Source organism: Pinus tabuliformis, chromosome 6 (genome assembly GCF_031772625.1).
Source record: "Pinus tabuliformis cultivar Carrire ecotype Pingquan chromosome 6, CPIR1, whole genome shotgun sequence".
Classification (NCBI taxonomy): Eukaryota; Viridiplantae; Streptophyta; class Pinopsida; order Pinales; family Pinaceae; genus Pinus; species Pinus tabuliformis.
The window spans coordinates 1,464,352,312-1,464,496,490 of record NC_142292.1 but is presented as its reverse complement, the minus strand read 5'-3'; positions in this window follow the sequence as shown (position 1 = coordinate 1,464,496,490).

Below are 144,179 nucleotides of genomic sequence, written 5' to 3'. Positions count from 1 at the left end.
TAACATTTTGAATCTAAGCTTTGGATTCTAGGGTTTTTCTTCTTCAAACAGGTCATCTTGTAATTTTCACTATAAAATTTTTCTACGAACCTTTAAGAAAAAATTGCAACCACATGGATTTGAAATATTGGTGAACCTTGTGTACGAATTTCAGATCTTGATTTACTAGATTTTCGGAGATATGATCCGAGGAAGTTAGGATCTTTGTAGGCTCTAGAATTCCATCTCAAATAGGTGACCTAGGGAAAATCGTCATAAATTTCTCTTCGAGCGTCGGATTTGAATTTCATAAAAAAATGACTGAAATTAAACAAACCTTAATTTTTTGGCATCATTTTCAAGGGCGAAGGTTGAAACAATGACACGTAGAACTTCGTATAAGTTTGCTCTACTAAACTAGTCTATAATTAGGTCATCGTGGGAGACGGGGCATAACTATTTCTTAAATAATCCAATATTGGTCATAATTGGGGGGTTGGAAAGAAGACTTAGATGGATACTACTAGACGGAATTTTGGAACTTAGAGATCTGAAATTATATAGATCCAATAATTTCAATATCGAATTCCTAAAAAGCAAGAAAAAAGTGTGTATTTTTTTAATTTTTTGATAACCTTTATTTGAAAAATGAGTTTGAAGTGATTCAGAGGGAATATTGAAGCATAGATATCACCATTTGGTTCTAAAATGCCTCCTAGAAAAAATAATTCTACACCCATTAATCCCTCAGAAATCTCTAATGTGACTCATGAAGAGGAAGAATTACAACATGATATATCAAAATTATGGTACCAAGCGCAACAAAGTTTAGTCTCAAAAAGAGCAACCAAAGATGAACTCAAAGGGGACACGGATGGATTAAAAAGGAACATGGAAGTCTTGAAGGATGTTTTAAAAGTAAACATGGAATATTTGAAGGATGGTTTAAAAGAAGACATGGAAGCAATGATGAATGTGAAGATGGAAGGATTGACAAAGTTGTTGCAATAAAGGCTTCCCAATGGTGACACGATAATCCATGAAAATCATGATGAGTACAAAAGGAATATGAATTATAATTTTAGATACTCTAATGTTGGGTTTAAGACCCACCACATTCCAAAGATCGATATGAGTAATTTTGATGGCAAGGATCCGGTAACATGGATACTACAGATGGAGCAATATTTTGATCTTCATGATGTGAAACACACACAAAAGATACGGATTGCAACTTTGTATTTAGAACCCAATCAGTTTGTATGGTATCGATGGATTTTTTGTCGTAAACCACTTGTCACTAGGTAAATTTTTATGGAGTAAATGATAACACATTATGAGGATACAAAGAGAAAAACCTTATTTATCCAATTGATAAATCTCAAACAAAAGGGTTCCATGGCAGAGCACATTTAGGCATTCCAAAAATTCAATATCAGGGAAACTAATATTCTAGAAGAGCATAGGATTGATGTCTTCGTAGGGAATTTGAAGGATAAAATCCAACATGAGGCTCACCTTTGGGAACCTGATTCATTGGAGAAGGCATTCAAGGTGGCAAGAAAACTTGAAAGAAAAATTATGGCAACAAGGAAGTCTACTGTTGGTCACTTTAATTGTTTTTTGAATTAAACAACAAAGTGCAACATTAATTGTCAACCCAGGGAAGTCTTGTTATTTCAAAGGCAACTGCATACTGTATGTACTTTAATTTTAAAAGTAACGGAAGTTATAGTATAAGCAAATCACGCCTTAGATTAACAACTGAAGCTCCACTCTGCATTATAGCAATTACACTCTGTCGCAGATGGCTATCAGAAAAGCGCTTAATTCTAATAAAGAAATGGAAAGAATCAATCTGCAAAAGAAAACAATGGTTATGCTGTAACAGAGAGTCAGGACCCTATCCCCCGGAGCGGGAATCTCCAGCACCTACTTCTGATTAATTCAGCCTTGCCAATTCACTCTGTAACTTAATCACCGGTGAAACACTCATATAACAATAATCAGAAACAAAGTTTCAGCAAAGGTATTATAAACAATGTTCAGAAAATAGTATTGTTAACAAGGCATGAATAAAAGGCACACTTAACACACTACAGAAATGTAATGGGTAAATCTTGTGATGAAGGTGGGCCCTGTCCTCGTCACAAGATTCCCCAAGAAACAAGAACTAGAAAAAGATGCTCAGAACAAAACTTTATTCATCCATCAATATGTCATATTACAGAAAAGTGTTCCAGTCCTGTTCCTTTAGCTAAGCCTTTCTCTACAGTCTGTTCATCCCACTCTAATGTAGATGTCTTCTCTTTATATAGAGGAGACATCTATTACAAAAGATTCACATTGTTCTAACCCATTATACAAAAATAGGGAATTCAATTCCCTGTCAATGAAATGTTGTTACAGTAATGTTGTCTTTAGATATAAGCGTTACATCCCGTGTAACAGCTTCTTTGGTGATCAGTCCCGATTCCTTTGCTGCTGTCGTATTTAGAATGTGGACCTCAACTGTTTCAGCATCGTGATCCGCATGCTGTTCCTGCTGTTTCAGCAACTATAGTCTTCCAGCTGTTTTAGCATCACAAACTGCACATCATCCTTTAACTGTTTAGCACTTAATAATTCAAAGATTAACTATGAATATGTCGCGATTATATGCTAAATAATTAAACATATAGTGATGAGAAGAATCATTTCATACCTTAGAGATAATTGGGTCAAAATCTTAACAAAGGCTTTTAAATATAAGTTTGAAAGGGATAGTATCATAGCAAAATATATGGTCAGAAAGGGACAATATGAGGCCCTAACATCCCCCCAACTGAAGCAGTTGCATGTCCCCATGCAACATCTACTCTGAGTCTGAATCGGAATACTGGGATGTACAGTGCAAATTACTTATACAGTAAGTATAAAAGGTGTTATCAGTTGGATTTCTGAAACCCTGGACACTCTGTAATCTCTGCCATGCTGCAAGCTCCTCCTTTTTGGACACCTTAAAGTCGGCCTTATATTGCTGTATTGGCAACCAAAAAAGGGGAAGTGAAAATGATAACCTAACCATTTGTTACCACATTTTTAAACACATTTAAAATAATTAGGCATGCGTGTAATTGCTGCATGAAGATTGAGAGGGTTAAAAGGATGATATTCCCTTCTCTCCTTAGGGCAGTGTTCCCAGAGCAAATTATTTTCATGCATGGCAAGAGATCCTTTCTTCTTGATATACTGCTGACATTCTTCTAACACTGCTACCTGTAATTCCCTGATATGCTCAGTCATTCCTGGTTCTTTTATAATCCTATGATGTTCAGCAATGAAAATAACAGCGTTCTGTGGTTCAGCTCGAATCCACAGAAGGCGATTTTCTTCGTTATGTTTTGCTGAAAGAAAAGCGTTTTGCCATGGGAGTTGATTAGCCATAAAAGAAACCAAAGCTCTCATCTGAATATCACCAGCTACAAAAATCAAATTAAACTTCCTATCTTCTGGCATGGCCTCATTATGAAGATAAAGTTCACATAAGAGATTTTGTTCGCTGACTGAGGCTGCTGCAAAGGTTTCAATAAACTGTTGTTGTGTGGTGACTTCATGTGGTCATCCATCTCTGACTGCTTTTATCTGAAGGAATGCTAGGCGTTCTACTAGGAACACAGAATAATTAAAAGATGGTTTCCTGGTGGCCAGAAGTCTTTGAACTAATTCAAAGATAAGGGACAGTCTGGTTTTTAACTTTTTATTTTCCTTCTGCTGCGCGTGGAACTGTTCCAAGACTTCCCAATTCCTATATGCATGGTTCTGCCATAATGATTTTTGTGCCTGAAATTCCCGTTCTTGCGATAAGGCATACTCTTTCTTCCATATAGCACTGAGTTCTTGAATGCTTAAAGTTTGAGTAAAAACAGTCTCTGCACGAAGAGGCTCAGTCTGGGTAAATACCGTCTTTGTAGACTTTGGTGCAGGATTCTCAACTTTGACAACTGGGGTAGGCCGGTGTACTTGCGGTTTTTCTTCTTCTTCAGAAATCTTTGAAGGCCCTGCTGGTTCTTGTGTAACAGCAGGGCATTCCTTTTTAACTACAACAGGAGTGACTGCAGGAGTAGGTCCAGACAATGGAACTTCAACTATCTTATAACCAGCTCGAGAATAAAGATCACCACATTGGCTGCACATGTATTCCTCATACCGATCCTTATCCGCACTTCTCTCGGCTGTAGATGCTACCTGGGCCAAAGTATATAGATTAAGTTCTTTTTCATAAGCTTCCCTTGCTATTATTAACTCCTGCTTATAGGCCTCAATCTCAGCTTTCAGAAACTCATTCTCCTGTTGAAGGGAAGCTATCGTGACTGGGCCTTCTGTAACAATTGCAGTCTCCGTGGTTAGTTCAGGTGGATGGGAGGATGGTTGTTTGGTGGCAGCTTCATCATTCATTTCTCCAGTAGGTGGTTCTTATGTGACAACTGCTGGGCCATCGGCTGGTTTTGCAACAGCTATCTCTTTCTGAACATGCAAATTTTTCATACTGAGCAACTGAGTGACTAGCTCTTCTGTAGCAGCAGTATCCTGGGTATCAATTCTTTGCTCATTGGCAGGTGGTTCTTGTGTAACACCTGGTGGACTAGTAGCCGGTTCTTGTGTATCAGCTATTGAGTCAGTAACAGCTAAGTCTTGTTCAGTTTCCTGTTCCTGGTCATCAGCAAGTGGTTCTTGTGTGACACTTGCTGAGACAGTGGCTGATTCAACTGTATGTTGATTACCCGTTTCCTGTTTATCAGCAGGTAGTTCTTATGTAACACCTGCTGAGACATTGGCTGCTATGTCTTGATGTGTTTCCAGATCATGGTTGTCAGCAAGTGGTTCTTGTGTGACACCTGTTAGACTAGTAGTTGTTTCTTGTGTAACAACTATATGTAGTACATCATCCTGGGTATCTACTTTTGATATGTTAGCAGGTGGTTTTTATGGAGCAGCTGTGTCTTCTAAGATGAATGATGTCACAAAATCCTGGACGTTTTGCATTTTGGTGCCCGAGGGTGAGGAAGGTAGGGATTCGAGGCTTGGCGGGGTATGGGGTTTTAGAATAATGGGTGGGGTATCTAGGATAGGGGTCTCTATTGCTGCTGCGGGAGACGTCCTCCTTCATCTTCGAGGTAAGGAGGCAGAAAAAACAGAGGTTTTTCTTTTATGGATTGCCTTTTCTGGGGTGGGAGGAACACTCAAAATACTAGCTTATTTCACTGAGGCCCTTGTTTGTCTTTTTGTTGAAGAGGCAGCCATTTCTTGCATTTTTCTTTTCCTTCAAAGCCTAGCCAGAGGAATGACATCGTCTAAATCACCACTGGGAATATGGATAGTGGGAATGGATGATTCAGGTGAATTATGGGACGGGGTTGATACACTAGCGGGGTCAATTAGTCTGGTTGTTGTGTATGGCTGAGGAATTTCATCCTGTACTTGAGAAGTCTCAGCTGCCACCTGAGAAGTTTCAACGATTTCTTTCGGAATTACAGCAGCTTCCTGGGGTGGGTTATTAAGGGGGAAAGGGTTTTGCAGGGAAAAGCCCCTGAGGATTAAGAGCTGAACCAGGCGATGGTGAGTAATGGAGAGGAGTGGGTACCTTGCATCCTTGGAATAATGCGACATATTCTTTAGACACCCAAGCAAATAGTATGGCATATTCAATAAAATACCATGTCTTAAATGATTCAATAATACAAAGTCATGTTGGTACACTACATGGTAACGTCCTTCACAGGCAAAATAGTGCTTGACAAACTCCGCAACCTTTGCCCATGGAGGTGGTAATGAACGTAGTGCAAAACCTTTGCCTTTAGGTTCGACCTACTCCCCAGGTAGAAGAAAATATTGCTGAGCATTCAGAATTAAGAGTTTTCAGCTGAACCAGCGGATACCATTGTCCGGTAGTCTTGAAACCTGTGCTATATCCTCCTCTGTTACCGGAATTCGCACTCCCTGAACAATAGAATGGTCTTCCTTTAAATTAAGTGCGAATTCCAGGACTTGCTGAGAGTCAAATTCCTGGAGTCTTCAGAAGTAATCCACCCAGCCCGCTTGCAGAAAAATTTGATATACTTCTGGGTAAAGCTCCAATAAAGCCGTTGAACCAGGTTCATTTCGGACAGCGTTCCCTCCCATAGTTACTGGTTCGGTAAAATGCACAATACAGAGCCAAGTTACCACAGCCGAGACAGAGTAAGATATTGCAAAATGGGGCATGACAGAATAAAATCGAGACGGGATGATGAGACTCAATCGTGTTAAAAGAACGACAGTGATTGACATATCAGGTAATTATTGCGAAACTTTGATATTCCCCCCCAACTGCGGGTAAAAAGTGTACGACGATTTCGGCAATCATATCGTGATCTTCTCATTAACTATTGTTTAATGTTTACACATAAACATGCATACCTCACGTTTTACCTTTGATTGTTGTGCTGAAGGTCCATTTTTTTCGTTTAGTGGATCACCAATGGTTATTAGAACAACTTATAAGATATGAGGGTATTTACATAAAAGGCTTTCTTTATACATAGGAGGTGATGGCGAAGGAACTTCAATTATCAGGATAAATGGATGATTCTCTGAGAATGGATAATATTATATATTAATTATTTTTGAGAGAAATTGATGCCTCAATTATGGGAAAAATGGGAAAAATTGACGCTTTTTCAGAAAAATGAGAAAAAGCGGTGTTTCCACAATGGAGAAGAATGAGGAAAAATTGATGTTCTAGTGGCGGGAAAAATGGGGGAATATTGGTGTTTCAGCAATGGCTGAAGCTAGTGTTTCAGCAACGGCTGAAACTGGTGTTTCAGCAACGGCTGAAACTGGTGTTTCAGCAACAGGAAAAAAGAAATGTTGTCGTTAAAGAGGAAATGTTGTTGATGGATAATGAATTGAGATGAAATGGCCATGCTTCCCAAACTGAAACCTGATCCTGCTTGTAATTCCATTACTCCTTAAACCAGCCTCCGGATTAAGACCAGCAAAATAAATTGTAATATGGCAACCCTTGACAGGGATTATTAGCTAAGTAATCTAATCTAATACTAATACAAAAATAATGCAGAAATTAGGTGCAATGAGGGGCAAGAGACTCCCCCAAGAAAATGTAGTGTGACTCTACCATGCAAGTGGCTTTAAAATCCTCCTTAGAAATTGGTTGCTGGTATAGACGAAGCCGATACCCATTTACTAGTAATGGAGTTCTAGAACCATCAATTGTTAGGAGCCTTACTGTTCCATTGGGAAAAGCAGTGTCTATTTCGTAAGGTCCCAACCACCTTGTTCGTAACTTTCCTTGAAAATTTTCAAACCTAGAATCATACAGTAAAGCCCAATTACCTTTTAGAAACTGCTTATGTTTAATAGCTTTGTCATGCCACCTGGTTCTTTCCTGCTGAATCATAGTTGTTTGATGGATGGCATCCAACCTTTTTCCATCCAATTCCTACAACTGTTGCAACCTAGCTATCTGTACATCAGTTAAATCAAGGTTGACAGCTAAAGCAGTTCTTAAAGTTTTAATTTCAAATTCCACGGGGAAAACAACACTTTTACCGTAAGCCAATTCATAGGGTGAAAAACCTGTAGTGTTTCTCCAAGTAGTTCTATAAGCCCATAATGCCTCAGGCAGTCTTTGAGACCAATCTTTCTTATTGTCTTTCATAGTTTTTGTTAAAATAGTTTCTACGAATTTATTTGTGCTTTCCACCTGACCATTAGCTTGGGGGTGATAAGGTGTAGTCATTTTATGGTTGATATGATATTTTTGAAGCATATCTTTGAAACCATGTGAATTGAAAGGAGGTCCTCCATCTGTGACTAATTCTCTAGGCACCCCAAATCTAACGAAGATTTCTTCAAATAAAAAGGTTAAAACAGATCCTTCATTAGCTTTGATTAGTGCCTTATCTTCCACCCATTTAGTCATGTAATTTGTACAAACCAATATATAAACTCTTTGGTTGGATGGAAGGTTGATGTGCCCTACAAAATCTAGAGCCCATCTTTCAAAGGGTTCAAGTATTACCTAAAGGTTCAGTGGCATTTCATATCTATGGTTGGGTTGGCCCATCCTCTGACAGCTATCACAAGCCCTGACATATTTCTTTTCATCCTTGAAATGTGAGGGCCAATAATAACCCATCCTGAGAATTTTATGTGTTGTTCTCTTATCAGCGAAATGCCCACCACAAGGGCCATCATGAAAAGCCTTCAATATGTCGTAAACTTCATCTTCTGTAATGCATCTCCGTATCTCCTGATCAAGTCCTATATGAAAAAGACACCCATTTATCCAGCTGTACCTAGCACTTTGTTGAATGATCCTTCTTTTCTCCCTATGTGATAGGTGTGATGGTAAATTCCCTGAAACCAAATAATTGGCAATGTTTGCATACAATGGTGAGTGAGCAGATACTGCAAAAAAATATTCATCAGGAAAGGAATCATCTACTGGAGTATTATCATCAATTTTTATCCGAGAAAGGAAATCAGCAACGACATTCTCTTTACCTGGTCGATCCACAATTGTAATATCAAATTCTCGTAGTAACAATAACCACCTGGTAACTCGAGCATTTGTAACTGATTTATTCATTAAATACTTAATAACTGAGTGGTCAGTGTGAACAAAAGTAGGATAACCAGTAATATAATGTCGAAATTTATTAATAGCATAAATGACTGCTAAAAATTCTTTCTCGGTAACTATGTAATTAAGTTCAGCAGGGATCATATTCTTACTAATGAAGTAGATAGCATAAGGAATATTGTTTTCTTCTTGACCCAAGACAACTCCAATTGCAGTGTCCGAAGCATCGGAGGATATGTGAAAGGGAAGTGCCCAATCAGGTCCCCTCAGAATTGGAGTTGTAGACAACTGATGCTTAAGTTCATCAAATTCTTTCTGACAGGCATCAGTCCACTTAAATTTAGCATTTTTCATAAGTAACACAAAGAAAGGGGAGGCTATTTTAGAGAAATTTTTGATAAATCTTCTGTAATATCCAGCATGTCCTAAAAAGCTTCTTACATCAGTTTGTGTTTTAGGAATAGGAAGGCTCTGAATTACCTGTACTTTGGATGGATCCACCTGAATCCCAAGAAATGAAATGAAGTTCCCTAGTACAATTCCTTCGTTCATCATCATATGACATTTTTCAGTACTCAAGGAAAGATTAGCTTGTATACATCGTTTAAGTACTTTTTCAAGGTTCTGCAGTGCAACTTCAAAAGTCACACCATAGGGAGTGAAATCATCCACAAATATTTCCAAAGAATCATTAAGCATATCAGAAAAATTCCTATAACTGCTCTTTGAAATGTTGCTGGAGCATTACATAGTCCAAATGGGAGAACTCTATAGGCAAAATTTCCCCAAGGACTAGTAAAGGTGGTCTTGTCCTGATCTTCAGGTGGAATTCTGATTTGATTATATCCACTAAAACAGTCTAAAAAGGAAAAGAATTTCTTCCCTGACAAACTATCTAACACCTGATCGATAAAGGGCAAGGGGAAATGATCTTTTTGGGTGGCTTTGTTTAATGCTCTATAATCCACACACACTCTCCATTTGCCATTTTTCTTAGGCACTATCACCAACGACGAAACCCATTCACTGTTGGATATAAGATATATAAACCTGGCATCAAGCAATTTTGGAAGCTCTTCCTTAACAATTTCCCTTAGGTTGGGATTCATTCATCGCTGGGGTTGACAGACTGGTTGGGCTCCCTCCTTAATATAAATAAGATGAGTACATAATTCAGGAGAGATCCCCTTCATGTCCATGTAATCCCAGACAAATGCTTCTTTGTTTTTACGGAGCAACCGCATTAGCTATTGTGTTTCAGCATCTAATAAATTGGGGTTTATGTTTAATTTTTTGCGAGGTTCAATTTCTACTGTTATGATTTTAGAGGAGATTACAGTTGATGTTTGAGGTAAATCTTCAGATTTAAGATTTTGCTGTGCTTCAGGATCCAGAATTGTAGTTAACTGATTATGTGCTTCAGAAGTAACTGAGGAAGTTTCAGAAATAAAATTACTAATTACTTCGTCTTCTGTGGTATCTTTAATAGTTAAGGCCTGTCCAATGGTCAAGATGGGTTGAGTATCATTATCCTCATAGTATAACCATACAGAATCGTCGTTATTAATCATAGGTGCAGCATGAGGGTACAACGTAAGCTGCTTAGTTTCACAGCCATTAGAAATTGTCATTGAACCTGATCGACAACTGATAAAAGCATCTGCTGTAGCCAGCTACAGTCTCCCCAAAATCAGAGGATGCCCCCCAACTTTTCTTTAGTCTGTAACACCACAAAGTCAGCTGGATAATTCCAGGATTCAACTGAAATAATCAGGTCTTCAATAACCCCCTCTGGTTTGATTGTGGAACGATCAGCTAATTCCAAGATAGTTGGTGTTTCTCTAATTATATTTTTCAATTGTAACAGCTGTGCAGTTTCAAGGGTCATGATATTTATAGTAGCACCTTGGTCTACCAGAACTCATGAAACAATAGTTTTTCCGACCCGCACTGTGACCGTAGGGTGACCAGGGTCACCATATTTGGTAGGAGGGGCTTTTCCTGTCATTAAAGTAGCTAGATCTCCCATCACATGAACTGTAAGGGGATATTTAGCCCTCCTACCAGGTTTCTTAATGCAAATTTCTCTAACAGTTCTGGCATAGATTGGTACATCTCCGAGTGCTTGTAAGAGTGGAATTTTAACATACATATTTTTGCAATTCCCCTAAAAGGTTAAAGGCAGGCGGCTCAAGCGTCTTAGTGAGAGCCAAGCGCTCAGGGAATGGTGGTTCTGCTGTTTCAGTAGTTCCATTAGAGGATGGCTTGACTGTTTCAGCAGTTTTATTAGAGGATGGCTTGATTGTTTCAGCGGTTTTATTAGATGATTTATTCCGTTCTGCTTCCTCTTTCTCAAAGTTTAAAGAGGTAATATCATCTATAATTGGTTTGACTACTCTCCCAGATCGTAAATGAATATCATTGCATTTCATAGGAGATGTAGGCAGGTTCTAAATGTCGATAACTTGCACAGCTTTAATGTTATTTGGGTTTGGGTTCGGTTATACAGGCAGCAGAGGCTTCATGGTCTGATTATTTGATGGGGTACCTGCCGGAAGAGAAAGTTGTTGCTGGAGCTGAGGAAATCGATTTGAGAATGGAGTCTATTGAGCTTCCAGTTTGGGCTCCATTGGTTAAAATAGGATTGTTGTAGAAGCGAGGGATTCCACATTGTAGGGTCTACAAAGGGAGGGCTTGTTTGCTACATGGGTGGGAAATTAAAGGGTGGGTATTGCATTTGGTTGAAGGGTGGGTAATTTGCTTGATTAAACGAAGGATATTTATTCCAATGATTAAATGGCATACTAGAATTCGTACCTTGTCCTTGTGGTTTCTATTGCCTCCTTTGTGTCAACAGATAAACTGCTTCAGCTTCTTCCTCCATTTGTTGTAACGCTGCCTTTATCCCTGGTAAAGAGGGGCATTGTTGAGTTTCGTGGTCCTTTTCACAAATGGTACAGATTGGCACCTTGTCCAGTGGGCATTCCCTCAACGGATGTTTTTCCCTGCATTTAGAGAAGAAGATTGCCAAAGTAGCTTCTGCCTCTACCTGCTTCTTTTTAACCTGCGAAGTATCAATCTGTGAAGCAAAAGAACTTAACATTTTAGTTTGAAATTCCTCAAGTAAATTACGTATTTCAGCCCTTGCTGCTCCACTACTAGCTGATCTCTGGACCCTTGAATAAGTACTATCCCCGCTCTTTGATTTATTTGCAGCTCCTCTTGAACACCTCTTGCAGGGGTTAACAATTTCGTCATACGATTCATTGGATATATCTCCTTTACCAAGCATATTTAACATATCTAAACAATCATCTCTTACCCCTTTCAACAATATTGTTTTGAGAATATCTTTACTTACATCGGGGTGCTCAGATCTCCGCAGGTTATACTAGAGTCATTCCACAAAGTCCTACAGATTTTCATCCTCCTTTTGAACCATCATGAATAATTCATCCCTTTTTTCCCTTGTCCGACAATAATCTTGGTATTTGGCTAGAAATTTCTCCCTCATCTGATCCCATGTCGTGATCACATGAGCTCCCATGCTCATAAACCATCTTAGTGCATTCCCCTTTAATGTAGCTAGAAACAACTTCAATTTCTGAGCAGCATTAACATAGTCATAGCTTCTACACAATATATCAAATTCAAAAAGAAACTCATCAGGATCTTCAGACGATAAACCATGGAAATTGGGTAATGCTGAAAGTGGGATATTCTTCATAGGAGTTGTTGCTCTGGGGATTTCCCCAATAGGGAATTGCAGGGTGGAGAGAGAATTCTCTCCCCTTCCTTCTCCTCTATGACCTCCACCGAAAAGTCCTTCATTGTTATCCTCCATTGGTTGTTTTCCTGATGCGCTTGCCTGGTCTTCAGTGCTTTATGTTGATGCCCTGAATTGGTTCCTCAACTTCAGTATCCTCTATTGGCTCCTCAATATTTTCTACTGGTCCTTCGACTTCTTCCACTGGTTCCTCAGTGTATTCTGATGGTTCTATAACCCTTTCAGGTCCCACTACTTCCTCCGTTTGATAGTCTGTTTGGAAAGAGTGTTGGGTTTGTGGCCTTCGAGAGCTTAACCTCCGGGATGTCTCAGATTTTGAAATAATATCATCGATGAAGTTTTTCTTCCTCCTCTTCCTTTGCCCTTGCCACCTGTAGGATTAGTTTTCTTACGTGCTCTCATGCATTCTTCATACCTTAAAAAAAATCATCAGTAATTTTAAAATCTATAATTGCCTTCCCCGGCAACGACGCCAAAATGTTGGTCACTTTAATTGCTTACTGAATTAAACAACAAAGTGCGACATTAATTGTCAACCCAGGGAAGTCTTGTTATTTCAAAGGCAACTACGTACTGTATGCACTTTAATTTTAAAAGTAACGGAAGTTATAGTATAAGAAAACCACGCCTTAAATTAACAAACTGAAGCTCCACTCTGCATTACAGCAATTACACTCTGTCACAGATGGCTATCATAAAAGTGCTTAATTCTAATAAAGAAATGGAAAGAATCAATCTGCAAAAGAAAACAATGGCTATGCTGTAACAGAGAGTCAGGACCCTATCCCCCGGAGCGGGAATCTCTAGCAGCTGCTTCTGATTAATTCAGTCTTTCCAATTCACTATGTAACTTAATCACCGGTGAAACACTCATATAACAATAATCAGAAACAGAGTTTCAGCAAAGGTATTATAAACAATGTTCAACAAACAGTATTGTTAACAAGGCATGAATAAAAGGCACACTTAACACACTGCAGAAATGTAATGGGTGAATCTTGTGATGAAGGTGGGCCCTGTCCTCCTCAAAAGATTCCCCAGGAAACAATAACTAGAAAAAGATGCTCAGAACAAAACTTTATTCATCCATCAATATGTCATATTACAGAAAAGAGTTCCAGTCCTGTTCCTTTAGCTAAGCGTTTCTCTACAGTATGTTCATCCCCCTCTAATGTAGATGTCTCCTCTTTATATAGAGGAGACATCTATTACAAAAGATTTACATTGTTCTAACCCATTATACAAAAATAGGGAAGTCAATTCCCTGTCAATGAAATGTTGTTACAGTAATGTTGTCTTTAGATATAAGCATTACATCCCATGTAACAGCTTCTTTGGTGATCAGTCTCGATTCCTTTGCTGTTGTCGTATTTAGAATGTGGATCTCAACTGTTTCAGCATCATGATCCGCATGTTGTTCCTGCTGTTTTAGCAACTACAAAAATAGTCTTCCAGCTGTTTCAGCATCACAAACTGCACATCATCCTTCAACTGTTTAGCACTTAATAATTCAAAGATTAACTATGAAGATGTCATGATTATATGCTAAATAATTAAACGTATAGTGATGAGAAGAATCATTCCATACCTTAGATATAATTGGGTCAAAATCTTAACAAAGGCTTTTAAATATAAGTTTGAAAGGGATAGTATCATAGCAAAATATATGGTCAAAAAGGAACAATTATGAGGCCCTAACATCTACCAATCACAACTACAATGATGGAAGTGTTGTTGCTCCTAGCCTTCCATAACCTACAATGTTGATGCCACAACCATTGGAGGAGAAAAGAGTAAAAGGGCTTTGTTACAATTGTGATAAAAAGTACACTAATGGTCATAAGTGTAATGAGAAGAAATTATTCTACACAGATTATGAAGAGGAGGAAGAAAAGGAACAAGAAACATCAAAAGAGGAGGATATACGCCAGGAACCAACTCCAGAGAAAGAAGAAATGAATTTGACCATATCTTTTAATGCATTGGAAGGAATTAACTCTCCTCAAAATCCCAAGATATAAGGATATATCAAGAAGAAAAAGGTAATAGTGTTGATTGATTCATGTAGTACACATAATTTTATTCATTGTAAGATATCCAAGGAATTGAATTTCTTCCTATATCGATCACCAAAGTGTCAAGTGATCGTTGCAAGTGAAGAAACTATAAATTGCTCTGGAAATTTGCATAATATCAAGATAACAATGGGGGAATATGTATTTAATAGTTCCATGCTTTCCATTCCAATGGGTGGTGCTAATGTTGTACTAGGAGTTCAATGCTTACAATATTTCGGGGTGATAACTTTTAATTTTCAAGAATGTTTCTTGAATTTTTTGGGAAGGAAAGGAAGTTGAACTAAGGGGTGTCATAGGGAAACCAAGGAACATAATCAAATCTAATTGCATGAAAAAACTTATAAAGAAAGAATAACGGGGTGTAATTGCACAATTATGCTCACTAAAGGTTCAAACATCAAAATCATCTATTTATCCAGATCTCCAAAAAGACTTGGAAAATCATTCCAAGGTTTTTGAGACTCTCAAAGGAATCCCACCTATTTTATATCATGATGCTATTCACTTGATTCCAGGAAGTGTTCCTCCAAAAGTCAGTCGTTATAGATATCTCTATGCCCAAAAGAGTGAAATTAAGTGTATGGTTGTAGAAATGCTAGAAGTTTTTATAATTCAACCTAACCAAAGTTCTTTCTCTGCTTTGATAGTATTAGCACACAAGAAGGATGTATCATGGCATGTGTGTTCAGATTATAGGGAGCTCAACAAGCTCACTATTAAAGATAAATTTCCCATTTCGATCATTAATGAATTCTTGGATGAGTTACATGGAGCAATCTACTTCACCAAGCTACATCTGCATTTAGGATATCATCAAATAAGAATGAAGACGAAAGACCTTCCAAAAATAAAATTCGAAACTCATGAGGGTCATTATGAATTTTTGGTCATGCCTTTTGGCATTACTAATGCACCTTCCACATTTCAAGGTTTGATGAATTCCATTTTCAAACCCTTCCTTAGAAAAGTTGTGTTAATTTTTTTGACGATATAGTAATCTACATCATGTCTTGGAAGGATCAGGTCCAACATGTTGACAGGGTTCTCAAACTATAACAGGAGAAATAATTATATGAAAAAACCTCGAAATATTTCTTCGGATTATAGGAGGTGGAATATTTGGGTCATATTGTATCTCATGAGGGTTTTAAGGTAGACCCTAACAAAATTAAAACCGTTAAGGAATGGAAAATCCCCACAACCATAAATCATCTTCGAGGATTTCACAGGTTGACAAGGTATTATCACAATTTCGTTAAGAATTATGGGATAATATTAGCACCTCTAACAACATTACTGAATAAAGATGAATTTTCTTGGAATCCATAAGAAACTAAGGCATTTGAATATCTTAAAGTGGAAATGTGCCAAGCACTGGTCTTAATATCACCAAACTTCACAAAAAACTTTATTGTGGAATGTGATGCCTTAGGAAATGGAATTGGTGTTTTATTAATGCAAGAAGGATGACCCATTTCTTTTCAAAGTTGTCGAATCAAAGGAAAGTATTTACACAAACATATTTATGAGAAGGAGATGTTGGGAATACTACATGTAGTAAAGAAATGATGACCTCACTTAATGGGAAGACACTTCAAAGTAAAAACATATCATGATGGTATTAAATACATTTTAGAAAAAATATTATCTTTAGAAGAGCCGAAAAATCGGTCACAAAGATGTTGGGTTATGACTTTGAAATCATCTACAAAAAAGGGAAGAAACATGTTGTTGCATATGCACTCTCGAGAAAGGATGAGGATGTGGAAGTATTGCTTTTTACCATTTCTATTATCCAACCTAATTTGATAGCCAAAGAAAGCGATGAATGGAAGAATAACGAATAGGTGTGGACACTCATTCAAAAGTTGTAGCAAGATCCCAGTACATCTGAGACATTTAGCTGGAAAAATGAATCATTATGGTACAAAGATCACTTATATCTTTGTAAGAATTCCCAACTCAAGAAAAAAATTATTTTGGAGTTGCACACCTTCCCCTTAGAAGGGTACTTAGGATTTTTAAATACTTACCACCAGGTAAAGCCTAGGATTTTTTTTGGGATGGCCTTAAATATAGTATTCAGAATTTTGTGGAAGAATGTTTGGGTTTCCAACAAAATAAAGTTGAGACAATTAAGACCTCAGGTCTATTACGACCTTTAGCCATTCCAATTAAGCATTGGGAGGATGTCTCAATGGATTTTATCATAGGTTTACCCAAGTCTGAAGGAAAGAGTGTCATCATGGTGGTAGTTGATATACTTACCAAGTATTCACACTTTTGTGCATTCTCTCATCCTTTTAAAGCTAATACAATTACTATTACATTTATGGAAACAATTTAAAATCTACATGGAAGCCCAAATATTATTTCAAGTGACAGAGATTCCATTTTCATTGGAAATTTTTGGACATAATTATTTTCTTCTCTTGGTACTCAATTAGCTCATAGCTCATCTTATCATTCTCAATCTTACAGGAAAACTGATATAGTGAACAAATGTTTGGAAGGATATCTTTGTTGCTTTGTATCTGATAAACAAACACAATGGGTCAAGTGGTTAACTCTAGTTGAATGGTGGTATAACACTTCCTCCCATACTGCAACAAAAATGACCCAATTTATGGCACTTTATGGATATCATCCACCATCCATCACATCATATTTAAGATAAAATTATAAGATTTAAGCAGCGGAAGATCACATCGAGCATCAACAAAAAATTCTCCAACTCTTAAAGGATAACCTTACTCTAGTGCAAAATCGAATGAAACAACAGGTAATCAACATCACAGTGTTTTTTTTTTTTGATGTAGGAGACTTGGTATTTTTTCGTCTATAGCCATATAAATAAATGTCCCTCAAGCAAGCTAAGAAGGATAATAAATTATCACCCAAGTACTAAAGTCCCTACAAGGTGTTGCAAAAGATTGGTACTATGGCATACAAATTGGATTTGCCTGCATCTTCGTGAACACACCCAATTTTCCATGTTTCATGCTTAAAGAATGTTATTGGTGATAAGACCCCAGTTCAAACAGTGTTGCTAGAACTTAACAAAGGAGGAAAAATCATATTTGAGCCTGAAGAAACCACGGAAATAAGAACTCAACAACAATAGAATCGATTAATTTCAAAGTATATCATTAAGTGGAAGAACTTACCCATTAAATATCCCACATGGAAGGATGATAATTTTATACAGAAGCATCTAGAACTACTCAAGTATTGAGGACAACACTTTTTTGAAGGAGAGGGGCACGTTAGGTCCCTAAAATACTAGTGTATTCCCCTTATTGTTATTGTTAGTGTATGCCCCTATTGTTATTGTTGTGCCCATGTATCCTCCATGTTCTTATTGTTGTGCCCATAGAAGCCCACTATTGTAATTGTTATTCCCTTACATTATTATTATTGTGTATACTTTGATTATATTGTGACCCTTTAGACTCCTATATATATCAAGGAGGTCTTATCATTTTAATCATCCAAGAATTGTTCATTTATGTAATGTAAAGTACGTTTCCCCCTCAAACAGGATAATTTTTAAGTTATTGATCTATCTTTTCTTCTATTTTGTAAGTTGGTTGCACAACATCATGCTCCGCCTAAACGCATCTTGTTAGACTTCTTGTCTGAATACTTTGTTGCATAGTGCCCATATTCACGGTCGTGAAAACATTTTATCTTCCTTAGGCCCTTCCTTTTACCATTTTTATGCCTTGACTCTAGCTTTCTTTGGACCTTTTTTCCCTTATTTTTCTTTCCCTTCCTAACCAAGGAAAAAATATCTTCCTCCTCAACTTTGGATGTTACTCCATCTTTAGTGTTCCTTCGGATTTATTCCTGCACCAAATTAGACCAAAGTCTCTCCCAATTTGGAAATTTGTCCCTTCCATTTACAAATTCTTAGTAATTGTGCTAGGATTTTGGAAGGCCTAGGAGACCTAGGCTCACTAGATCATGAGATGGTATATTTTCTCCAACTCCTCCAAGCTCATCTCGAGACTCAGTGAATCTAGAGAGGTAATGTGGAATGGTTTCATTTTTCTACATGTGGATGTTTCTGAGCTTGTCCATCAATTCCATTATCCTGGCATCACTACTGTTTTCAAATAACTGAGTGAGGGTCTTACACATAGAAAATGGGGTCTCCTTGCCATGTAAATTCGAGAATATGTGGTCTCACACACCCTCTAGGATGATCCTCTTAGATTTCGTAGTATACTTCTTCCACTGGGCTTCTAACTATTTACCATCTGATACTGCTAGTTTTGAAATGTAATTTTTGGTGTACTCCTGCACTCCATTACCATCGATTATAGCTTCCATCCTATCCTTACAAGCTATGAAATTTGAGGTTCCCTCCAGGGAATACCCCAATCTCAATCCATTGCAAGACATGTTCCCGCATAAAAGAAAATCTGCAAATAGAAATCTTTGAAGGAGAAGATCTATTGACTGGTTTCTTATTTGATAACATATAGAAATTAATAGAAATTTTCTACTACTATTGAATTCAAATTGAAAACAAGAGATTACATATTTCCTCTACAATATTGTGGAATGGAAATCATAATTTAGAAACACATGCAATGGCATGCAACCATAAAAACCACAAGAACAAAATGATTGTAAAATGGAAACCAACTGGGAAAAACCCCTCCACTGATTTTCATTAATCAAATGAGAATGAAAAACTATTATAATTTATTGCTTCAATCTTAAAGCACACCCTGCACTGTAAACTTATTCTTATGCTATATGTCCTTCTTTGGAGAACACTTAGCCAATTCAAGGCCCTAACTTCCCCCTATTTCCTTGCACAATTTTGGATAAATTGGGCTCCTAAATAATAGAGGAGTTCCCTATTTCCTTGCACAAATACCAAGGAATTGATCATTTGCATCAATGCTAAGCATGTACACTAAACTAGTATATAATTAATAATTACAATGTTCCTTTTCGTCCACTCTAGTTAGGCAATTTGAATTACGTGCATGTCTAGACTACTTTTAGTTGATTGACTACTTTAACTGAGAGATCACTGAGTTAACAATAGTTATACTACTCAACTAACTTTTAAATGACTCAACTAATGACTTGAGCTCAGTTAACTAAGTTCAACTGAAAATAACTGAACTATATTGCTAAATTTTAGCAATCACTACATGCACAACTCTAGTTCAAGCCTATAACTTGAATTTACTGACTTAACTAGTAGACAAGGCCATTTCACTCAAGCTAACTACAATCCAAGTCATCCTGCTAATGTGTAAAATAGAATTACTCAATTTGAATAAGGCACAAGTCAAATTGATCCTTTCTTGCTACAATTTTTAACAACTTGTTGTACATACCTTACTCCTAATTAGAAGTTACAGTAATGTTTTTGTTAGTCTCTCTAGATTATAACAAGCCAATCATAGTATTGATCCCTTCAGTACCCAACACAGCAAAACCACAATGCACCATCATAGACCAAGGCCCCAAATTATCCTCATGCCTGTGGGCAAAAACCACCATCAAAACGCCCCTCATGTTGCAACAACAAGAAATTTTCCTCAAAATAGCACCCTACCAAACCAACGCCTACCAAAACTGCCTATTATCTCGACAATTTCCCACTCCAAGACCATAAAGCTAATACAATTAACACCATAACCAATCCAATGTCCTAGTTATCATTAACCTCAACTTTCAATGAATCATAAACACACCCAACACCCTTAATGGAGTATCTCATGATTCTGCATGGTCGAAGGGTGCCACACCACCCATCCTTAAATGAAATTGAGGTTAGTGGGGTGGCTGGAACCCTCCCCATGCCTCTCTTCTCTATGATCAATCACTCCCATCAGTGAATCAAAGGTTGAGATTCATTTACAAATTAGTTACGCCTTTTTTATTCTTTCAATTAAATTGATTAATTGGAAAAAAAAATCATATGAACAAGTGTCATATGAAATGAGTTATGGTTTTTTGGGAATGTGGTATTGACGAGTCATGGTATTAGCCCATGATACTGTAACAAATACTATTTATAGATTAAGAATCTCCATGGTAAAGTAGGAGTAAATCTCCATGTTTAAAATTATTATTCCATGTTTATATGTGTGTGTGTGTCTGCACTTAATGTATATATTGATTATTTTTATTATTTAATAATAATAATTTAAAATAAAGCTATAATTTAGTGATATTTTATTATTTTTTTAATCTTAGCAAGGTTAAATTGTTGTCATTATGGCTCATGAGTTGTCCTCGATGTCAACCTCATCACAGTTTGATTGCTTGTTCATGATAAGATGTTGATTCTTGAGATATATTGCTCTATGTTGATTGGCCTACTTGCTCAATTGATATCCTAACCTATTTAGTCTACTTGTAGTGTTTCTACAACATTGTGTAGAGGTGTTGTAGTCTGTGTACATGTCTAAGGAGAGTAAAGGACATGTTGACACTCATGTCAACCCTTATCTTGTTGCATTCAAGGTTAACTTGGTGGTTGCACTTGGTTGTGATGTTTAACCTATTTGCAGAGGTGTCACAAGGCTTGGTAGAGGTTTAGAGGTGTGTACAGGAGGTGATGAAGGTGTGCAAGTAGTTGGAATAATTTCTATGATGAAGGTATATTGATTTTTTCTATACTCTTCCCCAATCCCTATCAAGGAGTGTTGTGCGTGCGATTGAAAGCCTTAAACCATATTTTTCTAGTGTTTTGCATGTGGCTGTAATATTTTCAGCTAGGATTTTCCAGTTTTTTGGGTGCAGATGATCATATAGATGGAAAAATATAAAGAGTCAAGTGCAAAACCAAGGTTTCAATCATAGACTTGTGTGTGTGTGGTCGTTTTGACATGGTCCGCTTTACCAACATTAGTATTTTCCAATGATATTTGTATATCCATGTTTTTTAGCCTGAGGTATTGAAGGCTCAAGTGGCTATAAAATGGAGATCGATCTAGAGAAATTCAGATGTGCATTCGATGAATTTCCTTTCATAATCTGTCTTGAATAATAATGCATGAGGGTGTTAAACGAGATTCAAATCTAATAGATATGAAGATGGTTTGAAGATCCAATAGAATGTGTGTTTGATATGCTTTATTCCTAATGATTTGAGCTACTAACATTATGCAGGTCCAAGACTTAATGAGGATTAGTATTATATAGATATCTACGACTCAATATTATGTTTGCAAGGTTAAAAGCCTATGACTTGGGATAGAGAAATATTTGATCTCTCATTATTTATTTAGAATAATGAGTATAGAAGTTATATGTATGTCGGTTTGTATTGTAGCACAAATTTTCCAACCAGTATCTATGATAACAAAGACTATTATTTGTAGAAATATCTATAGTGATCTATGGCAGATATCTCTATGAAAATAAGTTATGAATTACTTGCTTGATTGAGTTTTCTTTGTAGTATCTCATTGGATTGCAGTGTGTAGAGGCTATGTTGATGTCATAAAATAATTTTGGCAAAGATCAATGGTTGTGATAGAGATTGTCAAATGTTGGTTGCTTGAAATGACTCACTGTCCTTTCTTAGTTATAATTCAACATATCAACATGAATACATATATTCAATGAATGGAAATTTAAAGACTCCTACAAGTTATGTATGGTAGAAATGGTATCTTCTTTGAATGGTTGTTACAGAGGTTGCATTCAGTACACAAATATATATAGGTTCGGACAAGGTATATATATGATACAAAGATAAAATGTGGATGATTGACTCCTCTTATTTGCAGATATTTGTTGGTTACTTGGTTGTGTATGCGGTGATAAGAGATATTTCTTTGAAGTATAGAAATCTAAACATTTGTGTTTATATGTTTTATATATAGACATGTGTGCTTTATGACAATGATATGTTCCTTGTCTAGGGTACTGTTTTGGCCACCAACAACCCCCCTCCTTATTTAGTATTAGCAATAACACTAGATAAGTGGGGACCCTTAAATTTAACTCCTTAAGAAAATATCGCATCGTGCGAAAAAGATAGGACATTTCCTTGTGAGTAGAATGATAAATTGCGAGAATGCGACGCGAAATCCATCGCATCGCATGCATTAAGAAACGCTCATAAACGAAAACTTTAAGAAATCACCGACGATCGATATGCGACATCACATATCGCAACATCGTAAAAACAACACATAACTATTTAACAAATTGTAACGAATTGTGATCTTGCGATAATGTGATCGGAGATCTTGCGATTGCGCGAAACAGCAACCTGCAATCCTGTGATCGACGTAATCGGCTAACCCTGCGATAACACATATTGATAAAATGTGATAACGTGATGATGGGATGTTGCGATGCGAATCGCAAATATCGTCCATCGCAAATTTTCCCCGGCTCAACATTCAACAAAAATTGAATACGCGCGTTAATAAAAATTAATGAATGTACGCCAAGTGTTAATGAAAGATAGTTTTGTGTTTTTCGAAGAGTCAGTTCACGTCAGGTGGCATGTTTTTATACATCCGTAGAGCTCAGAGCTTTCTTGTCAATTTTTATTATCATTATGCTCTCCTTATGTGTGAACTGCAGGAATGGAAGACATAAACAATATGAAGCAATGTGTAGGGAGCGATTAAGAAAAAAGGTAAAGCTTCAATGCTCGGAAGCAGAGGAAAAATGCCCTCATGAATGGATACCGCATGCAACAGAGCCGCAAATTTCACAGCGCTACTGAGCTATTCATTGCAGATCTATCGGTCAGAGCCATGGTTCAATGAATGGTTGAACAATGCTGATATCAATAGGCGATTTAACACTCAAGGGTAGAAGTTCACAAAAGAAGTATGTTTGCAAATTTTTAAAGCTTATACCCGGTGGGGGAAAGGCGCTAAAGGCAAAAAATGCACTAGAAAGGCCTGGATCAAAGAACGGAGCCAGTTTTCGCTAATCGTGCATCACTGAGAAAATTGCTCAAAAAGCAAAGTCCTTAACTGCTTAGTCACCCGTAAGCCCGAAAACGCAAGAAATCGAAGGTAGAGGAAATTTAAGGGTTAACCAAGTGGAATTTGAGTTATTACTAAGCATACACAGTAAATCCACATAGCCAGAAATGATCCTAAAAAGCATATCTGCTATTTTGCTGGAAAAAATGGTGCCAGTACTTGCCATTTCTGTTTGTTTAGCTCAACCAAAAGCGGAAGACAGTCAGCCGACTCTACCCAGGAAAATATTGAATGCTCACAACATTAAGGAGCAAATACAAAAATAGTTAGATATTAGATTTAATTTTTAGAAATAATTTTGCTTAGAAAAAGGGTGGTCATTTAAACCATATCCTGAATATGTGTAATTAAGTTATTTAGTTAGTAGTATTTAAACCCTTCTCATGCATTTAGAGCAGGGTCGAGAAATTTATCAAAAACTTGTCCTCAGAACATGCACTTTTGCACCCTCCGAGGAGGTTTTGGTGAATGAATGGATCAAGATTTGTTGATGTTTACATTTGATATCTGCTACTGATGTTTCACTTCTGTACTCTTAGTAGATGTTAGACCAAGGAGAAATAAATCATTATTTCTTGAAGTTTATGAGTAGGACCAGTCATAAATGGTACTTTTATCTCTTGACCATTTCTGCTTATATGTTAAAGTGATATACAGTTTTAGTTGTTTATATGTTATTTCATGAATGTTTGAGTTACCATTTGGCACTTTTGTATGGTGGAACTATTTATTTATGTGTAATGTATGAATAGCTTATTATGCGATATGCTGTTTACAACTGTTTTGCCTAAATTCTTATGCAAAATAGTTCATCTTAATTGATTTTCTTTCTTATAATCTCTGAATGATCTTTATTACCAGTTGTTATATGAAATCTCTTTAGATTGCATAATAGAAAAATTACATCCTGGGCTAGCATAGATTAGATGTGTTGTTTTTATTAGATTACCATAGCATAGAATTAGATTAAAGTTTGAATTAGAATAGCTTAGATAGTTACTGTTAGATCAGCAACATCCAATTCTACACACACACACCCATAGATTGGGGAACTAGTCCCATTATCCCCAGTCATACCCACTATACCAAACGGATAAGGAGCTTCCAACCAAGGTCCAGACCGGGTGGGTATCCCCCTTGTTGTCGATCTGATTTTCGGGGCTTCAACATATTTGGTGCTAGAAGGAGGGCCTGAACTATGAATGGCAAGTAATTCCAAATCTGAATACCATTCTGAGAGTAAATCACCCTTATCATCTCCCCCGACTTCCCCATTACATTTAAATCCAGAGTCAGAAGTCGCTCGAGTATCAACAACTGCTACTCATCCTGATATTTCAGACGAATCTACCATTGAACCTCCTGAATTCGAATCCCTGATTCACAAACTTCAGCGATTTTCCATCTGCCCTCAGAGGTTTGATAAATCTCAAGGCAACGTGACTTCGCAGTACAACCCGGCTCATCCCCTGACTAGGCTAAAGAGTGAAAATTTTGGCGTTAAGCCAACCGAACTACCTCTTCCCACCAGGAAAAGAGCAAGGAAATCACCACAAGAGTCTAACAGTGAGACTCTTTCGTCCGCATCATCCATCTCAAATACTTCACCGTGAAGTCAACCATCCACACCTCCACTCCAGATCATCGTTCATCCGTCCACTGGAACTCCCACAACCCCACTTCAATCATCTACGATCATAGTATCCTCATCCTCCCAGGAACAGGCATCATCTTCTCCACTTTCCTCTGGTAGCAGTTCAACGATGGCCCAGTCTCCATGGAACAACCCTGGGGCAGTCTTAATCCCTACACCCTTGAGTCAAATACCGGCACATCCTGAGAAATGGCTGCCCAAATTCAATCCTGAGGCAGGTATGCTAGCAGAAGAACACATAAATAACTTCATTCTTTCCATTAATCTCAACGGGGTTACTAATGAAGATGCCGTTGTTCGGCTTTTTCCCTATACATTGCAAGGGACAGCTAGGTCATGGTACTTTTCATTACCCTCCGGATCCATTACAAGTTGGGAAATCTTCCAGGATCAATTCCTAACCAAGTTTGGTGATGACAGATCAATGGAAACATTAATCAATGATCTATCCAATCTTAAAGCCGAAGCTAGAGAACCTATTAAGGATTTCAATTTACGGTTCAACAAAATTTTCAACAAAATTCCTACTACTTCTCAGCCCAGCGAAGTAGTACGATGCGAATGGTATATTACCGCTCTGCCATCAAACATAGCCATCTTCGTGGACAGGGAAAATAAAACAACCTTAGCTGAAAACATGAAAGAGGTGATAGCAGTAGAAAAACGAATAATAGCCCTGGAAAAGAGATCCGCGATAGAGGAACGTAAGTCTAAAAAAGTCACCTTCAAGGAAGACTCCAAGAAGAAACAGCCAAAAGATCCTTTTGATTTAGAAGGATTGCAGAAAGTTCTAAAGACCATGTCCAATGAGATGGTCGACATAAAAAAGCAAGTAGCGGATACTTCTTCGAAAAGGCCCTACAGAGCTTTTAAAAGAGGTCCTTCAATGGATGCAAAGCCACCCAATGCCATATCAAATGCTGAATCTGAGGTAGAGGAAGAGGAAATTGCCCCTAAAGGGCATACCGATGACGAAGAAGTTGTGGAATTACAAGGAATGTGGGACTTCATCCTCCCACAAGAGGAAGATCAAGAAGTATTTCCAGTTAGCACACGAAGTAAAAATCAGCTTGATCCTCCCCAAACTACCCCTAAGCAAAAGAGCGCAAGCTCTCCAACAAAAGATAAAGTCACAACAAAGAAAACGACATCTAAAGCAACTCAAACTAGCTCAGTCCAAGCAGATGAGACGACTCCATCAAAAAAACTGATAGTGTTGGATGAAATGGAGTACAATATTATTGATGACATGAAAAAGACTAGGGCTAATATCACCCTGTATGAACTGAGCAAATTGAAACATCAATAGAAGATAATGATGAAAGAATTACACGCTGTGCCAATTGCACCTTTTCCTGCTACTGTACTTTCTCAAGCTTCCCACAACATGGGAAGACCTCCAACAAATGTGATCAGTATGATTGACTCAAATGACATCGCCTTGATTGGAGGAAGATCAAGATCTCACACTCCCCCATTTCTCCTTATGAAATCTTCAATAAAAATGTGCACAATTGTTTAGTAGATTCCGGTGCTTCATCGAATATTTTACCCAAATCTATATGTGCCAAATTAAATTTTCAACCACAGAAATCCGTAGTGCGCATAGTTCAGCTCGATCGATCTCAAGTCGAAGTGATTGGCAAACTAAATCAAGTAACCATAAGATTGTCATCCAACCCGAAGGTATGTCAGGTTATTGATATTCTAGTTGCTGACATCCCAGAAATCTATGGCTTAATTCTTAGCAGGGATTGGTCAGAGAAACTCCATGGATACTTCACAACTGATTGGTCGCACATGTGGCTGCCCTACAACGGTAAACCAAATCAAATAAAAGTTGAACGAGAACTACACTAGAAGTACATAGTAACGGAGTTAGAGGGAGAAAATGAACCGATAGCGTATAATAGCAGTACCACTGGCAATTACTCAGTAGATTCCTTCCTCGGCAATTTCAATGCTCATGTGTAACCTTATTTAGAAAATTATGTTTTGTCCCAAGTTGAGAATTTTTCTCGAACTGATAGTTCAAAATGTATTAATTGTTTAGATAAACCTGTAAATACATCTTTGTTTTGGAAATTATTTTTTGATGGCTCTAGATCTAACGAAGGAGCAGGAGCAGGATGCGTTCTGATTAGTCCAGAAGGAGAAAACATCATGCTCACATGCAGACTCGAATTTGATTGCACAAACAATGCAGCAGAATATGAGGCTTTGGTTCAAGGCCTGTATAAGGCAATCGAGTTAGATGTCAAGTATCTTCAAGTTTTTGGAGACTCTGAGATTGTGGTTAAGCAGGTACATAACACTATACATTGCTTATCAGGTCACTTAAAAAACTATCAATCTTTAGTACAAGATCTGACTGAGCATTTCATAGCGTTTAATATTTCTTCAATCCCCAGACTCCAAAATGCAAGTGCAGACCTTTTGGCTAACGTAGCCTCTAAGCTTATTCCCTCCGAAGATTTTAGTCCAGATAGATTTTCAGTAGAATTAATCTTTAGACTGTCCATTCCTGACAACATCACAAATTGGAGATATTCAATGATGATCAAGATATCATAAATTTCCTCACATCTGAAGGATCCTACTCCAGTCAAACAATCGACGAAGACCAGCATGATCGACAATTGCAACAAAATAGCACTAATAATGCTATACCAAATTCGATGGTTAAGTTAGAAGACTTATATGATTTGAAAGATCGGTTTAAGAGGTCTACCAATTCAAAACTCTACAGTTCAAATTTGAACTACGAATTGGTAAACCTAGGGACTGATGCTAAACCACAAAATATTAATCTAGGCCTCAGCCTAGCCCCTGAAGAGAAACTAGCGTATATTTGTCTTTTGAGACAATATAATTTTTTTTTTGCCTAGAATTACGATGAGGTGAAAACATACGACACTTCTATCATCTAGCACACTATTCCTATGATTGATAACGAAAAACCTGTCCAACAAAAACTAAGAAAGATCCACCCCAATTTAGAAAATCAGATAAAAACCAAGCTCAACAAGTTACTGAAAGCCATGATAATCTTCCCCATCAGACATTCCAAATGGGTCTCCAATATGGTACCCGTTAGAAAGAAAAACAAAGACATTAGGATTTGCATTGACTTTCGGAATCTTAACAAAGCCTGTCAAAAAGACAATTTTCCTCTTCCACCTATGGAGAAAATACTGCAGGCGGTGGTAGGTTTAGAACTAATGTCTTTCTTGGATGGATTTTCAGGGTACAATCACGTGTTGGTACATCCTGATGATCAGTTGAAAACCACATTCAGAACTAAATGGGGCACATATGCATATCGAAAGATGCCATTTGGTTTGATTAATACTGGTGCTACATTTCAGAGAGCCATGGACATCACATTCAAAGGTTTAGTCAATAAATATGTATTAATTTATTTGGATGATATAACAGTGTACTCCAAGCAGCGAAACGACCATCTCAAAGACCTGAAAAAATCTTTCAACGCTGTCTAAGGTATGGAATTTCACTTAACCCAACGAAATCTTTTTTCGCATTAAGTGAAGGGAAACTTCTAGGATTCACAGTTTCAAAGTCTGGTATTCACATTGACCCTGACAGAATCAAAGAAATTTCTGAAATATCCCTACCCCCTTAACAAAAAAGCCATGCAATCTTTCCTTGGTCAAATCAATTCTGTAAAAAGATTTGTTCCAGATTTTTCGCGAATCGTATCTCCTTTGCAGACCATGATTAAAAAGAATTCAAATTTTAAATGGGGTCAAGATGAACATGAAGCATTCAACCTGATTAAGCAAGCTATTATTAATGCTCCATCTTTAGCAACCCCGAATTTTTCAGAATCTTTTATTTTATACACATTTGCCTCAGATAAGTCATATGCTGCGATACTAACTCAAGCGAATCAAGAAAAAGCGGAAGCTCCAATTGCGTTTTTTAGCTCAAATTTACAAGGTACTGAACTCAATTATTCTGACATGGAGAAATAGGCTTATGCTGTTTTCAAAGCGGTCAAATACTTCAGACCTTTCTTACTTAAAACCCATACTAAGATCATAGTACTGTTTCTAGCAGTAAGGAATCTTCTAGTGCAGAAGGATGTGGGTGAAAAAAGGGCCAATTGGGTTACTGCCTTACAGGAATACGACCTTGAGATAAAACTAGGAAACATTGTAAGAGGTCAACGCTTCTGCAAAATGCTGGCCGGAGCATTGCAAATTTCTGAAACTCCATCTGAAGAGGTACAAATGGGTGAGGTAAGCCTAAATGAAGCAGAATCATTATATGCTGATACCATTTATTATCTTAGGAATGGATATGCTCCTTCACATCTTGATCATACTAAGAAAAGAGCTCTAAGATTGAAAGCTAAACAATATCAGCTCATAAATGATATTCTTTTCAGAAACAATTATGATTCTGTTCTTCTTACGTGTCTTGAAAAAACTAAAGCTGAAAAAGTTTTGCAGGAACTCCATGATGGGCCAGCAGGCGGACACTATGCTGGAGATGCTACTGCACATAAAATCTTACGCACATGATATTATTGGCCCACGTTGTTCAAAGACTCACACAGTTACGTGAGAAGATGCCAAGTCTGCCAAACTACTGCTGGGAGACAAAAGAAGTCGTCCCTGCCACTACAGCCGGTAAACATCGAGCAACCTTTTAGTCAGTGGGGCTTGGATATAATAGGTAAGATCGTTCCTCACTCTTCTAAGTAGCATAGGTACATCCTCATGACAACAGATTATTTCACAAAATGGGTAGAAGCAGTTCCGCTCAAGACAGCTAATTCTGAAAATGTTATTGAGTCCATAAATCAAATTATAATCACTAGGTTTGGATTGCCATTTGCTTTAATGTTTGACAATGCATCATACTTTTCTGGAAATGCAATGACTGATTTTGCACTTAAAATAGGATTCAAACTTAAATATTCGGCCAATTACTATCCGCAAGGTAATGGGTTAGCTGAGTCAATAAATAAAAACCTAATTAGGATTATTAAAAGAATAGTTGACTAGAATCAAAAGAATTGGCACAAAGCTTTGGTATATGCTTTATGGGCAGATAGGATAACGCAAAAAGCTTTAATCAACACTTCTCCCTTTAATTTAGTTTATGGGAAAGAAATGGTTCTTCCAACTCACTTAGCCATTCCCTCTTTGTCTTTAGTACAATACATTGATGAAGTACCAACTTCCTCCTTACAGCTAAGACAAATGGAAATAATTAAATTATAAGAACAGCGAGAACAAGCTAAGAAAACGCATGCTCATCATCAAGCGCTTGTAAAAGCCTCTTTTGATTCAAACATAATGACCAGAAAATATTTTCAGATGGGAGATTTAGTTTTAAAGTGGGATAAGGCTCATGAAGAAAAGGGCAAACACACAAAATTTCAAAGGATGTGGCTTGGTCCTTTTCAGAATGTTGAAGTCATAGGTCCATCAACATTTGTGTTATAGGATTTAGCAGGTAGAAGGGAACCTTTGCCTGTTAATGGACAAATTCTCAAGAAATATTTTCCATAGAAGATTATTCTTCTATTTTTTGTAAAATAATTTTTATTTTCATAATAAAACCAGTTGTAAGTGGTTACATCAGGAATTTACGAAAAAGACACCAATTCTCTCTCAGATTTTGAGCTTTTCACTTGTATAAATAGCAAATATTTTGGAAAATTGGTCTTTATTATTGATATATATAGTTAAAAACTTTAGCCTAGATATGATACGAGTTTCAGCTTCAAGGAATTTGATGAAAGCAACCTTTAGTGAAGAAATTGTTTTATATCAGCGCAATGAAAGGTATCAATAACAAAATGAAGATTCTCTGTAGAACAGCTGTTTCCGAAAAACTCTATTATTGTCGTCCAGGACCATCTTAAGGAAACAATGACTTCCTCCCTGGTAAAGGAGAATCACAGCTTCCAGAGGGATAATCCAAGGATACACTATATCTTGAAGAATAAGAGGTTTCATCACGAGCCGGCTTATCATGATCACAGATATCATAACTTGCTGACTTTGCCAATATTGTCTACCACAACAAGGCAATGACTCAAGATTGTTGCAATCAAAAGACAAGGGGTCTCATCAAGAGCCAGCTTGTTTAGCAAAGTTATGAATCAAGTGAGTGACTATGTCATAATTTGGCTACCAAACCAAGACATTGTTCTTTAAGAATAAAAAGAAAGTCAAAGCAATAAGTGTAAATATGGATTTTTCTTTGAAAGTTGTAGGTCACCTTAAGTAGGATACAGGATCATTGTTGGGTAACATGTAACTCTGTTGAGGATATAAACGCCTGCTGGCAGCAGAGGCTCTACCTACGACAAATGAGCATATTTAAAAACTGGTTTACAGAGGAGACTTTATTTTATCTTTACAAGACCAAGTAATGGCTGATGTAAATACAAGGACTAGCCTAAGGAAGAAAATAATTAGAATGAAAAGAGGTTGAAACAAAATATCATTGATAGTTTAAAGCATAATGTACTCTATCTGTCCATAACAAAGTTTAATTTTCTGAAAAATTTTCTGTTTTGGAAGTTTGGAAAATTCAATAGGAAAACAAAGATAACTGGTTCTTCCAAGTGAATCACCAATTGTTGTGGCCACCAACAACCCCCCTCCTTATTTATTATTAGCAATAACACTAGATAAGTGGGGACCCTTAGTAAAAAATTCAAAAAATTTAACTCCTTAAGAAAATATGGCATCGTGCGAAAAAGATAGGACATTTCCTTGTGAGTAGAATGATAAATTGCGAGAATGCAACGTGAAATCCATCACATCGCATGCATTAAGAAACGCTCATCAACGAAAACTTTAAGAAATCACCGACGGCCGATATGCGACATCGCATATCGCAACATCGCAAAAACAGCACACAACTATTTAACAAATTGTAACAAATTGCGATCTTGCGATAATGCGATAATGCGATCGACGATCTTGCGATCACGCGAAACAGCAACCTGCAATCCTGCGATCGGCGTAATCGGCTAACCCTGTGATAACAAATATTGATAAAATGTGATAACGCGATGATGTGATGCTTCCATGCGAATCGCAATGATCATCCATCGCAGATTTTCCCCGGCTCAACATTCAAGAAAAATTGAATACGCACGTTAATAAAAATTAATGAATGTACGCCAAGTGTTAATGAAAGACATTTTTGTGTTTTTTGAAGAGTTAGTTCATGTCAGGTGGCATGTTTTTATATATCCGTAGAGCTCAGAGCTTTCTTGTCAATTTTTATTATCATTACGCTCTCCTTATGTGTGAACTGCAGGAATGGAAGACAAAAACAATATGAAGCAATGTGCAGGGAGCGATTAAGAAAAAAGGTAAAGCTTCAATGCTCGGAAGCAGAGGAAAAATTCCCTCATGAACGGATACCGCATGCAACAGAGCCGCAAATTTCAGAGCGTTATTGAGCTATTCATTGCAGATCTAACAGTCAGAGCCATGGTTCAATGACTGGTTGAACAATGCTGATATCAACAGGCGATTTAACACTCAAGGGTAGAAGTTCACAAAAGCAGTATGTTTGCAAAATTTTAAAGCTTATACCCGGTGGAGGAAAGGCGCTAATGGCGAAAAACGCACCAGAAAGGCCCGGATCAAAGAATGGAGGCAGTTTTCGCTAATCGCGCATCACTAAGAAAATTGCTCAAAAAGCAAAGTCCTTAACGGCTTAGTCACTCGTAAGCCCGAAAACGCAAGAAATCAAAGGCAGAGGCAATTTAAGGGTTAACCAAGTGGAATTTGAGTTATTACTGAGCATACACAGTAGATCCACATAGCCAGAAATGATTCTAAAAATCATATCTACTATTTTTCTGGAGAAAATGATGCCAGCACTTGCCATTTCTGTTTGTTTAGCTCAACCAAAAGCGGAAGACAGTCAGCCGACTCTACCCAGGTAAATATTGAATGCTCGCAACATTAAGGAGCAAATACAGAAATAGTTAGATATTAGATTTAATTTTTAGAAATAATTTTGCTTAGTAAAAGGGCGGTCATTTAAACTGTATCCTGAATATGTGTAATTAAGTTATTTAGTTAGTAGTATTTAAATCCTTCTCATGCATTTAGAGAAGGGTCCAGAAATTTATCAAAAACTTGTCCTCAGAACATGCACTTTTGCACCCTCCGAGGAGGTTTTGGTGAATGAATGGATCAAGATTTGTTGATGTTCGCATTTGATATCTACTACTAATGTTGCACTTTTGTACTCTTAGTAGATGTTAGAGCAAGGAGAAATAAATCATTATTGCTTGAAGCTTATGAGTAGGACCAGTCATAAATGGTACTTTTATCTCTTGACTATTTCTGCTTATATGTTAAAGTGATATACAGTTTTTAGTTGTTTATATGTTATTGCATGAATGTTTGAGTTACCATTTGGCACTTTTATATGGTGGAACTATTTATTTATGTGTAATGTATGAATAGCTTATTATGTGATATGTTGCTCACAACTGTTATGCCTAACTTTTTATGCAAAATAGTTCATCTTAATTGATTTCCTTTCTTATAATCACTGAATGATCTTTATTACCAGTTGTTATATGAAATCTCTTTAGATCGCATAATAGAAGAATTACATCGCGGGTTAGCATATATTAGATGTGTTGTTTTTATTAGATTACCATAGCATAGAATTATATTAAAGTTTGAATTAGAATAGCTTAGATAGTTACTGTTAGATCAGCAACATCCAATTCTACACACACCCATAGATTGGGAAACTGGTCCCATTATCCCCAGTCGGACCCGCTATACCAAACGGATAAGGCGCTGCCAACCAAGGTCCAGACCGGGCGGGTATCCCCCTTGTTGTCGACCCAATTTTCGGGGCTTCAACAGGTACATAGCTAGATTAGATTTATGTTTAAGATCCTAATAATGTATGTAGAGATATGAGTGGCAGAAACTTAGATAAATTGAGTATTTGTGCACTTTAATCTCATAAATAAATGAATAATGTTCATATATATATCACTTACATCCCTTGCCATATAGATCTCATGAACATTATTCATTTATTTATGAGATTAAAGTGCACAAATACTCAATTTATCTAAGTTTCTGCCACTCATATCTCTACATACATTATTAGGATCTTAAACATAAATCTAATCTAGCTATATATATTGCATGTCTTCTATCTAAAGTTGGTTGTCCTCTATTGATTATGACCATGGTGATGATGCTTTGAGAGACCAGATATTGCTTGAGATTGTTAAATATTCTTGGCCTTTTTACTGCTACTTGGTATATGACAGTATTTGTTTGATGAATTTGACAAATACATAATTAAACAAGTGTTATGTTTGTTTTTTATTTCATAATGTATGTGATCGTTTTCAGATGATAACTTAAAACCATTTTAATAATCATGAACCTCACCAGACCAATCTCAATAAGGAGTTGCTACCACATCATAATCTTAGACATTGTTATTTTTATCTACAATTAGACCTGATAAACCCTACTTGGGCCTCAAGAAAAAATAGAAAATGTGGGATTAATTACTTATTTTACTTCATGACACTTGCTTGACATTTTTTTTTTGGTGTTTCCACTTTGTCTAGTAAGCAATTGAATTCTTTACACCATTTTGTAATGAAACTGAAATCTAGAAAATGTATTTATTCCAACGAAATAGAATGCATTTTATTTTCTTGAGGCTCTTCTATTGATCACACAAAACTTGATTCTTACAATGAACCCAGTGAACGGTATTTAACCTTTTTCAACTAGTGACCTACCTAAAATATCTTGACATGCAAACACACACTAAAAATCATCTATCACTTAACTCGACTTGACTCAACATTACAACACTCAACCCTCAACACTTAGTTAACTGACTCTCTAATTTCATCCAACTCCTCATGCAAGAGTAATTAGCTTATTTTAACACTCCCCCTTAATTATGACCACTAAACCAAAACATGACTTATGTCAACTAAAACATGCCTGTTGGTCTATGTATCAATTAATCTTACAAAAACCAAGTTTCTTCTATGAAACTCAAACACATATTTTTCTAATGACTTAGTAAATATATCAGCCAATTGACCACTAGATTTACAAGGCTTGAAGTGAACTTCTCCATTGCTCACAAGTTCTATAATAAAGTGATATCTAGTATCAATATTCTTGCTCTTCAGATGAAACACACTATCCTTGGATAGTGCAATTGTTGAGTTGTTGTCACAATATATTGTTATTGATCCCTATTGTTTCTGCTTGAGTCCATAAAATACTCTTCTTAACCACACTTCTTGACATGTTGATGTTGCTGCTACATACTCTACTTCTGCTGACGAAAGTGTCACAATGGGTTGCTTCTTAGATGCCCATGAATTCACACCTAAACCAAGATGGAACACAAAACCAAAAGTGCTCTTCTTATCATCCAAACTTCCTAAAAAATCACTATCTATGTATCCAATCAAATCCTTCTATTTTGTACTTGCATACATTATGCCATAGTCTCTAGTTCCTGCTATGTATCTCCGAATTACTTTTCCTGCACTCCAATGTGTTTCTTTTGGAGTCTCTATAAATATGGGAATCAAACTCACTCCTTGCATGATATATGGTCTTGTAACTGTGAGATACGTGAGGCTACCAACCGATCCTTTGAATAGAATTGGATTGACATCTAATCCTTCATTATCCTTTCTTAACTTTGTATCTGTTACAAGTGGTGTAGGGATAGGTTTCCAATTTTCCATCCTAAATCTTTTCAACAAATCTTTGGCATATTTATTTTGACAAATAAAAATTCCTTTTTCATATTTCTCAACTTCTACGCCAAGAAAATATTTCATGAGAACAACGTTTGTCATCTCAAATTCTTTCATCATGGCTGCTTTAAATTCATCTAACTCAAAATCACCTATAAAAATCATGTCATCAACATATAAACAAACAGTCAAAATCTGTCCATGCTCATTTGCCTTTGTGTACAAGGTAGGCTCAATGTTGCTTCTACAAAATCCATTCTTAATCATGTAGTTGTAAATTCTACTATACCAAGCTCTAGGCGCTTGCTTCATTCCATAGAGCACTTTCGTCAACCTGTAAACTTTCTATTTGTTATCTTCAACTTCATATCTTGGAGGTTGTTGCACATAAATTTCTTCTTCTAGAATTCCATTCGAGAAGGTTGATTTCACATCCATCTGATATACTTTCCACTTTTTCTGATCAATTGTGGCTAGAACTTCTCTTACAGTATCCAATCTCACTACCAAAGAAAAGGTTTCTCCAAAGTATATTCCTAGTTGCTGAGAGAATACTTTTTCTACAAGTCTTGCTTTAAATCTTTCAATTTCACCTTTATCATTCAACTGTCTTGTATACCCACTTCACACCAATGATATATTTGTCCTTTGGTAAATCAATCAAATCCCATGTATCATTCTTTTCAATAGCTTCACTTTCTTCATCCATGGCTTGCACCCAATTTTCATCTCTGATTTCTTCTTCAAACGAACAAGGTTGGAATGACAACAATGAAAAATTTGAAGTAACATCCAAATCATCATAAATATCTTTCACACTTCTCATCTTTCTCTTACCATTTCTTAATTCATCACTTGATTTATTGTTATGAGAATCTCGATCTGTTGATCTTCTTGAAGATTCATGCTACTTAGAAAATCTTGGAGTCCTTGTTGGTGTGTCTCTCTTTAGTGTCTTCACTTGGGATTCTTGTGGCTACTTTTCTACTACATCATCTTCTTCCATCAGTGGCACTTGTGTATCAACTATTTTGTCTACAGTTCCATTCCATGACTCTTTTTCTTTGAACACAACATCACTCCTAATTAGGTTCTTCTTTGTGATAGGGTTATACAATTTGTAAGCTTTTGATTGCTCACTATAACTAGTAAAGATGCATTTTTCAGTTTTATCATACAATTTTCCCCTTCGCTCCTTAGGTACATGTGCATAAGCTACACGCCCAAACACTCTTAGATGAGATCGCTACAAAATATACCTGACCATTCTTGTTCTAGTACTTTGTTCATCACACTCTTTGTAGGAGATCTAATGACCACATAAATAACACATGCAATTGCTTGTGCCCAATACTCATTAGACAAGTTTCTTCCTTTCAACATGCTTCTTGCCATATTCATAATGGTTCTATTCTTTACCTCTCCTACACCATTCTGTTGCGGTGTGTATCTGGTTGTAAACTGTCTTATGATTTCATGTTGTTTGCAGTAATCATGGAATGTCTTTGAATCATATTCTCCATCACAATCTGACATCAATACCTTGATCTGTTGAACACTTTGGTTCTCTGCTAAGACTCTGAATTCTTTAAACCTTCCAAAAGTTTGAGACTTCTGCTTCAAGAAGTAAACCCAATTCTTTCAGCTATAGTCATCAATGAAAGCGAGGAAGTAACTACTTCTACCAATCGACTGTGTCCTTATAGGTCCACACAAGTTTGTATGCACTAGCTCAAGAGGTTTCTTTGCTCGGTATGCAACTCCCTTAAGAAAAATTTCATGGTGTTTCTATTCCAGGATGCAACACTTACAAGTATTAGCAGGTTCTTTGATGGGAGGTAATCCTCTCACCATCTGTTACTCCTACAACAATCTTAAACTAGAAAAGTGCAAGTGTCCAAATCGAAAGTTCCATAACCAATAATCATTAGAACTTGCAACTATAAAAGAATGGACCTAATGACTGTAATTCATAATTAAAGGAAAGAGCTTTTTCCTTGTCATCTGCACCTTTGCTATTAGTTGCTTTCTTGGGGGCTTGTCATATATAACACACTCTTGTCCTTGACAGATAACTCAGTATCCTTTCTGTGTCAATTGAACAACACTTATCAAATTATGTGTGAGACTAGGAACATAATATACCTCTGAGATTGTCTTCGGTCACCCCCACTTGATCAGAATGTTGACCACTCATTTGCCATCTACATCCACAGTCTTGTCAGTCATGAAATTTACCTCTATTTTCACAGATTGATCCAAATTTGCAACTAAATTCTTGTAGTATGTCATGCGGTTACTGCAACCACTGTCTAATCATCACACACTATCAAAATCTTCATGCATGGTATCCCAAGCTAGGAACATGGAGTTAGTACTCTCTCTAGTGACATTAGCTCTCTCATTCCATTGGTAAGCTATATTCTTCCTACAATCACGAGCATAGTGACCAAATTTATGGCAATAATAACATCTCACCATTGATTTCTCAAATCTTTGATTATTGTTGAAGTTTCTATAGTTGCTTCCACTTTCATGTTTCTGTTCTTCTCAGCCATCTCTCTGACCACCATATCTTCCACCTCGTCCTCTGTCTCTCGATCTACTTCTGCCTCAACCTCTATCTCTTGAAATAGAAACTTGACTTTTGAAAGAAAACTCTAAACTGGAATCGTATTTCTGTCTATCCTTGTCTCATGCGATAGAAGTGATCCCATCAACTCATCAACTGTTAATGATGTCAAATCCTTGGCTTCTTCTATGGCTGATACCACAACATCAAATTTGGTAGAAAAATATCTGAGGACCTTCTCAACCACTGTTTGATCTTTAATTTCTACACCATAAAATTTTCATTGATTTACGACAGTTATGACCCAATTCATAAAAGAATCAATGTCCTCTGGCTCCTTCATCTGTATACTTTCAAAATATCTCATAGTATTCTGCAACTTAACAATATTTACTTTGGCCATACCTTTATAGTTTGCCATTAAAGTATCCCATGTTTCTTTTGCTAAAAAAGTGATCATAATCTTCTCGAACACTACAATGCTTGTGTATTCTTCTTCTTGTCTTTCTTCCATTGTTCCCTCTCTATATTAGTAAGAGCCCGTTCTTTTGCTTCATTCTTAGGTTCTAAAAACCTAAACTAGACATAATCCCGAACATCATGAGCTTGTAACATGGTCATCATCTTACTCATACATTATAATCTTTCCTTGCAAACAATAAAAACTAGGGCAAGAAATTTGAGAAAACCATCCTTTTCCAAAAAATTCTCTTGAAACAACCCCTTTCCATAAAACTCTATTTTATTTATTTTTATTTAAAAAACTTTTTATAAAACCCCTTTATATATAAAAATAAAAATGCAAAAAAAAATACATTCATGAAACTTTAGTAAAGGAATAAACTTTTATATTGAAAGGCCTTTTAAAAAGGCACTCTCGCAAACAAGCTAAATCAATGTGAATAGCACCAAGTGAATTTTCACTTCATAGTTTTCAATTTTGTTGACTTTTTTTAACGCAATGTCTCACAGTACTTTTCTTTAACGCGCTCTATCGTTGAACGCCTTCCATGTTAATGAACTCCCGCTTCGGTCCTCTAACGCTTCCATGAAACACGGTAAGTTTAAGACTTATAAAGCGGCTCTCGGTTACAAAGCGGTTCTCGGTGAAGCCAACCAGCCATATAACGCCCTATATACTATTTATAAGGTGTGTTATAACAGTAACTACAATTTTGATCTTATACTAATTTGTTGTAAAGACAGAAAAACTAAAACATAAAATTCACCCAAAGCATATTATTTTGTTCTTTTTATTGATCTACAAAATGTTTTTCAACTAGATACTTGCTTAAAATATATTCAACTAGATACTTGCTTAAAATATATTGGCATACAACCACACACTAAAAAGTCATCTACCAAGTCATCTACCAGGTAACGCAAATTCATCTTAACACTACAACGCTCTACTTTCGACACTCACTCAATTAACTGACTCTTTAATTTTAACCAAATCCTCCTAAAATAACGTGGGAAATGACTAATTAATGTTAAAGATTTCGTTGGTCAGGTCTTCAACGAACCAGAAAGAGTTGCAGATTACGCTGGCTGAACTATCTTCGTCCCGACACTAACCTTCTTGGTAATCGGTACGTGGAAGATCACTGAACATTTATTTACTTATAAGAATCCACTAATTCCCCATGTTGCAGGTTCAAGTTGATATATTAAGAAGTGTGATGTACATTATACATGCATGCATACAGGTGGTCACTGTTAGCAGGATGAACAGGCAACGACATCAAGAACTATTGGAACACTCATCTCAGCAGTAAGAAGCTATGGTCTATGGATGACTTTCAAACCAATTGGAGTACGCAATATCTCAAAACAAGATCAAAATCTCCTTCTACCCTACAAAATCATATGTTCAAAACTACCCCATCAGAATAACAACGGCGGTGAGACATTCTAAAACGGCAAGAGCAAACGGCTCCAATGGCTATGGTTACAGTAATCCTAGTTCAGAGGAAGCCTACAAATTGTGTAATGTTAAAAGAAACTCTGAATTTCAATTCCATGTCATAGTGCGACGTACCTGTGAGCGATTTCGTTATCGATTATTATTCAGAGAGCATTGCCTTTGGATGGCAGATGTTAATGTTCTGAAAGCACAAGGTAGAGACTCTATGAGTACCATGTCGAGTTTAGTGGATGAGGAATCCCCACATTTCGATAATTTAGCAGGAGATACAGGTACTCTAGCTTACAATTTACTGGATTTGAATGCGATATCTTGTGCCCACTGGAATCTTCTCTTTTCTGCATCAGACTATTCAACAGATTTTGGAGTAGAAGAGTTGGACGTGGGAGCGGCAAAGGAAATGAATGATTTTGACGATATCATGTGTTCTGACGAAAGTTATATGTAACGCGTTAACAATGTAACAGTCGTTGTTCATGAAGGAATGGAAGGATTCTACGACAATACACAACAGATGAATTGGATTCATGAACTGGATTATTTGCATGATCTGGATTCATGAAGTCGATTATTTGCATATCTGGATTCATGTAATCAAGTGCGCAGTCGCTAAGCTTGTTACCGTTGGAATCTGTAACGGTCGCTAAGCTTGTTACCGTTGGAATCTGTAACGGTCGATACGGATGACCATAGACAGGTCCCATAGGAGACGTGATCGATCATAATTCCCAATATGCGTAATCCTGAAAAAATCAACTTCAACTATCTTGGTTGAGTTTGCATAAATTGTATCTTGTAGTATATACATTATTCTGCACCATGAAAGTGTATCTTGTAGTATATAAATTACTGTGCACCATGAAAGTAAAATATGAATGAATAAGCTTTTGACCAATTATGTGTAACGGCTAAAACCATGCATATTTAGTGAAAGAATATAAATGCGGAAATGTGTAAATGTGTTAGAAAACTTTATGAATGAATAAGCTTTTGACCAATTATGTGTAACGGCTAAAACAATGCATATTTAGTGAAAGAATATAAATGCGGAAATGTGTAAATGTGTTAGAAAACCTGTACAGATGACTCTAGCTAGTAAAGGTTGAACACACAGCTTTGCAGAGTAAAAACAATAAAAGAAAATCGAAAGAACAAAAGAATGATTCATTAGAAAATAGGTTACAATGCCCATGATATAGCATCACTGGGTGAAGATCCCAAGGTAATGCACCATAGTGGTGATCAATGAGAAGACTCAATACCTACAACAACTTCCAGAGAGAACTAGCCAGTTTTGGAGTGAAAGAAGGAGAAAATCAAGTAGTAAATCATGCAGAAGAACTACCAGTTGCGAAGTTAAAGAAGGAGCAAATGAGGGAGTAAATCATGCAGAAGAACTAATCAGTTACGGAGTTAAAGAAGGAGAAAATCTAAGAGTAAATCATGCAGAAGGAATCTTGCATGTAGTCCCATGCTCTAATTAAGAGTCTGCATGTAGGTGTGTAGTAATTCCAACACCACCATTGAACACCACTATGGAGAAAAATAGAAAATGGGCCCTGGCAACTAAGGTCAAAGGTCACCCAAAATACAATGCAACTTGTACTAAAATTGAGGAAAGAGGGAAAACCTCGTGGGAACACCGCCCCCCCCCCCCCCCCCAAAAAAAAAAAAACAATGTAATCAAAAGAAAAGAGGAAGAAAAGACAGTTTCTAAGCAACTGTGTCCTTCAATCTAAGACGATTGCGCAGAGAGTGAAACTTCTGCTCAGTGAATGTCTTGGTGAAGACGTCTCCAGTCTGTTCTGCTAAAGGATAGAACTGCAAATCAATGACCTAATCATGTACTGATTCTCTGATGTATTACATATGGATCTCTATGTGCTTCGTCCGCTGCTGCTGTACTGGATCCCTACAAAATTTGAGAGTGCTCTGGTTGTCACACCAGATGACAATGGGCAAGTGGAACTGGACACCCAACTTAGTCAGGAAGTGTTGTAGCCATAGAGCCTGAATGGTGATGTTAACTACTCCTCTGTACTCGGCCTCGGCTGAAGAGAGAGCAATAGCAGTCTGCTTCTTGCTCGACCATCAGATAGGGCCAAACCTTAGACTGAGTGAATATCTAGAGGTGGACTTGCAATCAATATTGTCGCCCGCCCAATCAAAATTAGTGAAGCCAAGGAGATTCAATGCAATTCCTGCTGCATAGTGAATCCCGAAGGTGATGGTGCCCTGCACATATCAGAGGATGCACTTGGCAGCATTCCAGTGGAGCTCATGTGGCTTCTGGATGTATCTGGAAACTACCCCTACTGCATATCAGAGATCTGGTCTAGAGTGGGTGAGGTACAATAAGCTCCCCACTAGCTGTCAGTAGAGAGTGCTATCAACTAATGGAGTGTCACATCCATCCTCAAGGCAGACCCCAGACAGAAAAGGAGTCGGTGCTGGCTTGCAGTCAGTTATGTGAAATCTCTCGAGGAGATCCCATGCATACTTAGCCTGAGAGAGTTTGATGCCTATGGCATCTTGGCTAATCTCAAGAACAAGAAAGACGTGTAATGGACCCATGTCCGTCATCAAGAACCTATCATGCAAGACCCTCTTGACTACAGCAATGGCTGAAACCGAGCTGTCGGTGATCAGGAGATCATCCACATACAAAACTAAGATAAGAAGAGAATCACGTGTCCTGAGCATGTAAACATTCGGATCATACTTACATCTTTGGAAGTTTTGTGATAAGAGAAAAGAATCAATCTTCGCATACCAAGCTCTCGGGGCCTGCTTAAGGTCGTAGAGAGATTTCTTCAGTCTGTAGACCAAAGATGAATCATGAATGAAACCATGTGGCTGCTCCATGTAAATCTCCTCTGATAGGTCTCTGTGAAGAAAGGCATTCTTCACATCCATCTGATGTAATTCCCATCCCTGGACAACCGCAATGGCAAGTGTAAGGTGTATGGAATCCATCTTTGCTACTAGAGCAAAGGTCTCATCATAGCCAATTCCATGCACTTGTTGGAAGCCTTTGGCTACTAGCCTTGCTTTTCGCCTGGTGATATGTCCATCTGCAGCACTCTTGGTCCTACAAACCCATTTTCATTGGACAAGTTTCCTTCCTGAAGGAAGGGGGACCAGATCCTAGGTCTGGTTCTCGAGGAGGGAGTTATACTCCTCCTCGATGGTGGACTCCCAAGATGGATGTTCAGCAGCCTCAGCATAAGACTGTGGATCAGAAGACTAAACCAAATGACAATGCTAGGATGGCGATGGTTCAGTTGCAGTGAGGGCAAGAGGAGGCTCAATAAACTCTGAGCTAGTCCTCTGTAGATCATAATTATCCCCCACAAGACCATTTATAGCAATTGGGTGGTCTTGTGCATATATCTCACGTAAGCTCGTTGTTCTTCGATTTATGACAAGGGAATTTGATTCACTACTGGAAGCCCGATCTGGGCTTGGATGTGGATCATCATATGCATGCACTAGATTTGTATCTGAAGACTCTGTCTCTGCATCTGCATGCTTTACCCATGCATCTGCATGCTTTGTATCTGCATCTGAGTGTGCTGAGTCATCATCTCCGACATGAGGTAGATAAAACGTGTCTGCATGCGGCAATTGAGGTGCATGCAAGAGACTTTCCTCAAATTTGAGACTTCACTCAATGACGAGCTTGTCCATAGAAGAAATCAGGAGTCAGTATCCCTTCACACCATCAGGGTATCCAACAAAGATGCACTCAATGCTTTGTGGATCAAGAGCTTTCCTCTTTTCAGAGGGGATCCTGGCCCATGCTCGGGAGCCGAAAACACAAAAGTGGGTGACCTCCAGTTTACTGCTGCTCCAAGCCTCAAAGGGGGTGTGATCCTTGACAAACCTATGAGGAGATCTGTTCTGGATGTAGTTAGCACAATTAAGTGCTTCAACCTATAGTTTATGAGGTAGTGACTTAGCATGCAACATGAAGGAAACAATCTCTTTAAGAGATCGATTCTTTCTCCCAGTAACTCCGTTCTGCTACAGAGTGTATGGAACTATGTATTACAACTATATGCCAGACTAAAGGCAAGGGTTCTGAAGTGCTGTGTTAACATATTCCCCCCCATTGTCTGTACGAAGGGCTTTGATCTTTCTCTCTGACTGTGTCTCAACTAGTGTTTTGAAATCTTCAAAGTGTGCAAAAGCTTCAGATTTGTTCCTGAGAAGATACACCCAAGTATACCATGAGAAATCATCGATAAATGTAAGCACATAACTTGCTTTCTTGATGGAAGGATGAGGAAAATTCCCCATGAGATCACTATGGATCAGATCTAGAGGAGAGGATGCTCTGTGAGTCTTGCTAGTGTCAAACTTTTCTCTAGGATGTTTGCCAAGGATACACCCTTCACAAACTCCTTTGGAGAAACTGATATTTGGCAAGCCTTCCACCATCTCATGCTTGCTTAGCTACTGCATATACTTGTAATTTAAGTGATTAAACCTCTCGTGCGAAAGCCTACTACTATCATCAACATGTGTAAGCAATAAGGAGGATTCAGATTTAATAAATTCATAAAATGTATACAGTTTGGCTCCATTGTTTACCTCATCGGTTGCACTTTTGGAGCTGTCGTGTACGTCATATATGTTCACTGCATCTGGAGTGAATTCCACTCTCTTTCCAGTGCTGGAATGAGTGATTTGATAAACTAAAAGCAGGTTTACCGAAAGTTTTGGAACATGAAGCACATCTTCAAAGCTTCCATGTAAAAGTTCCACTCTACCTTTTCCGGTGACCTCAATAGGTGAGTCATATCCCATGAGGATGGGAGGTCCTTTGCATGCATCCAAAGAGGAATATACCTCCTTTTCAGTAGCCATATGATGTGATGCATCAAAATCTATAATCCATGCATCAGGTGAAGAATTAGTTGCAACTAAAGCATGAAAATTGTTACCTTTCCCATGTGGCGGATCCTTAGTTTTCTTCTTGGTGCCCTGAGGGATGTGTTCCCCAAGGTTGTGCTTTTGAAGGATTTTTTCCATTTGGCCAATGTGTTTCTTCATGCAAGAGGATTCTGGATGGAATCCTCTTTGACAGTAGGTGCATATGTTTCCTTTCTTCCCTTTCTCATTTCTCGAGCTGGAGGAGTCATTGAAGGGCTTGGTGTACCCTTCATTCTTTAGATGGGAATGCGCTTTTACCTTGTCTTTTTTATGCTGATTTTTCTGATTTGAATTAGATCTATGATTTTTATTGTGGCTACCATTATGCACAGCAAGTGCATGCGCTTTTGGAGGTTTGATTTTCCCCATGCCAATGAGTTTATCTTGCTCAAAAGTAAGGGACTCCATGAACTCTTTGAGAGAAGGCATAGTGTAGGATTTACCTATTGCGAGCCTTATTGAATGAAATGTACACACAAAAATGGAGTATTCTGGTCCGAGCCTTGACATAATAGAGAGAAATTGGCGACTCTCCTCCCTGGATTTGTCAATTCCACAACCCTTAAGTTGCAGCAATAGATCATTATATTTGGTGAAGAAGTCTTGAATTCTGTCATACTTTCGTGGATCCAATGACAGCAGCTCTACTTCGAGCAGATGTCCTTTCATCTCATCCTGTTTCCCGTAGAGTTCTTCAACCTTTTTCCAAATCTCATTAGGAGTATTGCAGGCAGATAGATGAAACTGTAACTCTGGAGAGATGCACATGTATATGGATCTGTAGGCCTCATCCATACGATTGAGGCACTTGGATTTCTCTATGGCTAAATTGGGTTCCACTTCTGCAGCCATGGTAATCCTATACAACCCTTTTTGATGAAGGTATCGAGCCATTTGGTCCTTCCATTCGTGATGGTTGTACGGTGTTAGGATCGATGCTTTGGGAAACTCCATTTTTCTATCGATCTTCAATCTCCAAGCTGTAATACCTACAAAATAAATCATTGCTGCATATTTTATCTAGCAACCTGTGGGCTCTGATACCATGTAAATGTGTTAGAAAACCTGCATAGATGAATCTAACTAGTAAAGGTTGAACACACAGCTTTGCAGAGCAAAAACACTAAAAGAAAATCGAAAGAACAAAAGAACGATTCATTAAAAAATAGGTTACAATGCTTATGATATAGCATTACTGGGTGAAGATCCCAAGGTAATGCAACATAGTGGTGATCAATGAGAAGACTCAACACCTACAACAAGTTCCGGAGAGAACTAGCCAGTTGCGGAGTGAATGGAGTAAATCAAGGAGTAAATCATGCAGGAGAACTAACTAGTTGCGGAGTTAAAGAAGGAGAAAATCAGGGAGTAAATCATGCATAATAACTAACCAGTTGCAGAGTTAAAGAATGAGCAAATCAAGGAGTAAATCATGCGAAAGGAATCTTGCATGTAGTCCCATGCTCTAACTAAAAGACCGCATGTAGGTGTGTAGTACTTCCAACAAAATGGAAGTACATGAACGAAAAATAATTGAATAGATATAGCATGTGGAGTGTGATGTATTACCCAAAATCCAGTGAATTGAAGTTTGAAAATGAAAGCAATGGTGATCTGGTCTCTGAAGTAATAATATGCTTACTGAATATTTGGCAATTTGAATAATAGGTTTATATATATTTATATATATAGTTTGAATAATAAGTTGTATATTTATGAGATTCGCGGACATGTTATAATTACGATAATAATAATAATAATAATAATAATAATAATAATATTATTATTATTATTATTATTATTGTGTGAATTATATATATAAAATAAAAAAATTTAAGATGGTATAATTAGAACGGTGCTAGAGTAGGAATATTTTAATAATAATATACTTAATCAAAATTTAGCAATGTGAATGATTAGTTTTTAATAGGTTGAATTATTCGTGAATATTGTTATAATTAGGATTGTGTGAGAGTGGAATAATTTATATAATAATTTTTTTCCGTATATACGATTTCTAATTTTTATTTTCTTAAACAACATTTAAAGAAATGTCTGTAATTTTCTTTTATAGAAATAAATTATTTTACACATTGTTTTAAGTTTTGGGTTTTAGATAGAATTTGGTGATATAATTATGAGATTGTAATTTTTTATTATTTGAAATGTAATTTTAGTTATCAATTCAATATTTTAGGAAAATGTTCAAATATTTAAATTATACAAACTACACTATTTAAATTTAAAATTTTAATTTATTTTTATCAAATTTTAAGCAAATTGAATTCAAAAATATGCCGAAAAAACTCCAAAAAGTAAACTTAAACCACCTCCCATCTTATACTTCATAATTCACAGTTATTTTATTATATATCCTTCCTATTCTCTTGAATTGAACATTTTATTATATATCTTTCATTTTCTCTTGAATTGAACATGAATACAAGAATAATATAAATTACAAAGTTAATGATTATGATAAAATATAATACAACTGATATAAGTAGATGATATATATGTACTTTCCATCAAATATTTTAGAATGTTCATACTAGTATAGGAAGGTTGAGATTTATGGGCAAAATAGTTATTTATTTTTTTCGTCATTTTAATTAAATTGATTAAAAAAAAAATTGATATAGACAAGTTTTATAGGAAATCAGTTATGTTTTTTTGGACATATGGTATTGTCCAATAATATTATAACTAAGTATATTTATAGATTAATAATCTCCATGGTAAAGTAAGAATAAATCTCCACAATTAAAAATCTTATTTGATGTTTTTTACATGTATATCTATGGTTAAATTTTATATTAATTCTTTCTATTATTTAATAATAGTAGTAATAATAATAATTGAGTGAATATTTATGACTTTTTAAATTTTAATGAGATGAGATGTAATTTATTATAAAAAGTCATTTAATTTATATAGATTCGCTAGTAAAAATAATAAATAAATTCAATTCAATTTATTATACTACAATTTTATTTTTATTAATAACATTATAAATAAATTTTTAAAATTTAGTAATCATAATATGAATAATGAATATTGCGTTAAGTTAAATTAAATTGAAATAATAATAATTCATAATAATAAAAAATATTTCATAACATATAATTAATAAGTATATAAATATTTAATAAATTTAGATAATAATTAAAAGAATTTGCCATTTCAATATAGGAAAGTACCTCTAGAGAATTCCTAGGCCATTTCTAAGATTCATCACTTCCATCCCCCTAAATAAAAATGATGAATAAAAAATTCAGTTAATATTATATTTCATCCTTTATTCCTAAATTTTTTTTTTTCCTCCTTCCTATTTTTCGGATTTCCTATTTTTGAGATTCCCATCCTGCCTTTATTCCTATATTTCTTTTTTTTTCTCCTTCCTGTTTTTCAGATGATTCCCGTTTATTATTATTCCCTTCTATTCCTTTTTATTAGTATCGCTTCGTCCCCTTTTTTTAGGATTTCGATAATGTTTTCCATCGTTTAGTTATATATTTTCTTTCTTTTCTTTTCAGTTGTTTATATTTTATAAAGTTGTGATTTAGAATTTATTGACTTTTATACATTTTTATTTTTTTTTAAATTAATGATATCTTTATTTATTGTTTTTAATTTTTTGTAAGTGTATTGTATTTCTCTCTATCTTTCTATTTTTTTATCTTTCTATGAATCAGAAAATGAATATTGCCCATATAAGAACTAACTCTCATGAGCTCTACAGTGAAATTCACAAAAAATCCTATCACTAAAGTGTTTTTCATCATTGCTACACTAAGAGGGTTGAAGATAAAAAGCACTTTCTCTTGCATTTTCCCACTCTTTATTCATCTTCCTGACTTGCTAAGTCAACAAAACTATCATATCTACTCATGCTCATCATAATCCATCTAATAATAACAGTTCAAATAATGATTCATATTTGTAGTCATTATATTTTAAAACTCCATATATGAATTTAATTAATAAATATATGAAAACTTAACACTTATAAAAAACTCTTTTGGTGGCCTTTCTATTTACTTTTTATAATCAATGCTCTATATATATATACACACACTTTCAAAGTATGTATCTATGTGTATCAAAGTTTTAGTAAAAATAAAAATAAAAATATTCTACATATAGAGATGTGAAATTTATATAAATGTAAATAATATTATTAAGAACTAGCATAGATACATCTTAATTTTGAATATACCAAAATCCTATAAATCAAATCTCTAGAAGTAAAAACATTTCTTCAAGAAAATTGATGCCTCTAGGCCCTTGGCAGATCCATAGTTAACATAGAACTATGTTGGTTATATATATATATATATATATATATATATATATATATATATATATATATATATATATATATACGCATGTGTGGTATATGTGTATAAAAAGAAACTTTCTATCACATGGATATATGTTTTCTGTTCACCAAAAATAGCAGTCAGTTTAACAATCATGTTGAGTATGTGTAATCAACATAAATCCATGTTACCCCTATATATATATATATATATATATATATATATACATGTGTGGTATATGTGTATAAAAAGAAACTTTCTATCACATGTATATATGTTTTCTGTTCACCAAAAAGAGTAGTCAGTTTATCAATCATGTTGAGTATGTGTAATCAACATAAATCCATGTTACCCCTACATATACCAAGTACCAAGAAGAATGAAATGTTTTATGTACGAACATTTCTTTGCACTGCAAATATTTCATTCCTCTATATATTAATAGATTTAGGGTTTACATACATTGATATTAATAATAATAATAATAACTTTATAACATAAATTATCATATTATAAGAAAAATTAAATAATTAATTAATTACTACTATAATTATAATATAAATATGTAATAAATTTATATTTTCTACCTAATTTAAATTGATGTATAATTATAAAACAAAATTAACTAATTATCTACTCATGGGGTAGAATAGAAAGTTACAAGGTGTTTCATTATGAAAAAATCCAGTCATGCTAAGGGTTGAGGTGGCCAAAGCTGGGTGCGATCCCTCAGTGATTTTGACAAACTACGTTGGGTTCAATCTCTGGTTGATTTTTATAGATTAAATACTCGTAGGTCATGTTAAAATATGCAATTGTGGTAAAATTCCACTTTGGACAGTTCACCTGATGAAGATAATAATTGCATTGAATTTCTCTTTTTCAGAGGACCAAAATTAACCTAAATATTACTCAAATCAGATAAGAGAAAGTGCACTTATGAAGAAAAGACCACATGTGCACATTTGATATGGCCAGCCCTTGTATTTATAGGCTTTCAAGATTGATCTAGAATTTATCCAGGATAAAGAATGAAAGGTATTACGGACTCATGTGCACGGATGTGCCTATGTAACTTATGCAAGGGATCGATAAGATTGCTAGGATACATAGACACCGAGGCAATAGAGAAAACATAACAATCAAACATATAAACAAAACAAGTTTAATAAGGAGTTCACCCAATGCTCCTAGGCTACGTCTCCTGGTCCAGCCTTTTAGTGGTGGCCTCTCTATTATGTTTTCAAGTAAAGTTTTTACAACGGTGAGCTCGACTTGAGACTCACTAAATAGAATGGAGTCAGTAGGAATGGAGTGTACAGACTCTCCTTACTAAAACTCAACCTCTGAGTGTCACAATAGTATGATAGGCCTATACCGAGGAGCTTGCTTGAACCTCTCAAGCCTTCAATGGAGTACATAGACGATCTGACTCTCTCTGGCTCTGTCTAGCTCGATGCTGCCTTCAGATCAGCTCGGCTTCTACTCTCTGTTCTCTGCTATTAGCTTCTTGTGTCTTTGTGTTGCCCCCCTACGCTTCTGTTAGTTCACGGCTTTAAAGCTAATATGCTCTTTGACTGCTCATTTCTGCTTCCCGGCCTTCTGGTTTCCTTTCCTCTATCTATTTGAATTCCTCTGCTCTGCATCATCATCACTTGCTAACGCCTAGCAGGGAGGTGGCCACCTATTTTGCTAATGAACTGGGTGTCAGATTCCCTGAATCATATTCAAATGGCTGCTAAATCTATTTGTTCAAGATCACCCGTGAACACGAATCGTTTGCCAACTCATCATCCACGTTAGACGTCAAATCCCTGTCATCTTTCTTTTTGACCTGTCAGATCCGGTAAGTCATTGGGATGCATCTCCGCCATCGATCTGGACCCCCCAGATCCCACAGTTTTCCTTCATATCGAGTAGACAAGTTGCACGAAGTTTACCCATCTGATGTGGGCGGCCTTGTCTCTCTTCTGCTGGACGCATGTCGCTTGATGTGTGGCATCGGTCAGGACTCAGTCAAAACTGTGTAACACCTTGAAGCCTTTCAATATCCTCTTGGTTTGGGGAATCCCACGCTATGGAATCGAAACAGTTACTTTTTTGAATTTTATACCGTTTTCAGGTCTGGGTGCTTCGGGGCTTTCCTTCAATGAGGGGGACGCCCTTCGAAGCGCGAATCACATATTATAATCTACCTCTGTTTCCTGCATTAGCCTCCGATTTTACCAGTTTTGTGCCTTTGCGCTTTACCATGGGCCAATGGTCTGCGCGCTTGACCGAGGGCCCTCATTTCTCCGCTTTGGCCACAACTGCAATTTTTATGAGGATTCCTTATGATAGCTTCGATCTTTTCTTAGACATGAATCTTTTAGCATAATTTTAAACAGTCACAAAAATTTAGAGAGTTTTAGGATCCAATTCAGATCACGGCCTTCCCACTGAAAAACACTTTTGGACCACCAAAAGTTGGTTTTCTTTTAAGCATCAATCAAGTGAGGGCATTGCTTCCTCGCTTGCTCAATTTCTATCCATTTCACACTGCTTTGCTTTGAACCTCTGAGTCCGATCCGGAGGTACCCAACATCACCTCTGCATATAGTTCTTACCTTCCTGTCCAGAACTATATCTTCAACAACTCATTAAGATATTCAGGTAACAGGTCATCAATAGAAGGCAATTGACTCTGCTCTTCTGGATATTCAATTAATGAAGGTTCAAATAGTCTCAAGCTATCTGCATTAACAACTGAGTAGATGTGCATGTAAGCTGCTAAATCAAGGCAAAAAGCATTCTCACCAATTTTCTCAAGTATCTTGTAATGTCCATACCTTATTGGCTTTAGCTTCTTAGCTTCACCTTGCATTTTGTCTTTGTTGATATATAGCCAGACTTGGTCACCAACTTGGAAACTATGCTTCATCCGATGCTTGTCATGTCTTACCTTGTACTTGGCTTGGCTCTTTTCCAGTTGTTCCTGTATTGCCTGGTGAATCTCCTAGATTTGTTCAATGAACTTGGTTGCCTTGTCCACATCACTGTGTCCATCAACTGCTGTGTCTTTGCCAAAGACAAATTTCAAGGGAGACCTTGGTGTGAAACCAAAATAGATCTCAAAAAGAGATCTCTGTATAGAAGAGTGTTTAGCTCATTTGTAAGCATGTTGCACATAACATAAATGTTCATCCCAGAGTCTGGGATGCTTGCTACAATAGCATTTGAGCAACTGGATCACCGTCCTGTTGACCACTTCTGTTTGGCCATCTATTTGCGGATGAAAAGCTGTGCTTTTCTTCAGCCCGGTGTCCATTAGTTCCCACACTTGACAAAAATTTCCCAATAAATCTGGTATCTCGATGAAATATTACAGAAGTGGGTAATCCAAAATGAACCCATACATGTTGAAAGAACAAATTTGCAGTTTGCTCAGCGGTAATCTGTTTGTTACAAGGTATTAAAATAAACATTTTGTTGAAGCTATCCACAACAACATATAAATAGTCATGACCTTTCCTATATTTTGGCAGTCCTCCAACAAAGTCCATGCAAACACTTTCCCAAGGATGAGAAGGAACTAGTAGTGGAGTGTACAAGCCTAGTTTTCTATTGCTGGGCTTCCTTTTAGCACACATGGTACACCGTCTTACATATCTAGAAACTATCTCATTCATTTTTGCCCAATAACAAAATCTTTGCAACTATGCAACAATTTTACTTACACCAAAGTGACCTGATATTAGAGAAGTGTGTGCTTCTCGAATTATCTTTACTCTTTTAGTTTGTGGAATGCATAGATTCCCACAATGATACAAGAGTTGTTCCTTAATATGATAATCCAATTCTTTTACTCGTTTTCCTTGACTTAAAGTTGCATATACATCTTTAAAATCTATATCTTGACCATATTGTTCAATGCAGCTTTCATGCAATACTGAATTATGCTTAAGTATAGTAGATGCATTTATAATTGGTCTAGATAACATATATGCAACTTTATTGTGTATGCCCTTTTTATATCTGATGACTAAATGAAACTGTTGTAGAAAACCCATCCATCTATAGTGTCTTAATTGCTGCAACTTAGTTTGGGAGTGTAGATATTGAAATGGTTGATAATCAGTATATATAACTGTCTCTTTGCCCATTAAGTAATGTTTCCACTTTTTCACACTCTTTACTAATGCATACAATTCTTTATCATATGTGGGATACTTAACTACTATAGAATTAAATGTCTTATAATGATAACATATCGGTTTACCGTGCTGGATCAACACTGCTCCCATGACATAGTCACTGGCATCTGTTTCAATCTCAAATGGTCTTTGAAGATCGGGTAGTGCTAGTACCGGTGCTATACTAATCTTTTCTTTCAAGGTGTCGAAGGCTTTCTGTTGTTTTCCTCCCCACTGAAACACCTTGTTCAATAAGGGAGGTGCAATTAAGGAAAAGTCAGAAATAAACCTTCTCTAATATTGTGTTGCTCCTAATAAGCTTCTAACTTCTGTAGTAGATTTGGGTTTAGGACAGTTTACAATGACTACAACCTTAGAGGCATCTATCTTCAATTCACCACCCCCTACTATATGTCCCAAATAATTGAAATATGTTTTGCCAAATTCACGTTTTGAGAGTTTAACATAAATTTTTTCTCTTTTCAAAACATCTAGAGTCTGCTTAACATGGTTTAAATGTTCTTCCCACGTTTTGCTAAATATAAGAATGTCATCTAAATATACAATAATAAAATCATCAAGAAAAGGTCTGAGTACATCATTCATTACTCTCACAAAAGTAGCAAGAGCATTAGTTAAGCCAAACGGCATAAGCAGGCACTCATACAATACCTGCCTTGTTTTGAAAGTAGTCTTCCATGCATCTTGCTCTGCAACTCTGACCTAATGATAGCCACTGTGCAAGTCTAACTTGGAAAAATAAACAACTACTTTCAATTGACCTAATATATCATCTATGCAAGGAAGGGGATAACGATTTTTTATCGTTATCTTATTCAGTGCTCGGTAATCAATCCACATTCTCCACAAGCCATATTTCTTCTTCACCAAAACAATTGGAGACCCACATGGTGATGTGCTAGGTCTAATGAACCCCTTCTCAAGCAACTCATGTACCTACTTCTTGATTTTTTCATTCTCTAAAGCGGACAACCTGTACATTCCGAGGTCAGGCAATGGAGCATCTTGCTGCAAATTAATATCGTGCACTATTTCCTTTTTGGGTGGCAGACCTTTAGGTTCTTGAAACAATACATCATATTCTGAAACAATTTTTTCTAAATCAACTTGTTGTTTAGCATCACAGCCCTTAAATACATTGGTTTTATCAGGTTTCTTTTCCTTTACAACCATCAGCAAAAATCGTTTGCATGAATTTACATTTCGTTTCATCTGCACTTAGTTTATGAGAGTATAATTATTCTTGAGCTTATGAGCTCTTACAATATATTCGATTCCATCTTTAACGAGTAGATACTTGTTCTCAGCATTATAGAAAATAGCTTTCCTATCATACAAGTAAGTACTTCCTAAAACAATTCCACATATATCCAAAGGAACTATATCTAACTCAACCTCATCTACAAATGCTGACCCAAAAGAAAACTTAAGTTTACATTGTCTAGACACTTGTAGCTTTGCTTTATCACATAGCCAACTAATGGATATGGTTTCTTGTGAGGTGTGGTTAGTAATCCCAACTTCTTTACAATTGCTTCAGAAATTAAATTTACTTGTGAGCCACTATTAAACAAAGTATCAATCTTGTGATGGTTGGAAATAACTCGAATATGAAAAAGCTCACGTCTTTTTCTCTCATTTTCTTTATTATCAGTAGATTGTGCATAATTACTAGTAGATGATTCGGAATTTTTACCTTTTATACCTGAGGTGGCGATTGTTGCTTCATCTCCTGAGTCTGACCCCAAATCTTTTTGAATAGCTGTAGCAGTCTTCTTCTTCTTGCCCTTGAACTTCTTAGGTTTCAGCTCTGGATGCAGAATCCAACAGTGTTCATCATCATGCCCATCCTTCTTATAGTGAGTGCATGAGGACTTGCTTTTCTATACAATGTTTGTCTTCCTCTCTTTCCATTTATGTTTTCTTTTCTCCTGATTGTTTCTTGCAGTGCGTTGGGATGATCCCCCATCTTCTAGGTTCCCATTCTTACCTATAGCTTCTAGATGCGTAACCCGAACAGATACCTCATCTATGCTAGCGGGATTAAACATGAGGATAGTGTGCCTCATGTAGCTGTGTAGACCACTGATGTAATTCGATAGAGTCTTAGGGGAGTCTAAAGAAATTCCTAGAATCAAAGATCTTTTCCTAAATTCTTGGGTGTAACCTTGTACACTTTTCCCTTTTAGTTGTCAAAGAGTTTGCTAGCTCATCATAGCTTGCTACATGTAGGCTAGTGGATAGAATTGTAGAAACAAATTCACTCCATATAGAAAGAATATTACCATGTTTATTCATGTCAGGTTGTGTCCTTCCTTCCCACCATACCAAGGTAGTGCCTCCAAGGCGTAGGCTGGCCAGCTGAATCTTACTCTTGTCTGAGTCAATACTCTACACTCTACAATAAACATCAATCTGTCTGATCCAATTATCCAACTTATTTGCATTCAACTCTCCATCATATATTAGTAAATCACATTTAACATCTAAATTAATCAAAGATGTCTTCTTTTTATTTTCAGGGCTATTAGGAGGCGTGATAAATTTTTCTTCTTTTCCTCTTCCTTTGGAGTGGTCATGGAGGAAATATTCTTCTACTCCTTTGTCTTGTTTGGAGCTGGATGAATCTTCATCTCTATGTTTCTTAAAGTCCCTATACATTTCCTCCACCATGGATTTCAGGGTCATAAAACTATCCATGAACTGGGGGTCTGATTCCAAGGGATTTTCTTCTGACATTTTCCTCTTAGAATAGACTCTTCTAATTTTTGGGTTAGTTTCAGCCAATTCTCCTTCTCCTAATTTAAGCTTTGACCTAGTTAAAATTCAATAAAAAAAAAATCCAACACATGCTTGTCTAACCTTAGAAAGCATAAAGCTGTGATACCACTTGATCTGGAATTTGTCCAAGATAAAGAATGAAAGGTATTACAGACTCGTGTGCATGGATATGCCTATGTTACTTATGCAATAGATCGATAAGATTGCTAGAATACATAGACACTGAGGCAATCAAAGAAAACATAATAGTCAAACATGTAAACAAAACAAGTTTAATAAGGAGTTCGCCCAATGGTGGTGGCCTCTCTATTATGTTTTCAAGAAAAGTTTTTACAACAGTGAGCTCGATTTGAGACTCACTAAACAGAATGGAATCAGTAGGAATGGAGTGCACAGACTCTCCTTACTGAAACTTGACCTATGAGGGTCACAGTAGTATGATAGGCCTATACTGAGGAGCTTGCTTGAACCTCTCAAGTCCTCAATGCAGTACATAAACTCTCTGACTCTCTCTGGCTCTGTCTGGCTAGATGTTGCCTTCAGGTCAGCTTAGCTTCTACTCTATGTTCTCTACTATTAGCTTCTTCCATCTCTGTGTTCCCCCCTCTGCTTCTGTTAGTTCATGTCTTTAAAGCCAGTCTGCTCTTTGACCGCTCGTTTCTGCTTCCCAGCCTTCTAGTTTCCTTTCCTCTGTCAGTTCAAATTCTTGTACTTTGTGTCATAATCACTTGCTAATGCCTCGCAGGGATGTGGCCACCTGTTTTGCTAACGAACTGGTGTCATATTCCCTGAATCATATTCGAATAGCCGTTAAAGCTATTTGCTTCAAGACCACTAGCGAACATGAATCGTTTGCCAACTCATCATCCACTTCAGATGTCAAATCCCTGTCATCTTGATTTTTTACCTGTCAAATCTGGTCAATCATTGGGACGCATCTCCACCATCGATCTGGACCCCCCAGATCCCACGATCATCCCTCATATTGGGCAAACAAGTCGCATGTCGTTTACCCATCCGATGCAGGTAGCTTTCTCTCTCTTCTGCCAGATGCATGTCACTCGATGTGTGACATCGAACAGGACTTAGTCAAAACTACTTACCACCTTGAAGCCTTCTGATATCCTGCCAGTTTGGTGAATCCCGCGCTACGGAACCGAAACAGTTACTTTTCTGAATTTTATAGTGTTTTCGGGTCCAGGTACTTCGACGCTTTCCTTCATTGAGGGGGACGCCCTATGATACATGATTATCACTTAGCGCTAATCATGTATCAGAATCCACCTCTGTTTCCCGAATTAGCCTCCGGTTTTGCCAGTTTTGTGCCTTTGTGCTTTACCATTGGCCAATGGTTTTTGCGCTCAACCGAGGGTCCTCGTTGCTTTGCTCTGGCCACAACTTCAATTGTTATGAGGATTCCTTCTGATAGCTTCGATCTTTTCTAGGACTTGAATCTTTTAGCATAATTTGAAACAGTCACAAAAACTTAGAGAGTTTTAAGATCCAATTCGGATCAAAGATGGTGGTCCATATTGAAAGTCTATAAATACAAGTGCCATATACCTCATTTGGACACAACGATGAGATGCTATTCTCTCTTGGTTTCTGGCTCACACATATTTGAGACTCGTCCATGAAGTATTAGGTTCGCTCTGAGGTGAAATTACAAGGTCTGAAGCTCGCATCTTTGATTTACAATTTTGGGCCCCAGTCACATGCACATAACAAGAAGGTTTTGACTGTAGTCACATGCACATAATCTCATCCATGCGACTGCAGCCTCCTAGTCACACGATAAACTCTCCATCCATGGGACTGCGGGTTTAGGGTTTCTAGAGTCCATATTTAACTCCAATCTCTTGAATGCCTTGATTAAGGGAGCGAATGAGAAAGCTATATTCTCTCACATGAAACCTCCTTTGTGTGACCAGTATCTAAAATATGAAATCACAGGCTTCTTAAGATTTCACTTAGTGACCGCACGGTCCAGTAATTTACTATAGACAGTGACATTTCATTAGAGTCTTCAGAATCAGAGTTTTGAGCATATGCATTGTTGGGTTCATTTCATGGATGTTGTAGTTGCTTTGTTGGTTAGTTGCATAGATGAATATATGGATGATTGTACTCTCTTTTCCTTAATTATTTGATAACAATCTAAGAAGAAGAACTCGCAAGGGTTTTCCGCATAGTGGGTTTTGCCTTGGTCTCCTACCAATCCTGGTATCTCTATGTTTGAATAATCTTCTTCTAATGTTCCTTTATGTTTCGTTGCATTGATGATGATGATATTTTTCTTTCTACATCATTGCATATGATGATGAATAATGATGTAAATCTAAATAATGTTATGATGTTATGGGGTGAACTTAATTTGTTAATGAAGAAATTAAATTATGAAGGCAAAGAACAATATAGCCTTGTGAAAAATTAACATGGTAACAAAGTTGGGCTAAAGAAAGGTCATGGAGATCACCCCCATGGAGACACCCTAATGGAAGCAAGAGAAGATGGAGAAGACCTAAAAGAATTTTGGGATTTGAAGATAGCCTTAGGAAATTTGTTTGTTAGCGTTTGATGGATATTATGAGGTTAGGGTTTGAGATAAACCTTGGTTTAAGGCAAAGATTTGAGATAGGAAACCTTGCATGGTAAATGTGAAGATGCTCAAGCACTTGTCATAGATTTCATGAATCCCTAGATGGGATAGTCTCTAGTAGGCCTGGTTGTTGATAAAGTTGGTTCAAATATTGAAGGTAACATTACTATATAGACAATGGATAGTGATGGCTCTTGAAGGTTGGTTGAAGAGGGAGAGGATCACCTCTCATTGAAGATAAGTATCTCTTGACTTATGATGCTCCTTTATATATTTACTTTTGTTTAGCTTTATAGATATGATTATTATTTTGATCATTACTTATACTTATTGCATGTATATTTGAGTATCTGGATGTTTCTAACCTCCTTGATGAGATGTAATAAGAGGATCCTTCTTGAGGATTATTCAGGATGCAGGAAAGAAAAGCTAGAGCTGGAGAAGGTAAGGAGGAACCTGATGAAAACATGACAAGGTTCTACAAGCTACATATGTCATATGAAAATGTGCACATGTATTTCAATACTACAAGGTATGCATGGTATATTGTTTCAATGTTATTTTTAAGTTGTAATGGCATGGTAAGCCCGAAGGTATGATGAGTTCATGTCTCCTTCTAAAATGGTTCATGCACGCATATGAAAGTGATTTGAATTCATGATTCTTCTAATGAAATGGTGCACTTAATGTTGAAAAAGTATATTACTTCTTGATCATGATGAGCTTCTTGTTTCCTTAAAAGGCTAACACCTTGATTCTTGTAGACGGTAACTTGACACTATTGATTTTTTTAATGAAATGCATGGTATCCATGGTGATAGAAGTATAACAACAAGGTCGATATTCGTCATCTTTTGTTGAACATGGTTATCTTTTGATGTGCTTAGTGATTGTGGGATATGATAAAATTGAATGCGCTAACCTATTGGATTGGGTTAGGTGACAAAGAAGTAATACTTGTGATCATGATTCTTTAAGTCTACTCTTATTAGACATTTGACACTAAGCCTTGATAAAATATTGATGTCATAATGTCAGGGTGAAGTAGTTGATGCTATCACGTATGACCATGATGAATATGTGGATATAGTCTGACTTTATGATCTAATAGATCTATTGTTGTATGTTAGTGTTATAGACAGGTTGATGGCATCAATGAAGATGACTGAAGTGGATTCCCATTCAGAGGGAGATTCTCTCCATAAGATCCCTTCTCATATTATCATTATATACTCTTTAGTAATAAAGTATGATTTATGGGCATGAATAAGATAAACATATGACATTATTGATCTGAAACAAAGTTATGATCTAAGGAGAGTGAGTTTTCCCTTACTCTAAGCCTCAATCGCATGGAAGTAGGCTCACAGGTACAATTGCAGCCTCTCATCCACATGGAAGTGAGGTCAAGGATGTGACTGGAGCCTCCCAACCACTTGCAGAGAAGGCCTATGGGTGCAATTATGTCTGCTAGAAAAAAATGAAGTTTTTTGCATGAGATCAGATGCTCACCTAAAGGATTTCAATCCTACAAATGTGGAGCACACACCATAAATATCTCTGAGCTGGAAAGTTTGAATGTTTGCTATAATATGAGTATGTAGACTGAGTCTGTGTTTGTAGGCAACCAATATATCCATATAAGTTTGTACTACAAGATTTTTGAGTTTTGACATAATTCTTGATAATGAGTTAGAACTTTGGTTGGATGTTGAGATATGTTCTGGACTATAGATCTCTCCATAGAAAATTTTTGATTTGTTTTGATGACTAATGATTTGATTTCATGACTGATTATTTGCCTTGATGAGAATGATATATGAACTTCCAATGACTAATATTGATATTCGATAATGGTTTTTTATTGGCCTCCTTGTTCTTAGAACATTGGTTGAAGTATTCATAGTTGTGATTCAGCATGAAGCTATCTCCATGAATGGTTGGAACCTGCATGAATTATCCTTGGTGTATGCATTTTCATATAGTGACTTATATTATGATCATGAGGATGACTTGATGAAATTTGGCTTGATATTTCTTATGCCAACTTGTTGGAATGATAATATATGAATCAATGACTTGATAATATTGTGATGATATTGATATTGGTTTTGATCTGACGTCTAAACTTTGATAAGTTGATTTGTTTATTTGATTGTAAAATATTATGAGTTGGAGCATATTGGTTTGGAAAAGTATTATGTTTGCAAAAAGTATTATATGAAGCAAGCTTATCAATCTAGATAGATGTGCATTGAAATTTATTTGGTGATGCCAAGATGATGTTTTGATCCAAATCTTTACTTTAGAAGCATTCCAAGGTATGACTTTGATTTTAAATTTGGTTTTATACTAATGGTCAACTCTTGGCAGGAAATGAGGCTAGGATGGTTAGAGTAAGAGGGAGATGGATTTTGAAGCTCAAAATATTGAATCATGGCATAATGAATCGATTTATGAATATGGGAAAAGAAAATATATATTGTGAAGCTATTGAAGAAGTGTCAAAAAGTGGAAATGCAAATCCTTGGACACTTCAATTGAATTTCAAGAATTTGTGAAGAGATATTGTTGAACTTGACTTGGAAACTGAGAGTTGATTGAAGCACTGATGTTCCATTTTAAACATCCATCTTTATATATACATGATTTGATTCATGATAGAGTTTCTTAATTCATATTCAATCTCTACTTAGCATCCTTAAAATTACTTGCATGGGACAATATTCCTATGATATGTGAATACTTAGGTGTGCTAGTGATGATTAGGATCTCTATTAATGAGATGAAAAATTTGGATGCTACCTTAGTATGAGATATGTCATGATATCTTGGATGAGAGATACATAGCACGACTGAGGTTGAGTAAAATGTTGCTAGCATGACTATCTATGAGGTAGGATGAAGAAGCTCCTTAGAGAGTTGACTGAGCATGATCTTGATATCACATGCATACATCACGAGGAAAATAGTGGGAATCGATTGGCATAGAATCCTGGATATAGTTGGGAATGAGATACCTTTTCATATTGAGTCAGTGTTGTTGTATGAGACAAGCTTAGGCTTGTGATTAACACCTCTTTGACCGGGAGGACAAATATGATATCCTTTTTGTAATATATATATGATTGTTTATGTTCTAATATGATATTCTTTTATGTCTTGTATGAACATGACACAACTTGTATTGAGTCATGATGATTATGATATATGAGCACAATGATATGTTTCTAATCTACAGAGAGAAGGAATAATCGAGAACACTGAGCTGACTCCTCCTCCCATTTCTGAGCTCCCATGGTCTGGAATTGAGATTGAGGGCTCTTGGGTTAAGGGAACTCTAGACGATAGTGTATCACCCCTGTCTCTTACGCATAGGGTTGGAGTAGTGAATCACCCTATCTTGTTCTTTGCAAAGTATACCCAAGTTGGCATCATACCCACAAGCACGGCTTATTGGGAATGTCCCTCCCCGTTTTGCCAATGGGTTGAAGAGGCTTGGAGGCATGCGATCCTTACCTCTTCGTAAGTTAGGTATCTCATCCAAGATCGGATTATGATGCAACTATTCTACAACATGAATATTGAGGGTCATGGTTGGGAAGGTGAGTAGGCAATAGGATGGGTTGAATAGTAGCTCCATTATATCACCTATTGCTTGACATGGGGTTGTAGTAGTAGCTTCCCCATGATATTTTGGGTTGAGTAGTAGTTCCCCAATGTGGTTCCGGGTTGATATGTGCTCCTTGTTATTCTCTCTAATGATGATGAGGGTTGCATATTTGACTCCTTGTCGATATTCCCAGGTAGTACCATGCTGATAGAGATTCTGGGTAGTAGCCCACTGGTAGATATTACGGGTAGGAGCCCACTGACAGAGATTCGGGTAGTAGCCTGATCAAAAGAAGGTGGTAGCTTAGGCTCCCCTCCAATGACAAAATATTATTCTAGATTCACGAATATTCAACATATGAGTAGGGACAATCAATAGATAAATAAGAATGAATAAGATATGAATTAAAATTATCAGCGATGATAAGAGATGATGAGATAATTGATATTGGATATGATTTGATGATAAGATACACATGACATGATGTAGGTGGAATTCTCTGTAGTTGAGAGGGAGTGTTAAAGATATGAAACTACGGTCAAATTACACTTTGTACATCTCACATGATGAATATAATAATTTCATTGAATTCTGCTTTTCGAGAGGACCAAAAGTGACCTAAATATCACTCAAATCGCATAAGGGAAAGTGTACTTATGAAGAAAATCCCATGCGTGCAGATTCGGTAACGTCGGCCCTAAGGAAAATTGGTGTACCTTGAAAGGCTATAAAGACAAGTGCTTAGATGAGACACTCTTCTCTCTTGGTTTTTGGCTTGCACAGGTTTGAGACTCATCCGTGGAGGATTAGGTTCATTCTAAGGTGAAATTGCAGGGACTGAAGATCGCATTTCTAATATAGGTTTTTAGGCCCTAGTCATAGGAACAAAACATGAAATATTTGACTATATTGGCACGCAGAGAAGCTCATCCATGCGACTCGAGCCTTCCAGTCATACTGACAACTCTCCCTCCATGTGACTAGGGGTTTAGGGTTTCCACGGTCCAAATCTAACCCCAGTCACTTGCATGCCTGGCTTATGAGAGTGACTGGTAAAGCTATAGTCGCTTGCATGACACCTCCTCCATTTGACTGGGATCTAAAAGATTAAATCTCATGCTTCTGAATATTTCGCTCAGTGACCGCAGGGTTCAACAGCTGACTGCAGACAGTGACAGTTCATTACAGTCTTCAGAATCATAGTTTTGAGCATATACATTGTTGGGTTCATTTCATGGACATTGTAGTTGTTTTGGTGATTATTTGCATAGATGAAGATATGGATGATTCTACTTTCTTTTGCTAAATTATTTGATCACAACCTAAGAAGAAGAATTTTCAAGGGTTTCCCCATAGTGGGCTTTTCCCTAGTCTCCAACCAATCTGGTGTCTCTATGTGTGAATGTTTTTTTCTATTTTTCCTTTATGTTCTGCTGCATTGATGATGACGATATTGTTCTTTCTACATAGTTGCATATGAGGATGAATAATGATGTAAATCTTAATAATGTTATGATGTTATGGGGAAACTTAACGTGTTAATGAAGGAATGCAATTATCAAAGAAAAAGATTTAAAGACTTATACAAAATTAACAAGTCACACATTTTCAAACCAAATATTAAATATATCTCTCATCTCAAAACTGACTTTACCTAACAAAAAGCAAATAACTAAATATTTACCAAAATATACTATTTAATTTTTTATATGTAATTTAAAATTTTAATTGTTATAAATATAATTAAATGATATAATAATATAAGAAATATATTATTATTTATCTATATTATTTTGAAATTTAAATGACATTAAATAATACATTTTCACATCTATAAAGAAATGGGAGAGATCGTTTTTAAACCATTTGTTTTTTATTTAAAACTTTAATCAAATATCTTCTTATAATAAAAACATAAAAGGTTTTCCATGTAATTTCAATTTATTGGATCTAGAGTATGTCATTGCTTCTTCAAAAAAATTATGTAGGCTTCATCAATAGGCTTACGATGATGTTTCACGAGAATGAACTCTTTTTTTGTGCGTGGATTTTCTAAAATGATATTGTTTTTTACTCACTAAGACAACCAATGCTCCGGTTGTAGGCCCATTATTTTGGGGAGAACATTGGAGACATTTTTATGTAGGCATCCTAGATTGGGAATTTTGTTTTCACATTCACTTTTAGAAAGCACCACGTAGCTTGTTTGGATGCTACATATGCTTTTGCAAGGCTTTCTACTTATACACCAACGAGTAGTCCAAAGTGGTAAATCATACCTTACGGCATATCCTCCACATCTATTATAATAACAATAAAGAGATGTTTAAACAATACAAATAGTAATATATGTACATTCACATTTTTTTATTAGAGTTACAAGAATATAACATAATTATTCATTTATTTAATAGATAATACTCCTAAAGTTTGCTGGGATATAAACACTTTTCCATTAATGAATTCTTTTGTTTCATTGGCAATTACGACTTCCTCTCACCAATAGAAAAATATATATAAACACTTTTCCATTAATGAATTTTTTTTGTTTCATGGCCAACTACAACTTTCTTTCACCCATAAAGAGAATAAGATTATACCATCACCTTTATGTAGTTGTTTTCCAAATTTCTTAAACAACTCAAGTTTATTATTTATGTTGAGAATAGTCACAAGAAGTGCTAAAAATAACTTTCAGTATATTCCAATTTTGATTTGTCTTTGAATTAGAATTGAGAATCAGAATTCGTAGTTTCACTAGCTGCTTGAAAAATAATTAATTCATTTTGGATTAATTAGTTGGAGAAATTCAAGATAGAAGTTTTTCTCAAGTCATGCAACAATTATCCATTAAATTAAGGAGATTATCCCTTGATTAAGGAGATAAGGATGACTTGTATTTGAGTTGTAATTAGTTATCTCAATTAACTGAGTTAAGTCCAGTTAAATTAGTTCCAAACAGTTTCACAAACTAATTGTGAGTTCAGTTAGTTAATGCATGCATGCATGCAACTATTGTACTAGATAACTGAGGATTCTCTCATAAATAACTCATGCATGCCAGTTCAGACAAAGACCCAGTTGATATTAAAGACATGGAAATTGCGCTATTAGTTGGAGGACTTTTCCTATAAAGGAAACTCATCCATGAAGAAGGAATAAGGTTCCTTGAGGATTGTGCAGTTTTACAAGGTATGACATCATTATGAGTGATCAATGTTACACTCGGTAACAATAGGATCATTCAGGAGAAACATAACAAAGAAATATTAGGCTTGGAGGGTAGAGGAGAAGGTTTGCGAGAAGCCTTGTTTGCCTATGAGCATCCAGGAGGATTGTACTGAGAGCTGGTTAGCTGTGGGAGCTAAAGCTTTGTGTAATCTTGATGTATTTCCACCTTATATGATAATATAGATAGTGGGTTTTTTAGCTGAGACTTTCCCAAGAGTATTCTTCTGTGTTTCATGTGTGATTGATTCTTCTTCTCTGTTTTATGTGTTTTTTTATCTTGCTCAAAATCGATTAAGCTTCAGCAAAGTTTGATAGTAGAAGTAGATCAGGTATTTTGCTTTAGTTACATTGCATTATCAGGAGATCTACAGTTAGAATTTCTACAATTTAGCTATCTGAAACATGGGAAAATTTAGCTATCTGAAACATGGGAAAATCACTTTGAAAGGATCTTGTCAAAATAGGCAAGAATTTATGAATATTTTTTTCATATTTTAACAAGGTGATAATGATGTGATTGAATTTTTAATTAATTTTTTTTTGCAATGTAGTATAGGGATATGTTGTAAATGTTATAGTGAAACATTAAATTAATAATAATAATAACAACAAAATTAATAGTTGTAATGTAGCAAAGTTTTTGCTTTTACTATTATTGTTAATTAATTGATTAAGTATTTGTATTTCCTTTTTCACACGCTTCCTCCACATAGCCATTTCTCTACTAATTCTTCCATCTCCCCCTTCGTACAATGTGCTCCGCACTTTGTTTCCCAACTCACATTTCATCCGAACTCACTCAGTTATGTTTGTTCTTGCTTCATTCTTCCACCTTTGTATAATGTCATGCGCACCTTGTTTGACATTTCACCCGAGCTCACTCTTTTATGTTTGTTCTTGCTTCATTCTTGGTTTTGCCTTCTAACTAATCTAACTTAAATATTTGTGTTTCTGTTGTGCAGAAGTGTAAACATTTTTGTTTAATAATAATATTTTTGTTTTTAGTTTGTGAAATTTGTTTAATAATAATATTTCTTAGATTTAAGACTTTTGTGATCCATAATGTAGAAATCAGTCTTTCGGATTAATCACATTGGTAGGATTGGGTCGAGGTTTCAAACCAACTAATGTGAGAAATCAATCGATCTAAGAGAATAAATAGCAAGTATGCATCATTGTTCAGGGTTAACCGTTTAAAATTAGTCGTTGTTGAAATCATTACTCGGCTAAGAAAAAAATATTAAGAATACATGTTAAATAGATGTTTGCTAAATTATTTGCGAAATCATTACTGAGGTAAGAAAAAATTATTTAAGAATACGTATTAAATGGATTTTTGTTAAAGTATTTGATATTTAGTTAGAAATTAGCTGTTATGTAATAAATACACATTGTTTTTTTTTTCTTTGTAAGACTAGGCTATTTATATTACAAAAAATTCAAAAATTACAGCAAAAATTAAACCAGGGCCGTGGCCCTGCATCTCCAGAGAGATTTTTCCCCATAATAGACCTTTCAGGGCAGCATCATTACAAAATTGGGACATCTGAATTGACATAGCCAGCATTTGAATCGACACAATAAACATGTAAACCGCCATGATGGACATATGAACCGACACGATGGACACATAAACCGACACGATGGACACATAAACTGACATGGTGGACATATAATCCGGCATGGTTGACACATAGACAAACCGACAGAGAGAGCAGTAAGTCGACAAAGAGCATGAAAGACAAACAGAGAGTTGTTTTCCTAGCAGCGAAAGACAGAGTGACGGAAGTGCTAATCCTCATCGGTTGTATGAGGCTCATCCTTCACTGGTCCTTTGAGTTTCTGTGATTCCTCCATGTCCGAGCGCAGCGACCTCTGAACTGGATCACTGGGGCCAGCATCCGCAGCTTGAGTGGCTTGGGGAGAGTCTGCTCTGGTTGGCCGCCGCATATCAACCGTGGGAACTTGCATGTCAACCACTGGCACATTCAGGTTGTCCAAAGGCCCCCTGAGATTGCTGCAGTGTTCCACCATGACTGAGATAATGAGAGTGTTGTTCTCCAGAGTGCAGGGGATCCGGTAGCGAACAGCCAGATGTTCCACATGACCACAGTCCAGAATTTCTCCCCACCCATGCACATTGCCGCGGCCTACAAGTCTGTTCGAGCCTCTGTTGTGCTCAAAAGTGATTTCCACCGAGGAGGAAGGCGAATTAACTGGTCGCTGAGTAGCAGAGCGACCCCTGGAACCGCCACGACGACTGCTCATTCTGGGCCTCTCTCTTTGCATCTTCGAATTACCCTTCAGACAAGAATTCCTCTGAGTAATTTTTCACTGAGCCAGAGAATGTTCCGTCTCTGCCAGCTTCTGCTGGGATCGCTTGCAGGAATGAAGACAGGGGACATGGGGTGCGAAAATATTGAGCGCCATTTGCCTCGATCGCTGCTGCACATTGAATGCCATCTGAACCAGCAGTAAAACCCAAATAACTATACCTCCCATCGTATTTAATTCACCTGCGTTTTGGTATGTCGTGGCTCGTCTGGGCTTACACCTGCCCATGTGACAAGCCACACCTGACACCTGCCCTTCACGCTGCATAGTCACCCGCATCCGGGAGAATAAATACACATTGTTATGTAATAAATAAATATTTTATATAATGATATTATCTAAGAATAATTAATTTATATAATATTATTATAAATATTGTTATGTAATAAATAAATATTTTATATTATAATATTATCTAAGAATAATTAATTTATGTAATACTATTCGTTAGGGTTGACCACTTAAATATACAATTGGTTGAAAACAAATTGTTAAATATAATAAATTAATTATCAATTTATATATTAATATTAAAATAATAAATTTTAGTAATATTATTTGATAGGGATTGACCTATCCAATATAAATTTGGTCAAAAATTAGCTGTTATGGAATAATTGAATATATTGCTTTCAAAATTATAAATTAATTATGAATTTATATAATAACATTATCTAAAATAATTAATTATAATATTAGTATTTAAGAGTGACTTATTTAAAATATATTTATTTGAAAATTATCCTTTAGAAATGATTCAAAATAAAATCTTTTATCTCATTATATTTTAGTAATCTTTTATTAATATTATCAATACCTCTATATAGAACAATTGAAGTGACCATTAGTAATGATTTTACCAGCGGCTAACCCTAAAAAATGTTGCATCCCTACTATTCGATTGATTTCTCACCTTGTCCTGAGGATGAACCACATTAGTTGGTTAGAAACGTCGACCCAATCCTAAAGACTAATTTCTAAATAATATTTGTGAACAATGATGCATCCCTACTATTCCATTGATTTCTCACCTTGTCCTAAGGGTGAACCACATTAGTTGGTTGGAAACATCGACCCAATCCTATCGATGTGATTAATCCTAAAGACCTATTTCTAAATAATATTTGTATTTTCATTGTGCAGAATTTGTTTAATAATAATATTTGTGTTTTTGTTGTACAAAAGTGCGAATATTTTTGTTTAATAATAATATTTGTGTTTTCTTTGTGCCAAAGTGTGAATATTTTTGTTCAATAATAATATTTATGTTTTCTTTGTGCGGAAATGTCAAAAATTTTGTTTAACAATAATATTTGTGTTTTTGTTATGTAAAAGTGTGAACATTTTTGTTTAACAATAATATCTATGTTTTCGTTGTGTACACATTTATTTTGTGAACATTTTTTTTAATTAATATACATTAATACAATATTAATAATAGACCTAAACCAAATATAAATTCCATATCAAAACTTGTTTCATGACCTTATTTTTTAATAACTAAAATAAAGTGAATAATGACATTATACATTTAACATATATTTTATACAAAACAATTAAAATAAAAGTTTGTATTATTGTTTAATCACAACTTGCAAGATGTTAGTTACTATATTTTATATTAAAATTATTAAAAAATGTGTTCATGATGTGACATTGATTATTCTTATATTCTATAAAAAAAAATGAATGGACAATTTTCTATTAATATTCAACTTAATACGAGTTAAATGTATTACAATGGAGTGGTTAACTCATTAATTATTAACAATTACTAAAAAAAGTTAATAGTTTTTTTTCCGGAGAAAAAAATCAAAACTTTTTATTAAGATATAAAAAGTTACATTTTTCAGTTAATCATCATCGAACCACCAGGAAGCGGTATCCAAACTGATAGGACTATTCCCAAATCAAGATCTGGGAGCAGAGTGAAGAGGGACCCATTGTCGACCTCCACATAACAAAACACAAAAGAAAACGCATTCAGAGGATCTGAACTGCCGCTAGAAGCATAATTTATCTGTTCTGGTTCTCTGGAACCATAATAAACATCATCATGATCCATTTAAAAAGTCTATGTGGCCTCCTTCGGAGAAGGAAAATAGCCACGAATATATATAAACATTTTACGGATGAAAAAGATACAGGAAAATAAGGAAAACAGACAGCTTCAGCATCCTGTGTGAGAGCTAGTTTTACGCGGCCCTCCTGATAACGAAACCATGGGAGAGGATGACCATAAAACAAAAACGTGCTGCAGCTGAAAAATGTAGTTGGAAAAACCATCAAAGAGGCGGAGCAAAAGGAGGCAGCTGTGATGTGGAAATCTGCCCCTGACATGTTTCTTCTATAGACCAACTCCCCATAGCTTGCTGAAGGCCATTTTTAGAAAGCTGGTCTGCTGATGCATTGTGTTCTCTGTAAATATGGCAAATAGAACAGTTGTTAAAATGAGATTTTAGAGAAACTATATCATCTAGGATAGTCTTCAAGATCTGGTTTTGACACATGGATTTGCCATTAACCCATTTGACAACGTTCATGGAGTCTCCAAAGATTTGTATTGACAAGATATTCTTTTTTAAAGCCCAGCACATGAGGAGACGTAATGCAGACATTTCGGCATAGTTATTTGATCCTTGTCCCAGACCCACAGAAGCTTTAAAAGACTGATCGTGGTTTAAATGAATACATATTCCAGCACCTGCCCTGTTTTCTTGGGATGCCCCGTCGAAGAAAGCCCAAGGAAAACCTTCCTTTATAGCTGGAGGACTGTTTCGATTTTGAGCACTTTTTGGTTCAGAAGGAGGGATAGATGAGTATATAGCCACACAGTTTGACACAATTGATGATGTGGATATGGCATGGTCTTGAAATATGCTGTTATTCCTTGCAAGCCATAAACCCCAGAAAAAAATTGGGGGAAGGTTTCTGAGGTTTCCATCGGGGTGATTATTCCACCAATTTTTCCACGCATCTTCTAATGGAGCGGATCCCCATTGGACTTTTAATTTTAACAGATCTGTTATCTCTCCCCAGATTTTTAAGGAAACAGCGCAGGATGTGAAAAGATGGTTAATAGTTTCCTCATTCGCCTTGCAAAGAGGACATCTCCCAGGCCCTATGAAGAATCTGGACTGAAGAATGTCCCATGTTGGGATTTTCCTCTTTAGCATACACCATAGAAAGATCCTGGATTTCATAGGACATTTGAGTTTCCATAAATTTTTCGACCACCACTCCGGGGCAGACCATCCTTTCTTCTCCATCAGGAATGAGTAACCCTCTTTTGGAGAATAAACTCCTGTTTTTCCATGTGCCCACATCAGATTGTCATGTTCATTATTTATTCTAACATGGGAGCGATGGAGTTCGTCGACATACGAGGACCATTCAGGGTGCCATCTAATATTTAATCCAAGGTCCTCTGCACTTTTCCATGCCTGTCCCCAGATGTTTGACTGACCCACTTTCTCCACTTGATTTAGAGTGAAAATACCTCTACTACCCAAATGTCTCAAGAGGCCAGGGGAGAGGGCAAAAGATTCGTTACATCCAACCCAAGGATCCCTACCAATTTTTACATTTTTCCCATCGCCCACTTTCCAAGCCAAACCCTGTTCTATCACTGAGAAAGCTTCAATTGTAGCCTTCCATATGACTGAGGACTGTTTCGACTTCTTCTCCTGACTTCTGATCCAATCTTCCAGGGGGGTTGGATCAATGTATTTTCTTTTGATCACCCGGGTCCAAAGGTTTTCCATTGAGATAAGTCTCCATCCGGATTTTGCAGCCAATGAAAGGCTGAATTCTGGTAGTCTCTTGATACCCCATCCGCCCCACTCCTTTGGTCTAGCAATCTTGTCCCATGCCACCCAAGTGAGAACTGATTTTTCATTTGAGCCGGCCCATAAAAATCTGCAACAGAGCCTTCTGATCTTCTCCATTATGCCCTTGGGGATCCAAGTAAGAGCAGCCCAATAAACAGGAATGGCCAATAAGACAGATTTTAGAAGGGTCGTTCTTCCTGCTCTCGATAGCCATCTAAAGCTCCAATGGGATATTCTTGCTTCAATCTTTGCTATGAGCCAATTCCAGTCCTCTTTTTTGTATGCATCCGGTTTTAACCAGAAGCCCAGGTATTTAAAAGGAGAGGCCAAGGGCTGTAAATGGAAAGGGAAAAGATTGGACATTGTATTGCATTCTCTCCTGTTATATCCTGCAACACACACTTGTGATTTTCCATAGTTTATCTGCATTCCTGTAGCTTTCATAAATAGATCAATAATAATTTTATATTCCTTAAGTTCGTCATAAGATCCATTAGAGAAAATCAGAATATCATCAACAAAGAGCAGGTGGGTGATATAGAGGTTTAAAGCCACCTCAATACCTTTTATCTTGTTTGTCCTTCTGACTTTGTGGATCAGTCTACTAAGCCCTTCTGCCACAAGCAGGAATAGGAGAGGGGATAAGGGGCAACCTTGTCTGAGACCCCTTTGGCTTTTGAAAAAAGGGGATGCCGCTCCGTTGATCAGCACAACAAAACTAACATTTGTAATACATCCCATGATCCAGCTGATGAAAGAGTAGTTAAAGCCCAAATGTGTGAGCAGCAATCTGATATATAGCCAGTTGATACGGTCATATGCCTTTGAAAGGTCTATTTTAAGGACCACCCCTTTCTTCTTCTTCTGTTTGATGCTATGAAGGACCTCTTGGGCGACACCGATCGCCTCATGTATTTGCCTGCCGTCCAAGAAGCCAAATTGTTCCATTGAGATATTCCTGGACAGAATTGGAACAAGTCTGGTTGCTATCACTTTGGCGATGATTTTGTAGATGCAGTTACAAAGAGATATGGGTCTAAAGTCTTCAAAGGTCTCCGGCTCGTCTTTTTTAGGAATCAGAGCGATGAAAGTTGAATTAAAAGGTTTGTATATTTCCCCTTTCAACCTCGATTCCTCCACTACTTCAGTGATATCAGACCCTATCTGATCAAAAAAATGAAGGAAAAGTTCAATAGTCCAACCATCCGGACCAGGACTTTTGTCCTTTCCCATGCTTTTCATTTCCGCCTCAACCTCCTCCTTGGTGACAGGGCTTGATAGCTTAGCTGCTTCATCCTCCTCCAGGAAACTAGGAAAACATTGAGTTGTCCTCATAACCTCAGCTATTGTAGCCTCTCCTGAATCAGAAAAGATTCTTTGGAAGTGCCTCTGACCCAATCCCGAAAGTTCTGAGAAAGTTTTTACCACCCTACCTTCCTCATCTTTTAGGCTCCAAATTGTATTAGCAGATTTCCTCCCTTTTGCATAGTTATGGAAAAAACTTGTATTTTCATCTCCTGATTTTAGCCATATTGCTCTGCTCTTCAGTCTCCATTCCTCTTCCTTTGCTAGGAGAATCTGATTTTGGGCTTTTTCCAGAGAGAGGATTCGGTCCTTAGAGGCCTGAGTGGAGTATCCATCTGCATCAATGCTTTCCAATGACTTCAATTCCTCCCTGATTTTTAACAGATCTTCATTTTTCTTTTTCTGTCTTTCTTTTGCCCAGGAGATGGTTGATTTCTTTAATCTCTTCAGATTTTCCATAAATAAGAAACTCTTACAATCATTGGTATTTCTGTCAGGATGGATCCAAGTGGATTTAAAAAGATTGATGAAAGATGATTCTTGCAGCCAGGAGGAATTAAATTTGAAAGGTGCAGGAGGCTTTGGGGGGGGGAAAGAGAGATCCAAAAAAATCGGGAAATGATCAGAGTTCCCGATCTCGTCAACCCATTGCCGAAAAAGAGGCACTCTTGAAATAAGGCCTTCAGAAATCAGAAACCGATCCAACCTTTTTGCAATCCTATCCTCCCCGGCTCGTCTGTTTCTCCAAGTAGGCTTTAAATTTATCGGGGATGGATCGATGAGTTTATTATCTGTAAGGGCTTGAAAGAAGAAGTCCGACAGGGGATCCTCCCTGGCTGAGGGACCCCATGCCTCTGCTCTGCCCAATGAAAAATTGAGGTCCCCACCCACAACCATCAAGGGATCGTTCATCAAAGATTTTGACAACAAATCTGTCCAGAAATGTTCCCTCCCTTGACATGGGCCATAAATATTAACAACCTGAAAGGAAGTAGGAAAATCTGGGCAAACTACTTCCATACCCATAACATTCTTCAATCCCCACATGTTTAAACACTTTATTTTTCCTTCTCTATAGCCTATGGCTAGGCCCCCCGAGTGGCCAGAGGAATCAATAGCAGAGAAGGACCAACCTGGCAGCAATGATTTCAGCACCGTTTCCACCTCTTGACCTTTCCCCAAGGTTTCTTGTAGGAAAAGGATGTCTGATTTTGAGGTTTGAAGCCATTCCCTTAAAGCCAGTTTCTTGGGCTTGCTGGCTAAGCCCCTGCAATTCCAAGAAGAAAAGATCATTTTTTAACATGTTCAGGGGTCTGCACAGCTCTAAGGACCCCAGGAATAGAGTATTGCTTCCCATCCGCCACATCGATTTTTGCTTTTATCTTAGCTTTTGAAAGGTCTGATTTTCTACCCCGCTTGCCCTTGATCAATCCAATAGAAGGCATCTGACCAAGGCCACCAAGAGCCCCATCCTGCTCGGGCTTTGCCCCCATAGATCTGAGGTTATAGGGACAAGGAGCACATTGAGGCGGGGGGGTGAGAGGAGGCCAATTTTTATCACATTTTAAGTTGAGAAAACCCGAATCCGCAGAAAGAGGTTCTATATCAGGGGCAAGCACTGGCGGTATCCCTTCCACAGATTGTTTTACAGGATGTGCTACAGAAACTGATTGTATATCATGCATGGAAACATCTGAGTTAACATGATTTCGAGGAGACAAGTTAGGAAGATTCGAGCACTTACCCGTGTCCGCCTCGCGAGGTGAAATTGGTTCAGGCGAAATGCTCCGGTCGTCTTCCTTCCCTTCAGCAGCTGGTTGGGGATCCTCAGCGTCAGCTCCCTCGGAGTTCTGTACCCCCACAGAAAAATCCCCGTCTCGTGGTTCGCCGGAATCCAAACCGACCTCGGACAGAGGCGGCGAACCATTCTTTTCCTAAAAAGTCTGTGCACGGGAATTTCTGGTTGTTGTCTAACCATTTGTCCTTCTGAATCGCCTCTGTCTTCTGAGCAGTGGGCACTCCTTAGCAAGGTGGCCATAAACATGACATATATGACAACGGAATGGCAAGTGTTCGTAATCCAAAATTTGTTCATAGATATAGTCCTTATAGTGAAGAGTTATCGTTTTCGCCAAACCCTTACTCAAATCAACATTTGCCAAGATGCGCGCCATTGCCCTAATCTTTGTCTCCCTGGAGGACATATCCGCCTCCAAGAAAGTTCCCAGTCTGTTCCCAATGGATTTGAAAACGGCCTCTGTCCATAGAAAAAAAGGAAGGCCCGACGCCCGAACCCAAACTGGGAAGACTACAGTACTTTCCTTAATAGCATCAAAGAGAGGGGTCCAGCGTTTCATCAGAACTGGAATGTTCCCAATGTACCAATTTTTCTCCAGGACCCAGTCGACCGCTTCCTTTTCTTCAAATTTGAACATAAACCAGCCTTTCACAAGGCATTGAGCCTCAAAACATAAGGGATTATCCTTGATGAAGCGTTCTTCTCCCCATAACTGAAGATCCTCTGGAGAGAACTTCTTTCCTCTTGCCCGGCCAACAATAGTGCAGTCTGCAACCGTAAGGGTTTCATCAATTGATACTTCCATACCTAATACAAGGTTTCCCCCCAATTCTTGTGACCCTATCGATTTTTGAGACTTCCTCTTCTCTCCCTTCTTTCTTAGAACTTCTTCAAAACCCCCGCACTCCTCAGGAAAATCCGGCCGAGCTATATCACTGTGAGGCGCAACCACTGTATGTGTTTCCACATGCTGAGATTGCTGACGAAGAGAAAAGGTTCCAACATGGGCTTCTGAAGAGCTAATGCCACTGAAAGGGGCACCGGGCGCGCCCAAGACACCATCCTTTGGACCATGGATCCCCTGACATTCCCCAGAAAGAGGAATTTCAAGATTTCGAAGTCCGTTTGTCAGTGAAACCCTTGATAGAGGTGGAAACCCCCCAGAGGATTTAACCTTGACGAGACTGGACGCGCGACCCAGGGATTCAGAGTTTTCTAAGCCTATAGAAGGAGGGAGCCAACTAACAGCGGACTTACCCTTATTCGCCGAAGGTGTAGCACCAGTTATCAGACCTTCCGCCGCATCTCCCTCCGTATTTCTGCCAAAGACCCCCTGATTAGGAGCCGAAACATCCACAGCAACATCTGACCCACCATGATGTAAAAATGGGGGAAAATCCACCAGTGGAGGGTAATCCGTTCCAGTAAGTTTTTTAACCCCAAAAAACTGTTCCACGTTTTTAGCGGATGTGTCTTTACCCCACATAGATAAGATATCTTCCAGAGCCGGGTCTAAGTCCACCAGTTCTTCTGGATTAACCATGGTTAGGGTAAAACAAAAGGAAAAAACGACAGCAATGACAGCAAGGTTGACCAACGATGCCCTATTCCACGACACCGAACCCGCAATCCAAAAGCGAAACTGAGAGTATCTGCGACTGAAACCTGGAGCTCTGCTCTGTCCTTATCTGCGGCCTGTGCGGGGTTCCTCCCGATACCCGCGCTGCCAAAGCCAAACCCTAACCAGACCCATCGCTCATAAAAAAAAAAAAGTTAATAGTTATAGTATTATAATAGTTCTTTGTGTAAAATAATTATTAAAAGAAAGCATTAATGTGGAAGAATTAATAGCTATAATTAAATGAACAATAATCAAGTTAATAATTGTTAAATGTAATAGGTATTGATATGGTATTATAGGTTAATAAGTTTCATTATAATAATTATATATTATAAAAATATAATAATTCAGGAAAAAAATATTGTTTAATTATTACAATATTTAATACTTATATTTCAGTTTTTTATTACTATTGCATTATTATCATTTATAACTTCTTAATTAACTTTGAAAAACTAATTAATTAATAACCATTAGCTATTAAAAAATAGTGTTTTCTTATCTTTTCATTTATATTTTTGTAGTTAATGTGTTGTGAGGATATTTCTGTTTTCATTTTCATTGTGTAGGGCACTGCTAAAATGGTTGAAATCAAAACCAACCAATTTTAAAAGTCAAATGGGTGAAGAGTGTGTGTTGGCATTCAAAAGGGGAATCTTTGTGGATATTTCTTGTTTCATTTTCATTGCGTGGAAGCGCTGATAGAAAGGTTGAAATTGAAATAACCAATTTAAAAAAGTTGAATGGATGAATATTGTGAATTGGCATTGAAAATAAGTGTAGAATCTAGATTTAAGACCTGTGTGTTATATTTCTTTTGACTTAGTTGCCAGAGAATCCACAGTAAGAACCATTTTTTGCCAACATTTCAAATCCCAACGGGGATCCATCATTAGGACTACTTGAATGCTGGATAGAAGAAGAGCTAATTTGAAAGATTAAATAATAATGAGGAGAGTAAATTAAGATAAATGTTGGCTCTCTTTTTTGAATAATAATTTTGATTAATTAATGCGAAACTTTGCTTGTGCAAATTGACGTAATTTGTCACCACTTAGTTTTGGAAATATCTATACAAGAAAAGATCCATGCAAGAGATATTTTGTCATCACTTAGTTTCTTGCTCAATAACTTGAGGGTGATAACTATTTTGAATGGAGGTTTTATTCAGTTTTGTGGTCTTTCTTCTAATTTCGTAGTAGCGGTTTGCAATTTCTCAGAATGCTTCTCGTGAGGGAGAATCGAATGGAAATGTGTTTATTGCAAGTGTGAATGAATGAAGTTGTAGGAGATAAGATCAAGAAAGTTTTTCATTGTAAAGTAATTATCAAAAGTCGAAAGCATTAATGTGAGATAATTAATAGCTATAATTAAATGTATAATAGTTTATTAATAGTCAAGTTAATAATAACTAAAAGTAATAGTTACTGATGTGGGAAGCTTAACTATTAACTATTAATAAAAAAAATTAATAGCTATAGTAATATAATAGTTGTCCATTAAAATAATTATAAAAAAAAAGAATTATTGTTGGAGAATTAATAGTTATAATTAAATGCACAATAGTCTATCAATAGTCAAATGTAATAGTTATTGTAGTGGAGAGTTCAACACATTAATTATTAGTTGTTAATAAAAATAATTAATCGTTATAGTATTATATGTTAGTAGGTTTCCTTGCAATAGCTATGGTATTTAAAAAATGTAATGGTTTCAAGAAACTATTGTTGTTGTTTAATAGCTACAACGATTAACTAGTTTAATAATAATTTTTGTGTTTTTGTTGTGCGGAAGTGTCCACAATTTTTTTATAATAATATTTTTGTTTTCTTTATATGGTCAACATCTTTTTTGATACTAATATTTTTGTTTTCTTAATGCGGAAGTGTGAACATTTTTGTTTAATAATATCAATTTTGTTTTTGTTGTAAACATTTTTGTTTAACAATAATACTTTTGTTTTGTTTAAAAACAATATTTGTGTTTTCGTTTTGTGAAATTTTTTATTAAATAATACTATTTGTGTTTTTGTTGTGCGGAAATGTCAACATTTTGTTTTGTAATGATATTTATGTTTTTGCTGTATGGAAGTGTGAATTTTTCTCTTTAATAATAATATTAGTGTTTTGGTTGTAGGGAAGTGTGAACATTTTTGTTTAATAATAATATTTTTTTTGTTTTGCATAAGTGTGAACAATTTTGTTTAATAATAATAATAATATACATTAGTAAAATAATAATAATAATAAATATAAATCAAATGTAAAGTCTATATCCATACATCTTTCATGACTTTATTTTTTAATAAATAAAAATAAAGGGAATAATGAAATTATATATTTATCATATTTTATACGAAATAATTAAAGTAAATGTTTGCGTTGTTTTTCAATTACAACTTGCAGGACGTTGGTTACCATATTTTATATTAAAATAATGAAAAAATGTGTTTTTGATGTTTTTTACATATAAATTATGTGTATTAAAAAACAAAATATACAATAGTGTATTAATAGTCAAGTTAATAATAGTTAAATGTAATAACTATTGTAACACTGAGTTTAACTAATTAATTATTAACTATTCATAAAAAATTAATCAATATAGTAATATAATAGTTGTCCATTTAAAATAATTATCAAAAGAAAGCATTAATGTGAAAGAATTAATAGTTATAATTAAATGCACAATAGTTTATTAATAGTCAAGTTAATAATATTTAAATGTAATAGCTATTGCAGTGCCAAGTTTAAATAATTAATTATTAACCATTAATGAAAATGGATAATCTTTATATTATTATAGGTTTATATTATTATAGGTTAATAGCTTTTCTTGTCATAGCAACAATATTATAAAAGTATAATAATAATTAATAGTTATTATCTATTAAATAATAGTTCCTCCTTATGCTTTCATTTTTTTATTTGTCATTAAGACATTATGTGGAGTTTTTGGCTTTCATTTGAAATCAAAATAACCAACCTAAAAAGTTGAATGACTAAAGAGTGTGAATTGGCATTGAAGAGGGGTGTAGAGTCAACAGTATGCAGAGCTTTTCTTGCGCAGAGTTTTCCCCAGACGGAAAGCTCTGAAAAATAGGTAGTTTGTCACTAATTAGTTTCAGAAAGCTCTTCACAATCAAAGATCCACATAAGAGGTAGTTTGTCATCACATAGTTTCTTGCTTAAAGACCTTAAGGTGATAGTAACTATTTTCAATGGAGGTTTTTACAAGTTTTGTTGTCTTTCTTTTGATTTTTTAGGAGTGGTTTGCAATTTTTCAAAATTATTTTTGTGAGGGACCATGTAGTGGAAATATGGCTACTACAAGTGTGAATGAATGAAGTTGTAAGAGATAACGATCTAGAAAGTTGTCCATGTAAAATAATTATCAAAATCAAAAAGCATTGATGCTAGAGAATTAATAAAATTAATAGTTATTATTTGATGCATAATAGTTTATTAATAGTGAAGTTAATAATAATTAAATATAATAGTTATTAGAAATTAATAGCTATTATTTAATGCATAATAGTTTATTAATAGTCAACTTAATAATAGTTATTGCAGTGCAAAATTTAACTCATTAATTATTAAATATTAATATAAAAAAGTTAATAGCTATAATATTACAATAGTTGTCCATGTAAATTTATTTTCAAACCAAAACATTAATGTTTGGAGGATTAATATATGTAATTAAATGCACAATAGTTTATTTATAGTCAAGTTGACAATAGTTAAATGTAATAGCTATTAATGTGCAGTTTAGCTCTTTAATTATTAACTATTAATAAAAAAGTTAACCGCTATAATATTCTAGGCTAATAAATTTCCTTGTAATAACTATATTATCTTAAAAATGTAATAGTTTTAGGAAACTATTGTTATTGTTTAATTATTATAGTTATTAGTAATTATAATTCATTTTTCTATTACCATTGTGCTACTATCATTTTAGTTACATAATTAACTTTGGACAACTAATTAAGTAATATCTATTAGCTATTCAGTTATAATATTCTTTATGATTTTATTTATATTTTTATTGTTAATGCTTTGTACGAATCTTCTGCGTTCATTTTCATTGTGCAGAGGCCCTGCTAAAATGGTTGAAATTAAAATAGCCAATTTAAAGTCAAAAAGTATGTTAAACGTAGAAATGTTTATTTGCGGAATGCAAAATAGCGATAATGGATACCAATTTTCCTCCACAAAAAATTTCAACCCAACCAAGTTTTTTACGCACAATTGTTCATCGACCCTCTCCCACGTAAGGGACCTGTAACATTAGGTAGAGTAGTAGTAGCAGTGCCAGGCATAAGCAGCCTTAGTAATGTTAGGCATAGTAAGTTCATAAGCAGCCTTAGCAATGTTAGGCATAGTAGGTTCAGGGATAATAGTGGACAGAGAAATACCAAAAATAAAATTCCCTCGACCACCGTAATTATGTTCATCAAAAAAAACTTGTTGAGCTAATAAAAAATTAGAAAAAAAATTACTCCGAAATTAGAAAATTAAAATTTAACATTTTCATGAAACCTTGGTTGAAATTGCAAAAAGAGTCAAGAAAAGAAAAGTTAATGTATTTTAACCTTAATGTATTTTAACCACTAGGGTAACGCTATAGCCCATGTGAGGCAAGGAGTAGTAACGAAAACAACAACAACATAATGTTAGCTCAATTAAAAAATTATTTAGTACACTCGTATAAAATTAAAAGGTTGATTAATGTTTATACACATCAATACATACTCTTTATCAAGATATCTAACTCATGATATATTTCATATTTTCCAAGATTAAAAAATTATATAAATTAACTAAATTGTTACTTTGTTTTATATATATATATATATATATATATATATATATATATAGACAAAAACATATTAAAGAAACAATAAGCAATAAGAATTCAACATAACAAATAAAAACCAAACCAATTCTAGCACTTGTGGATATGATCCTTTTTTCTAACTAAATTGAAAAGCTAAAAAAACATAAGTAGCTTTGAAATAAATCTCAACTCTCTATCTTTGACTATTACTAAAAATATTCCATGGATATTCATGGATGTTAAATCTCTACCATTCACGTAATAATTATTGATAATTAAAATAAAATTCCCTATTCTAAAATATAGACATGCTTATTAACATAATAAATAATAATAATAATAATAAATCAATTATGCCAAGTGGAGAGGGGTAAGAAAGTGCCCTTTAAATTCAATCCACTATGGCGAAAAGAGTCCCCTTATGAACAAGTGATCAAGGAAGAGTGGAATTGTTTTCATCCATCGTCCAATTTGTTTGTAACCAAGCATATGGCCTTCTTACTGAAACACATTAGGATGAAAGTCATCAATTGGGACAACCATATAAATATTGATGAAGGAAATGAGATCTAGAGTATAAATGAAGAAGTCTTGGTGATTCTAAGGAAACATCCTTCAAGGATTCTCAATCAGCAAGACCAGAAAATTTTGCAAGGTTTAGAGGATAAGAGGGAGATTAATTTGAAAAAAGAGGAAAATAATTGGTGAATAAGGAGTAGTGTGATTTGTCTCGCATATATTTTTGTAGCATAAAAAATCTATAAATATGATTTGGACTTCAAACTCTCCTGAGGAAAGGGTTATAACAACACAAAAGGATTTGCGCAAGGAACAAATGTTACATTTTCAACAAATTTTTAAAGAATCTGATGTAAATAGAATTGTGGAGAAAATATAATTCATTGAGGATTACCCTAAAACAGCTCAACTTGATGTTAGCCAAAGGTTGTTTTATCTAATTAGGACATTTGATCTTTTGGGCATTGTAAAAAGAAGTGAAGAAAGTAAATTTTTTGGGCCTTGGTGTATAGATAGTGGAGTTCTTCCTTGAGTATTTTGACTTACTGAAGGAGGATGATTCCAGAGTTATGAATGAAATTGATGAAAGAGGAAATGTCTCTAGTGATTTGAATTCTACATTCATCACCTTGATTCCTAAAACCTCTCATCCTGCCTCCTTTGATGATTTCAAACTGATCTTTTTGTGTAATTTCTTATACAAGATCAATTCCAAGAATTTAGCGGATAGGATAAAAGGGCATCTTTCCGAAGGATTTTCTACTAAAAAGTTTGATTTTTTGAAGGAAATACAAATTTTGGATATTGTGGGTTTGGCTTAGGAAGGTCTTCATGTTGTCCATATGAAGAAGCTACCAGGGTTAGTGCTTAAACTAGATCTTGTAAAATATTATGATAGGGTTAATTTGGTGTTCTTTAGGCTCATTATATTTCAAGTTATGTTTTCATGGACTTAGTCAATTGGATTATGACCTTTGTGACTTCTACTAATTTTTTGATGATGCTGAATGACATCCCGTTGGACTTTTTCAAGGCATCTCGAGGAATTAAGCAAGGATGCCTTTTTTCTCCATTACTTTGTACTCTAGTTGTGGAAGCTTTGAGTTGCCTCTTAGAACAAGAGGTAAGATATAGGAATATAAAAGGTATTAATATTTAACAACTAATTTATCTCCTACATCTATTATTTGTGAACGATGCTTTGATATTTGGTCATGGCCATTTAGATGTTTGGAGAAAAATTTGGGAAGTTTTGCAACTTCTTTAAAAAGCGTCTTGAATGGAAATTAGTGTGTCGAAGCCTTTCATTATCTACAATATTATTTATGACATAAGTCCCTATAATACTAGTGTAAACCCCTTATTTTTTATTTTTTCCCTATAGAAGCCCATTATTGTTATTGTTGTGCCCTTACATTATTATTGTTATGTAGGCTCTGATTATATTGTGACCCCTTAGACTTATATATATACAAAGGAGGTCTTTTCATTTGTATCATCCAAGAATTGTTGGTTTATGTAATGTAAAGGAGGTTTCCCCCTAGAATATGATAATTTTTAATTCGTTGATCTATCTATTTGTGAGATTGTTGCATAAAATTTGGTATGAGAGATTTGGATTCTAGGGTTTCGCTCCTTCAAACATATCATCGTGGAATTTTCAATATATTTTTTTTTCCTACAACTATTGAGAAATAGAAATTGCAACCACATGGAGCTGAAAACTTGGTGAACTTCATTCCATAATTTCAAATCTTGGTTCACTAAATTTTCTGAGATATGGTTCGAAGAAGTAAGGGTTTTTTCATGCTTAACAATTTAGTCCCAAAAAAGTGACCTAGGGAAAATCATCATAACTTTTGTGTCAGGAATCGGGTTTGAATTCTATAAAAAGTGAATAAAACTAGATGGAGTGTATCTTCTTGAATAGAAATTTCAATGCCAAATGTTGAAACCGTGACACGTGGCATCCTGTACAACTTCGCTCGACTGAACCAACCTATAACTAGGTCATCATGGGTTATCTAGCATAACTATATATTGAAGAATCCAATATTGATCTGACTTGTGGAATTGGAAAGAATATTCATAGGGCTACCATAGGACATAATTTTAGACCTTGAGAATATGAAATTATAGAGATACAACAATTGCAACATTGAGCTCCAAAAAATCAAGAAAAATGTGTGTATTTTTTAAATTTTGTTTGAAAAAATTGTTTGAAGTGATTCAAAGGGAATATTGAATCATAGATATAAGTATTTGGTTATAAAATGCCTCGAAAACAAAACAATTATACACCCATTAAGCCCTTAGAACACTCTACCGTGATGCATGAAGAGAAAGAATTGTAGCATGGCATATCACAATTATAGGACCAAGTGCAAAAAAGTTCGCTCTCACAAATAGCAACCAAAGATGACATTGATGGTTTAAAAGAAGATAGGGAAGGTTTGAGGCATTGCATGGAAGCTAAGATGGATGTTTTGAAATATGACATGGAATGTTTGAAGGAAGGTTTGATAAATTTGTTGCAAGAAAGGCTTCTTGGTGGTGAGAAGGTAATCCATGAAAATCATGATGAGGACAAAAGGAATATGAATTATGATTTTAGAGACTCCAATGTGGGGTTTAACAAACCCCACATTCCAAATATAGATATAAGGAAGTTTGATGGAAAGGATCTGGTAACATGGATACTACAGATTGAACAATATTTTGATCTACAGGACGTGCAACCCTCACAAAAGCTATGTATTACATCTTTATATTTAGAACCCAATTAGTTTATATGGTATAGATGGCTTTTTTCTCGTAAACCACTTGTCACCTAGTCAATTTTTACGGAGGAAACGATATCACATTATGAAGATACAAAGGGAAACATCTTATTTAGCCAATAGATAAATCTCAAACAAAAGGGTTCAATGGTGGAGTACAATGAAGACTTCCAAAAATTGAATACTAGGGTAACTGATATTCCATAGGAGCATAGGATTGATGTGTTCATAGGGACTTTAAAATATAATATCCAACATGAGGTTCGCCTTTGGGAACCTAATTCATTGGAGAAGGCATTCAGGGTGGCCAGAAACGTTGAAAGCAAAATTATGGCAACTAGGAAGTCTACCACTCATAACTATAAATATGGAAGTGTTGTTGCTCCTAGTCTTCCACAACCTACAAGGTTGACAACAGAACAATTGGAGGGAAAAAAGAGAAAATGGGATATAAATGTGCTGAGAAGAAATTATTATACGTAGACTGTGAAGAGGATGAAGAAAAGGAACAAGAAACATCAAAAGAGGAGGATATACTCTAGGAACCAACCCCCGATAAAGAAGAAATAAATTTGACCATATTTTGTAAGGCATTGGCATGAATTACCACTCCTCAAACTCTCCAGATAGAAGGATATATGAAGAAGAAAAAGGTAATAGTGCTAATTGATTTGGGTAGTACCCATAATTTTATTCATTGTAATATAGCTAAGGAATTGAATTTCTTCCTATATCCAGTACTAGAGTGTCAAGTGATGGTTGCAAATGGAGGAACTATAAATTTCTCTAGAAAGTGTCATAATATCAAGCCAACCATAGGGGAATATGTATTTAGTATCCCAATGTTTTCCATTCCAGTGGGCAGTGTTGATCTTGTACTAGGAGTCCAATGGTTACAATCTTTGCGGATGCTAGCTTTTAATTTAAAAAAAAAAAACTTGAATTTTTTTGGGAAGGAAAGGAAGTTGAATTAAGGGGTATTGTAGGAAAATAAGGAAATATAATCAGCTCTAATGGCATGTAAAAGCTTCTGAAGAAAGAACAACAGGGCATAATTGTACAATCATTCTCACTAGAGATTCGAACATCAAAATCATTTATTTCTCCAGATCTCCAAAAAGTCTCGGACAATCATTCCAAGGTGTTTGAGACTCCCAAAGGCCTTCCACCTACTTGTTATCATGATCATGCTATTCATTTGATTCTAGGAAGTGTTCATCCCAACATTAGGCCTTACAGATATCCATATGCCCAAAACAGTGAAATTGAACGTAAGGTTGAAGAAAAGCTATAGGTTGGTATAATTCACCCTAGTCAAAGTTCTTTCTCTGATCTAGTAGTATTGGTGCACAAGAAGGATATATCATGGAGCATGTGTCTCGATTATAGGGATCTCAACAAGCTCACTATTAAAGATAAATTTCCCATTCTTTCCATTGATGAAGTTTTGGATGAATTTCATGGATAAATTTACTTCACCAAGTTGGATCTTCATTCACGATATCATCAAATTAGAATGAAGACTAAAGACATTCTGAAAAAAACATTTAGAACTCATAAGGTTCATTATGAATTTTCGGTCATTCATTTTTTCCTTACTAATGCGCCTTCCACGTTTCAAGGTTTCATCAATTCTAATTTTCAAGCCCTTCCTTAGAAAATTTGTGTTAGTATTTTTTTGATGAAATATTAATCTAGATCAAGTCTTGGAAGGATCATGTTCAATAGGTTGACATGGTGCTCGAACTATTGGAGGAAACATAATTATATGCAAAAGCCTCCAAATGTTTCTTTGGAGTACAAGACGTGGAATATTTGGTTCATATTGTATCTCATGAGGGTGTTAAGGTATACCTTAACAAATCAAAGCTATTAAGGAATGGAAAATCCCCACAACCATAAAGAATCTTCGATGACTTCTCACGTTGACAGGGTATTATCGCAAGTTTGTTAAGAATTATGGGATACTAGCATATGTTGATGAATTGATTTTTGCAAGTGACAGAGATTCCATTTTCACTGGAAATTTTAGAACTTAATTATTTTCTCGTCTTGGTACTCAATTAGCTCATAGCTCATCTTATCATTCTCAATCTTATAGGAAACATGATATAGTGAAAAAATGTTTGGAAGGATATCTTGTTGCTTTGTATCTGATAAACAAACACAATGGGTCAAGTGGTACCTCTAGTTGAATGGTGGTATAACACTTCCTCCCATACTACAACAAAAATGACCCAATTTATGGCACTTTATGGATATCATCCACCATCCATCACATCATATTGAAGATAAAATTCTAAGATTCAAGCAGTGGAAGATCACATCGAGCATCAACAAAAATTTCTCCAACTCTTAAAGGATAACCTCACTCTTGCACAAAATCGAATGAAACAACAAGCAAATCAACATCACAGTGATTTTTTTTTTGATGTAGGAGACTAGGTATTTTTTCGTCTACAACCATATAAATAAATGTCCCTCAAGCAAGCTAAGAAGGATAATAAATTATCACCCAAGTACTAAAGTCCCTATAAGGTGTTGCAAAAGATTGGTACTATGGCATACAAATTGGATTTTCCTGCATCTTCACGAATACACCCAATTTTCCATGTTTCATGATTAAATAATGTTATTGGTGATAAGATCCTAGTGCAAACAGTGTTGCCAAAACTTAACAAAGGAGGAAAAATCATATTTGAGCCTGAAGCAACCATGGAAACAAGAACTCGACAACTATGGAATCCATTAATTCCAGAGTATCCCATTAAGTGGAAGAACTTACCCGTTAAATATCCCACACGGAAGGATGATAATTTTATACAGGAGCATCTAGAACTATTCAAGTGTTGAGGTCAACAGGTTTTTGAAGGAGAGGGGCACATTAGGTCCCTAAAATACTAGTTTATTCCCCTTATTGTTATTGTTAGTGTATCCCCCTATTGTTATTGCTGTGCCCATGTATCTTCCTATATATATCAAGGAGTTCTTATCATTTTAATCATCCAAGAATTGTTCATTTATGTAATGTAAAGGATGTTTCCCCCTCAAAGAGGATAATTTTTAAGTCATTGATCTATCTTTTCTTCTATTTTGTAAGTTGGTTGCATAACATCATGTTCCACCTAAATGCATCTTGTTAGACTTCTTGTCTGGATACTTTGTTGCATAGCGTCCATATTCACGGTAGTGAAAACATTTTATCTTTCTTAGGCCCTTCTTCTTACCATTTTTATCTCTTGACTCTAGCGTTCTTTGGGACTTCTTGCCCTTAGCTTTCTTTCCCTTCCCAATCAAGGAAAAAATATCTTCCTCCTCAGCTTTGGATGTTACTCCATCTCTAGTGTTCCTTCCGATTTTTTCTTGCACCAAAGCGGACCAAAGTCTCTCTCAATTTGGAAACTTAGCCCTTCCATTTACAAATTCTTGGTAGTTGTCCCGAGATTTTAGAAGGCCTAGGAGAGCTAGGCTTAGTAGATCATGAGATGGCATATTTTCTCCAACTCCTCCAAGCTCATCTCGAGACTGAATGAATCTGAAGAGGTAATGTGGAATGGTTTCATTTTTCTACATGAGGATGTTTTTAAGCTTGTCCGTCAATGCCAATTTCCTGGCATCACCACCATTTTCAAATAACTCAGTGAGGGTCTTACACATAGAAAGTGGAGTCTCCTTGCCATGTAAATTCGAGAATATGTGGTCTCTCACACCCTCCAAGATGATCCTCCTAGATTTTGTAGTATACTTATTCCACTGGGTTTCTAACTATTGACCATCTAATACTGTTAGTTTTGAAATGTAATTTTTGGTGTACTCCTGCACTCAATTATCATCGATTATAGCTTCTGTAACATTTTTCTTATTCATGGTCTTAAATTAGTGGCAAGTCACCCTATGTTTTAATGGGTAGGTGGTAGGTTAGGAGTCTCAAAGGTTTAATTTTTCATGTCCAAATAATGTCTAAACATCCTTTTTCCATGTTTCATGAATCCTACATTCTTTTTAGAAACTCATAGCTTAAGCCATCTTGAAAATTTTTGGAATTAGCCCCAAAACCACGTTTTCGTAGTGCAGACAGTGTAAAATGTTTGTTTTTCACTACGAAAATGCTACTCTTTTCGCAACGCTTTTCCTTGTGCTCTACAAAGGCGCAGATTCGGAGAATAGTCTTGTCAAACATCAATCCGTTAAAATTCTGTTATAATTTTCATTATTAGATGTCAGCTAGGAGTCATTCCTTAAGCATGCCACCATCCAAACTCATCATTTCGAATTTAGGGTTGATTTATGAAAGATAATTTCAAATTCAAAAGGGTTGGCTAGTCTCATCATTTCAGTTTGCATGCAAACCCTTGAACAAAAGTTTTTCGAATAGTAAGCTTGGGTAATTTTCCACCAAGGTTTTCCTCATCCACAATTTAGGCGAGGCTGACCACCATTGAAAAGCGAGGCTGATCAATAGAATTTCAAAAGAAGCTGGTTTTGTCACAAGAATTCAGAAGGAAAGATGACAAAGGAGAAGAAACATCACAGGTCTGGTCATTGCTTTAGAATAGACCCTAAAAGCATTGAGGTCTTAATTGGAGAAAAAGCAGTTGTAGAAGCCTTCAAGAAAGTAGGATGTTGGAAGTTTTGTAAGAAATTGTAGGGAGGCCATACTCAGGTGACATAGGAGTTTAAACTACATTTCACTGGCTTAAGCACAAAGGTTAGAATGCTTAACTTGAAAAATTTTCCACAGGTCACAGCGTTGGTGACAGAAATTCCTAGGGGGCAAGAGACATGGTTCAAAAACTTCAGATTCGACATGGAACCATGTAAGGTGTTCTAAAAGCCATAGTTTTTAGAAACCAACTTAACCAAGGCAATTCCCAAAGACTACATCAAGGATAGCTATATCAACTTGCTTCTCAACATCCAACGCGATTTCACCTATGAAGGCAGATATCAAAAGCTTTATTCATATCATTTCAAACTCCTGTTACATTTTACTGGTATGATTTCTCTAGATTTTCCTTACTTCTTATTTTGAAGTGTAGCTAAGATGGTAGATAAAGTACAGTTGAAATCTCAAGGATGTGAAACTTCCCTGTTTCATCATGGTTTAATTAAACTGATAGTTCCACATGAACTCAAGAGGATCAACAAATATTGGTCTTCGTTTTAGTTTGTATGTGACTTTGGAGCAAAAAAACAAGGTGTAGACACTAGCCCTAGGGTTAAAGGAACTCCATCAGTAGAAACCAGCAAGTCTGTAATGTCCAGGGCAAAATGGTATGTTAAGTTCAAGCCTAGGAAGTAGGTGAAAGAGAAAGAAAGCAAAGCCCCAGTCGTTCTTGAAACTCCTAAATATACCAAAGAAAAGATGCCCGAGGTTAAGGGAATGACACAAGAATAGTCAACCAACAAACCAGTTCAAAAAAGATTGAATAGAAGTCAAGTTGCTGAGGAGAAAGGTAAAACAGTGATCTGGAGAGAAGGTTCTAGCTTGAAGGGTGATTTAAATGATATTTTAAAATCCATTGATATTGCAGAATCCCATTTGGTGCAGGCAGATGTGATAAAATCTGATCAAGGAAAGTCAAAGAAAATGAAACCTTCCAAGAAATTAGAATTTGAGGAGGATGTCTCAGCATTTGTTTTGAAACCCAGAAAACTCTTAACCAGCCAATCCAAGAAGATGCAAGAGTCCAATATTGAGCTGGGGAGAATAGAATAAACATCTTCTGTTCAAGAAGAGTTGATTGACATTCCATCTCGAAGACCTGAAGGTGAAAAAAGCACAGTTCTTGCCACTCAAACAGAAAAAGCCAGCTATGAGGTTATGGAAGAAAGGTTAAAGGCTACCAACGATGAAATTGATAAACTAAGACTGAGAGCAAGAGAGCATGTAGTTGAAAGGACAAATTTCAAAAGGATGAAGGCTCTATGGGAAGCTGAAAATGTGTCCAAAGTAGAAATAGTAAGCAGTAAAACTCAATATATTACCTGGACTATTCCTGCAATCAAAGAAGCCATATTTGTAAGGAAGATTAATGCTTAGATGAGAGCTACAGACAGTGGATTGAAGAGGAAAATTGAATATCTACAAATACAACTAACCAAATCTGGAAAAGATTCTACAACAATAATGAAACAGGGTGTTGAAAAGGGTCAATGAAGGAGATTTATCAAAACAATTTTGGCATGTAAAAAGAATTTTGGCATATTGAAGGAAGAACAGTTGCGAAGAAGAACATCTATAAGGGTAAGTGATTTTTATTTTTGGTTGATTATATCAGTCTTCATGGAATTCTGAAAAAACTCCCAAACTATAGATTCTTGAAGGCCGTGTTGAAAAAGAGCATACACAACAGTTTCTTAGCGCACTACGAAACTACTGAAGATGATCATTTAGCACTTATGGATGCTTTCCGGAGGTAATATTTGATTAGTTCAAAATTTTTAAGTTGTTGGTGGATATGGGATCATGTATGAAGTCTCAGATGGAAGTGGTGTAGAAAGCAAAGTCCCAGGAAGTGTTTCATAAATGACATAAAAGTTTTACTACGAAAACAGAGTATTTTCGTAGCACAGTCATGTTTTGTCTTTCCTCCATATTTTTGAGTTTCCTTTTCATTGCACAAGTAGAAAATGAAATGTTAATGGGTTATTAGTGCATGCCACATGTATACTAGGAAAACTATTCGAAGATAGGCAGAAGGGATTAAGGGCCTTAAAAGGAGTAACTATGTCTCCTAGTAATCAGGACAGTTATGTCATGACTCAGCAGGTTTTGTAACAGCACTGAGGATATCATCCAGCTCGAAGACATGGGTGGAAAATAGATTGAAGAATGTATTGAAGTCATAGATAAGGTTGTTAAAAGCATGTCTTAGGAGTTTCACTCCTATTTGTATTATGACTCTTTAAGACAGCTAGCTATCAAGTTGTAATTAAGTAGTTTGTTTTATTATTAGATAGGTGTCTAAGTTAGGAATTCGAATTCCTCTAAAGATGGATCACAGTATCCAAGGTTGTAAAGCTCTATATAAAGTTTGAGAATCGAATTCCTCAGGGTTAGTAATTTCATTAGCAAAAGAAATTTGTGTTATTGTAAGAAATTGTGGTTTTCATACTTAATACAGAGATTAGTTTGACTACTCATGATTCACAGGGAATTTATGTGATTGGTGTTCTTATGGCCTTGTTCAATTATTTATTTGTAGTGGTATGAGCTTGTGATACTTAGAATTCATTGGAAAATGCTCCAACTTCCTTCACATGCTTGTAAACTGTGTTGTTTCATTGTGTTACTGTTTTATTTATAAACCTAAACTCTAAGTGCCTTGACTTCCATGTTTTGCTGATCATGTTATTTTCTTGAAGATCATCTAAACTCCATAGCCCAATAGATTTTTGCTAATCCTTGATTCAACCAGTCAACCAGTTATACATTTGTCCATTTTTTTCCTAGAGTTAGCCATCTAATTGTTAATCAAAAACCTTAAACCTATTAAGAGAGCCCTCTCAGGTTGAGGAGGCTAAGCCTCAACCAAAAGATTGGTTTGAAAGAGTTACTTAGAGCCTACTTGATTAGCAGGCTATCAAGGTCAAATTTTGTGATAACATTTTGGTGCATCTGCCGGGAGCCTAAAGATTATTCATTCCCAAAATCAAGAAGCAAAACTTCTGAAGGTAGCAAGAGCTCAGAAAGTTTCTCGAGGCTGTAACCTACCTTGGTGACTCCATATATTTTCAATTTTTTAAAGGTGGCTTCGAGAAGGAGATACACACGGAGCAATCCTAATCCTAATCCACCTACCATTGGAGACAATCCAAACACTGCTTCAAGACTTAGCCAATGATTTTCAGAAATATTAGATACACCATCTTATTCAAAATCTTTGCTCTCTGAATTCTCAAGAAGTCCTGAAGACAAAAATGTTGACGATAAAATTCATGAAGTGTTGTTTAGATCAGAAAATGAAGAGGAACTCATTGGTATTACCTTAGACGTGCAAAAGAGAGGAATTGACACCTCAGCCCTAGTATCAGAAGAAGACAAAGAAGAGTTTTGGGATGTTGTTACCTCTGAGCTATTGTTAGAAAAGGAAGCTTTAGATAAATTGAAAGAACTTGACCCTTTCGAAGTCCTACTGAAATCTAAAGTTGGTTTATCTCTTCCAAATTGGAGTTCATTTGTTATTGGTTTTATAGAAGCCAAGTAGTCCTCCTCACATCAGATCTTAATCTTCTGCCATTCCTAGTGGCTTACAAAATCCAAGTAGTCCTCCTCACATCAGCTCTTCATCTTCTGTTCTTGTTATTCCTGTAACAATTATTCCTCCTTTAATCATGGTTGCACCTACTAGGTATGCTCCACTTGCGCTCCCTGCTGTTTTGCATGACCTGCCTAGTAAATATGCTGCTAGGATCCCTACCTGGGGTAGTGATGAAGAAATTATAGCAGAGGAACATGTAGACATATTTAATGATTTTGTTGATAGAGAAGAAGTCGATGATGAGGACGTGAAATTAAAAAATTTTGCACAAAGCTTTATTCGTGAAGTTAGAAAATGGTTTAAAGCTCTTACACCAGGAAGCATTCAAAATTTTGTAGAGTTTGAAGATAAATTTCTAAGGAAATGGGGAAGAAGAACTAATCCAGTTCAAGCACTTACTAAATATAACAACTTTAGAAGAGGATTTGATGAAACTGTTCAAAATTTTTCAAAAAGATCCAATAAAGTGTTTAACTCAATTCTAGCTTGTTTGAAACCTCGAGAAGCCCTAGCACAAATGAGATGTGCTGAAGCATTTGATTATGACTTTTCTCTCTTGTTGAGAGAAAGAGAATCTCCTACACTTGCTGAAATGTAGAATGATGCAGTAAAGGTAGAGGTAAACATGATAGCTGCTAGAAAGCCAAAAATGGGAAAAACTAAATTGAAAGAAGAAGAGAAACCTTCCTCTTCAACTCCTGAAGATAAATTAGACTCAATGATGAAAACCATGGAGAATTTGATAGATAGGTTAGCTCTTGGAAATAGTACTGATCCTCCTGTACAACATGAACCTCAATTTAGAAACCCTCAATTTAGGAGACCTCAAAACTAGCAAAGACCAAGAGAAAATAGAAATCAACAACCTGACCCTCCAGTGAGACATCCTTTTCAACAGAATTTGGTTGATGAAGAAGATGATCCTGAGATTCCTGAAGAATCTATTCATTGCCTTGACAAAGAGATGTCAGGAATCTTCTTGACTAAAGAAGAACATGATGAGTCAGATTTTACCAATCAAGGGGAAGAGCCTTCAGATTATCTCAAAGGGTATCAACATGCTATCTTTGAAATGAAAAAAAAATACAACCTTAGAAACAGAAATGTGGAAATTATTGCAAATAATGTGCAGCCTAAGAAAGATGGTTCAAAGGTTGCTGAAACCAAAAATGATACCCCCAAAGGTTGCTGAAGGTAGGAAAGATTCTCCACTTGGTAGAAAAGACACTAAACTTCCTCCTCCTATCAAAGAAGATGACAAGTCTGTTTCTATTTTCAACCTTGAGAATGAAATTTCAAAGATTAAAATATGAGTCCCTTTTAGTGAGATTCTCAAGGTAAATAAATATAGAAGAAAGATTGTTGAGATGTTGAATTCACAACCAGGAGCTGCTGATATTTTGAATGTCCAAGAAGACAATCCTACTATATATTTGGGTCCAAGGTTAGAAGATGATCAAAATGAAGAGTTCCCTCATTTTTATGTAAGCATTAGCATTCATGATATGACTTTACATAATGCTATGTTGGTTTCAGGGGCTTATCGTAATCTCATGCTCAAAGTAATTATGGAAAGGTTAGGGTTACAATTAACAAGACCATATAAGGATTTATTCTCTTTTGACTCAAAAAGAGTTCAATGCATTGGTTTAATCAAAGATGTTGTTGTTGGTCTAACAGAAATCCCAACAAATACTTTGTTATGGACATTGTTGTGGCTGATATTCTGCCAAAGTTTGGGATGTTGTTATCAAGATCATGGGCAGCAAAAATTAAAGGCACAATGCAAATGGACCTTACTTATGTCACCATTCTTGTTTTTGGTGAACAAAGGAGATTGTATCGAGAGACTAGAATGGCTTATATGGTAGGTAGTAAAGATAAACCTCAGAATTTTCATATTTATTCATTTGATACTGAACTTGTATCTTCCATTCTTTTTAATGAGTTAGTTGATAGTTGTCTGGGAGAAATGAAAGCAGAAAATCAGCACTCAAAAAATCAGCAAGAAAATGACAAAGAGATGAAGGGATGGTGGTCATTGTACTTTGATGCATCAATAGGAAAAGAAGGGGCAGGAGCAGGAATTTGGATTACAATTCCAAGTGATGAGAGTAAGTTTTACTCTTACAAACTAAATTTTGATTGCACAAATAACATCGATGAATATGAATCTTTGATTTTGGGTTTGGATGTTTTGATAAGAATGAAGGCTCAGAATATTTCTGTTTTTGGAGATTCTGAATTGGTTATTAAACAAGTTGAAGGTGCTTATCAAACAAAGGATGTAAGAATGAGAGCATGAAGAAATCTTGTTTTAGACATGTTGGAGAAGTTTCAAGCCTATTCTTTCACTGTCAAAACTAGAGACCAAAATTCCATTGCTAATTCTCTTGCTGCTTTGGCAAGTCCTTTTGTCATTTCTATTCATTCTTCTGAGAAATATGAGATTGAAGTACATCATAGACCATCTATACTAGACAATATCATCCATTGGCAAGTTTTTGAAGATGATCAACAGGTAAAGAATTTTATTGAGCTGAAAGAATAATTTGAAGGTACACAAGTAGATCAACAAAACATGCTTGTTGAGTCTAAAGAAAATTATGAAGTCTTACAATTAAAGAATAATCCAATAATTGAAGTCTGAAGTCTTGAGAAGCTTTTTGATCAGAATGATGTGTTAAAATCGCCAAAGATACAAGCTGATGAAGAGGAAGTAGAAAGTTGTAATCTGGGTACATCAGCTTTGCCTAAATGATCAAAATTTCAAAGTTTCTTTCAGTTCATATGAAATTCAAATACATTGAGATGATGAAGAGTTTTGTTCATGATTTTTCTTGGAGTTATGCTGACTTAAAACAGTATGATCCTTCCATTATTCAACATAATATTCCTATTAAATAAAATGAGAAACCATTGAAACAAAAGTTGAGAAGAATTCATCCATTTCTCATGCCATTGATTGAAAGGGAGATTAAGAAGCTTTTTGATGCTAAAATCATTGTCCCAATCAAATTCTCAAATTGGCTTGCAAATTTGGTTCTGGTTAGAAAGAAGAGTGGAGAAATCAAAATTTGTATTAATTTCAGGAATTTGAATAAGGCTTCATTAAAGGACAACTATCCTCTTCCCGAAATGGATTCAATTTTGCAAAATATTGTTGGTTCACAAAGAATGTCTATGCTTGATGGATTCTCAGGGTACAATCAGATTCTTGTGCATCCAGATGATCAGGAGAAAACAACCTTCACAATAAGATGGGGCCATTCATGTACGCCAAGATGCATTTTAGTCTCATGAATGCGGGAGCTACTTTCCAAAGAGCAATGGACATTGCTTTTTCTGAAGAAAAGGACAAGACAATGGTTGTTATCTTGATGACATCACAGTCTTTTCACAAAAAGAAGAAGATCACCTAAAGCACATAGAAAAAATTCTACTGAAATGTAGAAGGTTTGGTATCTCTCTCAATCCTACTAAAAGCATACTTGCTTTAACGACAAGAAAATTACTTGGTCAACATCCACAACTATGTTGTCCATAGCAACCAATGTGTTTTCAACCCACTCAGATTGGTTGGAAAACTATTCAATGTCAGGTCTTGGGTGGTGGATATAAGGTCCCAACTTGATCCTGAGTCTTAGTTTATTTATAACCCCATGAGGGTCATACTGCCACATGAAGCTATTGTTGAATTTCATCTGCTATAGTATTTTATCAGCCTTTGGTCTAGCCTCTTTGTTATTGCAAGTGAATGGGCCCAATTGGTTCTTCATCTTAAATTGGGTTTTCTTCCTAGAAGATAGGAAGTGGACCTCATCGAAGTTGATGATTTTTCTGAAGTAGTCAAGTGCAAATATCCTCATAGGGAGGTATTTGGGAAACTTATGGGGGGCTGATTGGCATCCATAAACTTTGATTTCAGTGTGGTTCTTGTACAAGTACTAGTCTCCCACCTTGATTTTCTTAGCCAACACCCTCTTGCTCTCTTGGCTAATCCTTGTTTGAGTATTAGAATTAACATGTTCATAACTGGGTATACAAATGAGTCTATGAATTATTTGTAGGTAAATGTTGTGGAAAATTTCTAGACCAAGGGTGTCTAGTAGATAGCTGATCTCTCTTTTCCCATGGTATCCAGCTTCTGGATGCGTACAAGGAACTTATCTATTTGGTAATACAAAAACATATAAAACAACACTGAAGATTATTTGAAAACTCTTTTTGTGGGCAATTTGGTGAATTTCTCATGCATTCTATCTGCAATGAACTGAGCATAATTGTACATGATAGCAGGAGGATTGCCTGGAGTAAAAATGGACAAGAAGGCCTGTATGACCTCATCCACATGCTCATATGAAGTGTATCCTAGGATGCATGAGAGCATAGTGATTATGTGTCTGCCAGACTCTAAGAAAATGGTGACACCATAGTGTGGATTATCTGTAGGAGTATGGCGGTCTCCAATGACGAAAGAATGGAATATTTTCCTTATCTTAACCAGGTCTAGTGTGGTGTACAAGTCCAAGAGGTATCCAATGGATAGAGGGGTCTCATTATGGCTAGGCTAGATTTATAGCATTTGGTTGATGGACTCTCGTGTAATGGTAAATAACAACTGTTAGATTGGGGCAACAATAGCCCTTTGGCTAGGGATATAATAGGTATGAAAAAAAATTACTATATCAGGGAATGGGTGGACTTTTGGAAATATGTATTTGGGTAAATTGTATTCCCAAAGGTGGATGTCATCTGCATGGTTTAAAAATCTATCTTTACTCCAACAGTGGAGCTTCAGAAGGTGGGTTGCAGTAGCAGTGTCATTTATTTGAAAAGCCCTGCCTGCTAGTGCCAAATGGTCTATGTCCAGGTGAGGGGTTGACAGAGGTCTCATGTTGAGAGAGGTATGGGCAGCCATTTTTTAGGGGGAAATGTTTGAATTAGGCTTATACAGGCTATAGAAGTGAAACTTTGAAAACTCTGGTGGAGTAAAAGGGTAATTTGAAGTTTTCAAAATAGGTTTTTGGGTATTTGAGTGGAAATACTCTCAAATTCAGGGAAAATTGATTAAATTCAATTAATTAATGTTTGAATTGACTGTACATTTTCAAATTTGAGAGGGTCATTCTGGTTTGTTCTAAAAATACCTAGAAATTGGTGGTTCAGGCTGCAAACTAGTTTCAAAGGTGGCTGTAGAGGGTACGGTTTGTTTAGCTATGCACTGGATGGCTGAATTGGGTGTCCGGAGCATGTTCAGAAGGTAATCAGTGGTGAAATTGGATTACAGAGGCTTAGGGTGGCGCAGGAAGGGTTAGGCAGCTTTCACAGTACAAATGGGTGAAAAGAGTTAAAATAGGTGTCTTTGGCCTTTTAACTGGCAACAGTTACAGTTTGGCAGGGAATTCATAATGAACATTGAATGGTTTAGCTTTCGGCGGGGAGGTAGTTTCAAGGGTCATCGCACCGCTTTTGGCAGTCAGGTGGTATTTCCCCGAGAGCATGTGATTTCGCCTCGAGCTATCATGTAGGCAAAAAGGGCCCAAGAAAAACTATGAATCTCACATACTCTCGGGCTAGTAAAGATCGGAAAGGGAATCAACATGATATGGATGTGCGCCATCAGATCTAGGGGTGAAAGGTCTAACGGCTGTCGCATGGTAAAACTACATAGAGGAAATAGCTGTGGAGATTTGTGCTGTTCGGGGGATTAATTACAATTAATTGTAATTTGTTAATGAATAAAGTGGGGAATACAATGAGTAGGATTAATAAAGTGGGACCAGGGTTGAATGTGGCGGGGTTTTCTTAATCACACCAAAGGTGGTGGGTTAAAAGGGTTTCTGGGAAAAATGTGAATTGCGGGAATTAATTAAATAATGCAGAAGGGGAATAAAACTTAGGATAAAGGGTTTTTATGGGTTTTTAGGGAAATTAATGAGGGGGGAGAGAATTTTTCAATGGGGAGTAGGTTTCACACTAGGGAAAAGGGGTTTAGGGTAGGGGGATGACCTTTGGAGGATAATTTGCTAGGGAAATGTGTGAAACCAAGTGGTAAGGGTCAAAATGAAAGGAAAAGGGTATATTCATGAGAAATTATGGGATAATGGGGAAATTAGTAGGTATGTAGTTGGGGATGAAATGAAATGAAGGGAAGATAATTAAATCAACTTGTGAACATCCTTTCACTTTCATAACTACTCCTGCACACTAAAAGATATGATTAAGCATGATAAATGTGCTTAGCTTTAACAACCTTGTACTTTTGCAACCCTTCTTGTACCTACCCTTCACTTACCCTAGCATTTTTCTTCACTTTATTGGGTGCATTTAAGCTAGCAGACCCTTTCTTTCCTTTTTCTATTGAAAAGCAAACTATGTAATTCTAACTTTATATCTTCCAATGGCTCAGATTAAGCTATTGAGCACATTTTACTTCTCTACCTAACTATTGATCTGCCAAGATTAAATAGTTTGGCTAGATCTTTATTATCTATCTATAAGCATGAAATTTAAAGCATGAATTAGTCAATTAAGCTATTTGACTATCATGGGTTGTGGCATTTATGACAAGCTACACACAACCATTATTTTTCACATAAAAGTAAAAGCAGTGGCACTTTAATCTACACAATTTCATGATCTATTTTTGTTTGGGGTTCATATTTTTCACGTTTTTGATCTTTTCTTTTTCTTTTTGTCCTTTGATTATTCTTTTAGGACATACCCTCTTCACATTTTTTAATTTTTAATATGGAAAACAATTTGCAGAAAGAAAAAATATGTACAATATTACAAGACTAACCATAGCCAATTCAAAATTATGAATCCTATTATTATAGGACCCTAACATAACCAATGCCCTGAATTCAACAAATTTTGATAAAACTTCATCTTTCTTCCACATGAAGGAGATCCAACATTTTCTAGAAAAATCATCAAAAAAAATCACTTAATACCTTTGTTTTGTTATAGAGGCTATAAAAAATGGTCCACATACATTAGAGTGGACTGGCTCCAAGATTTCTCTAGCCTTTCTATCTCGGATTTGGAAGGTGGATTAAACATATTTCCTCAATGTGCAACCCTTACAGACATCATGTTGGTCAAGGATACATTTGGATGGACCGGTGGTAATCTGTTTCATGATTTTTAATGCCCCATGATGTAAGTGTCCCATGTTCCTGTGCCAGAGTTCTCTAAAATCTTGACTCTACACCTTCCCTACCTTGCTACTCAATGCAGCGCAAGCTTCCACCTCACTTTTGTAGAGATTTTTCACTCTAACTCTAATTTGTTGCACCTACCTGGTGTTACATGTCTCAGAAAGGCATTCCACTTACTGAAAAAAGAAAAACATTATATCTTCTATCCTCCAATACAACTACAAATATCATGGTCTTATTCATCCCACGTACATACATGACATCATTTAAATGAAGATGGGAGGCTAACTCCCTATTAAAGGTTACAGTTCCAATTCCTTTTGTATTGTACCTCCCATCATCCCCAAGTTCTATATGCATCTGGAGGTACTTCTCCTCTAGGCTACTGAAGAATTATTTGTATCCTATCATATGGAATAAGTTACATTAATCTAGGTACCACACACTCCCCATTGTAGTGCTAGCGATGCATGCAATTATGATGAAGTCTAGTTCGAATTGTGAGGCAAGTGTTTCACCTATATTGTTAGGTTCCTATAATACTAGTGTATTCCCCTTATTTTTATTGTTAGTGTAGCCCCCAATTTTTATTTTTGTGCCCATGTATCCCCCATGTTGTTATTGTTGTGCAGCATAGAAGAACACTATTGTTATTGTTGTGCCTTTACATTATTATTATTATGTAGGCTATGATTATATTGTGACCCCTTAGACTCCTATATATACCAAGGAGGTTTTATAATTTGAATCATCCAATAATTATTCTTTTATGTAATGTAAAGGAGGATTCCCCTTCTAAGAGGATAATTTTTAAGTACTTGATCTATATTTTTTTCTATTTTATGAGCTGGTTGTATAACATTTTGAATCTAAGCTTTGGATTCTAGGGTTTTTCTTCTTCAAACAGGTCGTCTTGTAGTTTTCACTATAAATTTTTTCTACGAACCTTTAAGAAAAAATTGCAACCACATGGATTTGAAATATTGATGAACCTTGTGTATGAATTTTAGATCTTGATTTACTAGATTTTCGAAGATATGATCCGAGGAAGTTAGGATCTTTGTAGGCTCTAGAATTCCATCTCAAATAGGTGACCTAGGGAAAATCGTCATAAATTTCTCTCCGAGCATCGGATTTGAATTTCATAAAAAGTGACTGAAATTAAACGAACCTTAGTTTTTTGTCATTATTTTCAAGGGCGAAGGTCGAAACAATGACATGTAGAACTTTGTATAAGTTTGCTCTAATGAACTAGTCTATAATTAGGTCATCGTGGGAGACTACAAATACCTATTTCTTAAATAATCCAATATCGGTCATAGTTGGGGGGTTCGAAAGAAGACTCAGAGGGATACTACTAGACAAAATTTTGGAACTTAGAGATCCGAAATTATATAGATCCAATAATTTCAATATCGAACTCCTAAAAAGCAAGAAAAAAGTGTTTATTTTTTTAATTTTTTGATAAATTTTGTTTGAAAAATAAGTTTGAAGTGATTCAAAGGGAATATTGAAGCATAGATATCAGCATTTGGTTCTAAAATGCCTCCTAGAAAAAAAAATTCTACACCCATTAATCCCTCATAAATCTCTAATATGACTCATGAAGAGGAAGAATTACAACATGATATATCAAAATTATGGTACCAAGCGCAACAAAGTTTAGTCTCGCAAAGAGCAACCAAAGATGAACTCAAAGGGGACATGGATGGATTAAAAAGGAACATGGAAGTCTTGACGGATGCTTTAAAATTAAACATGGAATATTTGAAGGATGTTTTAAAAGCAGACATGGAAGCAATGATGAATGTGAAGATGGAAGGATTGACAAAGTTGTTACAATAAAGGCTTCCCAATGGTGACACAATAATCCATGAAAATCGTGATGAGTACAAAAGGAATATGAATTATAATTTTAGATAATCTAATGTTGGGTTTAAGACCCACCACATTCCAAAGGTCGATATGAGTAATTTTAATAGCAATGATCCAGTAATATGGATACTACAGATGGAGCAATATTTTGATCTTCATGATGTGCAACAGACAAAAAAGATATGCATTGCAACTTTGTATTTAGAACCCAATCAGTTTGTATGGTATAAATGGATTTTTTGTCGTAAACCACTTGTCACTTGGTCAATTTTTATGGAGTAAATTATAACACATTATGAGGATACAAAGAGAAACACCTTATTTATCCAGTTGATAAATCTCAAACAAAAGTGTTCCATGGCAGAACACATTTAAGCCTTCAAAAAATTCAATATCATGGAAAATGATATTCTAGAGGAGCATAGGATTGATTTGTTCATAGGGAATTTTAAGGATAACATCCAACATGAGGTTCACCTTTGGGAACCTGATTCATTGGAGAAGGCATTCACGGTGGCAAGAAAAGTTGAAAGAAAAATTATGGCAACAAGGAAGTCTACCAATCACAACTACAATGATGGGAGTGTTGTTTCTCCTAGCCTTCCATAACCTACAATGTTGATGCCACAACCATTGGAGGAGAAAAGAGTAAAAGGGCTTTGTTACAATTGTGATAAAAAATACACTAAAGGTCATAAGTGTAATGCGAAGAAATTATTCTACATAGATTATGAAGAGGAGGAAGAAAAGGAACAAGAAACATCAAAAGAGGAGGATATACGCCAAGAACCAACTCCAGAGAAAGAAGAAATGATTTTAACCATATCTTTTAATGCACTGGAACGAATTAACACTCCTCAAACTCTCAAGATATAAGGATATATCAAGAAGGAAAACGTAATAGTGTTGATTGATTCGGGTAGTGCACATAATTTTATTCATTGTAAGATATCCAAGGAATTGAATTTCTTCCTATATCGATCACCAAAGTGTCAAGTGATCGTTGCAAGTGAAGAAACTATAAATTGCTCTGGAAATTTGCATAATATCAAGATAAAAATGGGGGAATATGTATTTAATAGTTCCATGCTTTCCATTCCAATGGGTGGTGCTGATGTTGTACTAGGAGTTCAAGGCTTACAATATTTGGGGATGATAACTTTTAATTTTCAAGAATGTTTCTTGAATTTTTTGGGAAGGAAAGGAAGTTGAACTAAGGGGTATCATAGGGAAACCAAGAAACATAATCAACTCTAATTGCATGAAAAAAATTATAAAGAAAGAATAACGGGGCATAATTGCACAATTATGCTCACTAAAGGTTCAAAAATCAAAATCATCTATTTATCCAAATTTCCAAAAATACTTGGAAAATCATTCCAAGGTTTTTGAGACTCTCAAAGGAATCCCACCTATTTTTTATCATGATCATTCTATTCACTTGATTCCAGAAAGTGTTCCTCCAAAAATCAGTCGTTATAGATATCTCTATGCCCAAAATAGTGAAATTAAATGTATGGTTGCAGAAATGCTAGAAGTTGTTATAATTCAACCTAGTCAAAGTACTTTCTCTGCTCTAACAGTATTAGCACACAAGAAGGATGTATCATGGCATGTGTGTTCAAATTATAGGGAGCTCAATAAGATCACTATTAAAGATAAATTTCTCATTTCAATCATTAATGAATTGTTGGATGAGTTACATGGACCAATCTACTTCACCAAGCTACATCTTCATTTAGGATATCATCAAATAAGAATGAAGACTGAAGACCTTCCAAAAATAGAATTCGAAACTCATGAGGGTCATTATGAATTTTTGGTCATGCCTTTTGGCATTACTAATGCACCTTCTACGTTTCAAGGTTTGATGAATTCCATTTTCAAACCCTTCCTTAGAAAATTTGTGTTAAATTTTTTGACAATATAGTAATCTACAACATGTCTTAGAAGGATCAGGTCCAACATGTTGACAGGGTTCTCAAACTATAATAGGAGAAATAATTATATGAAAAAACCTCCAAATATTTCTTTGGATTATAGGAGGTGGCATATTTGAGTCATATTGTATCTCATGAGGGTTTTAAGGTAGACCATAACAAAAGTAAAACCATTAAGGAATGGAAAATCCCCACAACCATAAATCATCTTCGAGGATTTCACATGTTGACAAGGTATTATCACATTTTCGTTAAGAATTACGAGATAATATTAGCACCTCTAACAACATTACTGAAGAAAGATGCATTTTCTTGGAATCCATAAGAAACTAAGGCCTTTCAATATCTTAAAGTGGAAATGTGCCAAGCACCGGTCTTAGGAATGCCAAACTTCAAGAAAAACCTTATTGTGAAATGTGATTCCTTAGGAAATGGAATTGGTGTTTTATTAATGCAAGAAGGAAGACCAATTTATTTTCCAAGTTGTCCAGTCAAAGGAAAGTATTTACACAAACATATTTATGAGAAGGAGATGTTGGCAATACTACTTGTGGTAAAGGAATGGTGACCTCACTTAATGGGAAGACACTTCAAAGTAAAAACATATCATGATGGTATTAAATACTTTTTTAAAAAAATATTATCTTTAGAAGAGCCAAAAAATCGGTCACAAAGATGTTGGGTTATGACTTTGAAATCATCTACAAAAAAGGGAAGAAACATGTTGTTGCATATGCACTCTCGAGAAAGGATGAGGATGTGGAAGCATTTATTTGTACCATTTCTATTATCCAACCTAATTTGATAACCAAAGAATGCGATGAATGGAAGAATAACGAAGAGGTGTGGACATTCATTCGAAAGTTGCAGCAAGATCCCAGTACATCTGAGACATTTAGCTGGAAAAATGATTCATTATGGTACAAAGATCGCTTATATCTTTGTAAGAATTCCCAACTCAAGAAAAAGATTATTTTGGAATTGCACACCTTCCCCTTAGAAGGGCACTTAGGATTTTTAAATACTTACCACCGGGTAAAACCTAGGATTTTTTTTGGGATTGACTTAAATATAGTATTCAGAATTTTGTGGAAGAATGTTTGGGTTTCCAACAAAATAATGTTGAGACAATTAAGGCCTCAGGTCTATTACACCCTTTAGCCATTCCAATTCAGCATTGGGAGGATGTCTCAATGGATTTTATCATAGGTTTACCCAAATCTGAAGGAAAGAGTGTCATCATGATGGTAGTTGATATACTTACCAAGTATGCACACTTTTGTGCATTCTCTCATCCTTTTAAAGCTAATACAATTTCTATTACATTTATGGAAACAATTTAAAATCTACATGGAATCCCAAATGTTATTGCAAGTGACAGAGATTCCATTTTCATTGGAAATTTTTGGACATAATTATTTTCTTATCTTGGTACTCAATTAGCTCATAGCTCATCTTATCATTCTCAATCTTACAGGAAAACTGAGATAGTGAACAAATGTTTGGAAGGATATCTTTGTTGGTTTGTATTTGATAAACAAACACAATGGGTCAAGTGGTTACCTCTAGTTGAACGGCGGTATAACACTTCCTCCCATACTACAACAAAAATGACCCAATTTATGGCACTTTATGGATATCATCCACCATCCATCACATCATATTTAAGATAAAATTATAAGATTTAAGCAGTGGAAGATCACATAGAGCATCAAGAAAAATTTCTCCAACTCTTAAAGGATAACCTTAATCTGGTGCAAAATCGAATGAAACAATAGGTAATCAACATCACAGTGATTTTTTTTTTTTGGATGTAGGAGACTTGGTATTTTTTCGTCTATAGCCATATAAATAAATGTCCCTCAAACAAGCTAAGAAGGATAATAAATTATCACCCAAGTACTAAAGTCCCTACAAGGTCTTGCAAAAGATTGGTACTATGGCATAAAAATTGGATTTGCCTGCATCTTCGTGAATACACCCAATTTTCCATGTTTCATGCTTAAAGAATGTTATTGGTGATAAGACCCCAGTTCAAACAGTGTTTCCAGAACTTAACAAAGGAGGAGAAAACATATTTGAGCCTGAAGAAACCATGGAAACAAGAACTCGACAACTATGGAATCGATTAATTTCAGAGTATATCATTAAGTGGAAGAACTTACCCACTAAATATCCCACATGGAAGGATGATAATTTTATACAAAAGCATCTAGAACTACTCAAGCATTGAGGACAACACTTTTTTGAAGGAGAGGGGCACGTTAGGTCACTAAAATACTAGTTTATTCCCCTTATTGTGATTGTTAGTATATCCCCCTATTGTTATTGTTGTGCCCATGTATCCTCCATGTTGTTATTATTGTGCCCATAGAAGCCCACTATTGTGTATACTTTGATTATATTGTGACCCTTTAGACTCCTATATATATCAAGGAGGTCTTATCATTTTAATCATCCAAGAATTGTTCATTTATGTAATGTAAAGGACGTTTCCCCTTCAAACAGGATAATTTTTAAGTTATTGATCTATCTTTTCTTCTATTTTGTAAGTTGGTTGCATAACATCATGCTCCGCCTAAACGCATCTTGTTAGACTTCTTGTCTGGATACTTTGTTGCATAGTGCCCATATTCGTGGTAATGAAAACATTTTATCTTTCTTAGGCCCTTATTTTTACCATTTTTATGCCTTGACTCTAGCTTTCTTTGGACCTTTTTGCCCTTATTTTTCTTTCCCTTCCTAACCAAGGAAAAAATATCTTCCTCCTTAGCTTTGGATGTTACTCCATCTCTAGTGTTCCTTCGGATTTCTTCCTGACCCAAATCAAACCAAAGTCTCTCCCAATTTGGAAATTTGTCCCTTCCATTTAGAAATTCTTGGTAATTGTGCCAGGATTTTGGAAAGCCTAGGAGACCTAGGCTCACTAGATCATGAGATGGTATATTTTCTCCAACTCTTCCAAGCTCATCTCGATACTGAGTGAATCTGGAGAGGTAATGTGGAATGGTTTCATTTTTCTACATGTGGATGTTTCTGAGCTTGTCCATCAATGCCATTATCTTGGCATCACTACGATTTTCAAATAACTCAGTGAGGGTCTTACACATAGAAAATGGGGTTTCCTTGCCATGTAAATTTGAGAATATGTGGTCTCACACACCCTCTAGGATGATCCTCCTAGATTTTGTAGTATATTTCTTCCACTGGGCTTCTAACTATTGACCATTTGATACTGCTAGTTTTGAATTGTAATTTTTGGTGTACTCCTACACTACATTACCATCGATTATAGCTTCCATCCTATCCTTAGAAGCTATGAAATATGAGGTTCCCTCCAGGGAATACCCCAATCTCAATCCATTGCAAGACATGCTCCCGCATAGAAGAAAATCTGCAAATAGAAATATTTGAAGGAGAAGATCTATTGACTGGTTTCTTATTTGATAACATAAAGAAATTAATAGAAATTTTCTACTACTATCGAATTCAAACTGAAAACAAGAGATTACATATTTCCTTTACAATATTGTGGAATGGAAATCATAATTTAGAAACACATGTAATGACATGCAACCATAGAAACCACAAGAACAAAATGATTGTACAAGGGAAACCAACTGGGAAAAACCGCTCCACTAATTTTCATTAATCAAATGAGAATGAAAAACTATTACAATTTCTTGCTTCAATCGTAAAGCACACCCTGCACTGTAAACTTATCCTTATGCTATATGTCCTTCTTTGGAGAACACTTAGCCACTTCAAGGCCCTAACTTCCCCCTATTTCCTTCTGGAATTTTGGAGAAATTGGGCTCCTAAATAATATAGGAATTCCCTATTTCCTTGCACAAATCCCAAGGAATTGATCATTTGCATCAATGCCAAGCATGTACACTCGACTAGTATATAATTAATAATTACAATGTTCCTTTTTGTCCACTCTAGTTAGGCAATTGGAATTACGTGCATGTCTAGACTACTTTTAGTTGATTGACTGCTTTAACTGAGAGATCACTGAGTTAACAATATTTATACTACTCAACTAACTTTTAAATGACTCAACTAATGACTTGAGCTCAGTTAACTAAGTTCAATTGAAAATAACTGAACTAGATTGCTAAATTTTATCAATCACTACATGCACAACTCTACTTCAAGCCTATAACTTGAATTTACTGACTTAACTAGTAGACAAGGCCATGTCACTCAAGCTAACTACAATCCAAGTCATCCTGCTAATGTGTAAAATAGAATTACTCAATTTGAATAAGGCACAAGTCAAATTGATCCTTTCTTGCTACAATTTTTAACAACCTATTGTACATACCTTACTCCTAATTAGAAGTTACAATAATTTTTTTGTTCATCTCTCTAGATTATAACAAGCTAATATTAGTTTTGATCTCTTCAGTACCCAACACAGCAAAACCACAATGCACCATCATAGACCAGGGTCCCAAATTATCCTCATGCTTGTGGGGAAAAACCACCATCAAAACCCCCCTCATGTTGTAACAACAGGAAATTTTCCTTAAAATGGCACCTTACCAAACCAACGCCTGCCAAAACTGCCTATTATCTCGACAATTTCCCACTCCAAGACCATAAAGCTAATACAACTAACACCATAACCAATCCAGTGTCCTAGTTATCGTTAACCTCAACTTTCAATGAGTCATAAAGACACCCAACACCCTTAATGGAGTATCTCATGCTTCTGCATGGTCGAAGGGTGCCACACCACCCATCCTTAAATGAAATTGAGGTTAGTGGGGTGGCCGGAACCCTCCCATGCCTCTCTTCTCTATGATCATCACTCCCATTAGTGAATCAAAGGTTGAGATTCATTTACAAATTAGTTACGCCTTTTTTATTTCTTTCAATTAAATTGATTAATTGGAAAAAAAAATCATATGAACAAGGGTCATATGAAATGAAGAATGGTTTTTTGGGAATGTGGTATTGATGAGTCAAGGTATTAGCCCATGCTACTGTAACAAATCCTATTTATAGATTAAGAATCTCCATGGTAAAGTAGGAGTAAATGTCCATGTTTAAAATTATTATTCCATGTTTATATGTGTGTGTGTGTGTCTGCACTTAATGTATATATTGATTATTTTTATTAATTAATAATATTAATTTAAAATAAAGTTATAATTTAGTGATATTTTATTATTTTTTTAATCTTAGGAAGGTGAAATTGTTGTCATTATGGCTCATGAGTTGTCCTTGATGTCAACCTCATCACAGTTTGATTGCTTGTTCATGATAAGATGTTGATTCTTGAGATATATTGCTCTATGTTGATTGGCCTACTTGCTCAATTGATATCCTAACATATTGAGTCTACTTGTAGTGTTGTTACAATGTTTTGTAGAGGTGTTGCAGCCTGTGTACATGTCTAAGGAGAGTAAAGGACATGTTGACACTCATGTCAACCCTTATCTTGTTGCATTCAAGGTCAACATGGTGGTTTCACTTGGTTGTGATGTTTAACCTATTTGAAGAGGTGTCACAAAGCTTGGTAGAGGTTTAGAGGTGTGTACAAGAGGTGATGAAGGTGTGCAAGTAGTTGGAAGAATTTCTATGATGAAGGTATATTGATTTTTTCTATACTCTTCCCCAATCCCTAGCAAGGAGTGTCATGCATGCGATTGAAAGCCTTCAACCAAGTTTTTCTAGTGTTTTGCATGTGGCTGTAATATTTTCAGCTGGGATTTTCAAGTCTTTTGGGTGCAGATGATCATATAGATGGAAAACAATAAAGAGTCAAGTGCGAAACCAAGGTTTCAATCATAGACTTGTGTGTGTGTGGTTGTTTTGACACAGTCCGCTTTACCAACATTAGTCTTTGCCAATGGTATTTGTATATCCAGGTTTCTAGCCTGAGGTATTGAAGGCTCAAGTGGCTATAAAATGGAGATTGATCTAGAGAAATTCGGATGTGCATTCAATGAAGTTCCTTTCATAATTTTTCAAGAGTAATAATGCATGAGGGTGTTAAACGAGACTCAAATCTAATAGATATGAAGATGGTTTGAAGATCCAATAGAATGTGTGTTTGATATGCTTTATTCCTAATGATTTGAGCTACTAACATTATGCAGGTACAAGACTTAATGAGGATTAGTATTATATAGATATCTATGACTGAATATTGTGTCTGCAAGGTTAAAAGCCTATGACTTGGGATAGAAAAATATTTGATCTCTCATTGTTTATTTAGAATAATGAGTATAGAAGTTATATGTATGTTGGCTTGTATTGTAGCAAAAATCTGCCGAAAAGTATCTATGATAACAAAGACTGTTATTTGTAGAAATATCTATAGTGATCTATGGAAGATATCTTTATGAAAATAAGTTATGAATTACTTGCTTGATTGAGTTTTCTTTGTAGTATCTCATTGGATTGCAATGTGTAGAGGCTATGTTGATGTCATAAAATAATTTTGGCAAAGATCAGTGGTTGTGATAGAGATTGTCAAATGTTGGTTGCTTGAAATGACTGACTGTCCTTTCTTAGTTATAATTCAACATATCAACATGAATACATATATTCAATGAATGGAAATTTAAAGACTCCTACAAGTTATGTATGGTAGAAATGGTATGTGCTTTGAATGGTTGTTACAGAGGTGTCATTTAGTACACAAATATATATATGTTTGGAAAAGGTATATATATGATGCAAAGATAAAATGTGGATGATTGAATCCTCTTATTTGCAGATATTTGTGTGGTTACTTGGTTATGTATGCAGTGATAAGAGATATTTCTTTGAAGTATAGAAATCTAAACATTTGTGTTTATATGTTTTATATATAGACATGTGTGCTTTATGACAGTGATATGTGCCTTGTCTAGGGTACATAGAGATTAGATTTATGTTTAAGATCCTAATAATGTATGTAGAGATATGAATGGCAGAAACTTAGATAAATTGAGTATTTGTGCACTTTAATCTCATAAGTAAATGAATAATGTTCATGAGATCTATATGGCAAGGGATGTAAGTGATATTGATATATATATATATATATATATATATATATATTGCATGTCTTCTATCTGAAGTTGGTTGTCCTCTATTGATTATGACCATGGTGGTGATGCTTTGAGAGACCAGATATTGCTTGAGATTGTTAAATATTGTTGGCCTTTTTACTGCTACTTGGTATATGACAATATTTGTTTGATGAATTTGACAAATACATAATGAAATAAGTGTTCTGCTTGTTTTTTATTTCATAATGTATGTGATCATTTTTAGATGATAACTTAAAACCATTTTAATCATCATGAACCTCACCACACCAATCTCAATAAGGAGTTGCTACCACATCCTAATCTTAGACATTGTTATTTTTATCTACAATTAGACCTGATAAACCCCACTTGGGCCTCAAGAAAAAAATGGAAAATGTGGGATTAATTACTTCATTTACTTCATGACGCTTGCTTGACATTTTTTTTTTTGGTGTTTCCACTTTGTCTGGTAAGTAATTGAATTCTTTGCACCATTTTGTAATGCAACTGAAATCTAGAAAATGTATTTATTCCAACAGAATAGAATACATTTTCTTTTCTTGAGGCTCTTCTATTGAACACACAAAACTTGGTTCTTACAATGAACCCATTGAACGGTATTTAACCTTTTTCAACTAGTGACCTGCCTAAAATGTCTTGACATGCAAACACACAATAAAATCATATATCACTTAACTCAACTTGACTCAACATTACAACACTCAACCCTCAACACTTAGTTAACTGACTCTCTAATTTCAGCCAACTCCTCATGCAAGATTAATTAGCTTATTTTAACACTCCCCCTTAATTACGACCGCTAAACTAAAACATGACTTATGTCAATTAAAACATGCCTATTGGTCTATGTCTCAACTAAGCTTACGACAACCAAGTTTCTTCTATGAAACTCAAACACATATTTTTCTAATGACTTAGTAAATATATCAGCCAATTGACCACTAGATTTACAAGGCTTGAAGTGAACTTCTCCATTGCTCACAAGTTCTGTAATAAAGTGATATCTAGTATCAATATTCTTTCTCTTTTGATGAAACACACTATTCTTGGATAGTGCAATTGTTGAGTTGTTGTCACAATATATTGTTATTGATCCCTATTGTTTCTGCTTGAGTCGATCAAATACTCTTCTTAACCAAACTGCTTGACATGTTGATGTTGCTGCTACATACTCTACTTCTGCTGACGAAAGTGTCACAATGGGTTTCTTCTTAGATGCCCATGAAATCACACCTAAACCAAGATGGAACACATAACCAAAAGTGCTCTTCCTATCATCCAAACTTCCTAAAAAATCATTATCTGTGTATCCAATCAAATCCTTCTCTTTTGTACTTGCATACATTATGCCATGGTCTCTAGTTCCGGCTATGTATCTCTGAATTACTTTTCCTGCACTCCAATGTGTTTCTTTTGGAGTCTCCATAAATATGGAAATCAAACTCACTCCCTGCATGATATATGGTCTTGTAACTGTGAGATACGTGAGGCTGCCAACCGATCCTTTGAATAGAGTTGGATTGAAATCTGATCCTTCATTATCCTTTCTTAACTTTGTATCTGTTCCAACTGGTGTAGGGATAGGTTTGCAATTTTCCATCCTAAATCTTTTCAAAAAATCTTTGGCATATTTATTTTGACAAATAAAAATTCCTTTTTCATATTTCTCAACTTCTATGCCAAGAAAATATTTCATGAGAACAAGATCTGTCATCTCTTTCATCATGGCTGCTTTAAATTCATCTTAACTCAAAATCACCTATAAAAATCATGTCATCAACATATAAAAAAACAATCAAAATCTGTCCATGCTCATTTTCATTTGTGTACAAGGTAGGCTCAATGTTGCTTCTACAAAATCCATTCTTAATCATGTAGTTGTAAATTCTACTATACCAAGATCTAGGCGCTTGGTTCAGTCCATAGAGCACTTTTGTCAACCTGTAAACTTTCTATTTGTTATCTTCAACTTCATATCTTGGAGGTTGTTGCACATAAATTTCTTCTTCTAGAATTCCATTCGAGAAGGTTGATTTCACATCCATCTCATATACTTTCCACTTTTTCTGATCTATTGTGGCTAGAAATTCTCTTACAGTATCCAATCTCGCTACCAAAGAAAAGGTTTCTCCAAAGTATATTCCTAGTTGCTGAGAGAATACTTTTTTCTACAAGTCTTGCTTTAAATCTTTCAATTTCACCTTTCTCATTCAACTGTCTTGTATACCCACTTCACACCAATGATATTTTTGTCCTTTGGTAAATCAATCAAATCCCATGTATCATTCTTTTCAATAGCTTCAATTTCTTCATCCATGGCTTGCACCCAATTTTCATCTCTGATTTCTTCTTCAAACGAACAAGGTTGGAATGACAACAATGAAAAAATTGAAGTAACATCCAAATCATCATAAATATCTTTCACACTTCTCATATTTCTCTTACCATTTATTAGTTCATCACTTGATTTATTGTTATGAGAATCTCGATCTGTTGATCTTCTTGAAGATCCATGCTACTCAAAAAATCTTGGAGTCCTTGTTGATGTGTCTCTATTTGGTGTCTTCACCTGGGATTCTTGTGGCTCCTTTTCTACTACATCATCTTCTTCCATCGGTGGCACTTGTGTATCAACTATTTTGTCTACAGTTCCATTCCATGACTCTTTTTCTTTGAACACAACATCTCTGCTAGTTATGTTCTTCTTTGTGATAGGGTTATACAATTTGTAAGCTTTTGATTGCTCACTATAACTAGTAAATATGCATTTTTCAGTTTTATCATCCAATTTTCCCCTTCTCTCCTTAGGCACATGTGCATAAGCTACACATCCAAACACTCTTAGATGAGATCGCTACAAAATATACCTGACCATTCTAGTTATGGTACTTTGTTCATCACACTCTTTGTAGGAGATCTAATGATCACATAAATAACACATGCAATTGCTTGTGCCCAATACTCATTAGACAAGTTTCTTCCTTTCAACATGCTTCTTGCCATATTCATAATGGTTCTATTCTTTACCTCTCCTGCACCATTCTGTTGTGGTGTGTATCTAGTTGTAAACTGTCTTATGATTCCATGTTGTTTGCAGTAATCATGGAATGTCTTTGAATCATATTCTCCGTCACGATCTGACCTCAATACCTTGATCTGTCAATCACTTTGGTTATCTACTAAGACTCTGAATTCTTTAAACTTTACAAAAGTTTGAGACTTCTGCTTCAAGAAGTAAACCCAAGTATTTCAGCTATAGTCATCAATGAAAGCGAGGAAGTAACTACTTCTACCAATCGACTGTGTCCTTATAGGTCCACACAAGTTTGTATGCACTAGCTCAAGTGGTTTCTTTGCTCGGTCTGCAACTCCCTTAAGAAAACTTTCACGGTGTTTCTATTCTAGGATGCAACACTCACAAGTACTAGCAGGTTCTTTGATGGGAGGTAATCCTCTCACCATCTGTTTCTGCTACAACAATCTTAAACCAGAAAAGTGCAAGTGTCCAAATCGAAAGTTCCATAACTAATAATCATTAGAACTTGCAACTATAAAAGAATGGACCTGATGACCGTAATTCATAATTAGAGGAAAGAGTTTGTTCCTCGTCATCTACACCTTTGCTACTAGTTGCTTTCTTGGGGGCTTGTCATATATAACACACTCTTGTCCTTGAAAGATAACTATGTATCCTTTCTATGTCAATTGATCAACACTTATCAAATTATGTTGGAGACTAGGAACATAATATACCTCTGAGATTGTCTTCGGTTCCCCCCACTTGATTAGAATGTTGACCACTCATTTTCCATCTACATCCACAGTCTTGTCAGTCATCAAATTTACCTTTGTTTTCACAGCTTGATCCAAATTTGCAACTAAATTCTTGTTGTGTGTCATGTGGTTACTGCAACCACTGTGTAATCACCACACACTATCAGAAGCTTCATGCATGGTATCGCAAGCTGGGAACATGGAGTTATTACTCTCTGTAGTGACATTAGCTCTCTCATTCCATTGGTCAGCTATATTCTTCCTGCAATCACGAGCATAGTGACCAAATTTATTGCAATAATAACATCTCACCATTGATTTGTCAAATCTTTGATTATTGTTGAAGTTTCTATAGTTGCTTCCACTTTCATGTTTATGTTCTTCTTGGCAATCTCTCTGACCACCATATCTTCCACCTCGTTCTCTGCCTCTTGATCTACTTCTACCTCAACCTCTATCTCTTGAAATAGAAACTTGACTTTCGAAAGAAGACTCTAAACTGGAATCCGTATTTCTGTCTATCCTTGTCTCATGCGATAGAAGTGACCCCATCAACTCATTAACTGTTAATGATGTCAAATCCTTGGCTTCTTCTATGGTTGATACCACAACATAAAATTTGGTAGACAAAGATCTGAGGACCTTCTCAACCATTGTTTGATCTTTAATTTCTACACCATAAAATTTTCATTGATTTACGACAGTTATGACCCAATTCATAAAAGAATCAATGTCCTCTGGCTCCTTCATCTGTATACTTTCAAAATATCTCCTAGTATTCTGCAACTTAACAATATTTACTTTGGCCATACCTTTATAGTTTGCCATTAAAGTATCCCATGTTTCTTTTGCTAAAAAAGTGATCATAATCTTCTGGAACACTACTCGGTCCACTTTTTGTTGGATAAGCAGCAACGCTTGTGTATTCTTCTTCTTGTCTTTCTTCCATTGTTCCCTCTCTATATTAGTGAGAGCCCGTTCTTTTGCTTCATTCTTAGATTCTAGAAACCTAAACTAGACATAATCCCAAACATCATGAGCTTGCAACATGGTCATCATCTTAATGGCTCATACATCATAATCTTTCCCTACAAACAATAAAAACTAGGGCAAGAAATTTGAGAAAACCATCTTTGTCCAAAAAATTCTCTTGAAACAACCCCTTTCAATAAAACTCTATTTTATTTATTTTTATTTAAAAAAATCTTTTTATAAAACCTCTTTATATATAAAAATAAAAATGCAAAAAAAAATACTTTCATGAAACTTTAGTAAAGGAAAAAACTTTTATATTAAAAGGCCTTTTAAAAAGGAACTCTCATAAACAAGCTAAATCAATGTGAATAGCACCAACTGAATTTTCACTTCGTAGTTTTCAATTTTGTTGACTTTTTTTAATGCGATGTATCATAGTCCTTTTCTTTAACGTGCTCTATCGTTGAACGCCTTCCACGTTAATGAACTCCCGCTTCGGTCCTCTAACACTTCCACAAAACATGGTAAGTTTAAGACTTATAAAGCGGCTCTCAGTTATGTGTTTAAGACTTATAAAGCGGTTCTCGGTTAAGCCAACCAGCCGTATAACGCCTTGTATACTATTTATAAGGTGTGTTATAAAAGTAACTAAAATTTTGCTCTTATACTTATTTGTTGGAAAGACAGAAAATCTAAAACATAAAATTCACCCAAAGTATATTATCTCGTCCTTTTTTATTGATCCACAAAACATTTTTCAACTAGATATTTGTCTAAAATATATTGACATGCAACCACACACTAAAAAGTCATCTACTAGATAACTCAACTTCATCTTAACACTACAATGCTCCACTCTCAACACTCACTCAGTTAACTAATTCTTTTATTTTAACCAAATCCTCCTAAAATAACGTGGGAAATGACTAATTAATGTTAAAGATTTCATTGGTTAGGTCTTCAACGAACCAGAAAGAGTTGCAAATTACGTTGGCTGAACTATCTTTGTCCCGAAACTAACCTTCTTGGTAATCAGTACGTGGAAGATCACTGAACATTTATTTACTTATAAGAATCCACTAATTCCCCATGTTGCAGGTTCAAGTTGATATAGTAAGAAGTGTGATGTAAATTATAAATGCGTGCATATAGGTGGTCACTCTTAGCAGGACGAACATGCAATGAAATCAAAAACTATTGGAACACTCATCTCAGCAGCAAGAAGCTATGGTATATGGATGATTTTCAAACCAATTGGAGTACGCAATATTTCAAAACAAGATCAAAATCTCCTTCTACCCTACAAAATCATATGTTGAAAACTACCCCCATCAGAATAACAACGGTGGTGAGACATTCTGAAACGGCAAGAGCAAATGGTTCCAATGGGTATGGTTACAGTAATCCGAGTTCAGAGGAAGCCTACAAATTGTGTAATGTTAAAAGAAACTCTGAATTTTAATTCCATGTCATAATGCGACCTACCTGTGAGCGATTCTGTCATCGACTATCATTCAGAGAGCATTGCCTTTGGATGGCAGATGTTAATGTTCTCAAAGCACAAGGTAGAAACTCTACGAGTACCATGTCGAGTTTAGTGGATGAGGAATCCCCACATTCCGATAATTTAGCAGGAGATATAGGTACTCTAGCTTACAGTTTACTGGATTTGAATGCAATATCTTGTGCCCACTGGAATCTTCTCTTCTCTGCATCAGACTATTCAACAGATTTTGGAGTAGAAGAGTTGGACAGGGGAGCGGCCAAGGAAATGAATGAGTTTGACGATATCATGTGTTCTGACGAAAGTTATATGTAACGCGTTAATAGTGTAACAGTCGGTGTTCATGAAGGAATGGAAGGATTCTACGACAATACACAACAGGTGAATTGGATTCATGAACTGGATTATTTGCATGATCTGGATTCATGAAGTCGATTATTTACATAGCTGGGTTCATGAAATCAAGTGCGCAGTCGCTAAGCTTGTTACTGTTGGAATCCATAACGATCAATACGGATGACCGTAGATAGGTCCCATAGGAGACGTGATCGATCATAATTCTCAATATGCGTAATCCTGAAAAATTCAACTTCAACTATCTTGGTTGAGTTTGCATAAATTGTATCTTGTAGTATATACATTATTCTATACCATGAAAGTGTATCTTGTAGTATATACATTACTCTGCACCATGAAAGTAAAATATGAATGAATAAGCTTTTGACCAATTATTCGTAACGGCTAAAACAATGCACACTTAGTCAAATAATATAGATGCGGAAATGTGTAAATGTGTTAGAAATCCTGTACAGATGAATCTAGCTAGTAAAGGTTGAACACACAGCTTTGCAGAGTAAAAGCACTAAAAGAAAATCGAAAGAACAAAAGAATGGTTCATTAGAAAATAGGTTACAATGCTCATGATATAGCATTACTGGGTGAAGATCCCAAGGTAATGCACCATAGTGGTGATCAATGAGAAGACTTATCACCTACAACAAGTTCTGGAGAGAACTAGCCAGTTTTGGAGTGAAAGAAGGAGCAAATCAAGTAGTAAATCATGCAGAAGAACTAACCAGTTGTAGAGTTAAAGAAGGAGCAAATCAGGGAGTAAATCATGCAGAAGAACTAACCAGTTACAGAATTAAAGAAGGAGAAAATCTAAGAGTAAATCATGCAGAAGGAATCTTGCATGTAGTCCCATGCTCTAACTAAGAGTATGCACGTAGGTGTGTAGTACTTCCAACAACCCCACTGAACACCACTATGGGGAAAAATAGAAAATGGGCCCTGGCAACTAAGGCCAAAGGTCACCCAAAATACAGTGCAACTTGTACTAAAATTGAGGAAAAAGGGAAAACCTCGTGGGAACCCCCCCGGACCCTAAAAATACAATGTAATCAAAATAAAAGAGGAAGAAAAGACAGTTGATAAGCAACTCTGTCCTTCACTCCAAAACAATCGCGCAGAGAGCAAAACTTCTTCTCAGTGAATGTCTTGGTGAAGATGTTTGCAGTCTATTCTGCTGAAGGACAAAACTGCAAATCAATGACCCGATCATGTACTAGGTCTCTGATGTAGTGCATATAGATCTCTATGTGCTTCGTCTGCTGTCGTTGTACTAGATCCTTGCAAAATTTGAGAGTGCTCTGGTTGTCACACAAAATAACAATGGGCAGGTGGAACTGGATACCCAACTCAATGAGGAAGTGTTGTAGCCACGGAGCCTGAATGGTGATATTAACTACTCCTCTGTACTCGGCCTCGGCTGAAGAGAGAGCAATAGTAGACTGCTTCTTGCTCGACCAACAGATAGGGCCAGACCCTAGACTGAGTAAATATTCAGATGTGGACTTGCGATCAATATTGTCGCCCGCCCAATCAGAATGAGTGAAGCCAAGGAGATTCAATGCAATTCTTGCTGCATAGTGAATCCCGAAGGTGATGGTGCCCTGCACATATCGATGGATGCGCTTGGCAGCATTCTAGTGGAGCTCATGCGGCTTCTGCATGTATCTGGAAACTGCTCCTACTGCATATGAGAGATCTGGTCTAGAGTGGGTGAGGTACAATAAGCTCCCCATTAGCTGTCAGTAGAGAGTGTTGTCAACTAATGGAGTGTCACCTCCATCCTCAAGGCAGACCCCAGACAGAAAGGGAGTCGGTGCTGGCTTGCAGTCAGTCATGTGAAATCTCTCGAGGAGATCCCGTGCATGCTTAGCCTGAGAGAGTTTGATACATATGGCATCCTTGATAATCTCAATAATAAGAAAGAAGTGTAATGGACCCATGTCCGTCATCAAGAACCTATCATGCAAGACCCTCTTGACTGCAGCAATGGCTGAAACCGAGCTGTCGGTGATTAGGAGATCATCCACATACAAAACTAAGATAAGAAGAGAATCACTTGTCGTGAGCATGTAAACATTCAGATCATACTTACATCTTTCGAAGTTTTGTGAGAAGAGAAAAAAAATCCATCTTCGCATACCAAGCTCTCGAGACCTGCTTATGGCCGTAGAGAGATTCTTCAATGTGTAGACCAAAGATGAATATTCAATGAAACCATGTGGCTGCTCCATGTAAATCTCCAATGATAGGTCTTTGTGAAGAAAGGAATTCTTCACATCCATGTGATTTACTTCCCATCCCTGGGCAGCTGCAATGGAAAGTGTAAGGCGTATGGACTCCATCTTTGATACTAGAGCAAAGGTCTCGTCATAGTCAATGCCATGCACTTGTTGGAAGCCTTTGGCTACTAGTCTTGCTTTTCGTCTGGTGATATGTCCATCTGCAACACTCTTGGTCCTACAGACCCATTTGCATCGTACAAGTTTCCTTCCTAAAGGAAGGGGGACCAGATCTTAGGTCTAGTTCTCGAGGAGGGAGTTATACTCCTCCTCCATGGCAGACTCCCAAGATGGATGCCCAGCAGCCTCAGCATAAGACTGTGGATCAGAAGACTAAACCAAATGACAATGCTAGGATGGCAATGGTTCAGTGGCAGTGAGGGAAAGAGGAGGCTCAATAAACTCTGAGCTAGTCCTCTGCAGATCAAAATTATCCCCCACAAGACCATTTATAGCAACTGGGTGGTCTTGTGCATATATCTCATGTAAGCTCGTTGTCCTCTGATTTATGACAAGGGAATTTAATTCACTACTGGAAGACCGATCTAGGCTTGGATGTGGATCATCATATGCATGCACTGGATTTGTATCTGAAGACTCTATCTCTGCATATGCATGCTTTACCACGGCATCTGCATGCTCTGTATCTACTAGAAGAAATCAGGAGTCGGTATCCCTTCACACCATCAGGGTATCCAACAAAGATGCACTCAATGCTTTGTGGATCAAGATCTTTCCTCTTATAAGAGGGGATCCTGGCCCATGCTCGGGAGCCGGAAACACGGAAGTGGGTGACCTCCAATTTAGTGCCGCTCTAAGCCTCAAAGCGGGTCTGATCCTTAACAGACCTATGAGGAGATCTGTTCTAGATGTAGTTAGCACAATTAAGGGTTTCAGCCCATAGCTTATGAGGCAGTGACTTAGCATGAAACATGTAGGAAACCATCTCTTTGAGAGATTGGTTCTTTCTCTCAGCAACTCCGTTCTGCTGCGGAGTGTATGGAACTGTGTACTACAACTATATGCCGGACCGAAGGCAAAGGTTCTGAAGTTCTGTGTTAACATATTCCCCCCCATTATCTATATTGAGGGCTTTGATCTTTCTCTCTGATTGTGTCTCAACTAGTGCTTTGAAATCTTCAAAGTGCGTAAAAACTTCAGATTTGTTCCTGAGAAGATACACCCAAGTATACCATGAGAAATCATCGATAAATGTAAGCACATAACTTGCTTTGTTGATGGAAGGATGAGGAAAAGGCCCCATGAGATCACTATGGATCAGATCTAGAGGAGAGGATGCTCTGTGAGTCTTGCCAGTGTCAAACTTTTCTCTAGGATGTTTGCCAAGGACACAACCTTCACAAACTCCTTTGGAGAAACTGATATTTGGAAAGCCTTCCACCATCTCATGCTTGCTTAGCTACTGCATATACCTGTAATTTAAGTGATCAAACCTCTCGTGCCAAAGCCTACTACTATCATCAGCATGTGTAAGCAATAAGGAGGATTCAGATTTGATAAATTCAGAAAATGTATACAGTCTGGATCCATTGTTTACCTCACCGGTTGCAATTTTGGAGCTGCTGTAGAGGTCATATATGTTCACTGCATCTGGAGTGAATTCCACTCTCTTTCTGGTGCCGGAATGAGTGATCTGATAAACTAAAAGCAGGTTTACTGAAAGTTTTGGAACATGAAGCACATCTTCAAAGCTTCCGTATAAAAGTTTCACTCTACCTTTGCCGTTGACCTCAATAGGTGAGTCATCTCCCATGAGGATGGGAGGTCCTTTGCATGCATCCAAAGAGGAATAGACCTCCTTTGCAGTAGCCATATGATGTGATGCATCAGAATCTATAATCCATACATCAAGTGAAGAATTAATTGCAACTAAAGCATGAAAATTGTTACATTTCCTGTGTGGTGGATCCTCAGTTTTCTTCTTGGCGCCCTGAGGAATGTGGTCCCTAAGGTTGTGATTTTGAAGGATTTTTTCCATTTGGTCAATTTGTTTCTTCATGCAAGAGGATTCTGGATGGAATCCTCTTTGACAGTAGGTGCATCTGTTTCCTTTCTTCCCTTTCTCATTTCTCGAGCCGGAGGAGTCATTGAAGGGCTTGGTGTACCCTTCCTTCTTTAGATGGGAATGCACTTTCACCTTTCCTTTTTGATGCTGATTTTTGTAATTTGAATCAGATCTGTGATTTTTATTGTGGCTGCCATCATGCACAACAAGTGCATGCGCTTTTAGAGGTTTGATTTTCCCCATGCCAATGAGTTTATCTTGCTCAAAAGTAAGGGACTCCATGAACTCTTTGAGAGAAGGCATACTGTAGGATTTACCTATTGCGAGCCTTATTCAATGAAATGTAGACACAAAGATGGAGTATTCCAGTCCGAGCATTAACATAATAGAGAGAACTTGGTGACTCTCCTCCCAGGATTTGTCAATTCCACAACCCTTAAGTTGCAGCAATAGATCATTATATTTGGTGAAGAAGTCTTGAATTCTGTCATAGTTCCGTGGATCCAATGACAGCAGCTCTACTTCGAGCAGATGTCCTTTCATCTCATCATGTTTGCCATAGAGTTCTTCAACCTTTTTCCAAATCTCATTGGGAGTATTGCAAGCAGATAGATGAAACTGTAACTCTGGACAGATGCACATGCATATGGATCTGTGGGCCTGATCCATACGATTGAGGTACTTGGATTTCTCTATGGCTAAATTGGGTTCCACTTCTGTAGCCACGGTAATCCTATACAACCCTTTTTGACGAAGGTATCGAGCCATTTGGTCCTTTCATTCGTGATAGTTGTATGGTGTTAGGATCGATGCCTTGGGAAAATCCATTTTTCTATCGATCTTCGATCTCCAAGCTGTAATACCTACAAAACAAAGCACTGGTGCGTCTTCTATCTAGCAACCTGTGGGCTCTGATACCATGTAAATGTGTTAGAAAACCTACATAGATGAATCTATTTAGTAAAGGTTGAACAAACAACTTTGCAGAACAAAAACCCTAAAAGAAAATCGAAAGAACAAAAGAATGATTCATTAAAAAATAGGTTACAATGCTTATGATATAGCATTACTGGGTGATGATCCCAAGGTAATGCACGATAGTGGTGATCAATGAGAAGACTCAACACCTACAACAAGTTCCGGAGAGAACTAGCCAGTTGCGGAGTGAATGGAGTAAATCAAGGAGTAAATCATGCAAAAGAACTAACCAGTTGCGGAGATAAAGAAGGAGCAAACCAGGGAGTAAATCATGCAGAAGAACTAACCAGTTGTGGAGTTAAAGAATGAGCAAATCAAGGAGTAAATCATGCAAAAGGAATCTTGCATGTAGTCCCATGCTCTAACTAAGAGTCCGCATGTAGGTGTGTAGTACTTCCAACAAAATTGAAGTACATGAACGAAAAATAATTGAACAGATATAACATGTGGAGTGTGATGTATTACCCAAAATCCAGTAAATTGAAGTTTGAAAATGAAAGCGATGGTGATCTGGTCTCTGAAGTAATAATATTCTTACTGAATATTTGGCAATGTGAATGATGGGTTTATATATATATATATATATATATATATATATATATATATATATAGTTTGAATAATAAGTTGTACATTTATGAAATATATAGAGTTTAATAATAAATTGTACATTTCCCAGATGCGGGTGCAGGAAAGACGTGTTGATGGCGTTAGCGGTCACGTGGGCAGGTGGCAGGCCCATGACGACAGGAGGTACTAGGTGAGGTGGGATATCAACCCGCATGCAATCTGACGGCCGAAGGCGTTAATGCCGGTCTTCTCAGCTTGCGCGATTTGCTTGGCTATCGGTGCCATGGAGAATTTTAATGGGGAGGGGTTTGTTCTGCAGAGGAATGTGGGATGGCATAACGTCGATGCCCTGCTGAGTTCAGAGGAGAAAGAGGAGAAGTGCATTCTGCCGGTTTCAGGGCAAGGGACGAGCACGCCCTGCAACTGCGCTGAGATTGTGTTTGTCCTAAGCGCTGAGGAAGCTTCGGGTGCCTGCGTGAGGGTGCATCTGGAAAAGCCAGAAATGCAGAGGGAGAGGCCGCGTATGTGCAGCAGGCGAGGGGGAACCAGAGGCAGGGCCTCCACGCAGCGGCAAGGCCACAATTCGCCTTCCTCCTCCATTGAAGTCACGTCAGTGCCTCAGAGGTTCCAAGGAAGCAATGAGGAAGGTGGCGGACGTGCTGGTAGAAGCACTCGTTCAGAGGAGGGTCAGACAGAGCATCCAACGCTCAGGTATAGGCTCCCTTGCCCTCAAGCCAATTCTACTCTGGTAATTTCCATTATGATTGAGCCGGGAGTCTCTCAAAGCACGGAGGCAGAGACAATTATTGCAGCAAGCCATCCTGTGCGAGAGTCAGAGCCTTCACCGGATTGGCAACGCTACAGCAGAGAGGAATCCCCCATCGCGTGCCTTCCAATTGAGGCGGTAACCAGTCGTCTGTCCCCTAGACGAGAGTTCAAAATTGACCTCGAGCGCCCAGCTAAGGATTGCATCCCTGCCGCCGGTCCTTCAGCGCTTGCTGGTCCAAGCAAGCCAGCACAGGGAGGGACCTCTGGCGCGGTCATCCCTCTCTCAGACTCCGAAGATTCTCTCCGTTTCGGGTGCCGAGTAGAAGAGGTGCCCTATACCACCGATGAAGAATGAGCTCGCTCCCGGTAACCTCAGCTGCATTTCTTGGGTTTTCTGTTTATGATTCTGCCAACTGGTATCGGCATCTATGTCAATGTGTCGGATGTAATTGTTCATGTCTGTCTTTGTCTGGGTCAGTCCATGGTCCTGGTGTCTGTTCAGAGTCTATGTGTCTTCAGTGGCCGAGTATCAAATTCCAATTTTTGATTTTGCTCAATTTTGGAACTGTAATCAGGGCAAGAAGAAGGCTGATAGGTAAATCTCCATAGCCTTGCCCACTGTACTCTATATGTATCTCTGTTTTGTATGATAATAGAATTAGTCGTATTCAGAAAAAAATAATAATAATAATAAATTGTACATTTATGAGATTCGCGGACATGTTATAATTAGGATTATTATTAAAAATATATAATAATAATAATATTGTGTGAATTATATATATATATAATAAAAAAATTTAAGATGGTATAATTAGGACGCAGTTGTCTATAACGCGATTTTTTGAAAGTTTTTCCGGTGGGTTTTTCTGGTCGAAATTCGGCAGGAATTTATTGGAATCACAAGTTTGATAGCTAGTTTATGTACAATGAAAGCGTCCCAGGGGTTTTTCAGGGTGCTGAATCCAAATATGCAGTTAAAAAACCATTTTAAATGCAACAAATCAAGATTCAACATCAATTTCTTCCGCCGGATTCCGTCACCGGAATCCCCAAAAAGTCGCATTATAGACAACTCCAATTAGGACGGTGCCAGAGTAGAATTTTTTAAATAATAATATACTTAATCGAAATTTAGCAATGTGAATGATTAGTAAAATAATAATATACTTAATCGAAATTTAGCAATGTGAATGATTAGTTTTTAATAGGTTGAATTATTCGTGAATATTGTTATAATTAGGATTGTGTGAGAGTGGAGTAATTTATATAATAATTTTTTTCGTATATATGATTTCTAATTTTTATTTTCTTAAACCAGATTTAAATAAATGTTTGTAAATTTTTTTTATAGAAATAAATTATTTTACAGTTTGGGTTTTAGATAGAAATTGGTGATATAATTATGAGATTGTAATTTTCTATTATTTAAAATGTAATTTTAGTTATCAATTTAATATTTTGGAAAAAAATTTAAATATTTAAATTATACAAACTACACTATTTAAATTTAAAATTTTAATTTATTTTTATCAAATTTTAAGCAAACTTAATTCAAAAATATACCAAAAAAAACTCCAAAAAGTAAACTTAAACCACCTCCCATATTATACTTCATAATTCACAGTTATTTTATCATATATCCTTCATATTCTCTTGAATTGAACATTTTATTATATATCTTTCATATTCTCTTGAATTGAACATGAATACAAGAATAATATAAATTACAAAGTTCATGATTATGATAAAATATAATATAATTGATATAATTAGATGATAGATATGTACTTTCCATCAAATATTCTAGAATGTTCATAGTAGTATAGGAAGGTTGAGATTTATGGGCAAAATAGTTATTCATGTTTTTTCGTCATTTTAATTAAATTGATTAAAAAAAATTGATATAGACAAGTTTTATAGGAAATGAGTTATGACTTTTTGGACATATGGTATTGATAAACCATGGTATTGGCCAACGATATTATAATGAAGTATATTTATAGATTAATAATCTCCACTGTAAAGTAAGAAAATCTCCACAATTAAAAATCTTATTTGATGTTTTTTACATGAATATATATGGTTAAATTATATATTAATTCTTTCTACTATTTAATAATAGGAGTAGTAATAATAATTGAGTGAACATTTATGACCTTTTTAATTTTAGCTAAATGAGATATAATTTATTATAAAAGGAAATTTAATTTATATAGATTCGCTAGTAAAATTAATAAATAAATTCAATTCAATTTATTATACTACAATTTTATTTTTATTAATAACATTATAAATAAATTTTTAAAATTTACTCATCATAATATAAATATTAAGTTAAGTTAAATTAAATTGAAAGAATAATAATTCATAACAAAAAAAATGTTTCATAACATATAATTAATAAGTATATAAATATTTAATAAATTTAGATAATAATTAAAAAAATTGACCATTCCAATATAGGAAAGTACCTATAGAGGATTCCTAGACCATTTCTAGAATTCATCACTTCCATCACCCTAAATAAAAATGATGAATAAGAAATTGAGTTAATATTACATTTCATCCTTTATTCTTAAATTTCTTTTTTTTTCTCCTTCCTATTTTTCGGATTTCCTAATTTTTAAGATTCCTTTCATCCCTTTATTCCTCTATTTTTTATTTTTTTTTCTCCTTCCTATTTTTCAAATTCCTTTTAACAGATTCCCTTTTATTGTTATCTCCTTCTATTCCTTTTTATTAGTATCGCTTCCTCCCTTTTTTTTAGGATTTCGATAATGTTTTCCATCGTTTCGTTATATATTTTCTTTCTTTTCATTTGTTTATATTTTATAAAGTTGTGATTTATAATTTATTGACCTTTATATATTTTTATTTGTTTTTAAATTAAGGATATTTTTATTTATTGTTTTTTATTTTTTGTAAGTGTATTGTATTTTATCTATCTTTCTATTTTTCTATCTTTTTATGAATCAGAAAATGAATATTGCCTATATAAGAACTAATTCTCATGAGCTCTGCAATGAAATTCACAAAACATCCTGCCAATAAAGTGTTTTTCATCATTGCTACACTAAGAGGGTTGAAGATGAAAAACACTTTCTCTTGCATTTTCCCACTCTTTATTCATCTTCCTGACTTGCTAAGTCAACAAAACTATCATATCTACTCACGCTCATCATAATCCATCTAATAATTAAAATTAAAATAATGATTCATATTTGTAGTCATTATATTTTAAAACTCCATATATGAATTTAATTAATAAATATATGAAAACTTAACATTTATAATAAATTCTTTTGGTGGCCTTTCTATTTACTTTTTATAATCAATGTGCTCTCTCTCTCTCTCTCTCTCTCTCTATATATATATATATATATATATATATACAATTTCAAAGTATATATCTATGTGTATAAAAGTTTTAGTAAAAATAAAAATAAAAATATTCTACATATAGAGATGTGAAATTTATATAAATATAAATAATATTATTAAGAACTAGCATAGATACATCTTAATTTTGAAGCTACCAAAATCCTATAAATCAAATCTCTAGAAGTGAAAGCATTTCTTCTAGAAATTTGATGCCTGTAGGCCTTTGGCAGATCCATAGTTAACATAGAACTATGTTGGTTATATATATATATATGTGTGTGTGTGTGTGTGTGTATAAAAAGAAACTTTCTATCACATGGATATATGTTTTCTGTTCACCAAAAATAGTAGTCAGTTTAGCAATCATGTTGAGTATGTGTAATCAACATAAATCCATGTTACCCCTATATATATATAGATACATGTGTGGTATATGAGTATAAAAAGAAACTTTCTATCATATGTATATATGTTTTCTGTTCACCAAAAATAGTAGTCAGTTTATCAATCATGTTGAGTATGTGTAATCAACATAAATCCATGTTACCCCTACGTATACCAAGTACCAAGAAGAATGAAATGTTTTATGTACAAACATTTCTTTGCACTCCAAATATTTCATTCCTCTATATAGTAATAGGTTTAGGGTTTACATACATTAACAACAACAACAACAACAACAATGTTATAACATAAATTATCATATTATAAGAAAAATTAAATAATTAATTAATTAATACTATACTTATAATATAAATATGTAATAAATTTATATTTTATACCTAATTTAAATTGGTGTATAATTATAAAACAAAATTAACTAATTATCTACTCACGGGGTAGAATAGAAAGTGACAAGGTGTTTCATTAGGAAAAAATCCAGTCTTGCTAAGGGTTGATGTGGCCAAAGCTGGGTGTGATCTCTCAGTGATTTTGATGAACTACGCTGAGTTCAATCTCTGGATGATTTTTATAGATTAGATACTCGTAGTTCATGTTAAAAATATGCAATTGTGGTAAAATTCCACTTTGGACAGTTCACCTGATGAATATAATGATTGCATCGAATTTCTCTTTTTCAGAGGATCAAAATTAACCTAAATATTACTCAAATCAGATAAGGGAAAGTACACTTATGAAGAAAATATCACATGTGCACATTTGATATGGCCAGCCCTTGTATTTATAGGCTTTCAAGATTGATCTAGAATTTATCCAGGATAAAGAATGAAAGGTGTTACGGACTCATGTGCATGGATGTGCCTATGTTACTTATGCAAGGGATCAGTAAGATTGCTAGAATACATAGAAACTAAGGCAATCAGAGAAAACATAACAGTCAAACATGTAAAAAAACAAGTTTAATAAGGAGTTCACCCAATGCTCCTAGGCTACGTCTCCTGGTCCAGCCTTTCAGTGGTAGCATCTCTATTATGTTTTCAAGAAAAGTTTTTACAACGGTGAGCTCGATTCGAGACTCACTAAATAGAATGGAGTCAGTAGGAATGGAGTGCACAGACTCTCCTTACTAAAACTTGACCGCTGAGTGTCACAATAGTATGATAGGCCTATACCGAGGAGCTTGCTTGAACCTCTCAAGCATTCAATGGAGTACACAGACTCTCTGACTCTCTCTGGATCTGTCTAGCTCGATGTTGCCTTCAGGTCAGCGCGGCTTCTACTCTATGTTCTCTGCTGTAAGCTTCTTGCATCTTTGTGTTGCCCCCCTCTGCTTCTCTCAGTTCATGGCTTTAAAGCTAGTATGCTCTTTGACTGCTCGTTTCCGCTTCCTGGCCTTCTGGTTTCCTTTCCTCTGTCTATTCAAATTCCTCTGCTCTACATCATCATCACTCGTTAACGCCTAGTAGGGAGGTGGCCACCTTTTTTGCTAACGAACTGGGTGTCAGATTCCCTGAATCATATTCAAATGGCTGCTAAATATGTTTGTTAAAGATCACCCGTCAACACGAATCGTTTGCCAACTCATCATCCACGTTAGACTTCAAATCCCTGTCATCTTGCTTTTTGACCTGTCAAATCTGGTCAGTCATTGGGACGCATCTCTGCCATCGATCTGGACCCCCCAGATCCCACGACTGTCCTTCATATCGAGCAGACAAGTCACACGACGTTTACCCATATGATGTGGGCGGTTTTCTCTCTCTTCTATTGGACGCATGTCGTTCGAAGTGTGACATCGACCAGGACTCATTCAAAACTGCGTAACGCCTTGAAGCCTTTTGATATCCTGCCGGTTTGTGGAATCCCGTGCTATGGAACCGAAATAGTTACTTTTTTGAATTTTATAGTGTTTTCAGGTCCATGTGCTTCGGCGCTCTCCTTCACTGAGGGGGACCCCCTGCGAAGCACGAATCACATATTATAATCGACCTCTGTTTCCTGAATTAGCCTCTAATTTTACCAGTTTTGTGCCTTTTCACTTTACCATGGGCCAATGGTCTGCGTGCTCGATCGAGGGTCCTCGTTGCTCCACTTTGGCCACAACTACAATTGCTATGAGGATTCCTTCTGATAGCTTCGATCTTTTCTAAGACTTGAATATTTTAGCATAATTTGAAACAGTTAGAAAAACTTAGAGAGTTTTAGGATCCAATTCGGATCATGGCCTTCCCACTGAAAAAAGCTTTTGGACCACCAAAAGTTGGTTTTCTTTTAGGTATCAATCAAGTGAGGGTATTTCTTCCTCGCTTGCTCAATTTCTATCCATTTCACACTGCTTGGTTTTGAACCTCTGAGTCTGATTAGGAGGTACTCAACATTACCTTTGCGTGTAGTTCTTACCTTCCTGTCCAGAACTATATCTTCCTACAACTCATTAAGATATCCAGGTAACAGGTCATCAATAGAAGGCGATTGACTCTGCTCTTCGGGATCTTCAATTAATGAAGGTTCAAATAGTCTCAAGCTATCTGCATTAACAACTGAGTAGATGTGCATGTAAGATGGTAAATCAAGGTAAAAAGCGTTCTCACCAATTTTCTCAAATATCTTGAAAGGTCCATACCTTATTGGCTTCAGCTTCTTACCTTCACCTTGCATTCTATCTTTGCTGATTTATAGCCAGACTTGGTCACCAACTTGGAAACTATGCTCCATCTGATGCTTGTCATGCCTTACCTTGTACTTGGCTTGGCTCTTTTCCAGTTGTTCTTGTATTGCCTGGTGAATCTCTTGGATTTGTTCAATGAACTTGGTTGCCTTGTCCACATCACTGTGTCCATCAACTTCTATGCCTTTACCAAAGACAAAATCCAAGGGAGACCTTGGTGTGAAACCAAAACAGATCTCAAAAAGAGATATCTGTATAGAAGAGTTTTTAGCTCATTTGTAAACATGTTGCACATAACATAAATGTCCATCCCAGAGTTTGAGATGCTTGCTGCAATAGCCTTTGAGCGACTGGATCACCGTCCTTTGACCACTTCTATTTGGTCGTCTATTTGCGGATGAAAAGATGTGCTTTTCTTCAACATGGTGTCCATCAATTCCCACAAACTCGACCAAAATTTCCTAATAAATCAGGTATCTCGATAAAATATCTTAGAAGTGGGTAATCCAAAATGAACCCATACATGTTGAAAGAACAACTTTGCAGTTTGCTCAGTTGTAATCTGTTTGTTACAAGGTATTAAAATACAGGTTTTGTTGAACCTATCCACAACAACATATAAATAGTCATGACCTTTCCTAGATTTTGGCAGTCCTCCAAAAAAGTCCATGGAAACACTTTCCAAAAGATGAGAAGGAACTAGTAGTGGAGTGTACAAGCCTAGTTTTGTATTGTTGGGCTTGCTTTTAGCACGCATGGTACACCCTCTTACATATCTAGAAACTATCTCATTCATTTTTACCCAATAACAAAATCTTTGCAACTGTGCAACTGTTTTACTTATACCAAAGTGACCTGATATTAGAGAAGTGTGTGCTTCTCGAATTATCTTTACTCTTTCAGTTTGTGGAATACATAGCTTCCCAGAATGATACAAGAGTTGTTCCTTAATATGATAATCCAATTCTTCTACTCGTTTTCCTTGACTTAAAGTTGCATATACATCTTTAAAATCTATATCTTGAGCATATTGTTCAATGTAGCTTTCATGCAATATTGAATTATGCTTAAGTATAGTAGATGCATTTATAATTGGTCTAGATAACATATCTACCACTTTATTGTGTATGCCCTTTTTATATCTGATGACTAAATGAAACTATTGTAGAAAACCCATCCATCTATAGTGTCTTGATTGTTGCAACTTAGTTTGGGAGTGTAGATATTGAAATGGTTCATAATCAGTATGTATAACTGTCTCTTTGCCCATTAAGTAATGTTTCCACTTTTTCAGACTCTTTACTAATGCATACAATTCTTTATCATATGTGGGATAGTTAACTACTGCAGAATTAAATGTCTCAGAATGATAACATATGGTTTTACCGTGCTGCATCAACACTACTCCCATGGCATAGTCACTGGCATCTGTTTCAATCTCAAATGGTCTTTGAAGATCGGGCAGTGCTAATACTGGTGCTATACTAATCTTTTCTTTCAAGGTGTCAAAGGCTTTCTGTTGTTTTCCTCCCCACTAAAACACCTTGTTCAATCCTGTTAAAGCATGTAAGGGAGGTGAAATTAAGGAAAAGTTAGAAATAAACTTTCTCCAATATTGTGTTGCTCCTAATAAGCTTCTAACTTCTGTAGCAGATTTGGGTTTAGGCCAGTTTACAATGACTGCAACCTTAGAGGGATCTATCTTCAATTCACCACCCCCTACTATATGTCCCAAATAATTCAAAGATGTTTTGCCAAATTCACATTATGAGAGTTTAACATAAAGTTTTTCTCTTTTCAAAACATCTAGAGTCTGCTTAACATGGTTTAAATGTTCTACCCACATTTTTCTAATTATAAGAATGTCATCTAGATATACAATAACAAAATCATCAAGAAATTGTCTGAGTACATCATTCATTACTCTCACGAAAGTAGCAGGAGCATTAGTTAAGCCAAAAGGCATAACTAGCCACTAATACAATCCCTGCCTTGTTTTGAAAGCAGTCTTCCATGCATCTTGCTCAACAACTTTGACCTGATGATAGCCACTATGCAAGTCTAACTTGGAAAAATAAACAACTACTTTCAACTGATCTAATATATCATCTATGCGAGGAAGGGGATAACGATTTTTTATCGTTATCTTATTCAGTGCTCGGTAATCAATGCACATTCTCCATGAGCCATATTTCTTCTTCACCAAAACAATTGGAGACCCACATGGTGATGTGCTAAGTCTAATGAACCCCTTATCAAGCAACTCCTGTACCCACTTCTTGATTTTTTCATTCTCTAAAGCGGACACCCTGTACATTCTGATGTTAGGCAATGGAGCATCTTGCTACAAAATAATATCGTGAACTATTTCCTTTTTGGGTGGCAGACCTTTAGGTTCTTGAAACAATACATCATATTCTGAAAAAACTTTTTCTAAATCAACTTGTTGTTTAGCATCACAGCCCTTAAACACATTGGTTTTATCAAGTTTCTTTTCCTTTACAACCATCAGTAAAAATTGTTTGCATGAATTTAGATTTCGTTTCATTTGCCCTGAGTTTATGAGAGTATAATTATTCTTGAGCTTATGAGCTCTTACAATATATTCGATTCCATCTTTAACGAGTAGATACTTGTTCTCAGCTCTATAGAAAATAGCTCTCCTATCATACAAGTAAGGACTTCCTAAAACAATTCCACATATATCCAAAGGAACTATATCTAACTCAACCTCATCTACAAATGCTGACCCAAAAGAAAACTTAAGTTTGCATTGTCTAGACACTTGTAGCTTTTCTTTATCACATAGCAAACTAATGGATATGGTTTCTTGTGAGGTGTGGTTAGTAATCCCAACTTCTTTACAATTTCTTCAGAAATTAAATTTAGTTGTGAGCCACTATCAAACAAAGTATCAATCTTGTGATGATTGGAAATAACTTGAATATGAAAAAGCTCACATCTTTTTCTCTCATTTTCTTTATTATCATTAGATTGTGCAGAATTACTAGTAGATGATTCAGAATTTTTACCTTTTATACCTGAGGTGGTGATTGTTGCTTCATCTCTTGAGTCTGACCCCAAATCTTTTTGAATAGCTGTAGCAGTCTTCTTCTTCTTGCCCTCGAACTTCTTAGGTTTCAGCTCTGGATGCAGAATCCAACAATGTTCAACATCATGCCCATCCTTCTTACAGTGAGTGCATGAGGACTTGCTTTTATGTACAATGTTTGTCTTCCTCTCTTTCCATTTATGTTTTCTTTTCTCCTGATTTTTGCTTGCAGTGGGTTGGGATGATCCCCCAACTTCTGGGTTTCCATTCTTACCTCTAACTTCTAGATGTGTAACCTGAACAGATACCTCATCTATGCTAGTGGGATTAAACATGAGGATAGTGTGCCTCATGTAGCTGTGTAGACCACTGATGTACTTCAACAGAGTCTCAGGTGAGTCTAAATAAATTCCTAGAATCAAAGCTCTTTTCCTAAATTCTTGGGTGTAACCTTGTACACTTTTCCCTTTTAGTTGTCGAAGAGTTTGCCAGCTCATCATAGCTTGCTGCATGTAGGCTAGTGGATAGAATTGATTTTTAATTGCAGAAATAAAATTCACTCTAGACAGAAAGAATCTTACCATGCTTCTTCATGTCAGCTTGTGTCCTTCCTTCCCACCATACCAAGGTAGTGCCTCCAAGGTGTAGGCTGGCCAGCTGAATCTTACTCTTGTCTGAGTCAATACTCTGCACTCTATAATAAACATCAATCTGTCTGATCCAATTATCCAGCCTCTCTGCATTCAAGTCTCCATGATATATTAGTAAATCAAATTTAACATCTAACTTAATCAAATATGTCTTCTTTTTATTTTCAGGGCTATTAGGAGGCGTGACAAATTTTTCTTCATTTCTTTTGCCTTTGGAGTGGTCATGGAGGAAATATTATTCTACTCCTTTGTCTTGTTTGGAGCTGGATGAATCTTCATCTCTATGTTTCTTAAAGTCCCTATACATTTCCTCCATCATGGATTTCAGGGTCATAAAACTATACATGAACTGGGGGTCTGATTCCAAGGGATTTTCTTTTAACATTTTCCTCTTAGAATAGACTCTTCCAATTTTTGGGTTAGTTTCAGCCAATTCTCCTTCTCCTAATTTAAGCTTTGATCTAGTTAACATTTAATAACAAAAAGAATCCAGCACAAGCTTGTATAACCTTAGTAAACCTAAAGCTCTGATACCACTTGATCTGGGATTTGTCCAAGATAAAGAATGAAAGGTATTACAGACTCATGTGCATGGATATTCCTATGTTACTTATGCAACAGATCGATAAGATTGCTAGAATACATAGAAACTGAGGCAATCAAAGAAAACATAATAGTCAAACATGTAAACAAAACAAGTTTAATAAGGAGTTCACCAATGCTCTTGGGCTACGTCTCCTGGTCCAGCATTTCAGTGGTGGCCTCTCTATTATGTTTTCAAGCAAAGTTTTTACAACAGTGAGCTTGATTCTAGACTCACTAAATAGAATGGAGTCAATAGGAGTGGAGTTCACAGACTCTCCTTACTGAAACTCGACCTCTGAGGGTCACAGTAGTATGATAGGCCTATACTGATGAGCTTGCTTGAACCTCTCAAGCCTTCAATGGAGTACATAAACTCTCCGACTCTCTGTGGCTCTGTCTGGCTCGATGCTGCCTTCAGGTTAGCTTAGCTTCTAATCTATGTTCTCTACTATTAGCTTCTTGCGTCTCTTTGTTTCCCCCCTTTGCTTCTGTCAGTTCATGTCTTTAAAGCCAGTCTACCCTTTGACCGCTCGTTTCCGCTTCCCAGCCTTCTAGTTTCCTTTCCTCTGTCAGTTCAAATTCCTCTACTCTGTGTGATAATCACTTACTAATGCCTCGCAGGGAGGTGGCAACCTATTTTGCTAACAAACTGGGTGTTAGATTCCCTGAATCATATTCGAATGGCCGTTAAATCTATTTGCTTCAAGACCACCGACGAACACGAATTGTTTGCCAAATTATCATCCACGTTAGATGTTAAATCCCTATCATCTTTCTTTTTGACCTGTCAAATCTGGTCAGTCATCGGGACGCATCTCCGCCATCGATCTGGACCCCCCTAGATCCCACGGTCATCCTTCATATTGGGCAGACAAGTCGCACGACGTTTACCCATCCGATGCGGGCAGTTTTCTCTCTCTTCTGCCAGACGCATGTCGCTCGATGTGTGACATCGAGCGGGACTCAGTCAAAACTGCTTACCGCCTTGAAGCCTTTTGATATCTTGCCAGTTTGGCGAATCCCACGCTACGGAACCGAAAAAGTTACCTTTCTGAATTTTATAGTGTTTTCGGGTCTAGGTGCTTCAAGGCTTTCCTTCATTGAGGGAGATGCCTTGTGATACGTGATTAGTGCTTAGCACTAATAACGTATCAGAATCCACCTCTGTTTCCTGAATTTGCCTCCGGTTTTGCCAATTTTGTGCCTTTTTGCTTTACCATGGGCTAACAGTCTGCGCACTCAATCGAGGGTCCTCGTTGCTTCACTCTGGCCACAAATGCAATTGTTATGAGGATTCCTTCTGATAGCTTCGATATTTTCTAGGACTTGAATCTTTTAGCATAATTTGAAACAATCGCGAAAACTTAGAGAGTTTTAAGATCCAAATCGGATCAAAGATGGTGGTCCATCTTTAAAGTCTATAAATACAAGTGCCCTATACCTCATTTGGACACAATTATGAGATTCTCTTCTCTCTTGGTTTCTATCTCACACATATTTGAGGCTTGTCCGTGAAGGATTAGGTTCGCTCTGAGGTGAAACTACATGGTATGAAGCTCACATCTCTCATTTACAATTTTGGGCCCCAGTCACAGGCGCATAACAAGAAGGTTTTGACTATAGTCACATGCACATAATCTCATCCATGCGACTGCAGCCTTCTAGTCACACGATAAACTCTCCATCCATGGGACTGCGGGTTTAGGGTTTCTAGAGTCCAGATTTAACCCCAATCTCATGAATGCCTTGATTAAGGGAGCGAATGGGAAAGCTATATTCTCTCACATGACACCTCCTTTGTGTGACCAGTATCTAAAATATGAAATCACAGGCTTCTTAAGATTTCACTCAGTGACCGCACGGTCCATCAATTTACTGTAGACAGTGACATTTCATTAGAGTCTTCAGAATCAGAGTTTTGAGCATATACATTGTTGGGTTCATTTCATGGATGTTGTAGTTGCTTTTTTGGTTAGTTGGATAGATGAATATATGGATGATTGTACTCCATTTTCCTTAATTATTTGATGATAATCTAAGAAGAAGAACTGGCAAGGGTTTTCCCCATAGTGGGTTTTGCCTTCGTCGCCGACCAATCCTGGTATCTCTATGTTTGAATGATCTTCCTTAATGTTCCTTTATGTTTTGTTGCATTGATGATGATGATATTTTTCTTTCTACATCGTTGCATATGATGATGAATAATGATTTAAATCTAACTAATGTTATGATGTTATGGGGTGAACTTAATGTGTTAATGAAGAAGTTAAATTATGAAAGCAAATAACAATATAGCCCTATAAAAAATTAACATGGTAACAGAGTCGGGCTAAAGAAAAGTCATGGAGATCACCCCCATGGAAACACCCTAATGGAAGCAAGAGAAGATGGAGAAGACCTAAAAGAATTCTGGGATTTGAAGATAACCTTAGGAAATTTGTTTGTTAGGGTTTGATGGATATTATGAGGTTAGGGTTTGAGATAAACCTTGGTTTAAGGCAAATATTTGAGATAGGAAACCTTGCATGGTCAATGTGAAGATGCTTAAGAACTTGTGATAGAATTGATGAATCCCTAGATGGGATAGTCTCTAATAGGCCTGGTTGTTGATAAAGTTGGTTCAAATATTGAAGGTAACATTACTATATGGACAATGGATAGTGATGGCTCTTGAAGGATGGTTCAAGAGGGGGAGGATCACCTCTCATTGAAGATAAGTATCTCTCGACTTATGATGCTCATTTATATATTTACTTTTGTTTAGATTTATAGATATGATTATTATTTTGATCATTACTTATACTTATTGCATCTTTATTTGAGTATTTGGATGTTTCTAACCTCCTTGATGAGATGTAATAAGAGGATCCTTCTTGAGGATTATTCACGATCCAGGAAAGAAAAGCTAGAGCTGGAAAAGGTAAGGAGGAACCTGATGAAAAGATGACAAGGTTCTAAAAGCTATATATGTCATATGAAAAGGTGCACATGTATTTGAATACTACAAGGTATGCATGGTATATTGTTTCAATGCTATTTTTAAGTTGTAATGGCATGGTAAGCCCTAAGGTATGATGAGAATGTCTCCTTCTAAAATGGTTCATCCATGCATATGAAAGTGATTTCAATTCATGATTCTTTTGATGAAATGGTGCACTTAATGTTGAAAAAGTATATTACTTCTTGATAATGATGAGCTTCTTGTTTCCTTAAAAGGCTAACACCTTGATTCTAGTAGATGGTAACTTGGCACTATTGATTTTTTTTATGAAATGCATGATAGCCATGATGATAGAAGTATAACAACAAGGTCGATATTTGTCATCTTTTGTGGACCATGGTTATCTTTTGATGTGCTTAGTGATTGTGGGATATGATAAAATTGAATGCCCTAACTTATTCGATTGGGTTAGGTGGCAAAGAAGTAATGCCTGTGATCATGATTCTTTAAGTCTACTCTTATTAGACATTTGACACTAAGCCTTGATAAAATATTGATGTCATGATGCCAGGGTGAAGTAGTTGATGATATCATGTATGCCATGATGAATATGTGGATATAGTCTGACTTTATGATCTAATAGATCTGTTGATGCATGATAGTAGTATAGACAGGTTGATGGCATGAATGAAGATGACTGAAGTGGATTCCCATTTAGAGGGAGAGTCTCTCCATAAGATCCCTTCTCCTATTATCATTATATACTCTTTACTAATAAATTATGATTTATGGGCATGAATAAGATAAACATATGACATTATTGATCTGCAACAAAGTATGGTCTAAGGAGAGTGAGTTTTCCCTTACTCTGAGCCTCAATCATATGGAAGTAGGCTCACAGGTACAATTGTAGCCTCTCATCCACATGGAAGTGAGGTCAAGGATGTGACTGGAGCCTCCCAACCACTTGCAGAGAAGGCCTATGGGTGCGATTATGTCTTCTATATAGAAAATGAAGTTTTGTGCATGAGATCAGATGCTCACCTGAAGGATTTCAATCCTACAAATGTGGAGCACACACGATAAATATCTGTGAGCTGGAAAATTTGAATGTTTGCTATAATATGAGTATGTAGACTGAGTTTGTGTTTGTAGGCGACTGAGATATCCATATAAGTTTGTACTACAAGGGTTTTGAGTTTTGACATAATGCTTGATAATGAGTTAGAACTTTGGCTGGATGTTGAGATGTGTTCTGGACTATAGATCTCTCCATAGAAAATTTTGGATTTGATTTGATGACTAATGATTTGATTTGACGACTGATTGTTTGCCTTGATGAGAATGATATATGAACTTCCAATGACTAATATTGATATTCGATAATGGTTTTGTATTGGCCTCCTTGTCCTTAGAACGTTGGTTGAAGTATTCATAGTTGTGATTCAACATGAAGATATCTCCATGAATGGTTGGAACCTGCATGACTTATCCTTGGTGTATGCATTTTCATATAGTGACTTACATTATGATCATGAGGATCACTTGATGAAATTTGGCTTGATATTTCTTATGACAACTTGTTGGAATGATAATAGATGAATCAATGACTTGATGTGAGCTCTACCTATCACCTGGTCTAAAGAATATGATATTGTGAAATTGTGATGATATTGATATTGGTTTTGATCCGACGTCTAAACTTTGATAAGTTGATTTGTTGATTTGATTTACAATATTATGACTTTGAGCATATTGGTTTGGAAAAGTATTATGTTTGCAAAAAGTATTATATGAAGCAAGCTTCTCAATCTACATATATGTGCATTAAAAGTTATTTGGTGATGCCAAGATGATGTTTTGATCCAAATCATTACTTTATAAGCATTCCAAGGTATGACTTTGATTTTAAATTTGATTTTATACTGATGGTCAACTCTTGGCAGGAAATGAGGCTAGGATGGTTAGAGTAAGAGGGAGATGGATTTTGGAGCTCAAAATATTGAATCATGGCATAATGAATTGATTTATGAATATGGGAAAAGAAAAAATATATTGGGAAGCTATTGAAGAAGTATCAGAAAGTGGAAATGCAAATCCTTGGACACTTCAATTGAATTTCAAGAATTTGTGAAGAGATATTGTTGAACTTGACTTGGAAACTGAGAGTTCATTGAAGCACTAATGTTCCATTCTAAACATCCATCTTTATATATACTTGATTTGATTCATGATAGAGTTTCTTCATTCATATTCAATTTCTACTTAGCATCCTTAAAATTACTTGCATGGGACAATCTTCCTGTGATATGTGAATACTTAGGTGTGCTAGTGATGATTAGGATTGCTATTAATGAGATGAAAAATTTGGACGCTACCTTAGTATGAGATATGTCATGATATCTTGGATGAGAGATACATAGCATGACTGAGTTTGAGTAAAATGTTGCTAGCATGACTATCTATGAGGTAGGATAAAGAAGATCCTTAGAGATTTGACTGAGCATGATGTCGATATCACATGCATACATCATGAGGAAAAAAGTGGGAATCGATTGGCATAGAATCCTCGATATAGCTGGGAATGAGATACCTTTTCATATTGAGTCAATGTTGTCGTATGAGACAAGCTTAGGCTTGTGATTAACACCTCTTTGACAGGGAGGACAAATATGATATCCTTTTTGTAATATATATATGATTGTTTATGTTCTAATATGATATTATTTTATGTCTTCTATGAACAGAACACAACTTGTATTGAGTCATGATGATTACCATATATGAGCACAATGATATGTTTTTGATCTACAGAGAAAAGGAATAATCGATAACACTGAGCTGACTCCTCCTGCCGTTTCTGAGCTCCCATGGTCTGGAATTGAGATTGAGGGCTCCTGGGTTAAGGTAACTTTGGACGATATGGTATCACCCCTATCTCTTACCCATAGGGTTGGAGTATTGACTCGCCCTATATTGTTCTTTGAAAAGTATACCCAAGTTGGTGTCATACCCACAATCATGGCTTGTTGGGAATGTCCCTCCTTGTTTGGCCAATGGGTTGAGGAGGCTTGGAGGCATGCGATCCCTACCTCTTCGTAAGTTCGATATCTCATCCAAGATCGGATTATGATGCAAGTATTCTACAACATGACTATTGAGGGTAATGGTTGAGAAGGTCAGTAGGCAATAGGATGGGTTGAGTAGTAGCTCCATTATATCACCTATTGCTTGACATGGGGTTGTAGTAGTAGCTTCCCCATGATATTTTGGGTTGAGTAGTAGTTCCCCAATGTGGTTCCGGGTTGATATGTGCTCCTTGTTATTCTCTCTAATGATGATGAGGGTTGCATATCTGACTCCCTCTCGATATTCCCAGGTAGTACCATGCTGATAGAGATTCTGGGTAGTAGCCCACTAGTAGATATTCCGGGTAGGAGCCCCCTGACAGAGATTCTGGATAGTAGCCCGATCAATAGAAGGTGGTAGCTTAGACTCCCCTCCAATGAAAAATTCTTATTCTAGATTCAAAAATATTCAGCATATGAGTAGGGAGAATCAATAGATAAGCAAGAATGAATAATATATGAATTAAAATTATCAGCAATGATAAGATATGATGAGATAATTAATATTGGATATGGTTTGATGACAAGATACACATGACATGATGTAGGTGGAATTCTCTGTAGTTGAGAGGGAGTGTTAAAGATATGAAACTACGGTCAAATTACACTTTGTACATCTCACATGATGAATATAATGATTTCATTGAATTCCACTTTTCGAGAGGACCAAAAGTGACCTAAATATCACTCAAATCACATAAGGGAAAGTCTACTTATGAAGAAAATCCCATGCGTGCACATTCGATAAGGTCGGCCCTAAAGAAAGGTGGTGTACCTGGAAAGGCTATAAAGAGAAGTGCTTAGATGAGACACTCTTCTCTCTTGGTTTTTGGCTTGCACAGGTTTGAGACTCATCCGTGGAGGATTAGGTTCGTTCTAAGGTGAAATTGTGGGGATCGAAGATCGCATTTCTAATATAGGGTTTTAGGCCCTAGTCATATGAACAGAACATGAATATTTGACTATATTAGCACGCAGAGAAGCTCATCCATGTGAATCGAGCCTTCCAGTCATCTGACAACTCTCCCTCCATGTGACTAGGGGTGTAGGGTTTCCGCGGTCCAAATCTAACCCCAGTCACTCGCATGCCTGGCTTAAGAGAGTGACTGGTAAAGCTATAGTCGCTTGCATGACACGTCCTCCATTTGACTGGGATCTAAAAAATTAAATCTCATGCTTCTGAATATTTCGCTCAGTTACCACAGGGTTCGACAGTTGACTGCAGACAGTGACAGTTCATTACAGTCTTCAGAATCGTAGTTTTGAGCATATACATTGTTGGGTTCATTTCGTGGACATTGTCGTTGTTTTGGTGATTAGCTGCATAGATGAAGATATGGATGATTCTACTTTCTTTTGCTAAATTATTTGATCACAACCTAAGAAGAAGAATTTGCAAGGGTTTCCCCATAGTGGGCTTTTCCTTAGTCTCCAACCAATCTGGTGTCTCTATGTGTGAATGTTTTTTTCTATGTTTCCTTTATGTTCTGCTGCATTGATGATGACGATATTGTTCTTTCTACATAGTTGCATATGAGGATGAATAATGATGTAAATCTTAATAATGTTATGATGTTATGGGGAAACTTAACGTGTTAATGAAGAAATGCAATTATCAAAACAAAAGATAATATAGACTTATAAAAAATTAACAAGTCACACATTTTCAAACCAAATATTAAACATATCTCTCATCTCAAGACTCACTTTACTTAAAAAAAACAAATAACTAAATATTTACCAAAATATACTATTTAATTTTTTTATATGTAATTTAAAATATAATATACTATACTATTTTTTATATGTAATTTAAAATTTTAATTGTAACAAATATAATTAAATCATATAATAATATTAAAAATATATTATTATTTATCTATATTATTTTGAAATTTAAATGACATTAAATAATACATTTTCACATATATAAAGAAATGGGAGAGATCATTTTTAAAACATTTGCTTTTGATTTAAAACTTTAATCAAATATCTTCTTATAATAAAAACATAAAAGGTTTTCCATGTAATTTCAATTTATTGGGATCTGGAGTATGTCATTGCTTCTTCAAAAAAATTATGTAGACTTCATCAATAGGCTTACGATGATGTTTCACGAGAATGAACCCTTTTTTTGTGCGTGGATTTTCTAAAATGATATTGTTTTTTACTCACTAAGACAACCAATGCCCCTGTTGTAGGCCCATTATTTTGGGGACAACATTGGAGACATTTTTATGTAGGCACCCTAGATTGGGAATTTTGTTTTCACATTCACTTTTAGAAAGCACCACGTAGCTTGTTTGGATGCTACATATGCTTTTGCAAGGCTTTCTACTTATACACCAACGAGTAGTCCAAAGTGGTAAATCATACCTTAGGGCATATCCTCCACATCCATTATAATAACAATAAGGAGATGTTTAAACAATACAAATAGTAATATATGTACGTTCACATTTTTTTATTAGACTTACAAGAATATAACATAATTATTCATTTATTTAATAGATAATACTCCTAAAGTTTGCGGGGATATAAACACTTTTCCATTAATGAATTCTTTTGTTAATTGGCAATTACGACTTCCTGTTACTAATAGAAAAATATATATAAACACTTTTTCATTAATGAATTTTTTTGTTTCATGGCCAATCACAACTTTCTTTCACCCATAAAGAGAATAAGATTATACCGTCACTTTTATGTAGCTGTTGTCTAAATTTCCTAAACAACTCAAGTTT